The sequence below is a fragment of the Pistacia vera genome, unplaced genomic scaffold (genome assembly GCF_008641045.1).
Source record: "Pistacia vera cultivar Batoury unplaced genomic scaffold, PisVer_v2 Contig467, whole genome shotgun sequence".
NCBI classification, from domain to species: Eukaryota; Viridiplantae; Streptophyta; class Magnoliopsida; order Sapindales; family Anacardiaceae; genus Pistacia; species Pistacia vera.
Genome location: NW_022196298.1, coordinates 146,743 through 290,921, shown reverse-complemented (window position 1 = coordinate 290,921; position 144,179 = coordinate 146,743). Strand labels below are relative to the sequence as shown.

At 34.7% G+C, this 144,179-nt stretch overlaps 7 protein-coding genes, 2 long non-coding RNA genes and 4 pseudogenes across 12 annotated transcripts; 5 read left to right on the top strand and 8 right to left on the bottom strand.

Annotated features, from left to right (window-relative positions):
- Positions 1 to 12,626: 12,626 nt before the first annotated feature.
- On the bottom strand, positions 12,627 to 13,063 carry LOC116145780 (annotated as a pseudogene).
- Positions 13,064 to 30,896: 17,833 nt separating this feature from the next.
- Positions 30,897 to 31,636, bottom strand: LOC116145779. The gene is made up of 2 exons (XM_031431223.1): positions 31,275 to 31,636; positions 30,897 to 31,191 (listed from the first exon to the last, which is right to left on the bottom strand). The coding sequence occupies exons 1-2, from the start codon at positions 31,382 to 31,384 to the stop codon at positions 30,981 to 30,983; spliced, it is 321 nt and encodes a 106-aa protein (XP_031287083.1). The 5' UTR covers positions 31,385 to 31,636; the 3' UTR covers positions 30,897 to 30,980.
- Positions 31,637 to 34,251: 2,615 nt separating this feature from the next.
- Positions 34,252 to 36,893, bottom strand: LOC116145752. The gene is made up of 2 exons (XR_004130423.1): positions 36,785 to 36,893; positions 34,252 to 35,896 (listed from the first exon to the last, which is right to left on the bottom strand). It is a non-coding gene; the product is annotated as an uncharacterized LOC116145752 (long non-coding RNA).
- A 10,522-nt stretch (positions 36,894 to 47,415) lies between these two features.
- Positions 47,416 to 48,913, bottom strand: LOC116145753. The gene is made up of 2 exons (XR_004130424.1): positions 48,826 to 48,913; positions 47,416 to 48,375 (listed from the first exon to the last, which is right to left on the bottom strand). It is a non-coding gene; the product is annotated as an uncharacterized LOC116145753 (long non-coding RNA).
- A 2,575-nt stretch (positions 48,914 to 51,488) lies between these two features.
- On the bottom strand, positions 51,489 to 56,242 carry LOC116145769. Of its 3 annotated transcripts, none has more exons than XM_031431211.1 (3): positions 55,877 to 56,242; positions 54,123 to 54,571; positions 51,489 to 51,638 (listed from the first exon to the last, which is right to left on the bottom strand). In XM_031431211.1, exons 1-3 carry the CDS (start codon positions 56,210 to 56,212, stop codon positions 51,548 to 51,550), a joined length of 876 nt encoding a protein of 291 aa, XP_031287071.1. In that variant the 5' UTR covers positions 56,213 to 56,242; the 3' UTR covers positions 51,489 to 51,547. The 3 variants fall into 3 exon arrangements, with proteins under 3 accessions (XP_031287071.1, XP_031287072.1, XP_031287070.1); XM_031431212.1 differs by having other exon boundaries at positions 51,489 to 51,651; positions 54,136 to 54,571; XM_031431210.1 differs by lacking the exon at positions 51,489 to 51,638 and having other exon boundaries at positions 53,681 to 54,571.
- A 1,636-nt stretch (positions 56,243 to 57,878) lies between these two features.
- Positions 57,879 to 59,198, bottom strand: LOC116145787 (protein CANDIDATE G-PROTEIN COUPLED RECEPTOR 7-like). The gene has a single exon (XM_031431229.1). The coding sequence runs from the start codon at positions 59,196 to 59,198 to the stop codon at positions 57,879 to 57,881; it is 1,320 nt and encodes a 439-aa protein (XP_031287089.1).
- Positions 59,199 to 72,953: 13,755 nt separating this feature from the next.
- Positions 72,954 to 78,475, top strand: LOC116145754 (annotated as a pseudogene).
- A 7,325-nt stretch (positions 78,476 to 85,800) lies between these two features.
- Positions 85,801 to 91,116, top strand: LOC116145786 (annotated as a pseudogene).
- Positions 91,117 to 94,876: 3,760 nt separating this feature from the next.
- On the top strand, positions 94,877 to 96,898 carry LOC116145740 (annotated as a pseudogene).
- A 573-nt stretch (positions 96,899 to 97,471) lies between these two features.
- Positions 97,472 to 99,275, top strand: LOC116145763 (probable aquaporin NIP5-1). Its single transcript, XM_031431206.1, has 3 exons — positions 97,472 to 97,914; positions 98,101 to 98,162; positions 98,781 to 99,275. The coding sequence occupies exons 1-3, from the start codon at positions 97,489 to 97,491 to the stop codon at positions 98,995 to 98,997; spliced, it is 705 nt and encodes a 234-aa protein (XP_031287066.1). The 5' UTR covers positions 97,472 to 97,488; the 3' UTR covers positions 98,998 to 99,275.
- Positions 99,276 to 101,437: 2,162 nt separating this feature from the next.
- Positions 101,438 to 103,975, top strand: LOC116145747 (DEAD-box ATP-dependent RNA helicase 21-like). Its single transcript, XM_031431195.1, has one exon. The coding sequence runs from the start codon at positions 101,551 to 101,553 to the stop codon at positions 103,615 to 103,617; it is 2,067 nt and encodes a 688-aa protein (XP_031287055.1). The 5' UTR covers positions 101,438 to 101,550; the 3' UTR covers positions 103,618 to 103,975.
- A 12,750-nt stretch (positions 103,976 to 116,725) lies between these two features.
- On the bottom strand, positions 116,726 to 118,505 carry LOC116145745. The gene is made up of 4 exons (XM_031431192.1): positions 118,463 to 118,505; positions 117,397 to 117,521; positions 117,033 to 117,314; positions 116,726 to 116,943 (listed from the first exon to the last, which is right to left on the bottom strand). The coding sequence occupies exons 2-4, from the start codon at positions 117,504 to 117,506 to the stop codon at positions 116,889 to 116,891; spliced, it is 447 nt and encodes a 148-aa protein (XP_031287052.1). The 5' UTR covers positions 117,507 to 117,521; positions 118,463 to 118,505; the 3' UTR covers positions 116,726 to 116,888.
- On the bottom strand, positions 118,321 to 122,415 carry LOC116145744 (U-box domain-containing protein 43-like). 2 transcript variants are annotated; one of them, XM_031431190.1, is made up of 4 exons: positions 122,326 to 122,415; positions 120,847 to 122,216; positions 120,463 to 120,760; positions 118,321 to 120,388 (listed from the first exon to the last, which is right to left on the bottom strand). In XM_031431190.1, exons 2-4 carry the CDS (start codon positions 122,065 to 122,067, stop codon positions 118,815 to 118,817), a joined length of 3,093 nt encoding a protein of 1,030 aa, XP_031287050.1. In that variant the 5' UTR covers positions 122,068 to 122,216; positions 122,326 to 122,415; the 3' UTR covers positions 118,321 to 118,814. The 2 variants fall into 2 exon arrangements, with proteins under 2 accessions (XP_031287050.1, XP_031287049.1); XM_031431189.1 differs by having other exon boundaries at positions 120,847 to 122,237; positions 122,326 to 122,409.
- Between the last annotated feature and the right edge of the window lie 21,764 nt (positions 122,416 to 144,179).

Genomic DNA, 144,179 nt, shown 5'->3' with positions numbered 1-144,179 from the left:
TTAAAATGAATAAAAATCCTTCAAGAATATATATCCTAAAGCCAACTTTATTAATGTTTTTTTGTATATAAATTGGTATGAAATAATGGAGGGGATGATATGTATAACCTTGAAATGAAATGAAATGTAATGGATATGCATATGAATATGAATATTTGCCCTGATATGCTCATAAAACACATAGAAAGATGAAATGTTTTCTCTTTCTAATGTTATTGTTGGGACAAGCATTAGTCACCTTCACCCTGCAAGATAATGTATGTCACAAATACTTGAAATGTGTCCATCACTACTACTGCACGTCAATGCGGAAGGTGCTGCTCCACTTCATGTTGCGGCCATTGTACTATAGTGAAACCTCTTATTCAAAGCGCGAAAACTGGAGGAGCGAGAGAGATTCAAAGAGTGGGTTAAGACCTGAGTGGAGATGCTGAAGATGACCAATTCTGAAAATAACACTGCATTGCATGAGGTTGTGCGACATATTGATTACTTCGAAATATGCCCATTTGTTCCTCTTTCACATCCTTATACAGCGGTGGGTGTAGCACGATTATTTTTTGATAATGTATTTAAGCTTCATGGAATGCCCAAGTCTATGTTTGTGATAGAGATCCAACTTTCACTTGTGTTTTTTGGAGGGAGTTGTTCTGTTTGAATGGTACTTCTTTTAATTTCAGCTCTAGTTACCACCCTCAGACCGACGGGCAGACCAAAGTGGTTAATAGAACACTCGAATGTACCTTCGTTGTTTCACCAATTCTTATCCAAAGGAGTGGCTTAGGTGGCTTTCTGGACTGAATACTGCTATAACACAAGCTGGCATTCCTCAATTCAAAGAACTCCATTCGAAGTTGTTTATCAGGAGGTCCTCACGGTTGCTTAATTATGTTCTAGAACTGCCAAGGTGGAGGTAGTAAGCAAGAGATGATCTCTAGAGACAGGTTTTGCGAGAAGTACATCTTTGTTTACTCGAGCTCAAGGTCGAATGAAAAAGGTCTATGATTCCAAGCACAAGAACGTGAGTTTCAGGTGGGAGATCAAGTTTATTTGAAGCTACAACCTTACCGCCAATTAACCGTGGCAGCTCATAAAAATCTCAAGCTCTCAGCTCGTTTTTATGGCCCATTTGAAGTACTGGAGAGAATTGGTAAGGTCGCTTATAGATTGAAACTTACCTTCTTCAAAAATCCATCCTATTTTTCATGTCTCTGTTCTTAAGGCAAAGGTTCGAGAGGGCAGTCAAATATGTAGATTTTGCTTGAACTTAATGGGATAAGTTGGTATCTTGTCCTCAGGCGGTGCTTGATCGCGATTTCGAAAGGAAAAACTGAATTTTGATTCACTGGCAAGGTTTGTCTCCTACAGATGCTACAGGGAAGTGGTGATATTTTACAAGAACGTTTTCCAGAGTTTATCCTCGAGGACGAGGATCATTTTCAAGGGAGGGGAATGTTGCAACCATTTAAGTAGTGGCTATCTTTTCGGTGCTTGGTTATTTGTTTCCTAAGTTTTTGGTTAATTTGTTATTTCATTTACTTGGCTGTAAGGAAGTAACGCTGTAGCTGCAAGTTCCTACTATTTTGTTGATTGTTTCCTTATTTTTCTAGAGTTGTTTATCATTTGAGTTGTATATAAATTATTCAGAAGATTCAATAAAGGGGCGATCATTTGTTATTAGACTCACTTAGAGTTATTTGGGAGGCGTTGGTTCCTCATATAAGCCAACAAGTCTACTGTTTCTTTCCTCTTTAAAATTCTTAGATTTGTTCATATCAGTTTGTCTGTCATTCTCCCTATCCTACTCAGTTTACCTTTCTCTGGTGCTTTGGTGGAAGATTTCGATAACTCTGAAAATAGTAGGGGAGGGTCTTAAAAGAGTGTTATCTCATGGAGTTAAGTGTGATTTTACCATAAAATAGCTTCAGTAATGTCAAATCAACAGGTTTCCACTGAATCACTGATTAACTAACATGAAAATAAATTAAATTAAAATGAATAAAAATCCTTCAGAATGTATATCATAAAGCCAACTTATTAATGTTTTTTTGTATATAAATTGGTATGAAAAATGGAAGGGGATGATATGATATAACCTTGAAATGAAGTAATGGATATGATATGAATATGAATATTGCCCTGATATGCTCATAAACACATGAAAGATGAAATGTTTTCTCTTTCTAATGTTATTGTTGGGACATCATTAGTCACCTTCACCCTACAAGATAATGTATGTCACAAATACCTGAAATGTGTCCATCACTACTACTGCAAGTCAATGCGGAAGGTGATGCTCCACTTCATGTTGCGGCCATTCTACTATAGTGAATGTTGCGAGTAGCGCATAAATAGTGTAAAGAAAATGGAAACAGCAGAAAGCTGAAAATGGAATGATCCAAGACTGTATATATTTTTTTTCTGCGTGTTTTATACAGTGCATTTAGATATTTATAGATTACAATATAGTAAACAGATAAAGGAATAATAACAGCTAGCAAATGCATAACAAAATGACCTCAACAGACTCAACAGAATGGCCTCATCGTCTCATGTGACTGCTGCATTTTTATCGGTGGAACAGTGGCTATTGTAGGTCCAATTGCATCCTCTAATCTTAATATCCCCCCGCAAGATGGAGAGTATATATTCAGTACTCCCATCTTGGACAATAGTCGCGTGAGTGTCGAAGCATGCAGGGTCTTGGTAAAGAGATCAGCCAACTACTCAGAAGAAAACGTGGGCAGTGACAACATGCCCAGTCAAGACGTTGTCACGAACAAGATGGCAGTCCAGCTTGATGTGCTTGGTGCACTTATGGAACACGGGGTTGGTAGCTATATGTATCGCGGCTAAGTTGTCACAATATAAGGTGGCTGGATCAGAAATGGTAACACAAGGTCTTGGAGAAAATATCGAAGCCATGCGATTTCACACACGAAGCCGCCATGGCCCTATATTCCGACTCGCTGACGATCGTGAAACTGTGTTCTGCTTTTTTTCGATTTCCAAGCAACAAGAGACTTCCCATAAAACACACAAAACCTAGTCGTTGATCTCCTAGTGTCAAGACAATTTGCCCAATTTGCATCGGAGTAGGCAATGAGTTTCAACGGAGGTGGTAGGAAAAAATAAACCTTGGCCTAGGGTCCCTTTAAGATACCGAAGAACTTTGAGAAGGGCATATAATGGGGTACTCGTGGGTCTCCAAGAACTACTCAAAAGATTGACACTGTAACTGAGGTCAGGCCGTGTATTGGTCAGGTAAAGGAGCTTGCCAACCAATTTTCGATACTAAGTAGGATCGTGAAACACATCACCTTGGTCTTTCTGGAGTTTGATATTCGGTTCCATGGCAGAGAGGAAGTTCGGGCAGCAAGTAAACCAGTCTAGAAAGTATATCCAGGGTGTACTTGCGCTGACAAATTTGGCTTCCATCCTTTGAGCGAGCTATTTCCATGCCAAGAAAATATTTGAGTAAGCCCAGGTTCTTGATTCTGATTTGGTGGACAAAAATTTCTTGACCTCATCGGTGGAAGTCTGATCTAAACTCATGACAATAATGTCATCTACGTAGCCAATGAGCTGTGAAAGAGAAGAGTCGTGTGTTGATGAACAAATATAGTCTGACTTAGACGCACAAAGCCAAACTCGGCCAGCGAAGAGAAAGTTTTATGTTCCACTATCGTGATGCCTGTCGAAGACCATAAATGTTTTTTCTCAATTTACAAACTTGATTCTCTTTTGAGGAAGCTAGACCGGGAGGAAGCCGCATGTATAATTCTTCATCAAGGTCTCCGTATAGAAATGCGTTATTAATGTCCAACTGCTGCAAATCCTATCCTTTTATGGAAACTACAACAAGCAAAGTGCGAATGGAAATCATCTTTGCAACAGGAGAAAAAGTGTTGTGAAAATCTATTCCTTCACACTGAGTGAAGCCCTTCGCCACCAAGCGTGCTTTAGCACGTTCAACAGATCCGTCAGCTTTGAATTTGTAGCGAAAAATCCTTTGCAATCAATCGTTTCTTGCCAGGAGGTAAGTCAACGATGGACCATGTTTCATTAGTCTCTAAAGCAGTGAGTTCCTGCTCCATCGCCTTGCGCCAGATGGGGTCTTTGAGAGCTTGAATGTGTGACTTGGGTTCGGTATGGATGGAGATGTAAGTGGTAAATGCTCTAAATGATGGAGATAAAAACTTGTAGATATGCAGAATAAGGGATATGGATTATGCAAACCTATGCGAGATGGAGATCTAGTGGCTTCCAACTTGGAGTTCAACGTCAATAGAGAAAATGCATTGCAGTGAAAATCCTTGAGATATGCCGAGGCGGTTCGAATTCTGGTTGACCGCTGTGGGTTGGCAGGGAGTGTGTTTGTGGGTTGGTAGTGTGACTGTTGTCGATGGAGGTAGGGAAGAGACATGATCTTTCTGGTGAGGGACTTCACTAAAATCTGTATGCACAGGAGGTGTTTGATTGAGGTGGCAGTGGGGAAAGGAGGCAAATGGGTTTGTGTTTGTTTGAGAGGAAGATGTGTCGTGGAACACCATATCACGGAAAAGGAAATCTGATTGGTGGTAGTGTCAAGGAGCTTGTATCCTTTGACTCCATATGGGTAGCCAGAACAAGTATTTTCTAGCTCGGGGTTCAATTTGGAGCGGCCATGGTTTAGTGTAGACGCAAAAGAGCAGCAAATGTTTTGAGATGGGAAAATGGGTTTTTGGTTGTAGAGTTTTTCAAAGGTGATTGGTAGTTGATTAGGAGAGGGTGTTCGGTTGATCAAATAAACGGCAGTGATAACAAATTCTGTCCAATATCGCATAGGAAGTCCTAATTGAAATTTTAAGGCTCTAGCGACGTTCAATATATGTTGATGTTTTCGCTCACGAGAGCGTTTTGCTGTGAGTGGCAACACGTTAGTTGATGAATTGTGCCTTTGAATTGTAAAATTTGGCATATGAAATTCGCACCGTTATCAGTTCTGATTATTTTGATTTGGGTGTGACTGTGTGGATATAAGGGAAATAATTTGAATTGAAGTTCGGGCTTCTAATTTGTTTTGCAACAATAGATCCAAGTGCATCTGGTAAAACTGCTCTACGATTGTAAGAAAGTAACGAGTGCCATTGTAGGCTTGTGTGGAATTTGGTCCCCAAATATCTGCTGAAATTAAATCAAAGGTTGGTAACCGTGCTGATAGACTGAGAAAATGGAAGTTTATGCTTAGCAAGTGGACAAATTTCACAAGAGAATTGAGATAAACTTGTAACCTTGAATTTAATCTTTGATTTCATTTAATACATGAGGGTGTCATGAATGTATGCCTCAGTCTATAATGCCATAATTTGTAATCATCAAACTTTGAAGTACTGGTGGTGTTAACGTAGCTGAACAGGAATAGAAAGAAACATTTGTAAAGGTTGGAAGCTGGTGTTTGAAGGTTGAAGATGGTAAGGCCATTATGCAGTTTCCCCATGCCAGTCGTCTTCCAAGATGAAAGGTCCTATATGTAGCAAGAGTTAGAAAAAATATGAGACAACAATTGGAATGTGTAGTTAAAGATTTAGCTGAGAGCAAATTAAAGGAGAAGGCGGCAAGCATAGCACATGCTTGAGAAACGATTGATCAGAGAGATGAATATCACCCACATGCGTAGCCAATGGGTGGTGCCATTTGGAAGTTGATGTGTGTGGGAAACAAAAGACATGTATGCGTGAAAGAGGGGGGCCCAGATCATGTGATCTGTATCCCAATATCAATTATCCAAGAGAAACTGATTTTGTGAAGGTGTGATGTGTGTGTAAATGAGGAGTGAATACTAGAGACAGGGGAAATTTCGGTGATTGAGGAACTGGAACATGCATGGTTTGCTGCGGAGGTAACTACCGAGGACTGAGAGGATTGGAGCAAGGCGTGAGATGGTTATACTGCTCTTGAGATAGATGGTCCATTGCTTATTTGTTCATGTTCAAGTGAAGATGATGTTAGACGTAGGATTTAGATCTGGAGTTGTTTCTGTGACCTAAGGAAAAGCCATTGAGCTTGTAGCATTTATCTTTGGTATGGCCTGGTATGTTGCAATATGGCATACAGGAAGATTGGGGTTGGCTTTGAAGTATCGTTCCAGTGAATGGCCTGAAATGTTGTAGGGGAACAGAATAATCGATCCTTACGTGAGGAAGAATGACTTCATTGGTTGGGTCCTTTGCCGCCATTGCAATCGGAGCAGAAAGGGAAAAATTGGCGTCGTCTTTCTTCCTGTTGGACAAGAGATAGAACACGATTTAGTGCAGGAAGAGGATTATGAGGAGTATTTGGGCACGAATAGCATCAATGAGTTGAATCCCATAAGGAATTCATAACCCTGCTTCTGTGATTTATTCCATCAGATTCTTGACTACACCACATGAACATGCGACATGGTTCATAAATCTCCAGTTATCCCAAAAACTTTTCAATGGTTGTTGTATTGGCTAACCGAATCATCACCTGTGTAAGTGCCCGAGATGGACTTGGTGAGCTAAAAATTCTTGGAGCATTTTGAATCGAGAATCGCTCGCAAAGACCATTCCAAACATCCTCAGTGGTTTCAGATGAGCTATGCGTGATCTGTGTTCTAAGGCAACCGAATGTTGAATCCAAGCTATCACATATCATTACATCATTCCCAAGGTGCATACAAGGGATCTGCAGTTTTTAGGGTTTAGAGATTGAGCCATGATAAAACCAATTTGTTTTTTATATCACCATATCATTACACATTGATTACTTCGATGTGGTAAAAATATTAAAAGAGAAAGGAGACCTGATTTGATCATTCGGCTATAATTTGGGGGAAACTCCACTCTATCTTGCTGCTGCCAGAGAAAGCAACTCGAGGTGATACAAATATTAGAAAAGATGCACATCAGCAGCCATCAATGAAGGAACCCAACGGAAAGACGGCTTTGCATGCGGCAGCTATCAAGTGTTTTCCAAGTAAGTTGATTTAAGTCAAAATATTACAATTTTTATCCCAATAAATTATTTTTAATTACATTTTATCCTTTATAAAAAATATTAAATAAGATAAAAGATAATGCTATTTAATTTGATTTGATAATTAATGTTTGTATAAAATCAATTTTGTTTTTAATTGGTGAGTTCATCTTATTTCATTATATTTTTTAAATAACTCATATTACAATTGTAATGTAGTGATATTGTTTCTGGATATGATGAATATTGGGTAGAAATAATGGAAAAGAATATTAAATAAAATGGCTATATTTGAAATAGGTTGGGGTTTCATATATGTAGATATTATAATTTATATATGCCTAAATTTTAATGAGGTAAATGGCTATATGTCTAAATTGATAAAAAGTGGAGGCCAAGAATCACCCTATTATAAATTTTATTCTTTCTTAATTAACCAAATGAATATTTCACTAAATTTTACAATTTAAATACAAATTCTTATATTCTACAAGTACTGAAGAATCAGAAATCAATCTATTATGTTCATTTACTGAAGAATCAGAAATTTCCTCTGCCTGTGTTATGATCATTAATCTCTCTTTCCTCAACACCACACGCGAATTAAAGAAGGCTAAAGTAGAACCATTCTCGCTTATAAGCTCTAGTTCTCTCTTAAGTTTTGCCGCTTCGGATCCACGCTAACTTTTGTAAAAAAAAATCTATATCCTATTTTCCGTTCGTATCTTTAGCGGAAGAATCGCTGAAATTTGGAAATGAAGAGTTCAGAGGTTAGTCCAGACAGTTACTTATAATGGGGTCATAGATGAACTTTGCAGAAAGGAATTGCACGAAGCAAATAGGTTGTCGGAATTGCTGATTCAAAGAAGTGTGGATCCGACGTTTATACTACAACATTTTAATGAATGGTTATTGCTTGGCAGATAGAATTGGTGATGCAAAGGAGTTGTTTGAATATATAACTAGAAAGGGGTATGAACTAGCAACAACATCAGGTCAATCCCCTTGTCAGTTATGAAAATAAACAACTTTTGTATCACCAATTTATCTGCCAAGCAATAATCATTCATTGAAATGTTGTGATATAAACATCAGCATACACACTTTTTGAATCATCCATTCCGACAAACTATTCGCTTCGTGCAATTTCCCTTGCTATGACCACATTATAACTGCGTCTAGACTAATTCCCCAACTCCATTTCCAGCCTTTCTAGTAACTAAATAACTTCACTGAACAAGACACTTAAGAAAAAGTGTAGAACTCGCTAAAAGGAATTGCCTTTAATCATAATCTTCATTTTCCACTAGGGCAAAACCTTGGGGAAGAATTCGGGGAACTTTTGCTGCTCTTGCCACAATATACATCTATGAATGAGACGAGGACGGAGAAGGATAAAGCATAACCGCAACCGACCCCAAATGGAATGTAGCTGAACGGTGGGTCCAAGACTTCTGAGTTAAGAAGAATATACGCAGAAAAAAAAAAAAAAACAAAAAAAGTCAGTGAATTATCAGGAACAAATAGTTTTGGAGCAGATAATTATCGGTGTGAATTATGCAGAATGTAAAGTTTCCAATCTTAAAAAGCAGATAATCATCCTACAGGCAGTAACCTAGACGAAATCAAAGAACGAAACAATACTGAAGCGATCAGAGAAAAACTGATTCAATGATCAGAGAATTGAATAGCACTACATACACTTTACATTTTTTTTGGCTGCAGAGAAAATACCGGGAATTATTTTGTTTTCTCACCAACCAAACAGAAAGTCAATTATCAAGGGAAAAACAACGAAAAAAGAAGCAAAAATTAAACTTCTGTGCAGCAAACATTTATTAAAAAAGCAAAAACTAGATCCAACAAATAACAGAATTAAGAGCACAAAATAAAAATAAAAATAAAAAAAAAAAAAAACAAAGAGATCTGACCGACCTTTTTCGATAGAAGAGAGACGCTCGTGATTATTGGATCTGAGTTTTGTTGTTTTCACTATTTTTGTGATGCAGGACCAATGGGTATCTTTTAAATGAATAATTCACAAAAAAAAAAAAAAAAAAAAAGTACTAAACGGCATAGTTTCTAATCTTACAAGCATATTCCCAGAAAACCCTATAGGTTTGAAAAATTACAAAAAGACCCCTTCGATCTGAATTGATCTAAGAAATAGCAGGTAAGCGGCGGACTTATAAAACGCTAGATCTGGGCAAATAGCATGATTATATAGGTTTGAAAACTTACAAAAAGACCCCTACGATCTTAATTGAGCTAAAAAAATAGCAAGATCCGCAATGGACCTAGAAAACCCTAGATCTAAAAAAATAGTAAGATTCCTAGATCTAAGAAAATAGAAAAATTACCAACAAACTTGACGAGATTGATGGCGTAAGATGACCAAAATTAACGATCTGATCGTACAAGAGAAGGTTCTGATATCAAGTTATTTTTTTGTGAGAGAGAAGGCTATGAAACCAAGTTAATTTTTAGTGAAAAAAGTCTACACATATAAACTATTCGATAGGAATACTGATTCCACTAACTTGATGATGTGGGACAAAAAAACAACTCGAAAAACCTAGACTATACCATGAGCCCAAAATATAATTGGCTTTAAGCCCAAATATATAATAATACAATTAACAAATGAAACAAAAATAAATAGATAAATAAATAAACCAACATAGAATGCACATAAAAATTAAATGTTAGCGTATATATATAGTTTTGATATATAAAAATATATATTCCTTTAAGATCAAGAAAAAAAATTGCGTTTTGTTTCTCATAGACGTCTAAGCCAATTTTATGTTTGATCTTTAGAAATATCTTATCTAAATGTATTTTCTCTCAAGTTTCTGCATATTAATTCTACAATCATGTATTTTTTTTAATTTTATTTATCCCCTATTATGTATATATATATAAAATAATAATAATAATAGTCTATCTTTTTATTTAATTTTTATCTTCTCATTAATTTATGATTTATTTGCTAANCTGCACAAATATTCAAAATTAAAGAACAATATATAGAGATTTAAAAGCTAGTAATATTCTTCTCGACAATGAGATGAATCCAAAATTATCAAACTCCAATGTTGTTGGGACTTAGTAAGTAAATACAAATTTACAAACTTGTAGATGTGCTTATTGATGGAAATCATTTCTTAGTTTGTTTGATGATTTTGGGCAGTGGATGTATGTCTCTTTGAGTAAACAATGAATGGTATCTTCTCTACAGTTTTGGAATTCTACAACTAGAGATCATTAAGTGGCTTGCGAAACACTGCACTTTCTAACACATGAGGCCCTCTTAGCCTCATAGAACATGGAAGTTATAAAGATTAATTTATCCTCTGGCTAAAAAGTTCAAAGTATAGTTCTATATATATCCATCGCAATTAAAATTATTGTAGGCCTGGAAATTATGGTCAAGAGGTGCTTGTCTTGACCTGGTGGACAGGTAGCTAGATTCTTCATGTCCTGAAAATGAAGTATTGAGATATGTACATGTTGGTCTCCTATGCGTGCAAGAGTGTGACATGGATAGACCTACCATGTCCGATGTTGCTAAAATGTTTACAGACGAGACAATGTCTCTGCCATATCCAAAACGACCTGGATTTTATATTGGTCGATGTGCGCAAGGCGCTGCATTGCCCAATAGCAAGTCAGATCCTTGTTCTGTACATGATGTATCACTAATGATCCGATTGACCTTCGTGGAATTGGATTGGATTATCGTGTGATTATGAGTAATCAGCAAGAAAAAATAAATTAAAGACAATAAGAATTTTTAAAGCGATTCGGCGAGCTAACTCTCAAGCTTACATCTATTATTCTTGTATTGAATATGAAGGATTACAAGAATAAACACTCTTTCTCTCTCTCTTTGAATTTGCCAACCTCTTACAATGAGTTTTTTGGGGTTATTTATACACTAAAATTGATAACGGTTAGTAGAGTGATTTCAGGGATTCTAGATTAAACATAAGAAGTTAATCCCAAGATTGGCTTAATCGCTCTAAATCTGGAATTGCGTGATAAGATACCGATATCCTCTCCTTGATTATAGGGGATAAGGCTCATCTATGACCTGTGGGGAAACTGTCCGGTTAACTCGCTTTGACGAGCTTCGCTTGCTCGCACCCAACTGCAGCTCGATGGTTACTCCAAGATATGGCTCGCTTAAGCCCGATCTTAGCTACCACTCGTTCCGAGTTTGTCGTAACTTCCCACACAACAGATGGCAGATAAGGATATGACATTTGAAGCCACTATTGGAATTAAATTTGTTGATCAAATGAGACAAATGTCCTGCCTTCTACATATCTTATTTTTTGTTTGTGCGTTTTGCATTCATATTGAATATGTAAAGGTTGCTTGTCAAAGTTTACTATAGATGATGTCTTTAGATATCAGTATCTTCAGGCAGTCAAAAATAGTAGGCTTGATTCATACCAGAAAATTAAAAAAAATTAAAAAAAATTATTTTTTGTCCTGAAAGTAATTAAGTTTTTAGAGAACTCACTAGAGGAACTGGAGAAGCTCTCTTGGTGAGTCTGAAGAGACAACTTCAGAATATAGAAAATAAACTCAGTATTTCTCCTCAAGTGATGAAAAAGGCAAACTAAAACATGAACCTACTTTTGAACTTTTTCTACCCAGAGGGGTTGGCGCGGTCAAGAAATTTGCTCCCTTCCTTGAGTTATTGGGTTCAAACCTTAAGGTCATCTACCACAATAACATTATGGCTTACTCGATTCTTTGAGCTTGTAGGGTGTTCAATAAATTCCGGAGATCAGTGTGCGTAAGCTGGTCTAAACATCCCGGTTACCAATATATATATATATATATGAAATTAAAGATAACAATATATAGAATTTCTAAAACCAATAAAGCACCAACAACTTTGGTGCTTTATTGGTATTAGAAATTCAATTAACACCCTTCAATTAGATATATTCTTTTCTTCAACATTATCCAGAATGATTTTTAGCAACCCATCAATTCAATTAACAACCTTCATTTACATATCAATGTAATTGATAGCTAGTGATGTAGAATCAAGGTAATAAAAAAAGTTTAAGATTCTTTAGGTGGGTTCTTCCATATCTTAGCCAGAAACATACGAAAAGTTGTTTTGACTGCCTAATTAATTAATTATGTTAAGCTCATGGAGACTTAATACAATGGATTTTTTAAACAATGTAGAGTAATATGAAACCAAAAACAATAAAGACACACAAGTAAAGGGAAAGAATAATAAGCACGATTTATCTTCATTCACCCAATTAATAGGCTAGTTTAACAGAGTCAATATTATTGTAATACTATATTATTTCTCTCGTTACAATTAAAGTAATTTACTCTATTGCAAGTCAAATTACATCTACGTGGCCCGTTATTATTGAAGTGGTCGACAACTCCAACAATTTTTACATACAAAACTATAAATCCAGTTATTAATTAACTAATCAACGATTGTTTTGCTTGCTTTGAAAGATATTCATAATTAACTTTAAAAACCAAGGTAATTGAAGAGAAGGAAAATTTAGAAGTTTTCAAACTATCTCTACATAAACATAAAAGAATAATATTACACAATATGATAAATTTATCATCAATTTTTAAGTTGATGGAGTTCATGAAGAATCAAATTTGTAGTGTTTATCGATAGCTACAGAAACATCCCAAGTGCAACTTATTCCCTTGTGGTGATCACAAGTCTCCTGCACCAAACTCTACAAATTCTGATGACCCTTTTGGAAACACTTTCACTTTGCCTTTGAGCAAGTGCATGTCTCTTCTCGCAGTGTATTTAAACGTATACCTTCCCGGAGGACAACCCCATCTGATGAAAAAGAAAGAAAATTAAGAAACAATAAAATATCAGCCTGCAACATAATAGAATATATTTATGCACTTACTTAGGCCATGACTTGATACCCAATTCAGATATTTGGAATCTGAGGGATTGTTTTCAATCATGATGCCTATATTCGAGGATGATTCAGGTCTTGATGGTATTGCGGCCATGAAAGGAAACAGAAATCACAAGAATATGAAAGAAGCTCAAGAAGAAGGAAAGAGTTTGGTTTGGGTTCTTGGTAATTGGTAGTGTCAGATAAAGGGTAGTTGGCCTGCTTATGATATAAAAATATAATATCTGGGTAGCTGTCGTTTGAAGACAAGAGAAGAGGAATCTTTCCATAACTCCGCCAAAGATATATCGTGTTGGAATTGCACTGTTAAAACAATTTTGGGTATAGGTCAGAGGATTAATCATATGGAAAACTTATAATGAGATTCGATGTATCAATACTGGTAACACGGCCGGATGCTTTAATGTGAGTCGTATCGTTATTTCTGCATGCAATGACCGATCAAAGGGTTGACCAAGTGAGGAAATACGTGGCAATGTTGAGTAGAATGTGTGACTGTTTGTTTGGTGATACTAATGTCTAATGGGAATAGAGACGTTGACTTTTGGTACAACCGTCCATAGAAATGCCTCTTTCCATATTTGGTTCGTTGTATTTACAACGATTTTTCAACTGTATTTGACAATATTATTATATATCCAATCTACAACCCACTATCTTTGTAATTTCCTTACAAACATGTGATTAAAATGTTTAAATGTTCAAACATTCAAATATAGATTATGTTTATGTATGTCATGGTTGTTGGGTTTTTAGAAGTATTGTTCGCTTTGAATCTCTGGACAGTGAGAATATCCTTGTACTATATGCGACCAAGACCTCGTCTTATGATCAATGTAGACTTTCGCACCAAAAAATTATATGAATATAATTTTTTTTATTGTTATATCATCCAGTCAAATTACTGTTTATATATAATTCACTATCAATTCATCATCTAATCATCAATTTATATGAATATTTGTATACATGATTTTTTTCATCTCATATTATAAATTTATTTATACACAATATTTTAATAGCCAATCTAGGTGAAACCCGGCAAAGTTGTCAGGTCCAAGTTGACCGGGGTGTCCAAAAGTTTAAAATTCAACATACACCCTTAAAATCACAATTAAGGTTCTACATGTTTGAAATTTAGTAAACACATCACAATACAAATTGGCAGTCAACTAGTTGGCGTGCACGACTAATCTCAATCATCCCTTGAGCCATTTCCCAGAAAATCTACCCAAGATCTGATCGAAATCAGTTCGATTTCGCCAGATCTCACCATCAACGACATCGACAACCCTCTCCATCACCATGAAAATACTCCCCTCAATCTCCTGACCAAACCCTATCTCACCCCAACCCCTTTTGCCTCGCCAATCACCGACAACACTGGTTGTTGCCACCACAGGTTTTTTTGATATCCAGTTGATTCACTCATCGAAAATCACCTCTGTTGCCACCATTGCCCTCACCGACCCTTCCTCTTCAAAACCCCCAACCTCCTGGCTTCATTTATTCAGATCATCATCCTAATTTTTAATGTTTTCAGTGAATATGGAAATTGATAACCTGCCCGATGAAGGTCCCAAGTCCGAATTGACCAGTTCAACCGACCGGGTTGGGTCGAGCCGAATTTTAAAACATTGTTTATACATTCAGATTGGTAATATTAATGTTTCTTTTATCACATCATTTATTGAGTGTTTTATAAATAATTTTTAAATAGACATTTATCCATTAATTTTTCTCACATTAATTTGTACTAAAGGCTGACACTATCCCTTACGAGCATCTCCAATTGTGCTCTTTATTTTAAAGAGCATCTTTTATATAATAAAGAGTATCTTCATTAATTTTTAAATATAAAGAACACAATTTTATTTAAATCCAATGGATTCTTTAAATTGAATGAAGTGCTCTTTATTTTTAAAAAAGAGACTTTATGGAGAGATAATTATAAATAAAATACATAGGAATTTGTAGTTTATTAATTAAAATTAAGATAAAGAGTGAAATTTGACTCTCTAAATAGGAGAGTCAAACTCACTCTTTAATTTATATTTTAAAGATAAAGAGTATGTTAGAGCATCTCTAATTGTGCTCTTATTTTGAAGAGTATCTTTCATATAAATAAGAAGTATCTTCATAATTTTAAAATATAAAGAACACAATTTTTATTCAAATCCAATAGACTTTTTAAATTTAATTAAGATACTCCTTATTTTTAAGAAAGACTTAATGGAAGGAGAATTAATAATAAATGCATAAGAACTTGTAGTTTACTAATTAAAATTAGGATAAAAAGTGAAATTTGACTCTTTAAATGTGGAAGTCAAACTCACTCTCTAATTTATATTTTAAAGATAAAGAGCTGTTTGTTGACCTTTTTTTTTTTTTTTAATACTCTTTATAATAAGAGTTTGAGTCATATAAAATGTCTTTTGGAGATGTTCTTAGACTCTTGTTTTTATAGATAGACTCTTTATAATAGGTTTAGGTCACATAAAATCCTTTAGAGATACTCTTACTTACACTTGTTAACTAACTGAGTTACACTAAATAATTAATCATAGAACTATATTGATTAACGTGTACCGCATTTCACACTTCTAGAAGATATATACCTTCATAACATTACATTATATCTAATATTCTCAAGTTTACTTGATATTAGTGGAAGTATATGATTAACCGTAGAAATAACCACATACTTTACTACCCAAAAATGTAAAAAAAAAATAAAAGTTAAAAAAATTGTCCAAAAAGATCATAATCTCTTAGAGCTAGACTAAGATCAAAGTTATATTTACATGGGCACAGTGATGACATGAGAAAACTAACTACAATCAAGATTGTTTCGACAACAATTGATTAGCTAATTTCGAAACAATGACAATCATCTGCTATAATTTCAGAATATACATTATTTACCATACAAGGAACACTTACATAAATTACAAATTATCTCTACGCACAGTACGACTATAGCTAACACCCATTAAAAAGAAGCCATTTTTTTTTTATATAAAATGATGAAACATCCAATCCATCAAATACTTGAATTCTAAAATCTCCGAAACCTGCTGTGGAACTTTCATCTCCTTGAAACTAACTTTTCTCCTTTGGTCCTTCCTTTTCTCTTCTTCCTCCTATTCTTTCTCCCAGCTGCCTACACAAGAACTACAACCCATATTGTCAAATACTGTAGTCTGTGTCCCTTCAAAGCTTCTCGTATCTTGTCCTGAAAATCAGAAACCTTCTCTGCCCGTCTTATGATAACTGATTTCTTTTTCTTTGGCACACAGAGAAAATTAAAGAGGGCTATAATACTATTCTTCTTCTTGTAAGACTCTAGTTTCTCTAAAAATTTTGCAACCACCTCTTCCTCCAAGCCTGTCATGGAACTGGAACTTTCATCTTCTTGGAATCAATTTTTCTCCTATTTTCCTCTTCTTTCTCCCAATTACTTAGGCCCAAACTACTACCCATATCAAATTCTATAGGCTGTTCATTTACTGAAGAATCAGAAATTTCCTCTGCCTGTTTTTGATCATTAATCTCTCTTTCCTCAACACAGAGAGCAAATAAAGAAGGCTAAAGTAGAACCATTCCTCTTCTTATAAGACTCTAGTTCTCTCTTAAGTTTTGCCGCTTCAGGATCCATGCTAATTTTTTGGTTAAAAAAACCTTAACTCTATTTTCCCTGGATTGATTTTCAAATTGTGATTATCACTCTATCTTTAGTGGAAGAATCGCTGAAATTTGGAAATGAAGAGTTCAGGAGTTAGTCCAGACACAGTCACTTATAATGTGGTCATAGATGAACTTTGCAAAAGGGAAATTGCACGAAGCAATAGGTTGTCGGAATTGCTGATTCAAAGAAGTGTGATCCCAACGTTTATACTTACAACATTTTAATGAATGGTTATTGCTTGGCAATAGAATTGGTGATGCAAGGGAGTTGTTTGAATATATAACTAGAAAGGGGTATAACTAGCAGACAACATCAGGTCAATACCCCTTGTCTAGTTATAGAATCAAACAACTTCTTGTATCACCAATTTTATCTGCCAGGCAATAATCATTCATTAAAATGTTGTGAGTGTAAACATCAGCATACACACTTCTTTGAATCAACCATTCCGACAAACTATTCGCTTCGTTCAATTTCCCTTGCTATGACCACATTATAACTGCGTCTAGACTAATTCCCCAACTCCATTTCCAGCCTTTCTAGTAACTAAATTAACTTCACTGAACAAGCCCTTAAAGAAAAAGTGTAGAATCTGCTAAAGGATGCCTTTAATTCATAAATTCATTCTTTTTTCTAATAGGGCAAACCTTTGGAGAAGAATTCGGGACTTTTTGCTGCTCTTCGCCACAATTATAACAATCTTCAATGAAGACGAAGACGGAGATGGAGAAGATAAAGCATAACCCCAACCGCCAAATGGAAATGTAGCTCAATGGTGTCCAAGCTTCAGGAGTTAAGAAGAATAACTACACAGAAAAAAAAAAAAAAAAAAAAATCAGTGAATTATCAGGAAAAATTAGTTTTGGAGCAGATAATTATCAGTGTGAATTATGCAGAATGTAAAGTTTCCGATCTTAATCAGCAGAAAACCATCCTAAAGGTACAACCTAGACGAAATCAAAGAACAAAACAATACTGAAGCGATCAGAGAAAAACTGATTCAATGATCAGAGAATTGAATAGCACTACATACACTTTACACTTTTGGTTCAGAGAAAATACCGGGAATTATTTTGTTTTCCTCGGCAACCAAACAGAAAGTCAACTATCAGAAAAAACAACGAAAAAAAGAAGCAAAAATTAAACTTCTGTGCAGCAAACATTTTTTAAAAAAGCAAAAACTAGATCCGAAAAATAACAAAATTAAAGCAGAAATTTAAAAAAAAAAACAAAAAAATCAGTGAATTATCAGGAACAAATAGTTTTGGACAGATAATTATCGATGTGAATTATGCAGAATGTAAAGTTTCCAATCTTATAAGCAGAAAATCATCCTAAAGGCAGTAACCTAGACGAAATCAAAGAACGAAACAATAATGAAGCGATCAGAGAAAAACTGATTCAACGATCAGAGAATTGAATAGCACTACATACACTTTACACTTTTTTTGGTTGCAGAGAAATACCGGGAATTATTTTGTTTTCTCGGCAACCAAACAGAAAGTCAATTATCAAGGGAAAAACCGAAAAAAAAGGCAAAAATTAAACTTCTGTGCAGCAAACATTTTAAAAGGCAAAAACTAGATCCAACAATAACAAAATTAAGAGCACAAATTAAAAAAAAAAAAAAAAAAAAAAAAAAAAAAAAAACCGAAGAGATCTGACCGACCTTGTCGATTGAAGAGAGACGATCGTGATCCTTAGATCTGAGTTTTGTTGTTTTCATTATTTTGTGATGCAGGACAAATGGGTTCTTCTAAATGAACAATTCACACAAAAAAAAATAAAAAATAAAAAAATACTAAACGGCATAGTTTCTAATCTACAAACACTTTCCTAAAAAACCCTATAGGTTTGAAAAATAACAAAAAGACCCCTACGATCTGAATTGATCTAAGAAAATAGCAGGTAAGCGGCGGACTTATAAAACGCTAGATCTGGGCAAACAGCAAGATCTATAGGTTTGAAAACTTACAAAAACCCCTACGATCTTAATTCAGATAAAAAATAGCAAGATCCGCAATGGACCTAGAAAACCCTAGATCTAAAAAAATAGTAAGATCCCTAGATCTAAGAATATAGCAAAATTACCAACAAACTTGAGGGATTGATGGCGTAAGGTGACAAAAATTAATGATCTGATCGTACAAGAGAAGGTTCTGATACCAAGTTTATTTTTTTGTGAAATAGAGGCTATGAAACCAAGTTAATTTTTAGTGAAAAAAATCTACACAATATAAACATTCGATAGAAATATTGATTCCACTAACTTGATGATGTGGGACAAAAAAACAACCCGAAAACCTAGACTATACCATGAGCCCAAATTAATTGGCTTTAAGCCCAAATATAAATATACAATTAACAATGAAACAAAAAATAATAAACCAAACTAGAATGCACATAAAAATTAAATGTTAGCATATATATATAGTTTTGATATATAAAAATATATTCTTTTAAGATCAGAAAAAAAATTGCGTTTTGTTTCTCATAGACGTCTAGCCAATTTTGTTTGATCTTTAGAAATATCTTATCTAAATGTATTTTCTCTCAGTTTCTGCGTATTAATTCTATAATCATGTATTTTTTTAATTTATTTATCCCCTATTATGTGTGTGTGTATATATATATATATAATAGTCTATCTTTATTATTTTTTATCTTCTCATTAATTTATGATTTATTTGCTAAGTGAAGTATGAAACACCCTATTCTATTGTCTCATATCTCCATTGAACACAAAGAAACATAAACATAGACAGAAGAAACAATTGAACAACGTAAAGAACGTAGGACAAGAGAAGAACAAAGATAAAGGAACGAAAAAACTTACAAGTTGCACACGGAAGGCTCGGACTCGAGTGGTTAATTTCAAAAATATGATAGAGATAATTCCCCAAAGGAAGTAATAAGAGACTTTATTGAAAACTTAATGAATAACTAGACACATAACAACATATTTATAGTTGACTAATCATAGTTCTACTATGAAAGTAGATAAGAAATCCTAATACTACTAAAACAATGAATTAGAATCTTAATACTACTTAACAATAATCATAGAATAAGAAATCAAGTAATATTCCTACATCACAAGTGAAGAGCGTAGAAAACAGAATATTGTATAGCCGTAAAAAAAATTAGAGCAAACGACATATTCCCACTTGAGATTTAGCGAAATCCAAGTTGATACCCCTAACTGTATTTATTCTAGATTTTCGCCCTTAAAGTAACGTTTGTTTCCTTTATTTAACAGATTCCCAACTTCTCACCATAGCACGGTGCACGTCAGCAAGATAAAGTGCGTCGACCCTTTCTTTGACAAAAGATGACGTCATTTTAGCAAAAAACTCAACAACGTTCAAACCGGTGGTTTTTGTCTAATTCCGATCGATTTCAAAGTTCAAAATCACTTCCGCGACCACCGTTGACTCTACAACCTCCTCTGTAAGCCCATACCTTTTTTTGACCTCACTCACCATTTCCAACCAACTCCAATATCATCACGGTGTTAGTTAAGGTGAGAATTGGAATAATGCAACCAATAATATCAACTTGGGATTTCCCTAAACCTAGGCTGGAATTTGTCGTTTACTCAAAAAATTATAGGAAAGGGTTAAGACGAGCGTTATGAATTTATAATAAGTGTAGTCCAAATCTTGTTTAAATTACTTTCCTGTTTCAATCTTAACTTTTCTACTTTTTACTATACTCTTTAATTTTTCCTAAAGGGACTCTTTAACTTTATTTTAATTTACATTCGAAGTGGAGAATGATCACACTCACCATACCTTGGCTCCAAAATTTGAAAGCATTTCTAAATAAGGGAGGCAGGGAGCCATTATAAATACCTACTATTTTCCAACACCAAATAATTGTTTTTCACATTGCTCTTTGTGATAATAAATCTTTGCTTATGTGAAAGTCTAGCATAGAAAAAGTACATTTGTTTAATATAAAAAAAATACAAGTATTATACAACAAGTAATAAATACAAGATTCAATGTCCCTTTTCTGTCCACAAAATAATGAGGAAGGAATGTGCTCAATAAATTAGCTAAGCTATTATAATTTATAAATGACATTCATTTTATTTCTCACTTGGCGTCAAGATAAGTCCAATAATGATTCACTTCGTTTCAGGAAAAAGCACCACATATAAGAATTGTTCATATATCTGTCTCCCTATAACCATCAACCGTCCAAATCTCTCCTACAACTTCGAAGCAAAAGGGAACAGAGTGACATCAAACACGGAAGAGGTCATACACAATCAAAATAGCAAGTTTGTCGACGAACCCAAGAATGGAAAAGCGGCGATCAACATCCTCAACAACAATGGTTTGTGTTACAACCATTTAAGTAGTGGCTATCTTTTCGGTGCTTGGTTATTTGTTTCCTAAGTTTTTGGTTAATTTGTTATTTTATTTACTTGGCTGTTAGGAAGTAAACGTTGTAGTTGCAAGTCTTGCTATTTTGTTGTTTGTTTCCTTATTTTTCTAGAGTTTGGTTATCATTTGAGTTGTATAAATTATTCAGAAGTATTCAATAAAGGGGCGATCATTTGTTATTAGACTCACTTGGAGTTATTTGGGAGACGTTGGTTCCTCATATAAGCCAACAAGTCTACTGTTTCTTTCCTCTTTTAAAATTCTTAGATTTGTTCGTATCATCTTTGGTATTATAGCCAGGCAAGGAGTCACCAAACTGCTCAGAGAAGAAACTAGAGGACCGCATGGAGAAGCTAGCTGCCAGCCATGAGGACCTTGTGCCTTACGTCACTGAGAGCTTGGAGAAGCTAAATCAACACATGTCGAGCAAGAATGAAATGGGAGATAACTCAGCCAACAAGAGTGGTGGACGGAGCGGTACCGGATCAGGTCAAAAGGGGTCATCTTCCTTCAATAGTTTTGTTTCAAAAACGTTGAAGATCGACTTTCCTCGATACGACAGTAGAGATGATCCAACTGCTTGGGTTTGCAAGGCAGAAAAATATTTTGCGCTCCATGAAATTAATGAATCTGATAAAGTCAACTTGGCTTCCTTCTATTTTGAGAGTGATGCCTTACTTTGGTTTCAAATGTTGGAACAAGAATCACTCTATGTTACGTGGCAAGACCTTCGGAGTGGACTTTTTGCTAGATTTGGTAAAGGACAGCATTCGCACCGATGTTCAAGCTAATCGTCCTACAACTCTAGTAATGGCAATCGGCTTGGCGAAACTTTTTGAGGCTCGGGACCAAGCTCAAAGACGAACCAATATTCCGGTAGTGAGACCTGCAAATCCTCCACGGCAAAATATTGGGTACCAGGATCGCAGTTCAATTACCACTCCAACAATTAAAAAGATGACAACTGACGAGTTATCGGAGCGACGGAAGAAAGGGCTTTGTTTTCATTGCAATGAGCGGTACGCACCAGGACACAATTGTAAAAAGCTTTTTATGATTGAGGCCAGCTGGGAAGACAAAGATGGGGATGTTGAAATGGAGATTGAAGGAAAAGATGTCGAACAATCTCCTGAGATCTCTTTGCATGCTATGGCTGGCAATGAAGGCCCTAAAACGATGAGGATTTTGGGCGGGTTGATGGGCCAATTGGTGGTTTGGTGTGTGCTCAAGCAAAAAAGATAAAAGATAAGATTTGGGTTTACTTCGAGGGTAACCCGTCCTCCACAAATAAACTAAGACTTGAATTTTTTCTCTCCCTTATTAATGTTTCAGGCCACGTTTAAATACATAAAGTAAAATAACTGACAGCAAGATTTCCTCAACAAATCTGAGCAAATCTGAGAGATTATTGCCTACTTAAAAGTGCAGCTAAGCTAACAATATATCTCAACAACTTGAGAGAATATTGTCTCTTTGACTTATTCAAAAAGAACAACAACCTGAAGTAAGTGGGGATGCACCTACCACTCACCACAACAACAAAACTGGTTGTTGCCACCAGGTTTTTTGATATCCAGTTGATTCATCATCGAAAATCACCTCCGTTGCCACCATTGCATCACCGACCCTTCCTCTTCAAAACCCCAACCTCCTGGGCTTATTATTCAGATCATCATCCTAATTTTTAATGTTTTCAGTGAATATGAAATGTAACCTGAGCATAAGGTCCCATCCGAATTGAACCAGTTCAACGACCGAGCTGGGGTCGAGCCGAATTTTAAAACATTGTTTATACATCAAATTGTAGATAAATTGTTTCTTTTATCACATCATTATTGAGTGTTATTAAATAATTTTTAATAGACATTTATCCATTAATTTTTTCTCACATTAATTTGTACATAAAGGCTGACACTATCCTTACGAGCATCTCCAATGTGCTCTTTATTTAAAGAGCATCTTTATAAATAAAGAGTATCTTCATTAATTTTTAAATATAAAGAACACAATTTTATTTAAATCCAAGGATCTTTAAATTGAATGAAGATGCTCTTTATTTTTAAAAGAGACTTTATGGGAGAGATAATTAATAATAAAATACATAGAATTTGGTTTATTAATTAAATTAAGATAAAGAGTGAAATTGACTCTCTAAATATGGAGGTCAAACTCACTTTAATTTATATTTAAAGATAAAGAGTATGTAGAGCATCTCTAATTGTGCTCTTATTTTGAAGAGTATCTTTCATATAAATAAGAATATCTTCATTAATTTAAAATATAAAGAACACAATTTTTATTCAAATCCAATAGACTTTTTAATTTAATTAAGATACTCCTTATTTTAAGAAAGAGACTTAATGGAGAGAGAATTAAAAATAAAATGCATAGAACTTGTGTTTACTAATAAAATTAGGATAAAAGTGAATTTGACTCTTTAAATGTGGAGATCAAACTCACTCTCTAATTTATATTTAAAGATAAAGAGCTGTTTGACCTTTTTTTTTTTTTTTAATCTCTTTATAATAAAAGTTTGGCATATAAAATGTCTTTGGAATGTTCTTAGACTCTTTTTTTATAGATAGACTCTTTATAATAAAGAGTTTGGTATATAAAAGTTTTTAGAGACTCTCTACTTAACTTGTTAACTAACTGAGTTACACTAAATAATTAATCATAGAACTATTATTGATTAACGTGTAACGCATTTCACACTTCTAGAAGATATTACCTCCTAAACATTACATTATATCTAATATTCTCAAGTTTACTTGATATATAGGGGAAGTATATGATTAACCGTAGAAAATACCCACATACTTTACTACCCAAAAATGTAAAAAAAAAAAAAAAAAAAAATTGTCCAAAAAGATCATAATCTCTTAGAGCTAGACTAGATCAAAGTTAATATTACATGGGCACAGTGATGACATGAGAAAACTAACAACACAGATTGCTTCGACAACAATTGATTAGCTAATTTCGAAACAAGAACAAATCATCTGCTATATTCATCAGAATATCATATCATTTACCATACAGTAACTAACTACATGATACATAAATTACAAATTATTTCTACGCACAGTACGACTATAGCTAACACCCATTAAAAAGAAGCCATTTTTTTTATATAAAATGATGAAAACATCCAATCCATCAAATACATTGAATATCTAAAATCTCCGAAACCTGCTGTGAACTTTCATCTCTTGAAACTAACTTTTCTCCTTTGGTCCTTCCTTTTCTCTTCTTCCTCCTTCTTTCTCCCAGCCTGCCTACACAAGAACTACAACCCATATTGTCAAATACTGTAGTCGTGTCCTTCAAAGCTTCTCGTATCTTGTCCTGAAGAATAGAAACCTTCTCTGCCGTCTTATGATAACTGATTTCTTTTCTTTGGCACACAGAGAAAATTAAAGAGGCTATAATACATTCTTCTTCTTGTAAGACTCTAGTTCTCTAAAAGTTTTGCAACCACCTCTTCCTCCAAAGCCTGTCATGGAACTGGACTTTCATCTTCTTGGAATCAATTTTTCTCCTATTTCCTCTTCTTTCTCCCAATTACTTAGGCCCAAACTACTACCCATATCAATTCTATAGGCTGTTCATTTACTGAAGAATCAGAAATTTCCTCTGCCTGTGTTATGATCATTATCTCTCTTTCCTCAACACAGAGAGCAAATTAAAGAAGGCTAAAGTAGAACCTTCCTCTTCTTATAAGACTCTAGTTCTCTCTTAAGTTTTGCCGCTTAGGATCCATGCTAATTTTTTGGTTAAAAAAAACCTATAACTCTATTTTCCCTGGATTGATTTTCAAATTGTGATTATCACTCTACTTTAGTGGAAGAATCGCTGAAATTTGGAAATGAAGAGTTCAGGAGTTAGTCCAGACACAGTCACTTATAATGTGGTCATAGATGAACTTTGCAGAAAGGGAAATTGCACGAAGCAAATAGGTTGTCGGAATTGCTGATTCAAAGAAGTGTGGTCCCAACGTTTATACTTACAACATTTTAATGAATGGTTATTGCTTGGCAGATAGAATTGGTGATGCAAGGAGTTGTTTGAATATATAACTAGAAAGGGGTATAACTAGCAGACAACATCAGGTCATACCCCTTGTCTAGTTATAGAATCAAACAACTTCTTGTATCACCAATTTTATCTGCGGCAATAATCATTCATTAAATGTTGTAGTATAACATCAGCATACCACTTCTTTGAATCAACCATTCCGACAAACTATTCGCTTCGTTCAATTTCCCTTGCTATGACCACATTATAACTGCGTCTAGACTAATTCCCCAACTCCATTTCCAGCCTTTCTAGTAACTAAATTAACTTCACTGAACAAGCCCTTAAAGAAAAAGTGTAGAATCTGCTAAGGAATGCCTTTAATTCATAAATTCATTCATTTTTCTAATAGGGCAAACCTTTGGAGAAGAATTCGGGACTTTTTGCTGCTCTTCGCCACAATTATAACAATCTTAATGAAGACGAAGACGGAGATGGAGAAGATAAAGCATAACCCCAACCGCCAAATGGAAATGTAGCTCAATGGTGGTCCAAGCTTCAGGAGTTAAGAAAGAATAACTACACAGAGAAAAAAAAAAAAAAAAAAAAAAAAAAGTCAGTGAATTATCGGAAAAATTAGTTTTGGAGCAGATAATTATCAGTGTGAATTATGCAGAATGTAAGTTTCCGATCTAATCAGCAGAAAACATCCTAAAGGAGTAACCTAGACGAAATCAAAGAACAACAATACTGAAGCGATCAGAGAAAAACTGATTCAATGATCAGAGAATTGAATAGCACTACATACACTTTACTTTTTTTGGTTGCAGAGAAAATACCGGGAATTATTTTGTTTTCTCGGCACCAAACAGAAAGTCACTATCAAGGAAAAACAACGAAAAAAGAAGCAAAAATTAAACTTCTGTGCAGCAAACATTTTTAAAAAAGCAAAAACTAGATCCGAAAATAAAAAAATTAAGAGCAAAATTTAAAAAAAAAAAACAAAAAAAGTCAGTGAATTATCAGGAACAAATAGTTTTGGAGCAGATAATATCGATGTGAATTATGCAGAATGTAAAGTTTCCAATCTTAAAAGCAGAAATCATCCTAAGGCAGTAACCTAGACGAAATCAAAGAACGAAACAATATGAAGCGATCAGAGAAAAACTGATTCAACGATCAGAGAATTGAATAGCACTACATACACTTTACACTTTTTTTGGTTGCAGAGAAATACCGGGAATTATTTGTTTTCTCGGCAACCAAACAGAAAGTCAATTATCAAGGGAAAAACAACGAAAAAAAAGGCAAAATTAAACTTCTGTGCAGCAAACATTTATTAAAAGGCAAAAACTAGATCCAACAAATAACAAATTAAGAGCACAAAATTAAAAAAAAAAAAAAAAAAAAAAAAAAAAAAAGAGATCTGACCGACCTTTTCGATGAAGAGAGACGATCGTGATCCTTAGATCTGAGTTTGTTTGTTTTTTTTGTTCGTGGTTTTTGGAGCGCGCCGGTGGGGGGGGTTTTGGGTGGCAGGGGCTAGGGTGCTGGTCCCCTGTTGTTTTTTTGGCAGTGGAACTTCGGGACGGGGCGGCGTGTGTTTTGTTTTTTGGTGGTGGGGGCGGTTGGGGTGGGGGGTCGGTTTGGAGTGTTTGAGTCGTGAGGGGGGGTGGTTTTTTTTTTGGGGTGGGCGTTGGCGGGGATCCGGGCGGCGGTTTTTTTGCGTGAGGTGGCGCGTGGTGTTTTTTTGGTTGCGTGGTTTGGGGGTTTGGTGTGGTCTGTGGGGAAGGGGCAAGGCAGGGTGGTGGCGTTGCACAGGGGGAGGCGGTTTTTTTTTTTTGTTGGCCGTTGGGCGGGGGGAGGCGCCGGTCTGGGGCTGGGGTGTTAACGGAAAGGGGGTGGGTGGGAGGTGGAGTTGTTTTTTTTTGGTCTGATGTGTGATTGGACTTAGCGGTTTTTTTCGGGGGGGTGGGGGCGGGAAGTAATAGGAGGGCCGGGGTTTTGTGGGGCGGGTGGGGGGGGGGGGGGGAGGGGTGGGTGGGGGTCGGGGAGGGCCGGTCGAAGGTGTTTGGGTGTTTGTTTTTTGGGTCGGGGGTTTTTTTTTGTGTTTTTTTTTTTTTTTTTTTTTTTTTTTTGGGGGGGGGTGGTGGGTGGGGGGGGGGGGGTGGGGGTGGGGGGGTTGTGGGAGGGGGGGCAGGGGGGAGAAGGGGCACAGCAGGTGAGTGGGGGTCTTTTCTTTTTTTGTGGCGGGGAGGGGGGGAGGGGGGTTGGTGGGGTGTGCGCGGTGTTTTTTAGGGGGGCGGGGTTGGTGGATGTGGGGGAGGTGGCGGCGGCGGGGGGTGTGGGGAGGGTGTGGGGTTTTGGGGTGGGGGTGGGCGGGGGTGGGGCGGTAGTGTTTTTCTGCGGGGGCTAGGGCGGTGAGTTGGGCGGTGGTTTTTTGTTCTGGGGGGGGTGGTGCGGGGGGGGGGTAGGGGTTTTTTTTTTTTTTTGTTTTTTTTTTTTTTTTTTTCGGGGGGAGGGTTTTTTTTTTTGCGGGGGTTTTTTTTTTTTTGGGTTTTTTTTGGGGTTTTTGGTTTTTTGGTGGTGTTTGGGGAGTTTTTTTTTTTTGGCGGGAGGTGGGGTTTTGGCTGGGGGAGGGGCGGGCGTTTTTTTTTGGGGGGTGGGGGCACCACCCTGGGGGCGTAGGAGTGGGGGTGGTTGGCGGGGGGGGGGGGGGGGGGGGTTTTTGTGTTTTTTTTGGGGGGGCAGGTTTTTTTTTGGGGGGTTGGTTGTGGGTCTGGAGGGTTTTTTTTGTGGTGTTTTTTTTTTTTTTTTGGTGGGGGGCGAGGGGGGGGGGGGTTTTTTTTTTTTTTTTGTTTTTGGTTTTTTTCGCCGGGGGGGGGGGGGGGGGGTGGAGGTTGGGGGGGGGGGTTTGTGGTTGTTTTTGTTTTTTGAGCTTTTTTTTTTTTTTTTGTTCCACTATTTGTGTGATGCAGGACCAATGGGTATCTTTAAATGAATAATTCACAAAAAAAAAAAAAAAAAAAAAAAAAGTACTAAAACGGCATGTTTCTAATCTTACAAGCATATTCCCAGAAAACCTATAGGTTTGAAAAATTACAAAAAGACCCTTCGATCGAATTGATCAAGAAATAGCAGGTAAGCGGCGGACTTATAAACGCTAGATCTGGGCAAATAGCAGATTATATAGGTTTGAAAACTTACAAAAAGACCCTACGATCTTTAATTGAGCTAAAAAAAAATAGCAAGATCGCAATGGACCTAGAAAACCCTAGATCTAAAAAAATAGTAAGATTCTAGATCTAAGAAATAGAAAAATTACCAACAAACTTGACGAGATTGATGGCGTAAGATGACCAAAATTAACGATCTGATCGTACAAGAGAAGGTTCTGATACAAGTTATTTGTTGTGAGAGAGAAGGCTATGAAACCAAGTTAATTTTTAGTGAAAAAAGTCTACACATATAAAACTATTCGATAGGATACTGATTCACTAACTTGATGATGTGGGACAAAAAAACAACTCGAAAAAACCTAGACTATACCATGAGCCCAAAATATAATGGCTTTAAGCCCAAATATATAATAATACAATTAACAAATGAAACAAAAATAAATAGATAATAAATAAACAACATAGATGCACATAAAAATTAAATGTTAGCGGATATATATAGTTTGATATTATAAAAATATATATCCTTTAAGATCAAGAAAAAAAATTGCGTTTTGTTTCTCATAGACGTCTAAGCCAATTTTATGTTTGATCTTTAGAAAATCTTACTAAATGATTTTCTCTCAAGTTTGCATATTAATTTACAATCATGTATTTTTTATTTTATTTATCCCATTATGTATATATATATAAATAATAATAATATAGTCATCTTTTTATAATTTTTATCTTCTCATTAATTTATGATTTTATTGCTAAGTGAAAGTATGAAAAAACCCTATTCTACGTTCTCATATCTCCGATTGAACACAAAGAAAACTTAAACAGAGACAGAAGAAACAATTGAACAACGTAAAGAACGTAAGACAAGAGAAAGAACAAAGATAAAGGAACGAAAAAATTTACAAGTTGATGCAGCGGAAGGCTCAGACGAGTGGTTAATTTCAAAAATATGATAGAGATAATTCCCCAAAGGAAGTAATAAGAGACTTTATTGAAAACTTGAATGAATAACTAGACATATAAACAAACATATTATAGTGACAATCATAGTTCTACTAGGAAAAGTAGATAAGAAATTATACTACCAAAACAATGAATTAGAATCTCAATACTACTAAAATATGAATTAGAATCCTAATACTGCTAAAACAATGAATTAAATCATTAATACTACTTAAACAATAAATCATAGAATAAGAAATCAAGTATATTCCTACATCACAAATGAAGAGGTAGAAGACAGAATACTGTATAGCCGTAAAAAAAAAAAAATTAGAGCAAAACGAATATTCCCACTTGAGATTTAGAGAAATCCAGTTGAAACCCTGACTGCATTTATTCTAGATCTCACCTTAAAGTACGTTTGTTCCTTATTTTAACAGATTCCTAATTCTCACTATAGCACGGTGCACGTTAGCATGCTAAAGTGCTCGACGTTTTCTTTGGCATAACATTAGCTCATTTTAGCAAAAATGCTCAAGTTAGCAGCATTCAAGCAGGTGGTTTTTGCTTTTTTCGACGATTTCAAAGTTCAAAATTACTTCCGTGACATCGTTGGACTCCACCAACCTCCTCTGCAAAACCCATTCTTTTCGACCTCACTCACCATTCCGACCAACTCTAATAATCATCAACGGTGTTAGTTTAAAGGTGCGAATTAGGAATAAATGCAACCAATAATATCAACTTGGGATTTTGCTAAACCTAGGTAGGGAATTTGTCGGTACTCAAAAAATTATAGGAAAGGGTTAAAGACGAGTGTTATGAATTATAATAAGTGTAGTCAAATCTTGTTTAAATTACGTTTCTGTTCAATCTTAAACTTAACTAATTTTACTAAACTCTTTTATTTTTCCTAAAGAGACTCTTAACTTTATTTTAATTTACATTCGAAGTGGAGAATGATCACACTCACCTACATGGCTCCAAAATTATGAAAAAATTCTAAATAAGGGAGGCGGGGAGCCATTATAAATAACTACTTATTTCCAACACCAAAAATTGGTTTTTCACATGCTCTTTGTGAATAATAAACCTTTGCTTATGTGAAAGTCTAGCATGAAATTCAATTAACACCCTTCAATTTGATATATTCTTTTCTTCAACATTATCCAGAATGATTTTTAGCAACCCATCAATGCAATTAACACCCTTCATTTACATATCAATGTAATTGATAGCTAGTGATGTAGAATCAAGGTAATAAAAAAAGTTTAAGATTCTTTAGGTGGGTTCTTCCATATGTTAGCCACAAACATACGAAAAGTTGTATTGACTGCCTAATTAATTAATTATGTTAAGCTCATGGAGACTTACTACAATGGATTTTTTAAACAATGTAGAGTAATACAAAACCAAAAACAATAAAGACACATAAGTAAAGAGAAAGAATAATACACACGATTTATCTTCATTCATCCAATTATTAGGTTAGTTTAACAGAGTCAATATTATTGTAATACTTTATTATTTCTCTCGTTACAATTAAATTAATTTACTCTATTGCAAGTCAAATTTCATCTGTGTGGCCTGTTATTATTGAAGTCGTGGACAACTCCAACAATTTTTACATACAAAATTATAAATCCAGTTATTACTTAACTAATCAACGATTGTTTTGCTTTCTTTGAAAGATATTCATAATTAACTTTAAAAACTAAGGTAATCGAAGAGAAGGAAAATTTAGAAGTTTTCAAACTATCTCTACATAAACATAAAAGAATAATATTACACAATATGGTAAATTTATCATCACTTTTTAAGTTGATGGAGTTCATGAAGAATCAAATTTGTAGTGTTTATCGATAGCTACAGAAACATCCCAAGTGCAACTTATTCCCTTGGGGATGATCACAAGATCTCCTGCACCAAACTCTACAAATTCTGATGACCCTTTTGGAAACACTTTCACTTTGCCTTTGAGCAAGTAGCATGTCTCTTCTGCATTGTATTTAAACGTATACTTTCCCGGAGGACAACCCCATCTGATGAAAAGAAGAAAGAAAATTAAGAAACAATAAAAATATCAGCCTGCAACAATAAGTAATGAATATATTTATGCACTTACTTAGGCCATGACTTGATACCCAATTCAGATAATTTGGAATCTGAGGGATTGTTTTCAATTATGATGCCTATATTCGAGGATGATTCAGGTCTTGATGGTATTGCGGCCATGAAAGGAAACAGAAATCACAAGAATATGAAAGAAGCTCAAGAAGAAGAGAAAGAGTTTGGTTTGGGTTCTTTGGTAATTGGTAGTGGTCAGATAAAGGGTAGTTGGCCTGCTTATGTATATAAAAATATAATATCTGGGTAGCTGTCTGTTTGAAGACAAGAGAAAGAGGAATCTTTCCATAACTACGCCAAAGATATATCGTGTTGGAATTGCACTGTTAATAAACAATTTGGGTATAGGTCAGAGGATTAATCATATGGAAAACTTATAATGAGATTCGATGTATCAATACTGGTAACACGGCCGGATGCTGTTAATGATGAGGTCGTATCGTTATTTCTGCATGCAATGAACGGGTCAAAGGGTTGACCAAGTGAGGAAATACGTGGCAATGTTGAGTAGAATGTTTGACTGTTGTGTTGGTGATACTAATGTCTAATGGGAATAGAGACATTGACTTTTTGGTACAACCGTCCATAGAAGATGCTCTTTCCATATTTGGTTCGTTGTATTTAACACGATTTTTCAACTGTATTTGACAATATTATTATATATCCAATCTACAACCCACTATCTTTGTAATTTCCTTACAAAACATGTGATTAAAATGTTTAAATGTTCAAACATTCAAATATAGATTATGTTTATGTATGTCATGATAGGTGGGTTTTTAGACGTATTGTCCGCTTTAAATCCTGAGACCCGTACAGTTTTATCTTAAAAATAGACCTCTAGATGGTGAGAATATCCTTGTACTATATGCGACCAAGACCCTCGTCTTATGATCAATGTGAGACTTTCGCACCAAAAAATTAATATGAATATAATTTTTTTTATTGTTATATCATCCAGTCAAATTACTGTTTATATATAATTCACATATCAATTCATCATCTAATACATCAATTTATATATGAATATTTGTATACATGATTTTTTCATCTCATATTATAAATTTATTTATACACAATATTTTAATAGCCAATCTTAGGTGAAACCCGGCAAAGTTGTCAGGTCCAAGGTTGACCGGGGTGTCCAAAAGTTTAAAATTCAACAAATACACCCTTAAAAATCACAATTAAGGTTCTACATGTTTGAAATTTAGTAAACACATCACAAATACAAATTGGCAGTCAACTAGTTGGCGGTGACGACTAATCTCAATCATCCCTTGAGCCATTTCCCAGAAAATCTACCCAAGATCTGATCGAAATCAGTTCGATTTCGGCCAGATCTCACCATCAACGACATCGACAACCCTCTCCATCACCATGAAAATACTCCCCTCAATCTCCTGACCAAACCCTATCTCACCCCAACCCCTTTTGCCTCGCCAATCACCGACAACAACTGGTTGTTGCCACCACAGGTTTTTTTGATATCCAGTTGATTCACTCATCGAAAATCACCTCTGTTGCCACCATTGCACTCACCGACCCTTCCTCTTCAAAACCCCCAACCTCCTGGGCTTCATTTATTCAGATCATCATCCTAATTTTTAATGTTTTCAGTGAATATGAAAATTGGTAACCTGGCCCAATAAAGGTCCCAAGTCCGAATTGAACCAGTTCAACCGACCGAGTTGGGTTGAGCCGAATTTTAAAACATTGTTTATAAATACAAATTGTTAGATATTAATGTTTCTTTTATCACATCATTTATTGAGTGTTTATTAAATAAATTTTTAATAGACATTTATCCATTAATTTTTTCTCACATTAATTTGTACATAAAGGCTGACACTATCCCTTACGAGCATCTCCAATTGTGCTCTTTATTTTAAAGAGCATCTTTTATATAAATAAAGAGTATCTTCATTAATTTTTAAATATAAAGAACACAATTTTTATTTAAATCCAATGGATTCTTTAAATTGAATGAAGATGCTCTTTATTTTTAAAAAAGAGACTTTATGGGAGAGATAATTAATAAATAAAATACATAGGAATTTGTAGTTTATTAATTAAAATTAAGATAAAGAGTGAAATTTGACTCTCTAAATATGGAGAGTCAAACTCACTCTTTAATTTATATTTTAAAGATAAAGAGTATGTTAGAGCATCTCTAATTGTGCTCTTTATTTTGAAGAGTATCTTTCATATAAATAAGAAGTATCTTCATTAATTTTAAAATATAAAGAACACAATTTTTATTCAAATCCAATAGACTTTTTAAATTTAATTAAGATACTCCTTATTTTTAAGAAAGAGACTTAATGGAAGAGAGAATTAATAAATAAAATGCATAAGAACTTGTAGTTTACTAATTAAAATTAGGATAAAAAGTGAAATTTGACTCTTTAAATGTGGAGAGTCAAACTCACTCTCTAATTTATATTTTAAAGATAAAGAGCTTGTTTGACCTTTTTTTTTTTTTTAATACTCTTTATAATAAAGAGTTTGAGTCATATAAAATGTCTTTTGGAGATGTTCTTAGACTCTTGTTTTTATAGATAGACTCTTTATAATAAAGAGTTTAGGTCACATAAAAAGTCCTTTAGAGATACTCTTACTTAACTTGTTAACTAACTGAGTTACACTAAATAATTAATCATAGAACTATTATTGATTAACGTGTAACGCATTTCACACTTCTAGAAGATATATACCTTCATAAACATTACATTATATCTAATATTCTCAAGTTTACTTGATATATAGGTGGAAGTATATGATTAACCGTAGAAATAACCCACATACTTTACTACCCAAAAAATGTAAAAAAAAAATAAAAGTTAAAAAAATTGTCCAAAAAGATCATAATCTCTTAGAGCTAGACTAAGATCAAAGTTAATATTACATGGGCACAGTGATGACATGAGAAAACTAACAAACAATCAAGATTGCTTCGACAACAATTGATTAGCTAATTTCGAAACAACGAACAAATCATCTGCTATAATTTCAGAATATACATTATTTACCATACAAGGAACACTTACATAAATTACAAATTATCTCTACGCACAGTACGACTATAGCTAACACCCATTAAAAAGAAGCCAATTTTTTTTATTATAAAATGATGAAAACATCCAATCCATCAAATACATTGAATATCTAAAATCTCCGAAACCTGCTGTGGAACTTTCATCTCCTTGAAACTAACTTTTCTCCTTTGGTCCTTCCTTTTCTCTTCTTCCTCCTATTCTTTCTCCCAGCTGCCTACACAAGAACTACAACCCATATTGTCAAATACTGTAGTCTGTGTCCCTTCAAAGCTTCTCGTATCTTGTCCTGAAGAATCAGAAACCTTCTCTGCCCGTCTTATGATAACTGATTTCTTTTTCTTTGGCACACAGAGAAAATTAAAGAGGGCTATAATACTATTCTTCTTCTTGTAAGACTCTAGTTCTCTAAAAAGTTTTGCAACCACCTCTTCCTCCAAAGCCTGTTATGGAACTGGAACTTTCATCTTCTTGGAATCAATTTTTCTCCTATTTTCCTCTTCTTTCTCCCAATTACTTAGGCCCAAACTACTACCCATATCAAATTCTATAGGCTGTTCATTTACTGAAGAATCAGAAATTTCCTCTGCCTGTGTTATGATCATTAATCTCTCTTTCCTCAACACAGAGAGCAAATTAAAGAAGGCTAAAGTAGAACCATTCCTCTTCTTATAAGACTCTAGTTCTCTCTTAAGTTTTGCTGCTTCAGGATCCATGCTAATTTTTTGGTTAAAAAAAAACCTATAACTCTATTTTCCCTGGATTGATTTTCAAATTGTGATTATCACTCTATCTTTAGTGGAAGAATCGCTGAAATTTGGAAATGAAGAGTTCAGGAGTTAGTCCAGACACAGTCACTTATAATGTGGTCATAGATGAACTTTGCAGAAAGGGAAATTGCACGAAGCAAATAGGTTGTCGGAATTGCTGATTCAAAGAAGTGTGGATCCCAACGTTTATACTTACAACATTTTAATGAATGGTTATTGCTTGGCAGATAGAATTGGTGATGCAAGGGAGTTGTTTGAATATATAACTAGAAAGGGGTATAACTAGCAGACAACATCAGGTCAATACCCCTTGTCTAGTTATAGAATCAAACAACTTCTTGTATCACCAATTTTATCTGCCAGGCAATAATCATTCATTAAAATGTTGTGAGTGTAAACATCAGCATACACACTTCTTTGAATCAACCATTCCGACAAACTATTCGCTTCGTTCAATTTCCCTTGCTATGACCACATTATAACTGCGTCTAGACTAATTCCCCAACTCCATTTCCAGCCTTTCTAGTAACTAAATTAACTTCACTGAACAAGCCCTTAAAGAAAAAGTGTAGAATCTGCTAAAGGAATTGCCTTTAATTCATAAATTCATTCATTTTTCTAATAGGGCAAACCTTTGGAGAAGAATTCGGGGACTTTTTGCTGCTCTTCGCCACAATTATAACAATCTTCAATGAAGACGAAGACGGAGATGGAGAAGATAAAGCATAACCCCAACCGCCAAATGGAAATGTAGCTCAATGGTGGTCCAAGCTTCAGGAGTTAAGAAAGAATAACTACACAGAAAAAAAAAAAAAAAAAAAAAGTCAGTGAATTATCAGGAAAAATTAGTTTTGGAGCAGATAATTATCAGTGTGAATTATGCAGAATGTAAAGTTTCCGATCTTAATCAGCAGAAAACCATCCTAAAGGTAGCAACCTAGACGAAATCAAAGAACAAAACAATACTGAAGCGATCAGAGAAAAACTGATTCAATGATCAGAGAATTGAATAGCACTACATACACTTTACACTTTTTTTGGTTGCAGAGAAAATACCGGGAATTATTTTGTTTTCTCGGCAACCAAACAGAAAGTCAACTATCAAGGAAAAAACAACGAAAAAAGAAGCAAAAATTAAACTTCTGTGCAGCAAACATTTTTTAAAAAAGCAAAAACTAGATCCGAAAAATAACAAAATTAAGAGCAGAAAATTTAAAAAAAAAAAACAAAAAAAGTCAGTGAATTATCAGGAACAAATAGTTTTGGAGCAGATAATTATCGATGTGAATTATGCAGAATGTAAAGTTTCCAATCTTAATAAGCAGAAAATCATCCTAAAGGCAGTAACCTAGACGAAATCAAAGAACGAAACAATAATGAAGCGATCAGAGAAAAACTGATTCAACGATCAGAGAATTGAATAGCACTACATACACTTTACACTTTTTTTGGTTGCAGAGAAATACCGGGAATTATTTTGTTTTCTCGGCAACCAAACAGAAAGTCAATTATCAAGGGAAAAACAACGAAAAAAAAGGCAAAAATTAAACTTCTGTGCAGCAAACATTTATTAAAAAGGCAAAAACTAGATCCAACAAATAACAAAATTAAGAGCACAAAATTAAAAAAAAAAAAAAAAAAAAAAAAAAAAAAAAAAAAAAAACCGAAGAGATCTGACCGACCTTGTTCGATTGAAGAGAGACGATCGTGATCCTTAGATCTGAGTTTTGTTGTTTTCATTATTTTTGTGATGCAGGACAAATGGGTATCTTCTAAATGAACAATTCACACAAAAAAAAAAATAAAAAAATAAAAAAATACTAAACGGCATAGTTTCTAATCTTACAAACACTTTCCTAAGAAAACCCTATAGGTTTGAAAAATAACAAAAAGACCCCTACGATCTGAATTGATCTAAGAAAATAGCAGGTAAGCGGCGGACTTATAAAACGCTAGATCTGGGCAAACAGCAAGATCATATAGGTTTGAAAACTTACAAAAAGACCCCTACGATCTTAATTCAGATAAAAAAATAGCAAGATCCGCAATGGACCTAGAAAACCCTAGATCTAAAAAAATAGTAAGATTCCTAGATCTAAGAATATAGCAAAATTACCAACAAACTTGAGGAGATTGATGGCGTAAGGTGACCAAAATTAATGATCTGATCGTACAAGAGAAGGTTCTGATACCAAGTTATTTTTTTGTGAAATAGAAGGCTATGAAACCAAGTTAATTTTTAGTGAAAAAAATCTACACATATAAACTATTCGATAGAAATATTGATTCCACTAACTTGATGATGTGGGACAAAAAAACAACCCGAAAAACCTAGACTATACCATGAGCCCAAATATAATTGGCTTTAAGCCCAAATATATAATAATACAATTAACAAATGAAACAAAAATAAATAAACCAAACTAGAATGCACATAAAAATTAAATGTTAGCATATATATATAGTTTTGATATATAAAAATATATATTCTTTTAAGATCAAGAAAAAAAATTGCGTTTTGTTTCTCATAGACGTCTAAGCCAATTTTATGTTTGATCTTTAGAAATATCTTATCTAAATGTATTTTCTCTCAAGTTTCTGCATATTAATTCTACAATCATGTATTTTTTTTAATTTTATTTATCCCCTATTATGTGTGTGTGTATATATATATATATAATAGTCTATCTTTTTATTTAATTTTTATCTTCTCATTAATTTATGATTTATTTGCTAAGTGAAAGTATGAAACACCCTATTCTATTGTTCTCATATCTCCAATTGAACACAAAGAAAACATAAACATAGACAGAAGAAACAATTGAACAACGTAAAGAACGTAGGACAAGAGAAAGAACAAAGATAAAGGAACGAAAAAACTTACAAGTTGACACAGCGGAAGGCTCGGACTCGAGTGGTTAATTTCAAAAATATGATAGAGATAAATTCCCCAAAGGAAGTAATAAGAGACTTTATTGAAAACTTAAATGAATAACTAGACACATAACAAACATATTTATAGTTGACTAATCATAGTTCTACTATGAAAAGTAGATAAGAAATCCTAATACTACTAAAACAATGAATTAGAATCTTAATACTACTTAAACAATAAATCATAGAATAAGAAATCAAGTAATATTCCTACATCACAAGTGAAGAGCGTAGAAAACAGAATATTGTATAGCCGTAAAAAAAAATTAGAGCAAACGACATATTCCCACTTGAGATTTAGCGAAATCCAAAGTTGATACCCCTAACTGTATTTATTCTAGATTTTCGCCCTTAAAGTAACGTTTGTTTCCTTTATTTTAACAGATTCCCAACTTCTCACCATAGCACGGTGCACGTCAGCAAGATAAAGTGCGTCGACCCTTTCTTTGACAAAAGATGAGCTCATTTTAGCAAAAAAGACTCACATTAACAACGTTCAAACCGGTGGTTTTTGTCTAATTCCGATCGATTTCAAAGTTCAAAATCACTTCCGCGACCACCGTTGGACTCTCACAACCTCCTCTGTAAAGCCCATACCTTTTTTTTGACCTCACTCACCATTTCCAACCAACTCCAATAATCATCAACGGTGTTAGTTTAAGGGTGAGAATTAGGAATAAATGCAACCAATAATATCAACTTGGGATTTCCCTAAACCTGGCTGGGAATTTGTCGTTTACTCAAAAAATTATAGGAAAGGGTTAAAGACGAGCGTTATGAATTTATAATAAGTGTAGTCCAAATCTTGTTTAAATTACATTTCCTGTTTCAATCTTAACTTTTCTACTTTTTACTATACTCTTTAATTTTTCCTAAAGGGACTCTTTAACTTTATTTTAATTTACATTCGAAGTGGAGAATGATCACACTCACCATACATGGCTCCAAAATTATGAAAGCATTTCTAAATAAGGGAGGCAGGGAGCCATTATAAATAACTACTATTTTCCAACACCAAATAATTGGTTTTTCACATTGCTCTTTGTGAATAATAAACCTTTGCTTATGTGAAAGTCTAGCATAGAAAATGTACATTTGTTTATATAAGAAAAATACAAGTATTATACAACAAGTAATTTATACAAGATTCAATGTCAAGATCATATCCCTTTTCTGTCCACAAAATAATGAGGAAGGAATGTGCTCAATAAATTAGCTAAGCTATTATAATTTATAAATGACATTCATTTTATTTCTCACTTGGCGTCAAGATAAGTCCAGTAATGATTCACTTCGTTTCAGGAAAAAGCACCACATATAAGAATTGTTCATATATCTATCTCCCTATAACCATGAACCATTCAGATCTCTCCTACAACTTCCAAGCAAAAGGGAACAGAGTGACATCCAAGATTGAAGAGGTCAAACACAATCAAAATAGCAATTTTGTCCATGAACCCAAGAATGGAAAAACGGCGATCAGCAGCCTCAACAACAATGGTTTGTCTCTCATTCTCCCTATCCTACTCAGTTTACCTTTCTTCTGGTGCTTTGGTGGAAGATTTCGATAACTCTGAAAATAATAGGGGAGGGGCTTAAAAAGAGTGTATCTCGTGGAGTTTAGTATGATTTTACCTACAAAATAGCTTCAGTAATGTCAAATCAATAGGTTTCCACTGAATCACTGATTAACTAACATGAAAATAAATTAAATTAAAATGAATAAAAATCCTTCAAGAATATATATCCATAAAGCCAACTTTATTAATGTTTTTTTGTATATAAATTGGTATGAAATAATGGAAGGGGATGATATGATATAACCTTGAAATGAAATGAAATGTAATGGATATGCATATGAATATGAATATTTGCCCTGATATGCTCATAAAACACATAGAAAGATGAAATGTTTTCTCTTTCTAATGTTATTGTTGGGACAAGCATTAGTCACCTTCACCCTGCAAGATAATGTATGTCACAAATACTTGAAATGTGTCCATCACTACTACTGCACGTCAATGCGGAAGGTGCTGCTCCACTTCATGTTGCGGCCATTGTACTATAGTGAAACCTCTTATTCAAAGCGCGAAAACTGGAGAGGACGAGAGAGATTCAAAGAGTGGGTTAAGACCTGAGTGGGAGATGCTGAAGATGACCAATTCTGAAAATAACACTGCATTGCATGAGGTTGTGCGACATATTGATTACTTCGAAATATGCCCATTTTGTTCCTCTTTCACATCCTTATACAGCGGTGGGTGTAGCACGATTATTTTTTGATAATGTATTTAAGCTTCATGGAATGCCCAAGTCTATTGTTTGTGATAGAGATCCAACTTTCACTTGTGTTTTTTGGAGGGAGTTGTTCTGTTTGAATGGTACTTCTTTTAATTTCAGCTCTAGTTACCACCCTCAGACCGACGGGCAGACCAAAGTGGTTAATAGAACACTCGAAATGTACCTTCGTTGTTTCACCAATTCTTATCCAAAGGAGTGGCTTAGGTGGCTTTCTTGGACTGAATACTGCTATAACACAAGCTGGCATTCCTCAATTCAAAGAACTCCATTCGAAGTTGTTTATGGCAGGAGTCCTCACGGTTGCTTAATTATGTTCTAGGAACTGCCAAGGTGGAGGTAGTCAAGCAAGAGATGATCTCTAGAGACCAGGTTTTGCGAGAAGTACATCTTTGTATTACTCGAGCTCAAGGTCGAATGAAAAAGGTCTATGATTCCAAGCACAAGGAACGTGAGTTTCAGGTGGGAGATCAAGTTTATTTGAAGCTACAACCTTACCGCCAATTAACCGTGGCAGCTCATAAAAATCTCAAGCTCTCAGCTCGTTTTTATGGCCCATTTGAAGTACTGGAGAGAATTGGTAAGGTCGCTTATAGATTGAAACTTCCACCTTCTTCAAAAATCCATCCTATTTTTCATGTCTCTGTTCTTAAGGCAAAGGTTCGAGAGGGGCAGTCAAATATGTAGATTTTGCTTGAACTTAATGGGATAAGTTGGTATCTTGTCCTCAGGCGGTGCTTGATCGGCGATTTCGAAAGGAAAAACTGAATTTTTGATTCACTGGCAAGGTTTGTCTCCTACAGATGCTACATGGGAAGTTGGTGATATTTTACAAGAACGTTTTCCAGAGTTTATCCTCGAGGACGAGGATCATTTTCAAGGGGAGGGGAATGTTGCAACCATTTAAGTAGTGGCTATCTTTTCGGTGCTTGGTTATTTGTTTCCTAAGTTTTTGGTTAATTTGTTATTTCATTTACTTGGCTGTAAGGAAGTAAACGCTGTAGCTGCAAGTCCTACTATTTTGTTGATTGTTTCCTTATTTTTCTAGAGTTGTTTATCATTTGAGTTGTATAAATTATTCAGAAGTATTCAATAAAGGGGCGATCATTTGTTATTAGACTCACTTAGAGTTATTTGGGAGGCGTTGGTTCCTCATATAAGCCAACAAGTCTACTGTTTCTTTCCTCTTTTAAAATTCTTAGATTTGTTCATATCAGTTTGTCTGTCATTCTCCCTATCCTACTCAGTTTACCTTTCTTCTGGTGCTTTGGTGGAAGATTTCGATAACTCTGAAAATAGTAGGGGAGGGTCTTAAAAAGAGTGTTATCTCATGGAGTTAAGTGTGATTTTACCTATAAAATAGCTTCAGTAATGTCAAATCAACAGGTTTCCACTGAATCACTGATTAACTAACATGAAAATAAATTAAATTAAAATGAATAAAAATCCTTCAAGAATGTATATCCATAAAGCCAACTTTATTAATGTTTTTTTGTATATAAATTGGTATGAAATAATGGAAGGGGATGATATGATATAACCTTGAAATGAAATGTAATGGATATGCATATGAATATGAATATTTGCCCTGATATGCTCATAAAACACATGGAAAGATGAAATGTTTTCTCTTTCTAATGTTATTGTTGGGACAATCATTAGTCACCTTCACCCTACAAGATAATGTATGTCACAAATACCTGAAATGTGTCCATCACTACTACTGCAAGTCAATGCGGAAGGTGATGCTCCACTTCATGTTGCGGCCATTCTACTATAGTGAATGTTGCGAGTAGCGCATAAATAGTGTAAAGAAAATGGAAACAGCAGAAAGCTGAAAATGGAATGATCCAAGACTGTATATATTTTCTGCGTGTTTTATATACAGTGCATTTAGATATTTATAGATTACAAATAATAGTAAAACAGATAAAGGAATAATAACAGCTAGCAAATGCATAACAAAATGACCTCAACAGACTCAACAGAATGGCCTCATCGTCTTCATGTGACTGCTGCATTTTTATCAGGTGGAACAGTGGCTATTGTAGGTCCAATTGCATCCTCTAATCTTAATATCCCCCCGCAAGATGGAGAGTATATATTCAGTACTCCCATCTTGGACAATAGTCGCGTGAGTGTCGAAGCATGCAGGGTCTTGGTAAAGAGATCAGCCAACTACTCAGAAGAAGAAACGTGGGCAGTGACAACATGCCCAGTCAAGACGTTGTCACGAACAAGATGGCAGTCCAGCTTGATGTGCTTGGTGCACTTATGGAACACGGGGTTGGTAGCTATATGTATCGCGGCTAAGTTGTCACAATATAAGGTGGCTGGATCAGAAATGGTAACACAAAGGTCTTGGAGAAAATATCGAAGCCATGCGATTTCACACACGACAGCCGCCATGGCCCTATATTCCGACTCGGCTGACGATCGTGAAACTGTGTTCTGCTTTTTCGATTTCCAAGCAACAAGAGACTTCCCAATAAACACACAAAACCTAGTCGTTGATCTCCTAGTGTCAAGACAATTTGCCCAATTTGCATCGGAGTAGGCAATGAGTTTCAACGAGGAGGTGGTAGGAAAAAATAAACCTTGGCCTAGGGTCCCTTTAAGATACCGAAGAACTTTGAGAAGGGCATTATAATGGGGTACTCGTGGGGTCTCCAAGAACTAACTCAAAAGATTGACACTGTAACTGAGGTCAGGCCGTGTATTGGTCAGGTAAAGGAGCTTGCCAACCAATTTTCGATACTAAGTAGGATCGTGAAACACATCACCTTGGTCTTTCTGGAGTTTGATATTCGGTTCCATTGGCAGAGAGGAAGTTCGGGCAGCAAGTAAACCAGTCTCAGAAAGTATATCCAGGGTGTACTTGCGCTGACAAATTTGGCTTCCATCCTTTGAGCGAGCTATTTCCATGCCAAGAAAATATTTGAGTAAGCCCAGGTTCTTGATTCTGAATTTGGTGGACAAAAATTTCTTGACCTCATCGGTGGAAGTCTGATCTAAACTCATGACAATAATGTCATCTACGTAGACCAATAGAGCTGTGAAAGAAGAAGTCGTGTGTTTGATGAACAAATTATAGTCTGACTTAGACTGCACAAAGCCAAACTCGGCCAGCGAAGATGAAAGTTTTATGTTCCACTATCGTGATGCCTGTCGAAGACCATAAATGTTTTTTCTCAATTTACAAACTTGATTCTCTTTTGAGGAAGCTAGACCGGGAGGAAGCCGCATGTATAATTCTTCATCAAGGTCTCCGTATAGAAATGCGTTATTAATGTCCAACTGCTGCAAATCCTATCCTTTTATGGAAACTACAACAAGCAAAGTGCGAATGGAAATCATCTTTGCAACAGGAGAAAAAGTGTTGTGAAAATCTATTCCTTCACACTGAGTGAAGCCCTTCGCCACCAAGCGTGCTTTAGCACGTTCAACAGATCCGTCAGCTTTGAATTTGTAGCGAAAAATCCATTTGCAATCAATCGGTTTCTTGCCAGGAGGTAAGTCAACGATGGACCATGTTTCATTAGTCTCTAAAGCAGTGAGTTCCTGCTCCATCGCCTTGCGCCAGATGGGGTCTTTGAGAGCTTGAATGTGTGACTTGGGTTCGGTATGGATGGAGATGTAAGTGGTAAATGCTCTAAATGATGGAGATAAAAACTTGTAAGATATGCAGATGATAAGGGATATGGATTATGCAAACCTATGCGAGATGGAGATCTAGTGGCTTCCAACTTGGAGTTCAACGTCAATAGAGAAAATGCATTGCAGTGAAAATCCTTGAGATATGCCGAGGCGGTTCGAATTCTGGTTGACCGCTGTGGGGTTGGCAAGGGAGTGTTGTTGGTGAGGTTGGTAGTGTGACTGTTGTCGATGGAGGTAGGGGAAGAGACATGATCTTTCTGGTGAGGGACTTCACTAAAATCTGTATGCACAGGAGGTGTTTGATTGAGGTGGTCAGTGGGGAAAGGAGGCAAATGGGTTTGTGTTTGTTTGAGAGGAAAGATGTGTTCGTGGAACACCATATCACGGAAAAGGAAAATCTGATTGGTGGTAGTGTCAAGGAGCTTGTATCCTTTGACTCCATATGGGTAGCCAATGAACAAGTATTTTCTAGCTCGGGGTTCAAATTTGGAGCGGCCATGGTTTAGTGTAGACGCAAAACAGAGGCAGTCAAATGTTTTGAGATGGGAATATATGGGTTTTTGGTTGTAGAGTTTTTCAAAAGGTGATTGGTAGTGTAGATTAGGAGAGGGTGTTCGGTTGATCAAATAAACGGCAGTGATAACAAATTCTGTCCAATATCGCATAGGAAGTCCTAATTGAAATTTTAAGGCTCTAGCGACGTTCAATATATGTTGATGTTTTCGCTCAGCGAGAGCGTTTTGCTGTGGAGTGGCAACACGTTAGTTGATGAATTGTGCCTTTGGAATTGTAAAATTTGGGCATATGAAATTCGGCACCGTTATCAGTTCTGATTATTTTGATTTGGGTGTTGACTTGTGTGGATATAAGGGAAAATAAATTTTGAATTGAAGTTCGGGCTTCTAATTTGTTTTGCAACAAATAGATCCAAGTGCATCTGGTAAACTGATCTACGATTGTAAGAAAGTAACGAGTGCCATTGTAGGCTTGTGTGGAATTTGGTCCCCAAATATCTGCTGAAATTAAATCAAAAGGCTTGGTAACCGTGCTGATAGACTGAGAAAATGGAAGTTTATGTTGCTTAGCAAGTGGACAAATTTCACAAGAGAATTGAGATAAACTTGTAAGCCTTGAATTTAATCTTTGAATTTCATTTAATACATGATGTGTCATGGAATTATGCCTCAGTCTATAATGCCATAATTTGTAATCATCAAACTTTGAAGTACTGGTGGTGTTAACGTAGCTAGAACAGGAATTAGAAAGAAACATTTGTAAAGTGTTGGAAGCTGGTGTTGAAGGTTGAAGATGGTAAAGGCCATTATGCATTGTCCCCATGCCAGTCGTCTTCCAAGATGAAAGGTCCTATATGTAGCAAGAGTTAGAAAAAAATATGAGACAACAATTGGAATGTGTAGTTAAAGATTTAGCTGAGAGCAAATTAAAGGAGAAGGCTGGCAAGCATAGCACATGCTTGAGAACGATATGATCAGAGAGATGAATATCACCCACATGCGTAGCCAATGTGGTGGTGCCATTTGGAAGTTTGATGGTGTGGGAAACAAAAGACATGTTATGCGTGAAAAGATGGGGGCCACAGATCATGTGATCTGTAGCTCCAATATCAATTATCCAAGAGGAAACTGATTTTGTGAAGGTGTGTGATGTGTGTGTGAAATGGCAGGAGTGAATACTAGAGACAGGGGAAATTTCGGTGATTGAGGAACTGGAACATGCATGGTTTGCTGCGGAGGTAACTACCGGAGACTGAGAGGATTGGAGCAAGGCGATGAGATGGTTATACTGCTCTTGAGTAATAGATGGTCCATTGCTTATTTGTTCATGTTCAAGTGAAGATTGATTAGCGTAGGATTTAGATCTGGAGTTGTTTCTGTGACCTAGAGGAAAGCCATTGAGCTTGTAGCATTTATCTTTGGTATGGCCTGGTATGTTGCAATATGTGCATACAGGAAGATTGGGGTTGGCTTTGAAGTATCGTTCCAGTGAATGGCCTGAAATGTTGTAGTGGGAACAGAATAATCGATCCTTACGTGAGGAAGAATGACTTCATTGGTTGGGTCCTTTTGCCGCCATTGCAATCGGAGCAGAAAGGGAGTAAAATTGGCGTCGTCTTTCTTCCTGTTGGACAAGAGATAGAACACGATTTAGTGCAGGAAGAGGATTATAGAGGAGTATTTGGGCACGAATAGCATCAAATGAGTTATGTAATCCCATAAGGAATTGCATAACCCTGCTTCTGTGATTATATTCCATCAGATTCTTGACTACACCACATGAACATGACGACATTGGTTCATAAATCTCCAGTTCATCCCAAAAACTTTTCAATCGGTTGTAGTATTGGCTAACCGAATCATCATCCTGTGTAAGTGCCGAGATGGACTTGGTGAGCTAAAAAATTCTTGGAGCATTTTGAATCGAGAATCGCTCGCAAAGACCATTCCAAACATCCTCAGTGGTTTCAGCATGAGCTATGCTTGATCTGTGTTCTAAGGCAACCGAATGTTGAATCCAAGCTATCACCATATCATTACATCATTCCCAAGGTGCATACAAGGGATCTGCAGTTTTTTAGGGTTTAGAGATTGAGCCATGATAAAACCAATTTTGTTTTTTATATCACCATATCATTACACATTGATTACTTCGATGTGGTAAAAATATTAACAGAGAAAGGAGACCCTGATTTTGATCATTCGGCTAATAATTTGGGGGAAACTCCACTCTATCTTGCTGCTGCCAGAGCACGCAACTCGATGGTGATACAAATATTAGAAAGATGCACATCAGCAGCCAATGAAGGACCCAACGGAAAGACGGCTTTGCATGCGGCAGCTATCAAGTGTTTTCCAAGTAAGTTGATTTAAGTTCAAAATATTACAATTTTTATCCCAATAATTATTATTTTAATTACAATTTTATCCTTTATAAAAAATTATTAAATAAGACATAAAAGATAATAGCTATTTAATTTGATTTGATAATTAATGTTTGTATAAAATCAATTTTGTTTTTAATTGGTGAGTTCATCTTATTTCATTATATTTTTAAATAAACTCATATTTACAATTGTAATGTAGTGATAATTGTTTCTGGATATGATGAATATTGGGTAGAAATAATGGAAAAAGAATATTAAATAAAATGGCTATATTTGAAATAGGTGGGGTTCATATATATGTAGATATTTATAATTTTATATATGCCTAAATTTTTAATGAGGTAAATGGCTATATGTCTAAATTGATAAAAAGTGGAGGCCAATGAATCACCCTATTATTAAATTTTTTAATTCTTCTAATTAACCCAAATGAATATTTCACTTAAATTTTACAATTTAAATACAATTCTTATATTCTACAAGTACTGAAGAATCAGAAATCAATCTATTATGTTCATTTACTGAAGAATCAGAAATTTCCTCTGCCTGTGTTATGATCATTAATCTCTCTTTCCTCAACACACACAGCGAATTAAAGAAGGCTAAAGTAGAACCATCTCGTCTTATAAGACTCTAGTTCTCTCTTAAGTTTTGCCGCTTCAGGATCCACGCTAACTTTTTGTAAAAAAAAAATCTATATCTCTATTTTCCGTTCGTATCTTTAGTGGAAGAATCGCCGAAATTTGGAAATGAAGAGTTCAGGAGTTAGTCCAGACAGTTACTTATAATGTGGTCATAGATGAACTTTGCAGAAAGGGAAATTGCACGAAGCAAATAGGTTGTCGGAATTGCTGATTCAAAGAAGTGTGGATCCCGACGTTTATACTTACAACATTTTAATGAATGGTTATTGCTTGGCAGATAGAATTGGTGATGCAAAGGAGTTGTTTGAATATATAACTAGAAAGGGGTATAACTAGCAGACAACATCAGGTCAATACCCCTTGTCTAGTTATAGAATCAAACAACTTCTTGTATCACCAATTTTATCTGCCAAGCAATAATCATTCATTGAAATGTTGTGAGTATAAACATCAGCATACACACTTTTTTGAATCATCCATTCCGACAAACTATTCGCTTCGTTCAATTTCCCTTGCTATGACCACATTATAACTGCGTCTAGACTAATTCCCCAACTCCATTTCCAGCCTTTCTAGTAACTAAATTAACTTCACTGAACAAGCCCTTAAAGAAAAAGTGTAGAATCTGCTAAAGGAATTGCCTTTAATTCATAAATTCATTCATTTTTCTAATAGGGCAAACCTTTGGGGAAGAATTCGGGGACTTTTTGCTGCTCTTCGCCACAATTATAACAGTCTTTAATGAAGACGAAGACGGAGAAGATAAAGCATAACCGCAACCGCCAAATGGAAATGTAGCTGAACGGTGGTCCAAGCTTCTGGAGTTAAGAAAGAATAACTAAAAAAAAAAAAAAAAAAAAAAAGGTCAGTGAATTATCAGGAACAAATAGTTTTGGAGCAGATAATTATCAGTGTGAATTATGCAGAATGTAAAGTTTCCAATCCTAATAAGCAGAAAATTATCCTAAAGGCAGTAACCTAGACGAAATCAAAGAACGAAACAATACTGAAGCGATCAGAGAAAAACTGATTCAATGATCAGAGAATTGAATAGCACTACATACACTTTACACTTTTTTGGGTTGCAGAGAAAATACCGGGAATTATTTTGTTTTCTAAACAACCAAACAGAAAGTCAATTATCAAGGGAAAAACAACGAAAAAAGAAGCAAAATTTAAACTTCTGTGTGTAGAGAACATTTATTAAAAAAGCAAAAACTAGATCCGACAAATAACAAAAATAAGAGCAGAAAATTAAAAAAAAAAAAAACGAAGATATCTGACCGACCTTGTTCGATAGAAGAGAGACGCTCGTGATTATTAGATCTGAGTTTTGTTGTTTTCATTGTTTTAGTGATGCAGGACAAATGGGCATCTTTTAAATGAATAATTCACAAAAAAATAAAATAGTACTAAACGGCATAGTTTCTAATCTTACAAACATGTTCCCAGAAAACCCTATAGGTTTGAAAAATTACAAACAGACCCTGCGATCTGAATTGATCTAAGAAAATAGCAAGATAAGCGGCGGACTTATAAAACCCTAGATCTGAGCAAATAGCAAGATTATATAGGTTTGAAAACTTATAAACAGACCCCTATGATCTTAATTGAGCTAAAAAAATAGCAAGATCCGCAACGGACCTAGAAAACCCTAGATCTAAGAAAATAGTAAGATTCCTAGATCTAAGAAAATAGCAAAATTACCAACAAACTTGAGGAGATTGATGACCACAATTAACGATCTGATCGTACAAGAGAAGATTCTGATACCAAGTTAATTTTTTGTGAAAGAGAAGGCTATGAAACCAAGTTAATTTTTAGTGAAAAAAGTCTACACATATAAACTATTTGATAGGAATACTAATTGCACTAACTTAATGATGTGGGACAAAAAAATAACCCGAAAAACCTAGACTATATCGTGAGCCCAAATATAATTGGCTTTAAGCCTAAATATATAATCATACAATTAACAAATGAAACATAAATAAATAAACCAAACTAGAATGCACATAAAAAATAAATGTTAGCGTATATATATAGTTTTGCTATATAAAAATATATATTCTTTTAAGATCAAGAAAAAAAAAATTGTGTTTTGTTTCTCATAGACGTCTAAGCCAATTTTATATTTGATCTTTAGAAATATCTTATCTAAATGTATTTTCTCTCAAGTTTCTGCATATTAATTCTACAATCATGTATTTTTTAATTTTATTTATCCCCTATTATGTATATATATATATAAAAAAAAAGTCTATCTTTTTATTTAATTTTTATATGCTCATGATTTTTTCTCATTAATTTATGATTTATTTGCTAAGTATGAAACACCCTTTTCTGTTGTTCTCATACCCCCGACTCAACACAAAGAAAACATAAACAGAGACAGAAGAAAGAATTTGAACAATGTAAAGAACTTAGAACAAGAGAAAGAACAAAGTATAAAGGAACGAAAAAACTTACAAGTTGACGCAGCGGAAGGCTCGGACTCGAGTGGTCAATTTCGAAAATATGATAGAGATAAATTCCCCAAAGGAAGTAATAAGAGACTATCGAAAACTTGAATGAATAACTAGGCACATAACAAACCTATTTATAGTTGACTAATCATAGTTCTACTAGGAAAAGTAGATAAGAAATCTTAATACTACTAAAACAATGAATTTGAATTTCAATACTACTAAAACAATGAATTTGAATGATAATACCGCTAAAATAATCAATTGAAATCCTAATACTACTTAAACAATAAAACATAGAATAAGAAATCAAGTAATATTCCTACATCACAAGTGAAGAGCGTAGAAGATAGAATACTGTATAGCCGTCAAAAAAATTAGAGCAAACGACATATTCCCACTTGAGGTTTAGCGAAATCCCAAATTGATACCTATGAATGCATTTATTTTAGATTCTCACCCTTAAAGTAACGCTTGTTTCCTTTATTTTAACAGATTCTTAACTTCTCACTATAGTGTGGTGCATGTTAGTATGCTAAAGTGCGCTGATGCTTTCTTTGGCTGAACATTAGCTCATTTTAGCAAAAAAATGCTCACATTAGCAACATTCAAGTAGGTGGTTTTTTGCTTTTTTTGGCCGATTTCAAAGTTCAAAATTACTTCCGCAACCACCGTTGGACTCCCACAACCTCCTCTACAAAGCTCATACCTTTTTTTCGACCTCACTCACCATTTCCAACCAATTCCAATCATCATCAACGGTGTTAGTTTAAGGGTGAGAATTAGGAATAAATACAACCAATAATATCAACTTGGGATTTCCCTAAACCTGGGTGGGAATTTGTCGTTTACTCAAAAAATTATTGGAAAGGGTTAAAGACGAGCGTTATGAATTTATAGTAAGTGTAGTCCAAATCCTGTTTAAATTATGTTTCCTGTTTCAATTTTAACTTAACTACTTTTTACTAAACTCTTTAATTTTTCCTAAAGGGACTCTTAACACTTTATTTTAATTTACATTCGAAGTGGAGAATGATCACACTCACCATACATGGCTCCAAAATTATGAAAGCATTTCTAAATAAGTGAGGCAGGGAGCCATTATAAATAACTACTATTTTCCAACACCAAATAATTGGTTTTTCACATTGCTCTTTGTGAATAATAAACCTTTGCTTATGTGAAAGTCTAGCATAGAAAATGTACATTTGTTTATATAAGAAAAATACAAGTATTATACAACAAGTAATTTATACAAGATTCAATGTCAAGATCATATCCCTTTTCTGTCCACAAAATAATGAGGAAGGAATGTGCTCAATAAATTAGCTAAGCTATTATAATTTATAAATGACATTCATTTTATTTCTCACTTGGCGTCAAGATAAGTCCATTAATGATTCACTTCGTTTCAGGAAAAAGCACCACATATAAGAATTGTTCATATATCTATCTCCCTATAACCATGAACCATTCAGATCTCTCCTACAACTTCCAAGCAAAAGGGAACAGAGTGACATCCAAGATTGAAGAGGTCAAACACAATCAAAATAGCAATTTTGTCCATGAACCCAAGAATGGAAAAACGGCGATCAGCAACCTCAACAACAATGGTTTGTCTCTCATTCTCCCTATCCTACTCAGTTTACCTTTCTTCTGGTGCTTTGGTGGAAGATTTCGATAACTCTGAAAATAATAGGGGAGGGGCTTAAAAAGAGTGTATCTCGTGGAGTTTAATGTGATTTTACCTACAAAATAGCTTCAGTAATGTCAAATCAATAGGTTTCCACTGAATCACTGATTAACTAACATGAAAATAAATTAAATTAAAATGAATAAAAATCCTTCAAGAATATATATCCATAAAGCCAACTTTATTAATGTTTTTTTGTATATAAATTGGTATGAAATAATGGAAGGGGATGATATGATATAACCTTGAAATGAAATNGTAGTACCGTCATATGGTTTCATGTTGGGGATAGTGAATTTCTAGGGCATGTCAGCCAGGGCGATCTCATCCACAAAGGGTGAATCAGCGTAGCAATTCGGTCTGCTCTTCTTGGTTGGGACTGGCATCCCTGGGATGCGCCTCATTACTGCCTCAACGTCGGCCAGTCTTTTGGCCAGTAACTATTCCACAGGGGAAGGGGATACTATCGGGTCATCCCGTCTTACCGGGTCTGGTACGTTCTGTGGGGTCATCCCTCGGGGGGTAGTCTGATAAATCAGTCCGTCGTGCGCTCCTTGGTAGCATGTGTCTTCGTTCATCCCTTCTGGTTGGATGACTCCCATTGTCACTGTTATATTGTTCCTCCCCACATGAATGGTCAGGGGAGTTATGTGGTAGTCGTTCGGTCCTTCGGGATGGATGGGTTCAGGTGCTGGAGTTGGTTTGGTTTGGCCATTCGACCCGCGAGGGTGAGCCGGGCCGGATGGGGTTTGTGTTTGGGTTGACTGGAGGTGAAATGGTATGGTGGGGATGGGTTGATCCTTCGGGTTCTCTATTGCTGGATCGTTTTGGTCATGAGGTTGGGATGGATCGACTGGACCGCGCACTGTTGTATCTTTATCTCCATTAGTCAGAACGGAGTAGTCGAGCGCCAGTGCGTTAAACTGACGCAGCCCTTTACCGGAATCCGAGGGTCGATGCTCTGGTGTGGAGAGGGGTTGCATGGATGGGATAGTGGTGCGGAACCGATTGAGGGGTGCTTGGTCAGGCAGAAACTCGAGTTCATAGAATCGGCTTACTTTCTCTTTGAGCGACTGGTTCTCGACCCTGATGGATGTGTTTTCGGCTTCCAGTACGGCCACCTTGTCTAAGTTTTGTTGCATGAGAGCGGTCAAAGCCTCCAGTCTGGCCTCGAGGCCTGAGTTAACGTCGTCTAGATTGTCAGCCATGGAATACTCCTCCACATGGCAAGGTTCGTCACGCCGAATGATTGCTAGCCCCACGGTGGGCGCCAAACTGTAGACGTAAAAATCTACCTGTACGGAAAGGAGGGTCTGATCCCGTGAGGTTGATGCCACTAGCGATCTGCTGTACCTGCACACGTAGAGAAACACACGCGTGAAGCGAACGGGAAACACCAGGGTGGTGTTTGCCGTAGGCACTCCGACGCTCAAGTCAGTAAGGCTTAAAGGCTTAATATAGTGAGGGCTAGGGAATTAGAAATTACCGGAAGTCTAGTCGGGGACCGTGACTACGGCGAATAAGTGAAACTCTCAAGTAAAGAGTCTCGGGTATGAAGGGGTAATGTCGATGTCCCCTGTGAGAGGGCTGACCTCTGCTTATATAGTGATTGTCTGGTCTCCCAATCCTGGTAGAAGTAGGAGTCTTAGTATGACTCTGATGTCAACCCTAGAAGAATCAGGGCCATAACCAGCTGTCTTATCAGCGTCCGGATAGGAAGTTAACTTTGATTAAGAGGATAACTCCGAACAGGAAAGTGATCAGGAATGGGAGGTGAGTTCGTGGGTTCTATACTCGCCCATAGACTTGAGAAATGGGCTTGGATTAGGAGACTCGTGCCCACGTGGTTCGGCCCGGCTACACATTGTACCGAATGGGCTTAACGCGATAGGGTCATCAGGATTGGGCTTCGCTGCTTCTTCAGTGTCACGCCTATTTTTCTATTTGGGCCAAGGACGATTTTTTGCCCTAACAAAAGTCTAGCATAGAAAATGTACATTTGTTTATATAAGAAAAATACAAGTATTATACAACAAGTAATAAATACAAGATTCAATGTCAAGATCATATCCCTTTTCTGTCCACAAAATAATGAGGAAGGAATGTGCTCAATAAATTAGCTAAGCTATTATAATTTATAAATGACATTCATTTTATTTCTCACTTGGCGTCAAGATAAGTCCAATAATGATTCACTTCGTTTCAGGAAAAAGCACCACATATAAGAATTGTTCATATATCTGTCTCCCTATAACCATCAACCGTCCAAATCTCTCCTACAACTTCGAAGCAAAAGGGAACAGAGTGACATCCAAGATTGAAGAGGTCATACACAATCAAAATAGCAATTTTGTCCATGAACCCAAGAATGGAAAAACGGCGATCAGCAACCTCAACAACAATGGTTTGTCTCTCATTCTCCCTATCCTACTCAGTTTACCTTTCTTCTGGTGCTTTGGTAGCTCGTTTTCGATTTGACTTGCTGAGCTTTTAGCGGCTTTCTCGTTTCCAACTTTCTTGTCTAGCTCATCCCAACCACCAAATCTCGGGCCACTTTTGCCATCTTTCTCATATGAACCACCGTCTGTTGCCACCCATGACTGATAACTTCCCCTACCTTTGCCAGCCTCATTTTCTTGTTTAACCTGGCTTGTTTTACTATTTCTTGTAGCTCTTGCAAAAGGTTTTCTTCTGCTCTTGGTCCTGGATCTGGATTTTGGTTTATTGCTTGCACTCCCCCAAACTTTATCAACTGCAAGAGAGACTAATGACTGTCCTAGAGGAACTGCTAGTGCCATTAAGAAGGCATTGGGGCCTGTTCCCAACAACAATGATATGGCAATGGCTGGAAAAATCCAACCAAAAGCTCTAAGTATCTGCAGATGGTAGCAAATTATCATGAATTCTGTAAGGGATCAACATGACATAAATCTAAAATTTTCAAGTATACTTGATATATGGTAAGGATATAATTTACTGCTTGGGAGAACTAAAACTGAACAATATTGGCAAACTGCAAATGAGCTAAATAAAGGGTCAGAAGAATACAGCGCAAAATGAAAAGGCACAAGACTTGCATGTATTGTCAAGGAAGTTTGATAGTGGTAGCAAGTTACAGTAAAGCTTCATTTTTCTTTAAGCTTTTCGAATTTAGCTATTCACCACCTTACCCTCACTGCTATCATAAGCATTCATCTAGAAGTAAACAAGTAGGACAGAAACATTTCCCACACACCACAGTCCGCAGTCTTACATCCCTAGGATAACTGTACTACTAAGCAAAGCAAATAATTTCAACATGGCAGAATACTCTGGAAATTGTACTATTTACTCCTTTATATTAACCCACATAAAATTTTGTTGACTTCCACAAAAGTCAGCGTGACCTGCTAATAGTAGAAGAGTTCTTTGAATTAAGAACCATTTACTGCCCTTTCTGTTTGATAAGTTATGTTACTAAAACTTCTTAAGTTCTTGAAGTTGTCCTAGCAGCAAATATAAGAAAAAGGGAAATAATGATGTAGAAGATGGATATACAAATTTAAAGTCTCTCCCTTGACCAATCATCGCGTCACAGCATAATAATCAAACAAATGGAATTTAACTAATGTGTTATGCCACAAGAAATTTTGCAAATACCCTGTAAGTACTTTTGATGCTTTATGCTTGGTTCATTGTTGTCAAGTATGTACTAACTTACAAAAATGTAGCGATGCAAGTCGAGAGATAAGTGATTAAATTAGTATAAATTTCTCCCAATCTTTCCCTTAGGTACCCTTCTGTTTTCTAAAACCCGAATGACCTGCCCCATAAAATGAACAAAGTGGACAGCTGAAGTTCTATGCTTGGCGAAGACAACTGCTTTTGGAATGAATTTCAGCTAATATGGATCTTACCAAGCATAGTGAAAACTTAAATTGTTTATAATTGATCTCAACTGCAGGATTAGCAAACAGAACAAGATAATATCAAAGATTTTTCTAAGAAAATTATTTATAAGATTTCAACATGCTTCAAATATAATTAAAAGAAAACGTAAATTTTTCCATAGGCACCTCATTCAATTTTATCACATTTCTCTGCTATCTAATTCAAGCAACTAAGTAACCGAAATTGAACTGAAACAATTACTAATTCAAACAATTTCAAGAACAAAAAAGAAAATTTTATTTTATAATTACCTTAAAAATCCAAAACTCATCTTCCTCATCAACTTCCCATGGATTATCAAAATCAAAATCACTGTCCTTTTCGGACCACCAGATTCTCTGCTTCGTGGAGAAACCACCGGGGTGATCATCAGTGTCGGAGTAAAACCCATCATCTTCGTGATTGAATCTGGAGCGTCCAGAGGGTGTGGGTCCGGCGTTGGCGTCCCATTTAGAGCGGTATTTCACAGGGCAACAACTCCAAAATTTAGTGTTGGTAAATGTGTTGGGGTTTAGTGAACAGGAAGTGAAGGGCGTGTGAGGTTGAAGTTGAAGAAGAAGAAAGTGAAACTGAGCTTGAGCTCCCATGGCTTCAAGACTTGCTTTTTAAAGGATAACATAATAATAATAATTAATTTATGGAAGAAGATAGGCTTTTCTATTTGTTTTTGTTTTCTGGAAGTATTTAAAGAAAGGGTGTGCTTAGTAATTCTATTATGCCTATATTAGTTTTTTATAATAATTAAAATTGCTTTTCTCTTTGGCTGAAATTAAATCATAGAGCTTCTTAAAATCAGAAATAAAATATTTTTTTTTATTTTTATATATTAAATATGCTTTTTTAATTATTCAATTAAAATGACTTGTTTGATCAAACACTTTCAATGCATTAAACAACTTTGAACTAAAGTTCAAAATCCAACACATACTTCATATTCTTAGATAAAGATATAAAAAATTAATCTTTGGTGCGAATATTTGAAGTTTTTAACGTAAAAACCAGCTTCACGAAATGCAAAATGAAAGACAGCAATTAATTTATGTTTTATACATCAAGAACTTAAAAACATATGTAACTTGGAATTTTGAATAAACAATATTACACTTACAATCTAATTTTATAAATTTTCTCTCACAACCTCAACTTGACAGTTTGTAATTGGTCAGCTCGCAATAGTTCCTACCTGCAATGGGTCTCACCTGTCACATTGCAAACTGATCAATTGCGAACTGTCATATCGGGGTTGTGAAAGAAAGTTTGTAAGATTGGGTTATGAGTCAATCTTTATTATTTTCGAATATATATATTCAAAAACAGTAATGCTAGGTTCACAATCTTCTCTCACAACCCCAGACATGACAGCTCATAATTAGTCAACTCGCAAATGGACAACAGAACCCATTTATGAGCTGACCAATTACAAGCTACCACTTCAGAGGTTGTGAGATTGAGTTGTGGAACTAGCATTACTCATTCAAAAAAAGACACTAAATAGAATATCTCCAAATTTGCTTTTTTTTTTTTTTTTTTTTTTTTTTCTTATAACCAAGATATTTGGACCAGTTTACGTGCAACTAGACTAATCCTTGTGGGAGACTAGTACAGCAACCCACCGTCACGATCCCTCACTTAAATCACAGATACTAAGATGGAGAATCGAACCTGAGACCGTGCGTTTATCCACACTATCACCAATTTATCCTAACCATGTGAGCTACCCAATAATGAGTGAAATTTGGTTATATTGATACGTGGAAGTTGCTATATTTGTGATGCAATCTATATTTTTCTTGAATTTCAACAAACAAGATTACTTAATTGATTTAATAGCAGATAATTAATATAAATATGTGAAAGTTTAGACATAAATCTCAATTTATTTTCTGAACCTCACAGTTAAATTAATGTCTTATACTATACCATATACGCATAGCATATAGTTAAGATTTCTACAATTCAAAAATAATTCCAAGAAACAATTTAGATGATTGGATTTAAGTAATAATAATTAGATAAATCTAAAATTAGTCTTCAAACAATCACAATCACTTTCTCTTTATCTTTTGATATACAGTAAAAAGAGAAAAAACCAAAATAAAAAAAAATAAAAAATAAAAAATTGGAAGAATCGACTTAATTTGTCTAAGATTCTTGTTTACAGTCATTCTACAAAACCAAACTCTTCAGAAATCACAACACCTTCTACTAGCCAGCTACTTCAATACATTTAGAAAAAGCCTTTGTAAATCTAAATCAAAGTTCAAAAGTATCATCCTCTTCCAAAATTTGCCTTACTGCTTCGCTCTCTTCTTCATCATCAATCACTAAATATGGATTCTTCTCAACCGGCCTAAAATTGTAGTAAATGAACATATAAAACGCCAGGCTCGCTCCCTCCGCCGCCGCATTCATAATCCATTCATATCTGTAATATACAGTCGCCCCTATTGCAGGAACCACAATTCTTGTGAAATATAAATATCCCACCACAACAATGTAGAATTGCTTGAAAAGGGTTAATTTTTCCAGGTTCTTAGCCGCTTTTCCATCTGTTTTTGATGCCTCTTTCAGGCTTCTTATCGACCAAATTATCGGAAAAAATACAGCACAGCAACAAATGATATCAATCAACAAGAACATATGATTCCAGGCCATCCAATCTCTTGTTGAAGGTCCAGTTTCATTGATCACAACATAAGCTATGTTTTCCAGAACCTGTAAAGGAATTACTGTCATCAAAACGTTTTTTTCGCGTTCCTGAAGGTATGGTTTCAGGAATGACCAGCCAGTGCCTATCAGGATTATCACAGTGAACAACATTATGCCTTTGAAGAATCCGAAAATGTAAAATGCCACATCCCAACCGTGGGGAGTTCCAGTATTGCTCACATACATTTTGTCCTCGGAGGCACAGATCATTTTCAGGGCCTTTACAAGAAGCAATGCAGCCATTATCATATGGATTTTATCAACTGTTTGTCTTTCTTTGATGCAAATGTAAACCCACAAACCGAAAAAACATGTGTAAATGAGGAAGAAAATGAGATGAAGTTTTGGTAAATGTGTTTCCCCTGCAGGGAGATAATCTTTTGCACCATCTTTCATATTATACATTTCAGTTTCAACATCCATGGAGACCTGAAATTCGGGCTGGCAGTTTCCGAAAAGCAAAATATATTCATCAGGATCATCGATGGCTACAGAACCGGCATAGGTTGAATTAGGCACAAATTTTTCTATTCTGTAGACCAATTTCACATACCTGCTTGATAAAACACAAAAGTCAGCAGTGTACTCAGACTCATTCACAATTTTCGGAAATGCAATGTCCCTGGCGAGGAAAAATCCCAGGGAAGAAGGTTTGAGTTCTGCATTTGGTTGTTTTGTTTTCCATGAAATATCCCTGATGGTAATAGCCGTCTTGCCACCTTCTGCAAATCCGAAACGCTCGAATATGATCATCGACCGCGAATCATCGATAATGTGAGTGTTCTTGATCTCAGAAAAGGAGCCTGGAATGCTAGAGATGATGATGAATAATGCAAATAGCATGTAGTATTTGAAATGTTCCATGGTGTTATAGGGACTGAAAATTTTTTGGGGACGACGAGAGATAATTAAACAAATATTAGTGAAATAATGGTAGAGGTGAAAACATGCAGATGGATGTGAGGTTTTCCATTGAATGGTGCCTAGATTTGAGTGGTTAATAGTTGTGGTATGAATAAAAGAAAAATGATTGGCCTGGCAAAGATTTGGGGGAGTGAAGGAACAATCTTAAGACATGTGTTGAGTTTGCACTAATACTAGTAATGAAATTTTGTGTGTTAGGATTGTTATGTTAACAGGAACGATAAGAGTTAATTAATAATATGAAATCATACTTTTAGCAAAATAAAATATACCTAAGTACAATCTTCTTATCATAGGTTTTAATTTTGAGCAATAGAAATACTCTAACTGTTCAAACTGAAGCCCATTAGTTTATTATGGGCTCAAGCCTCAATATGAAGCTACAAGCCCAATTAATTAAGTAATCAATTCTAAATTAATCTCACATTGGCAAAAGAAAAATTTGGTTTCATTTCCATTATAACAAAATACTCAATTGAAATAAAAGTATAGAAGAAGAAGAATATTTTTTTTGATACAATTATATTCCCATTTAAACTTGGTGACTAGAGACAAAAATACTGATAGCTAAAAATTACATCCTACTATTGGGTCACAAACATTGTGATATGACCTCACAAAGACACGAGAAGTATAAGGTCGAGAGTTTATCACATGTAAGTTTTTTAGTGCCTACCGACAAAAAGATAATTGTGAGTGACATAAAGTAGATAGTTTATCATACCCCATGCATATCATTAGTAATGAGAGCTAGGTCATTTTATAAGTGTAAGTATATTAGGTAAGGACACTTGCTAATTTGATTAGACTCAATATAATTATATCTAAGAATAAAAATAGACAGACAAACACTTTTCACTAATTTTTTTTCACAAACGAGATGTGATAGTTCACAATTGATCAACTTGTATTTGGTTAAACAGGACTCATTACAAGCTAATATATCAAGTTTGTGAGAGAAAATTAGTAAAAAGTGTTTGTCAGTATAGTATTATTCTATATCTAATAAGTTGAACCTAATAAGTTTTCATATATATTTAGTGTATGCTTAATGTTGGCTAGAACTCCCTCTTTGAAATGTGTAGGGTAGGGACTCTAGATTGCTTGACAAATGATTCCCTCTTTGATTTCAAAACCATATCAATTACGATTCCTGAAACTTGTCACCTTTTTATCACTTTTTCTTCTTTTCTTTTCGGATACGTATAAACACAGTGAAAGAATTATTAGAAAATAGGAACACAGACTACTCTAAGCTTTAAAAGAATGGGATCAAGTTAAGTTCCCATCAACATGACAAAAATTGGGTGAGACATATTTGTCATAATTGAGTGCATGTCCAAAATGCAAGAATATGTCTTTTATTGCTTCTTTTTAGTACTATTTAGTCTCTATTAGGATAGAAAATTTTGATGATTTTACAGTGAACACATGCACTAGTAGATAATGCTAAGCTAAGGCTTCTCTCATGAGTCATGTGGCCAATAAAGAAGATGATCTTGTCAAATCAAATCATGTGGTTTAAAGATTGTTCCTTTAAGTCAAATTGAATGAGAATATCCTTCAATATTGGCAAAAAGATAGCTGAGACACTGGCATCCACTGGATCCTAAACCACTAAATTTTGCAAGAAATCCATCTTTTTCAACTCTTTTTTGGCAATAAATTAACCATTGGAATCATTTTGAGAGAGGAAGGAAAGTTCTGGTGACCTATATACTATTGGTGTTGCTTTGTGAATGATTGTTGAGTATGACTAGCATTTGCTTAGAAAGAAGATTGGGACCTTCGTATTGCGAATCATGTTGAAGATTGGAGGAGTATTTTTAACTCAACAAGCACATTCCAACAAAATTATAACATAAAGTTTGTGCCTCAATCAATTTTCATATATAACATCACTTAATTCCATCTCACACCTACAAAATTCGAAAAGTATATTATAAACTTTTTAAGAGAGAAGTTTTTGTATATGTGTCATATACTTTGTACACTTTTAACAAATGTGGAACAATTTTGCAATACTTTCCAAAAATTATCAATACTTATGCGTTGATGCTTGATTTTGGACACCAACAACTTGCACGCGCAAAGTGCTAAGATAGTCTTAGAAGTTACACATGATGGATCCATGAGATTTGAATATGGTGTTGAGATTATATATGTTGCAGAAAATATAAATAATAGGCTGACAAGAGAGATTTTTATAGTGGTTCAGATGCTTAAAGCAAATTCTACATCCACTGTTATTTTATTGTTCTCTGACTATTTCTATGATATTGCCGTAAGACATATAAAGATGAAGAAATACTTTGCTTTACAGAGAGAAAGAATGAAGCTCAAATATATGTCTAACTCTCATATGCCCAACTTCTCTTTTTCATGAAGAGAAGTGTCAATTTATACACATATGAGGTCAATGTAATGAGTGTTTTGTAAGCTCCTTGACACATGGACAGCTCTCATCCGTTCTTCTCTTAAAATGAAATAGGGTTGGTATAAGATATCTTTGAGGCGGTATGGGCTTGACAGGAAGTACAATTTGTCTTTTAGGCACTTGTTGAGCTGACATCAGCGTGACTCTTTAGGCATAACATTATGATTTTTGAAAAGTACTAAAAACTTCTTAAAAGATCAAAATTTGGTTTAAAATTAAAAATCCCACCACAAAATTACTAAAACTCTCCATGCTCCTACCAATTATTGAAGGTTTGTGAAACTTAGGAAAATATAATGGACACCTACAAACTTAAAAGAGATTAATTTTTCTTTTAAAAATATTAAAAAATTGTCTGAAAATTATTATTATTATTATTACTCCATGCTCCTACCAATTATTGAAGGTTTGTGAAACTTAGGAAAATATAATGGACACCTACAAACTTAAAAGAGATTAATTTTTCTTTTAAAAATATTAAAAAATTGTCTGAAAATTATTATTATTATTATTATTATTTTTTGGTGACCGGTGGTGTTCGGACTAATTTGTTCGCACCTCGACTAATCTCCTGGGCCCTAAAGTTGACAATCGGATAAATCTTCCTAGTAGCCACCCCTATTAGTAACCCAGATAGATTAAACTTAGGACTTCTTGAGTAATACAATCAAGAGTCTTAGTTGACCGTTGGAATACTCAATGGCGGTTAAATTATTATGTTCCTTGGCTCCACCTAAAGCAAACTAAAAATCTGATGAAGAAAAAATTTTATTAATCTTCAACTTTACAATAATAGACATGATATTGTCTTTTTATACAAATTCTTTAACTATGATTATCTTAACTAAAGTTACAAACCAACTCTAGTTAACTTTTCACTTTAAAGTCAATATCTTGTTTTAATCATCATTCAACTTCACCCACCTACCATTTGTCCGAAAATATATATTACATGCCCCTACGCTTTTTGGAAAGTATTACTAACTCTCATAAGAAAGTATTTTTTGGTATAAAAATATCAAAAGCCCCTCTACAAAATCAAAAAAAAAAACTCTTCACCTACCAATCAATTATCAAAGAGGTTTGTAATATTTTTCGAAAATATACTATGAGCACCAATGTTTTTCAGAAAGTATTACAAACTTTATCAAAGATCCGTCTTTAGCATAAAAACATTAAGATCGCTCCTACAAAATTATCAAAAATCCTCTTAGTAGATGTAAAACAGGTCTATAATACTCTGCGAAAATTATGAAAAAGCAAGAATTAAACCATATTTTCTACAAGATAGATGATAATTATTTTTCTTTTTCATAAAAGCTTGTTTGGAAGAATCAAGATCTTGACGATGAAACCGCATTAGATGGAGGCTATAGCTTTTCACATGCAATCATTAAAGAGTCTCCGGAAAAGAATGGTGTAGAGAAATTGATTAATTCTTTTTAATTTTTAATTATCATACTTCATTGATACCTTAAAGAAGTGGGTTCCCACAATACAATTCTAAATCTTCAAATTAAGGATCATGAATTCACTTTTTGTTTGGAATGGTTTTGTTGGATTTTGTTTCTTTCTTGTATAATATTAACACTTTTATATAAAAAGAATATTGAAGTCATACATAAAGTAATAATAAAATAAAAAAGAGTTGAAGGTTCCATTGCTGACTGAAAGGGCAAACTCAGAATATGCGCAACTTAAAAGCGCCTCTAGTTTCCACTAAGTTTTGTCCCTCAGTGCTCTTTCCAAAACATCCATTTCTAATAACATAAGCTCAACTTTATAAAAAAAACAAATAAAAGAATAGAAAAGAGAAGAAAAAATATTGTTGTGAGGATTAATTAGGGTTTAGTATTCCAAAGAGAACTAAAGAAAGAGCAACAAAGTCGGGAAGTAGGAGCATATGTTTAATATATTAATGGTACCTTAATTCTACTTTGATTGAATGTCACATTAGAAGAGGGATCTTTTATGAATCATGCTGCAGTGATAACGTTAATTAAGTTACAATAATAATGTCATCTTGTAGTTGGATATTTGAGAGAGGTTTTTTTATATCATCGAGGGTGTTAATTTTATTTGACAAATTAAGAGACCGTTGAGTCTCGAATGTACCAACGATTTTTATAAATTATTAAACAGTCTTTGTCAAGGGATTTATATACCCTTATAAAGGTTTTTTTTTTTTTTTTTTTGGGATATTTTTAGAGGGATTTTGATATCTTTAAGAGTTTCATTTTTATATACTTTTAAGTGGATTTTGGTAATATCAAGTGAAATTTGATAGTTTTAAAAAATCATTGGACTTTTAAGACTTAACAGTCTCTCAAGGATAGATAAAATTAACTCAATATTAAAGGTGGCTAAATAGAAAACTAGAAACTTGTTTTTGAGGGATAACCATAATTTAAAGCATAAATAAAATGAAAAAAGAAAATATATTATTGATTTTGTTGATGTGGAAAAATTAAATTGAGTACCTTTGATGAGTTTTATTTTTTAAAATATATATATTATACTTTTAAAAAGGAAGATAAACGAAGACAAAGTACCCATATGATAAATTGAACTATATTTTAATCTTATTGAGAAGACATTGTCAAAGTTGTTTTTAATTTAAGAATTAAAATGAAAAAAGAAAAAAAGAAGAAGAGAACTACGAAAACAAAGAGAGGGTAGGGTGCGTTTGTTTCTTTATTTTTCCCCTATTCTATTCCTATTATTTCCAAAATAAACATTTGTTTCCTTATTCTGAAAATAATATTATATTTTATTCAATTATTTTTAAACCCCCTAAGTTTGTTAATTTAACTAAACACCAAAAAAAAAGTTTAGAAATTGACAAAAACATCCTCACCCACCCACCCACATTTGCTAGATTCCGGCCACCACCGCTGGAAGGTGGCCAAAATCTGGTATAATGGTGCGCGTGCTATCGGTTGGATTTGGCCGGTATTACGTCGATATAGTCTTTTCCGGCCAGATCCACCGTAGATCTAGCCAGAAAAGGCCAGATCTACTGCCTACTGCCAAAGATCTTGTCATTGGCAGCAAGATCTTTGGCTGTAGCTAGTCGTCAATGACGACCATATCTTTGGCCGTCATTGACTACCAAACGCGGCCAGATCTGGCCGTCAATGACCAAATATAACTGTAGATCTAGTTGAAAAAGGTCATCTCGGTGCACGATCAGCCAGATCAAGCCGGTCGTGTGTCGATACGGCGACTCCAGCCACCCTCCGATGGTGGTGGTCAACTGCCGGTATTTAATGGGTGGGTGGGGGTGTTTTTGTAATTTTTAATATTTTTATTACAGAGGTGTTTAGTAAATTAACAAACCTAAGGGGGTGTTTTTATTAATTTCCAAATCCTACCTCGTTATTAGACCTGGCAAAACAGGTGGGTGGGTCGGGTACGATCCAGGTTAAACGGGTACGGGTCAAATGGGTACGGGTCCTTATACGGGTCGAGATATATGGGTCCAAAATGTTGGACCCGTGCCCTACCCTATACGGGTACGGGTGGACCCGCGAGTGGCCCGTATTTTCTCTCTCCAGATTTTAGTTTTTAATTTCACCCTATACTACCAATTCTTGAATACCAAATTCACTAAAACCTTGGTTCTCAATAGCTTGTTGTTGACCTAAGACTAACATGTTATTACCAAAACTTTTCAATTCCCAGCCCATCAATATGTTTTTACTTCTTGCAGAAGAATCCGAAGGTGAAATTGTATCATTTGCAATAGATCCTTTCCCCCCAAAAACATGGCTCCAAGACTCCATTAAATTGCATACAAACCCAACACACTTCAATTCAAGCAACAAATTTAAACTTTTTCTTTAAACACTTTTACCCAAACACCAAGCTTAATTAAATTTAAAATCCTCAAACAAGTTTCACCCNGAGTTTCATTTTTATATACTTTTAAGTGGATTTTGGTAATGTCAAGTGAAATTTGATAGTTTTAAAAAATCATTGGACTTTTAAGACTTAACAATCTGTCAAGGATAGATAAAATTACCTCCATATTAAAGGTGGCTAAATAGAAAACTAGAAACTTGTTTTTGAGGGATAACCATAATTTAAAGCATCAATAAAATAAAAAAAGAAAAGATATTATTGATTTTGTTGACGTCGAAAAATTGAATTGAGTACCTTTGATGAGTTTTATTTTTTAAAATATATATATTATACTTTTAAAAAGGAAGATAAACGAAGACAAAGTACCCATATGATAAATTGAACTATATTTTAATCTTATTGAGAAGGCATTGTCAAAGTTGTTTTTAATTTAAGAATTAAAATGAAAAAAGAAAAAAGAAAAAAAAAAAGAGAACTATGAAAACAAAGAGAGGGTAGGGTGCGTTTGTTTCCCTATTTTTCCCCTATTCTATTCCTATTATTTCCAAAATAAACATTTGTTTCCTTATTCTGAAAATACTATTATATTTTATTCAATTATTTTTAAACCCCCTAAGTTTGTTAATTTAACTAAACACACAAAAAAAAAAAAAAAACTTTAGAAATTGACAAAAACACCCCCACCCACCCACCCACATTTGCCAGATTCCGGCCATCACCGTCGGAAGGTGGCCGAAATCTGGTATAATGGCGTGCGCGCTACCGGTTGGATTTGGCTGGTATTGTGCCGATATAGTCTTTTTCGGCCAGATCTATCGTGGATCTGGCTAGAAAAGGCCAGATCTACTACTAAAGATCTTGCCATTGACAGCAAGATCTTTAGCTGTAGCTAATTGTCAATGACGACCATATCTTTGCCCATCATTGACTACCAAACGCGGCCAAATCTGGTCGTCAATGGCCAGATATAGCTGTAGATCTAGCCTTTTTCGGCTAGATCTAGAGTCGATCTGGCTGGAAAAGGCCATCTCGGTGCACAATCAGCCAGATCAAGCCGGTAGTGTGTCGATACGGAGACTCCAGCCACCCTCCGACGGTGGTGGTTGATTGCCGGTATTTAATGGGTGGGTAGGGGTGTTTTTGTAATTTTTAATGTTTTTATTACAGGGGTGTTTAAAAATTAACAAACCTAAGGGGGTGTTTTTATTAATTTCCAAATCCTACCTCGTTATTACCACCCAACTCTTACTTTTTCAAAAATACTATCCAAAATACTAAAACAAACGCACCCTTAATAACCAACCCAAGGTGAAACCCGACAAAGTTGCTGGTTCCGGGTTGACCGATCGGTCAAATCGAGTGTCCAAAAGTTTAAAATTCACAAATGCACCCCTAAAAATTCATTAAGTCCCTAAAGTTTGACATTTAGCAAACACACCCCAAATACAAATCAGTGGTCGACTAGTTGGCGGCGACAACACACCAAATGCAATCCCAATCATCCTCTTAGCCATTCCTTAGAAAATCTACCTAAGATCTGGCCAAAATCGGTTCAATTTTGACAAGATCTCACCACCGCTGGCATCGACAACCCTCTCCATCACCACGAAAATACTCCCCCCAACCTACTGACCAAAACCTATCTCACCCCACCCCCATTCGCCTCGCCAATCACCGATAAACGTCAGTTGTTGCCGCCGCAAGTTTTTTTTCGATCTACGGTCGATTCACTCACCGGAAATCACTTTCGTTGCCACCATTGCACTCGCCGACCTTTCCTCTTCAAAAGCCCATTATCGTCGCCTTCAATTGTTCGCCAATCACTATCCCAATTTTTAGGGTTTTCGGTGAATAGGAAAATTGGTAACTCGACCAAGGCCCAGGATACTGATTGAACCGATTGAACCGGTCGAGCCGGACCAAGTTTTAAAACAATGAATTTTGAACAATTATAATTTCTTCTACAAAAATTATTTAAAGAATTAGATAATTAAAATTATTTATTACAATTAAAAAAAATTATAATAATTACAATTATGTTGAATGAACCTTAATAAATTATGAATTTAAATAAAATTTTCTGGAATATTTTAAATATAATTATTAAAGTTGATTCCTCCAACAAAGGAAACGTTACCCTCTAGTTTTAATCCTTGAAACCCTCATAGGATCCTTCTAGGAAACATGTTCTTATTTGGCATGGCAAATAATCAAGAAAAGCCACAAGTTGCGAAGAACTTGGAAGCCAAGTAATTTATATTTATTTTCTATTTTATGCAAATTAATTATTTAATTAAATATAAATGCTAAAGCCTAAAGGAATCTTCCCACCATCCTGAATTAATTTGGTAAACCAAATTATAAGGAAATAATAATGTTGTATTAAAAAATAAAAACACTCTATATGATGTGAAGCACATTGTCTTCTTAAAATGTATGACGGTGCGGCTAATCACTCCGACCATCTGGGGATTAATTTAGTAATGGTTTAATTAAAATTTTAATTCAACCAATTATAACCATGGCATGCTGATATCATTCTCTATAAATTTAAATATAGTAGAATTAAATTCATAATGTAAATTAATAAATGAAACTTGACAAGAGAAGATCTCGATGTTTAAATCTAAATTATATGTTTATTTGTTGCATTTATTATTATATTTAGTCCATCATAATAAATAAATTGTTGAGATAAATTAGTTTGTAATTGAAAGTTTTAAACCCTTATCATGTTGATTAAAACTTATGCAGAATTAAGATTACTTGTTCACGTTGTGCTTAATGAGTTGCTAAACTAATGATTAAACATATAAACCATACACGACATAAAATAAAGCACATAACTCAATTTTACACGGTTCGGTAACATGCTTACATCTATGAGATTAGAGGTGGAACAAATGGGTCAGGTTATGTGGGTCAACCCTAACCGGACTCGCATTAAGACAGGTTCAATCTGGACCGCCTAAAAGGCGGGTTGGGTTCATATACCCCGCAGGGCGGGGCGGGTTTTAATATGTCAACCCGACGGGTTAATTCTTTAATTTTTTTGAAAAAACCCTCCAACCCACCGGGTTAGCAGTTTTCAACCCGACGGGTTGGCTCGCGGTTTGGACGAAAAAAATAAAATAAAATAAAAAAATTTTGCAAATACCCCTTTTACCCTTGAAATATAGTCGTTTTATAGCAGTTGAAGGGATCTTTTCTGTTATTTTCTTTTTCCATTTTTTTCTATAAATAGGGCCTAAACTCTCATATTTTCTCACATCCCAAATTCTTTCATTTTCTTTAATCTCTAATGAAATCTCTCAATTATTCTCTTTGTTATCAATTTGCTCTCATTTTAATTTTTATTAGTTTTTGCAATTTTCAATTCGTATTTCCGAATTCCAATTCTCCTTCTTTAATTTTTTATTTCTTCTATATGAATTTTTTTTTTTAACTACAATTAATAGATATTTTCATCCCATCGATTTCGATGATGAAGGAAACTATCCTAGTCCCCCTGAATTTACTAACATAAATGCAGTAGATTCAAATAGTCCCGCTTTCCCAATCTCAGAATCCGATACACCTCATATCAAGACTTGCCTTGGATGTTTTCTCTGTTCTTGTCTCAATCGTCTCATCCGAACAAACATTTAGTGCAAGTGGAAGAATTTTAAATGAAAGGAGGACTAAACTTTCACAAAAAATGATTGAAGTCCTCACATGTCTTCGAGATTGGGAACGGTCGCGCCATCAGGATCAATATGAGGTTGTCGACAATACTTTAATAGAATCATTTCAATTTTGTAATATAGATGATACGGATGAGGGAGGTCTTAGTCAACCCCCAAATTAGTTGTTTTGTAAATTAATTGTAAATTATTGCACTATTTTTTCCTTACCAAGTTTTTATCCCATTAGGTTTTTCTTGGTAAGGTTTTTAACGAGGCAATAATTATTGTAATTTCTTATTTTATTTTTTGATAAATGAATAAATCTAATTTTTCTTATACTACAATTTCAGTGTATTAAAATTGAATTAATATTTTAAATGTTAACAAAAAAACAATTAATTTAATTGAATTATTGGTATTTAAAAAGTTAACTAAGAAGTAAAAACAATTACACAAAAGAAAAAAAATTAAAAAACAAAAAAAAAAATATGGGCTAACCCAGCCCGGCCCGTATCAAAACCCGTCGGGTTAGGGTTGGCAGGCTGGGCTGGGCCAGCCTTTTTGGCCAAGAGGCGGGCCTAACCCGACCCGCCCTTGTTGGCGGGCTAGGTTAGGCCCGGCCCGCCAATTCCTATAACCCACAGCGGGCCAAGTCGGTTATTTCCACCTTGACATGGGACCAAGTCCAGAAGAAGCTAATCCATTATAAAATAATTATGTGTTCAATTACAAAGACAAGAATAAGTATCAGTTGTAAAAACTTCCTATTTGGACAACACTTCAATCTTCGCTCTTTAGTTGAAACTCAAATCTTCATAGTCTAGCTTCTCCTCCACGAGACCACCAGGTCGCACTTGAGCTCCTCTCAAGTTTCAACAATGACGAATTATTTCGGTAGTAGCAGCTCGAACATGTCTAGATCTCAACACGGAATAGCGTTCCAGAATCAGCTCATGCAAGCAAGAGATAAAACACGGTAATTCAAAGCCTACCAAAGCATATTTGAAACCTACAAAAACTAAACAACCTCAAAGAAAATATTCAGAGAATAATGGAGGTAAATAATATGGCTTCCTTCCAAAAGGTCACAATAATAAAATGATTATTTATACTTAAGTGACTTTGAAAGGATAAACAAGAGACCAAACCTGTTTTGGAAGGATTCTTGAAATCCTAGACTCCTTTATAGGAAATAATTCTTTAGTCTATAATCTCCTTATAAGAAAAGAATTCTTAAAATCATAATCTTCTTTTAGGAAAAGGATTCTTGAAATCATAATTAATAAAAACTTTTCTAACTCACATAATATATAATGTCCACAAATTTTTTTTTTTCACAATTGGAAATATAATCACATTTAATTAAGGCAAATGCGATATACATGAATATTAAAATAAAATATGCCAGACGTTTTGTGATTACTGGGATTTTGTTGTAAAGACCTTTAAAGTGAAACTAAATTGATTCAATCCAAATGAATAAGTTGACAAAATTAAAGTACTTACAGTAATAAAATAATGCAATTGGTTAAGGTTCATTCATCATAGTGCATTGCTTTGAAATCATTAAAGAAGATAATGGGTTCACTGGTGTTTACAGTGTTTTTGTTTGACTATTAAACCAAGCATGTTTATAATTATAATTGAATAACTTTTTTTTTTCTTTTTTTTTTCTTTTTTTTTTTTTTTTTGAGAAGTTGACCTAATTATACTTACCGACAGCTAATTAACCTTTAAAATTTTCTTTAATTTAGAAGTAGGTGTTTTTCTTTAAGTATAATAATTCTTCAAATGGAATTTCTTTTTCTTTAAGAAAAAAAAAATGCAAGCATAAAGAAGCTATGGCATTGGTGGGTTATGGAAAACAAATATAGAAAATGAAAAAAGAAAAAAATTAATAGAACGTATACAATGGTACTTAAGTTGATGACAGATCTAGAACATTTTTTCATGATAATAATTATATATATATTATGAGTTTGTATCATATTATGATATTTGAAAATAGCTAAGGTCAATAGCAATGTTTTAAAACCCAACTTGGGGTGAAACTCGGCAAAGTGATTGAGTCTCAAGTTGACCGACGGGTCAAATCGATGTCCAAAAGTTTGAAATCTAACAAAAATATCTCTAAAAATTACTGTAAGTCTCTATAGGTTTGAAATCTTGCAAAAACATCCCAAACACCATCGTCAGCGTCGGCAAATAGGGTTTGTTTCCAACGACGACAACACTCCCCATCACCATGAAAACACTCCCCTCAGTCACCTGACTAAAACTCATCTCACCCTTTCCCCGTTCGCCTCCCTAATAGTCGACGACAGTGGGCTTTTTCTGACAACATTGTTTTTGCGATTTTCGATCGATTCACTCATCAGAAATTGCTGCCGTTGCCACTATTGCACTCACCGACTATTCCTCTTCAAAAACCCTAACATTCTAGTCTTCAATTGTCCATAGATTGATGTCCTAATTTCTATGGTTTTTAATGAATAGGAAATTTTGTAACCTGACCCGGTGAAGGCTTTGGGTCTCGGTTGAACCAGTTCAACTGGTCAGGTCGGGTTTTAAAACAATGGCCAATGGTAATGTTATAAAGATTAGAATGCAAATGAGTAAAATAAAAAGGGAGATATATTGTTTGTTTTTATTAATAACTTTTGTTTGATTAAAGGTGATAAAAAAAGATGTATATTCTATGTGATTGGACAGTTGCACATAGCTAGTTCAACTATAATCTTTTTTATTTATTTATTTATTTTTTATCGAAAGTCCTATGAATATATAAGGGAGATGTGTTATGATAATGTATTGTACGATGGTTTAGGGTAAATAGCTTCCAACAGGATATGTGCCGTGGTTTCGTTCTTGAATAATTGTATATGTTTTCGGTTTATTGAAAACATCTTTCATAAAAATAAAACCAATAAAGTTATCGATATAATAAATATATTCGTCATAGAATTGGACGGTTGGACATGAAAGTATTTCAACTAAATTCTTTTATTAACAAGTGAACAGGTAAGCCCAAGAATAAACGATGGATATGTTATGATTTTAGATCATTCCAATCATATTAAATTAAATAAAAAAGTGTAGCACACAAGAGCATGTGTGGATGGTGTACCTTGGAGATAATTGGACCAAATGCGTTCGTAAAGTTAATTTAATTCTTTAATACATTAGTGGAATTAATTAAGCAGATAAAAGGATGGTGTCACTGTCACAGGGCAATTTGAACTTCTAGAAATGACAGATGAAAATCCTTTGAAGTTTACTTGATCGGACGGCTCTTGTTGTCTGTGTTCAAGGTGATTGTTCTAACTACCTGTGACTGTAGAATTAGGTGTTAAGATGATGGGTTGGCTTTGACTTTACTATTAAATTTGATGTGATGATAGTAATATGGGTTAATTTTGATAACCTCTCCAAAGTTTTTTCTAATAATAAATACCCCTCACATCTTTGAAATTATAGTTGAACTCCCTTGAGAAATTGCCATTTTGTTGGCGTAAATGATATTGAGTTAACGGGTTGTATAGTTGACCTTAAATGCCAAGAACCCTTGACTTTTGAACACACCATCAACAATAAATATAAAAAAACTGAAAAGTTGCAGAGCACCACTAAAAATTCAGGGAGAGTATCAAAATTATCCCCATACTCTCCTTTTCTGTATATATAAACGACAATACATCTAACTTCTCTTCCTCAATCCTTCGTCATCAACATTTAATATTTACCACTCTCTGCTTTTCTCTTCCTTTTCACATTCTTGAGTTTCAACTCTCTTTTATGTTTCCCTGCGAGATCTTTAACCTTTTGTTTTAGTTTTTTTTTTTTTTTTCCTGAAGCTGGATCCCTCCATTTTCTCTCTTCCTTAACCAATACTTTATAAAAACTCTTGAAGCATGTAAAATTTTCTCTTCCATTTTCCATAGAATCCCATTTCCTGAAAAAACCAAAAAAAAAGAAGGTTGATCTATGCAAAGAGGTGAAGTTATTTATCTGTAGTTTTTGTTTTAGAGTTTAATCTGGCTTGTTTTATTTCTCTTCTTCTTCCTTAGAAACACATTTATAAAAGCCTCTAAATCATGTAATTTTAGTCCATTTTCACATCCATTTCAAACCCCCCCCCCCCCCCCCCCCCCCCCAAAAAAAAAAAAAAAATTAGTCTTTTTCTTGGAGTATTTTTATCCATGCATTTCTTCATTTCTGCATAAATATTTTGATATTTTCTTAGCTTTATCGATCCTGGAAAGGATCAAAGTTACCCTGTAGAAATATCTTTATAAAAGCTTTCAAATCATGTAAGTTATCTTTCATTTCTAGCCAATATTTTATCTTAAAACCCAAGAAAAAAAAAAAATTATTATTTTGTTGCTTTTGAAAAAAAAAAAAAAAATGCCACAAGAGGGTGCAGGAACAGTATCGGTACCGGCAACTCCAGTATCAGCACCGCCGACTCCAGGGACACCAGGTGGACCGCTGATTTCGTCTCAGCGAATTGACTCGCTGTCCTATGATCGGATGTCAATGCCTCGTTGCAAGTGTGTACCGGTCACCGCCCCAATGTGGAGTACTAATCCACACACATGCTCTATCGAGTTTTCGGTTCCCGATGTCTCTTTTACCCGCAAGGTACTTATCTTACGTTAACCGATAACGTTTAATTTTTTTAGCTTAGCTCATGCCATGACATTAGTTTTAATTTTGTTTATAATTTTGTCCTTAGTTTTTATACTCTTTCATTAGGGGAATCCTCTAATCTAACTCTTATCAAATCCAAGATCTAATTTTATTCGTTAATTAGTAAATATCAATTAATCTTTTGATGTTAAGTGAGGAATTAAGTTCTAATTAAAGTTTGGTAAATGGTTGGTGATTAACAACTTATTATATTATAAAAAATTCATTCCCAATCCCAAAGATTAATTCTTTTCACAACCATTATGGTGTATTATTGAGCTTTTGCTCAATTATTCGAGTTCTTGGATTTAAATATAGAAACCACTATCACAATATTGCAGATTACTTCCTTTGAGTTTGTACGGTGTCCAATGGATCATGAGGATTAGTTGAGATGCGCGTTTGTTAATCTAGGCAGCCTTCTTACCATATATATATTATATATATATGTTTATTTATTTATTGAGCCTTGAGAGAGAATTTTGATCTTTGTTTTTATAATTAACATTAATAAACTTTGATTAAAGATTACTGCTATAATAAAATTGGTTGGATTGTGAATAAATAAAATTTTTTTTTTAATGTTAATTTATGGTTTAGGTGTTTTATTATAGTCTTGGACTTTATACCCATATTAAGTCACCGACCAATCAAATAAAAAAATAACAATTATAAGTTATTTGGCATTTTCTTATTATTGATATATCCTGTTGGCTTGTTTTCAAGTCAAAGTTGTCCATAGTGTCGATAATTTTGTTCAATCGATAAAATAATTAAAATACAAAAATACTATGTTTACAATCTCTCATCACAAATTTTCTTTTACAACTCCGACGTAGCAATTCGCGATTGATCAACTAACAAAGTGTCTCATCTAATAAATTGCGACTTGATCAACTAACAAAGCGTCTCATCTAATAAATTGCGACTGACCAATTGCGAGCTGTCATATCGGAGTTGTGAGAGAAATTTTGTAAGAAGAGGTTATGGGTGTAGTATTACTCATTAAAATAAAAATATAAATTTTGAGTAATACTACATATACAAACTATTCCCTACAAACTAATGTAGCAACCCTGGATGTTTGACATATCATCTACTGTAATTGTTTTACTTATCTCTAATTCAAAATTACCCCATCACGTTTAAACATGTCAGTTTGTATATGTAATATTATATAGGGTATTATCATTTCAATGAGGATATGTTGATAAACATTTTTCACTAACTTTCTCTCATAAACGCGACGTGATAGCTTGCAATTAACTAGATGAGACCCATTGTGAATTGACTAATTTCGAGCTGTCACGTCGCGTTTATGAAAGAAAGTTAGTGAGAAGGGTTTGTGGGCGTAATATTACCCTTATCATTTTGTAGTTGTTTGTATAGATAAAAAAATTAGAATAATATTATTTGTACAAACTCTTTCATACAATCTTATGTGTCATAAAATAAAGAATAATCTTAGGCCCACAACCTTCTCTCATAACTCTCGACGTGGCAGCTTGTCATTGGATAGCTTAAAAATAGATAGACGGGACCCATACAAGCAGACGAGACTCATTTTATGAGTTGATCAATGACGAGCTGTCACGTCGAGGGTTCTGAGATTGTGTTGTATACTTAGCTTTACGCTAAAATAAATGGACTAATACACATAAAAAGTCAACTCATTAAACGCTTAACAAATTAGATGAATGATATGTCAATTAAAGAGTGGTGACACATAAGATTATATGAAAAAAGTTTGTACAAATAGTTTTATTAAAAAAAGTAGAGTTTTTATAAAGATTAAAGTAGTCATTTAACTTAAGAAAGCTTTAAACTAGGTTTTGAAAAAAAAATTAAGAAAATTATAAAATAAAAGTTAAAATGGGTTATTTTGTTTTAATTTATTATATTAGACTTTACTTGAGGAATGGAGACATTAAGGGACGAGTGGGGGCTCATGCCCTATCGAGCTTGGGAAAATTTCAGTTATATCCTTCTACTTTGTGTCTTTACTTAGCACCCTTTTATTTATTTATTTTACAATGGACCCTAAATTCTAGCATTATCACCACTTTTATTTTTTTATGAAATCTCAAATATATTTTTGTCTTTTATTTTTTTTATTGGTCTTGTAAATAGTATACTAACAATTTTTTTTTTTTTTTTTTTATATTATGATTCTCAAATTAATTTTTCTCCCTTTTTTAACTTAATTTATCTTCATCTATTCAAAATAGTAGTATGGATTATTTCATTGTTTTAGAAACTATAAATAAGATGTTGTTTGTTATGATCAATTTCTAAGAGTTAAGCATAAATATAATTTCAGATTAATGGATAAATAATAACTGCATTATAACATATAAATTTGAGAAATTTTTCTTTATAGTCAAGCTTTTTGTGAAAAAAAAAAAGCTTGAAAGCTTTTTGATAACATGCATCACATAGCAATTCTTTAAATAACACTTGAACTATTATTCTGAGTTCTAAAAAGCATTTTTATCGTCAATATCAAATACATAAAAAATACAAAAAATATTTTTTATATGAAAATTTATTAATAAAATTTTGACGTACTAAAAAATAAAAATTTCATGAATAATTTTTTAATATTTGTCATTTTTTTTCTTTTCCCCATTAAAACAATTTCCTGACTCTGTCACCACTTTAGTTAATGGGTTAGAAGTTACATTTATCTCATTAATTTGTATTTTTAAATTTATCCTAGATGCAAGTATTCGTTGTAATACCATTAGTGATACTACCATAAACTAAAGTTTCTCCGTTATTCATATATAATTTCTCTCATAAGAAAAAAAAAAAAATTCACCACACCGAATTTCTAACAAAGAGATTCATATGTGATTATGCAGCTAGGAGCTGAATTTGTGGGAACCTTCATCCTAATTTTCGCAGCAACAGCAGTGTCCCATAGTGAACCAGAAGTACAATGGCGCCGAAACCCTAATCGGCAACGCAGCCTGCGCCGGGCTGGCAGTGCTGATCATCATCCTCTCGACGGACCACATCTCGGGAGCCCATTTGAATCCCTCGCTCACATCAGTTTTGCAGCGCTTCGTCACTTCCCATGGAAGCAAGTTCCCGGCTACATTCTGGCTCAAGTCTCAGGGTCCATTTGTGCTTCATTTGCCCTCAAAGGGGTGTTTCATCCTTACCTTTCTGGTGGAGTCACCCTTCCTTCTGTCAGCACTGGCCAGGCTTTCGTTCTCGAGTTCATTATCACTTTCAATCTTTTGTTCGTCGTAACTGCTGTGGCTACGGACACTCGAGCGGTACGTATTATTTAGCAAATATAATGACAATAATGTTCATTTAATGAAAATGTATGGTTATGATTTGTTTCCTATTTTTAATTTATTTTAACCGTCGATTATAATTTTACATTTTTGTTAAGTAAAGATCAAATCGGGACATTGCTGTATATATTTTCTTTCTTTCTCATTTGCAATTGCAGGTGGGAGAGTTGCAGGAATTGCTGTTGGGGCTACTGTAATGCTCAATATTCTGATTGCAGGGTTAGTAATTTTTTTCTTATTTTATGAGCATGATCATATCTATATATCATAAACAATATCAAAGCATACATTTAATTAACTATGTAAGACATAGGGTACCATGCATGATCAATAAACGTTAATTTTGTCACAATCAATAGGGGTCAAACCAATCATCTCTTGTATGTTAATATTTAATCAATCCGGAAAATTCATGTAGCATAAAACATTACATATCAAATAAAAAATGGAGAATCATGACCATGCATCTTGAATATCTTCTTAATATCTTACAATATAACTTAATTACATAAAATATAAGTCATTTCATTCAAACTATTAAAGTTAGTAAGTTATCTACAAAGATTCAAGAATTAATATACCATAAAAGATCAAACCAAACACACCAGCTGCTTTATGAATATACAAATTAGTGTTCATAAACGTAGTGGTAGTTTAATTAATAAAATCTCATTTCATTCCTTAAAATAGGTCCCAGCATAACATATCTTAAGGTAAACAATTTTGTACAACACACATTGTATTTCTCAATAAATTATTACTTAAATGATTCATTTACCATGGCAGGCCATCAAGTGGTGGTTCAATGAATCCTGTGCGAACTCTTGGCCCAGCCGTTGCAGCAGGAAACTACCATCTATTATGGATATACCTAGTGGCGCCAACGCTCGGAGCCCTAGCTGGTGCCGGTATCTACACACTGGTTAAGCTTCAAGACAACGAGGTTGATCCATCGCGTCCAGTCATCAGAAGCTTCCGCCGCAACACAAGTATGTCAGTCTGAGAAATCAAGATCAAGGAAGTAATGTATATTATTCTAATAGTATTGTTGAAGAATAAAGGGAACAAAAGACTAGAATGTCGTGCAGGCCCTGGAGTTGAATTGAATAATTGTTGCACTTGGTGTGGGTGCTCACTATTCATCAACTCAAAATGTTTGTGATGTTTAGAGTGTTTGGTCGGAAGATGTTTAATTTGCTTTTGTGTTTGTATTGCTGTGTGTTGTGTGATGTCTTTTTATGATCAATAAGAGAACTAGTGTTGTATTGTGTAAATTTTACAACATATATATATATATATATATATATATATATATATATATATATATATATTATATATAAGTATGATATTAAGATTTTGTATTTTTGGCATAAACCATCCTTCAAGTTTCGAAATCAATCAAAAATCATAATGTTGTCAACTTTCAAATATTATTGCAAGGACAACGAATTTTTTTTATAATTATTAATAAAAATTGTTGAATTCTATCAGTTGTCGAGCCCACAGTCTATTGTAAGTACACACTTGTTACAAGAAATATTTATATTGACAAATTAATTTATCAAAAGCTATTTCGTCACAAGTAATATGGGTATTATGACAAATAAAAAAATCACATTAAGTATGACAAAGGGAATATACAATGACTAAAAAAATATTGTCATAATATTTTATCACAATAAAGAAATCCGTAAGAAATATATTGAAGAAAAACAATTTTATCATAATATTTCGTCACAAATTTTTGGTGCCAGATTTTGGCACCTAAGTAAATTATTTATTGTGACAACACTATTTTGTCATAAAACATTTTAGTGACTGTATTTAGTATACACGTATAATATAAATTATTTGTCACAAAAGAATTTATTTATTGCTACAAAAATAATTGTCATAATATATGCTGAAATAGAGATATTAATGACAAAATGTTTGAGTCAAAATTTAAGCACCAAGATAATTGTTTATCGTGACAAACATATTTGTCATAAAAAACTTTAGTCACTATATTTAATAATACATACTATAATTACAAACTAATTTGTCACAAAAGAATTATTTATTATTACAAAAAAAAAAATTATTTATAAATGTTATAATGGAAGTATTAGTGACAAATATTTGAGTTAAATTAAATGTGATATTTTGTGACAAATTTGCTAAAAAATTATAATATGGTTCCTTTAATTTTTATTTTTAAAAACTCAAAAAGGCCAAAAAATTGTAAAAATACAAAATCATTAATATTTTAAATGTAAATTTATGTACCATTTTCGGCTTTAATGATAAAAGTGTTTACATTTTCGGCTTTAATGTTATAGACTTAATATTTGAATCACATATAAACATTAATGTATGTATTACAAGTTTACATCAAAGATTAAATTACAAAAATAAATTGATTCAATCATGATTACAAAAGGGAAAAGGGAAAAATTGAATTGGGCAAAAAGGGAAAAAGGAATGCCTAACTCTCCTTTGATTCTCCTAATTTTCTTTGGTGTTACAAGGAAAAAGGGAAAATTTGAATTGGGTGAAGTGAGCCGCCTTTGGTCTCTTCTTTTCTTTGTAAAATTGAATTGGGAAAACCAAATCCTGAAAGAAGAAAAATAACACAAGAAGGAGAAGAAGCAGGGAGGGGACAAACACTATCTAAATGCAATTGTTTCCCTCACATTTTAGCTGTGAGTTTGTATTTATAGATAGACATGTAGAACGAATGAATATTATAATTAGTAAGGAAGAGAAATTGATAAGTAGGTTTGCTTGAGTGGTTAAAGGAAAGAATTGACAAAAGAGTGCATTGGTTCAAATCTGCAGTATCATTCTTTAAAAAAAAATGGGTTTTTTTCTATGGTCTTTTTTTTATTATTTTTTTTAAAAATGGTTTTTTCTTTGCTTTTTAATTTATTTCATTAATGTTTAGTAGCTCCACAATGATCTTTTCACACAATTTACTCTTAATTTGAAAAGAAAAGAAAAAAAAAAACCCATTTTAGCATATTAGAATCTATCCTAATCCAATAAAAATACAAATAATCTATGGTTTATGCTTCTTATATAGACTTACAAGTTATCCTAATTCCTAATCTTAAAGGATTCTAATGATAATATCCAATCATGTAATGAGTTATATTCTTCATCATACCTAATAATACTTAATCCTAATACTACTCTAACTTCTAATAATAACTCTAGACTAATAAACTTGACTAAATTAATTAATATCAGAAAACGACCCTACAACCAATATTTGATTGATGAATAATATAATTTTTACACTATACAGGCGGTTGTCTCATCCATTTTGGAACACTTTCATTCTTTTGAGTTGTCACGTACTAAAGTATATACAATATATGATCATATGAAATTAAAAATTGAGGTAAATTATGCAATTCAAGCTATCCTTAAGGTAGGTGTTTGATATATGGTTTTAAATATCTTATTTATTTAATGTCATTTCTAATTTATTGCAACAAGAACTTAATTGAGTGATTAATTTAAACTTCTAATTTTATAAGGCGAATGAGATATATATGCATGTAAATGATGAATATTTATTAGCTTGAAATTATACAAAAAATCATTACAATATTTATAGTTATACAAATAATAATATATATTTTATATATTAAAGATAGACATTTTTTTCTTTATAAACATAAGTAATTATTAATTAAACATATATCAAAACTTGAAACAAGCTTAATTGAAAAGTTTGGGTCAATAAATTTATAAAAATTATGAAAGGTTGAATAATATAATTTGTGTTGGATATGATGAATAATAATATATATTTTATGTATTAAAGATAAACATTTTTATTTTTATTAAAATTAGTCTATTAAATAAAGAAAAAATTAAGTTTTTTAAACAAAAGAAAAAAACCAATTTTTAATAATTAAGGAAAAATCAAATTTCCAATAAATAGAAAAAAATGGCCCAACCCCTTTTATCCTTTTTCCCCACCCCACCCCTCAAAACTCACCCCTAATTTGCTCCCCGCAAGCAAGGATTCACTTCTTTAGGTCATCACGACGATGCCTGTAAGCATCCCTAAAATGTTTCGTTAATCTAGGTTTTGATTCTTATTTGATTCATATTTTAATTTAGTCATCATATCACATGCATTTGGTATATTTGCGATTTTGGTCTGTATTTTGAAGGATTCTATGTTACAATTTTGTTTTTTTGTTTTTGTAATTTTGAGGATTAGATTATGTCATGAATCGTGAACGGGCGATGGGAGTTCCTGGATTTGGTATGAAGGCATATAAAATTGGGAATCTCTTTGAAGATGAGAGTAACAGGAAATACCTTTGTGGCATGTTTTGTTGTGTTTTTGGGTTTATCGAAATGAGAATCTAAATATTTGCTGTCTATATAGTTTGTGTATTTAGAAACATCTTTTCGAAGATTTCAATTGGTGTGATTGATTTACTTGAAAAATTTTGATTGGATGAGACGGCAAAGTGGGAGAAGATAACATATTTAGGCATTGCTACATGCACTGTGCTTGCCATTTACAACCTCTCAGAGGATCATCCCCACTATGAGCCTCCAATGAGCATATTTTTATTTTTCTCTTTTCCTTAAGATTTTTTCTTGAATTTACAGCGGTTATTTTGGTTTTTGTAGAGTTTCTACTATATGCATTATGACAAACATCTGAATGCGTCTACTTGTATGCAACCCTACCCATATTTGAACATTCGCAACAAGGAGTTCCCATGAGGTATGTTTTCACAGTTAAATAAATTTATTTGTGTCTAAAGCCCTAGAAAAGAGATGTCTATTTTGTGTTACATTGATTCTGTGTTTGATGGCACTTTTTGTCTTGACATTCAAACTTTGAGTTGCCTTATTATTGCTTGTTGAGTTCATGTAATAGCCGCTTTCTACTCAAATACTCATAAAATATGCACATAATAAAACACATTTAAATAACATAAATAGTTGGGCCCAAATTTTTCTTTCATTAATATATATATGTACATAAATATCTTTTCACAAACATTGTAACATGTACAAAACATCAAAATAAAGATGGACAGTGTAGCCATTTCCCTTCGCTTGCCGACGTCCATCCGACCGTGTCCTCACCTAGATTTTGCAAAATGAAAAAACAATAGGTGAGCACAAATAATGCTCAGTAAGTAAATCCTCTACGCATCTATCCCTGTACTATCTCTCTCTAATTCTTTCCTTACAATTCTCATTTACTCTCCTCTTATACATCTCTCTCTCATAACTCTTTTCTACTAGCTCTCTTTAGTAGTCACGGCCTCATCTTACCGAGGCACGGCCGGGACTCGCTCCCACTCTACGTGACTTCTACTCATTCTAGTCGATCAGACTCGTTATGCATGGATTCGGAACCCTTGGCCATGTGAGTGTATAATCTCTCTCTCTCGGTTACTCTCGGGTATAGCCCTCATCCGCATACCTCTCACGGGCCACACCACTTCTCTCTCTCATACTCATGTTGCTCTCTCAATGCGGCGTACATCGGAATACTCTACCCATAACTCACAAGTTCCCCATGGCACAACCTACTCTATTCTCTTTTGTTTAGCACTTCTTTCTCTTTGTTCTCTAGTGCTCATTTTCTCATTCTCTCTCTTTACTCTTAGAGTAGCTTATACTCACATTCTCAACTATTTCTCAAGCTACTTCTTAAGTGCATAAATAATGCGTATGAACGCTCATGCTCACTAATGCACTATGCAAACAAATGCAATGGTACATCAAGACAGTCATTCTGCGCAGGTCACACTAAAAAAGGCATAACTGCGTTATACACATCGGATTGCAACGGTTTTGGTCTCGTTTTAAAGCTTAAAAACAGGGCTACAACTTTGATGTTTTGGTCTCAGCATTTCACTATACACATTGATGCTCAAATTCACTAAAGTGACAGGCAGATTTCACTTAGGCATTTCCTCAAATACTCATGTGCATACTAAAGCTCTACTTATCTATAACTCTACTCTTCTCTTTAATCATCAAAAATGAGAGGAAAACTCCCTCATACACTCTAATTTCCTGTCAAGGCAAAACACTCCCATAGGGTTTGCTCATAACTCCCCTCCAACTTCAATCAAACTCAACTCATCATCTACAATTACAACACTTCTCATAACTCAATTAAATTCATGTCAACATAGATACATACTCATAACATCTCAATTTCTTTAGCAAGCTAATACATACATATACATACACAATTTCTACTCAAATAAATTCTTAAATCTCATTTAGTTTGGATTTACTTACCTTGAATTTGAGCAACTCAACATTATAATCTCTCCTTGATAGAATTCCCTTTCCTCTTAAACCCTAAGCATATAAAACCATAAGAATTCAAAACTTTAAAATTAATCTCACATCTTGATGCAGAATCTTACCTTTGGATGCTTAGGATTGAAAATCCACTTAAAAATACCTAAAATCTATGAATTTCCTTGGAAATCAGTGAGAAATTTGAGAGAATTTGAGTAAGAATGGCATGAATGAAGGGATAGTTGGCTAGGTTTCTACTCTTGAACTCTATTACATAATAATATATATATATATATATATATATATATATATATAATATATATATATAATTATATAGTTTCCCATTTTGCCCTTGCTCTTCCTTTAAAATTTCATCTATATCCTTTGATTCTTTACAAATACATCCTTATTACCAACACATTCTCTACTAAATTTCCTTTCATTTTACTCCCCACTTTTCCTACTAATTGGGGGTAGAAAGGTCATTATGCCCCAAAGGAAGAATTCTCTAGAAAACTCAAGAAATTTTTTGTTAAGCTCTTCCCCGTGGCGAAGAACACTCATTCGCCCCGCGAAACACGGCAGAACCTACTCGTGGGTGCAGCACCTCATTGCCGCGGCTAAGATTCTCCTTCGCCCCGGCGAAGATTGATTTCCAAAATTCACCAAATCTCAACCAAAACCAAGGCAAACACTTAACCAATACAACTACAAACTCAATTGAAACTGAATCAATGAACTGTTAAGTAATACAGTAAATCTTAAGTACTTACCTCAAGTGGGGCGTTACAGTTCAGCATTATGTCTTTGCTTTAAGTTCTTTGGTTATCCTAAACAACTAGCAGTATTGATTTATCTTTTCTCCGCTTCTTGTGCCTTATTGAGTTCTTTTGCATTATGTATTGAATAGATTTCTATTGCTCTGTTGTTTCTTTCTCACTATTGTAATATACATATCTCAGGTTGCAGAGAAGCCTAGCATTGCTCTATCAATTGCTACCGTACTCTCTCGTGGCAAAGTACTTGCCCTTTGCTCTCTTTTGTTGCTTTCTAGATCATTAATTCAACTTCTTTTAATACTACAATGTTTATAGCTCAAGAAAACAAGTGAATTTGGTGTATCAAGCTTATTACGTTTCAGTTGAATGAGAGTTATTGATAAACCATATCTTTGATAATAAGTCTTTTATATTAGTTTTGTGCAAAGCTTAGAGTAAGCAATTCTGGATTGACAGATTGATTATTTTTCATATGCCATATTTTAGACCCATTGGTTAGTTTCATTACTTTAATCCAATTTCTGCAACTTTAGTTAAGATTTGTATGAAATAAGCTCTTGTCCTATCTATGCTAGTTTCATGTTCCTTCACTTCTTAATGGTTTTTTTTAGGCTCTACTAATTTACAAGGTTTGAATTCCATGCTAATGCTGTATTTCTTCGATCTCAAGCACATATAAAGTCACATTGGTCTTTGGGCATGTTTTCAGGTCATTCTTTTGTTCTAATTATGTTGACTAAAAAGTGTATAATGATGTTTTGTCTTCCTTAGCTGAAGAAGAATTACAGAACTGATGGGTTGATCAGAGTTGAATTGTTTGCTACTAAATGGGTTGATCAGAGTTGAATTGTTTGCTATAATGGGTTGATCAGAGTTGAATTGTTTGCTGTACTGAGATCTGATTTTTTCTTTTATTGAATTGTTTGCTAGCTATTGTAGCTATTCTGTAGGATATTAAGAGCTGGCTATTGTGAGGTTTGTTTTGTGTTCTTACCTGAAGAAGAAGTTACAGAGCTGATGGGTTGATCAGATTTGAATTGTTTGCTGTGATGGGTTGATCAGAGTTAAATTGCTTTGTGTATTGATTTTTTGTTAAACCTGAAAAGAAGTTACAGAGCTGATGGACTGATCAGAGTTTTGATTGCTGTACTGATTTTTTTTTTTTTGAGCCTTTGTAGTTGTTCTGCAGTGTATTAGAGCTGGCTTTTGTGAACTGGAGTGTTAGTGTTGGCTATTATATGATTTCTTTAAAGCTGATGGTACGGTGTAGTATATAGTTGCTGTTTAAATTGTTTTAGAGCTGGCTATTGTGAAGTTCCCTTAAAGCTGCTGTATATGCTGGTGCAGTCTGAGATAGCTGGTGTGTTTGTTTTCATTGTGTGATTCTCTTTAGAAGCTGTTTTATAGCTGGTGTGTTTTGAGGTGGTTTGGTGCGAAGATTCTTGAAGCTGCAGTATATTAGAGTTGTTAAGAAAACTGATGTAGTTATGAAAGAAGATATTGAGATATGAGCAGATGGTGAAAATAACACAGAGAGAGTTTAGTTCAAGGGAAGATATTGAGTATGAGCAGATGGTGAAAATAACACATAGAGAGTTTAGTTCAAGGGAAGATATTGAGTATGAGCAGAAGTTGAAAAAGAGAGTTTAGTTTAAGAGGAGATATTGAGTAAAGTTGATTTTGGTTTAAATGTAATGATTGGGTTTAGTTTGTAAACTTTACAAATTTTATGTCTTTAGTATAAATGTAGTTAATTAAACGACTGATATTTGTGTAATATGGGGAGTGTATAAATTAGCTACCCCTACTCTGTTTTCACTTAATGAAAGAATTTCAGTTTACCAGAACTTTCTTCGTCAGTTTTCTCTTTCTTGATTTCTTGATTTCTTTACTTCTTGTTCTTAAATTCTGCAGGTCTGTAGTTGCTGAGACTTGTGATTTTCTAGTAGTGCTTGCTTCTACAAAGTGTGAGTATTACGTTTTGGTCTGTAGATATTTCTATGTCGAAACCTTGGAGGCTTGGAAAAGACTTTTCTCGCCGCTAAGCAGAAGCTTTTCCACAGAGTTGTTTTCGCTGGGAAATTATTTACAGATTACAGGCTGCAGCTTCCTCCTTTTCTTCTTGTTTTGGTTGCATGTATATGCAGTTGGCTTTTGTAACCAAAAGTCTGGCATTGTTTTGGTGTTGCTGGTCATTTGTATGTCTTCTTTGAGGCTTGCTGTGGCTTTTTGGAATGTAAATCCACGCCACCTTTTTTGTTTTCTTCGGCTTGGTGCTTGGGCTTGTCCAAGGACTTGACTTTGTAGGGGTTGGGACTTATTTTTTTTATTCTTTAACATTTCCTTTTCCCAAAAAATATACAAGAAGGTTATGGAAATGGAGAACAAAGTATATGTAGATGACAAAAAATATTTGTCACGCCTATATTATTTTGACAATAAAAAATTTGTCATGTAAAATATATTTGTATTAAAATTATTTGTCATATTATTAATTTTTTACAAAATTATTTTTCTCCTATATAATTTTTGTAAAAAAATATATCATATAAACAACCATGTGACAGAGTAAATGTTGTCACAATAAAGTCAATGACAAATAAATTTTGGTCACTATTAGAATTATGAGAAGAATAAATTAGTCATTATTCACAATTTTTGATAAAATCAATTTCGTCATCATATATTATTTTCTCACTATAACTGATCATTTGGTATTTAAATGTAAATCAATTATGACAAAATATTATTTATAGTGATAAAATTGTCTTCTATTGTTACAAATAATTTATCACAATAAACTAATTTAAAGTGATAATTTTATTGTCACAATAATAATTAGGCTATGGTGATCAAACGCTTTTTCGTCACTATACATTAAGAGTACGAGCTTAATGTGACCAATCTGGTGACCAATATAATTCCTCACATTAAATAAATGGTCACAATTTTGATATTTATGATGACAAATTATTTGGTTGTGAGAAGCCTAAATTCTTGTAGCATGATATCGTCCACATTAGCATGTTATTGTGTAATTTTAGAACATATTCATACCCCCTTAAAAAGATATAATTCACACAAACTAAATCAGCGGAGAACATGGGTAAATATCATTAGTACACTCTCATTTGAAGATAATTTTGGAATTAAGCTTCTTAGATTTTTGACATAAATCATCTTTCAAGTTTCAAAATTGTCAACTTTTACTAATATGCAAGGACAAAGAAGAATTTTAAAAAAATTGTTGATTTGTGTCATTGTCGGCCAACGAACAATCATCTAAGTACACATCTTGACTATCGTCTAGAGTCTAGACTAGATGAATCTTCATCTTTATTTCTAATAAGAGTTCAATCATTTTTGCACTTGAATTGTGCTCATTGTATGAGCCAAAAATCGTATTAAGTTTGACGAGATCCAATAACGAAATAAACACATTACGGTCTAGTGTTCTTACTCAATTCTATTGGATTATAGTTAAATCTACTTGTGACCACCACATGAGTTTGACTCTATCTATGGAATAGTTTACGAGTTAGATATAACAAAAACATTTCAAAATCAAACGTTCTTAAAATCATGCCTTGATGACTAGAATATATATTCAGTATTAGTAAGACTTAACTTATCACATGTGGCAAACACAACATTTTTCATTATGCTATTTTAACCTTTCATACTTTTAATTTTTCTCAACTATTTACAAATATCTTACTGACCATTTTTAATAATTAATGCCAACACCAAAACTCGTAAGATTAACAAGGCATAATCAAGTATCACAGTAAAATTAGGATTCATAAAAATCCTTTGCAAAAAGTCATTAAAATTAATAAAAATATAAACCTCGTATTTCAATGAAATAGTTTTATTTGATAAATACGCTCAAAAATTAAACTTCCAATAAATATGGTTTGGGAAAACGTTAACAGAAAATGCAGAAATCCCAATATATCTACTTTGAAATTTTCAGTGAAATAATTTGCTAACTCCTTCACATGTTTTATTTGGCAATAAGCATAAAATCCAAGAAAATATTTTTACTGCTTCATACATAATATAAACATATTCCAAATTAAAAAGAACCATAACTTATACAAGCTGTGTCAAATCCAAATCAGAATCTTAAAGCATAAATAAAACCCTATGATAATAATAAGTTAAAATAATATTCAACAGGTTTGCCATTTTCTTGTGTCAAAATATGATATAAGTACAAAACAAACCTAGAAGGCTTTAATAACTTAGATCTTACTAAAATAAAAAAAGGCCCTTAACTAACAAATCTTTTTGGGTTTTTGTGTGTGTTTTGTGTTTGCAATCTATTCACACATCTCATCTTTTATCATTTCTATTGTTTTAAATCACTTTTGATTTTTCTGTGGCGTCGGTCAAATTTTGTTTATTAACTTAACACAAAAATTAATTATATTTTCATGAAATAATTATTACATAAAGATATATCCTTGTTTTTTCTATAAAATAAATTGTTTCAATTAAATTATTAACTTATTAATGATAAAATAAAATAAAAAATTTCTCAAATAATAATTATTTAAAGAGATTTTTGTTTTACTCTAATAAATAAATATATACAAACTTAGAAGCAAAGAAGAGGTGTATTTCGCGAAAGTGTGAAATCTTCAAATCCCCTTTTGCAAAAATCTCCATTGATTTTCCCTCCTGCATTCTCCAAGCGAATCCCATCTATTAACTCTCCGCCATGAAACGCCCCTTCGACACGCCTCTACAGCCGCCCCCCGCCCCACTGCCGCAAACCCGTCTTCTTGACCAAAGCCCAGCGCGAAGAACTCGCCCTCAAACGCCGTCAAGAAGAGATTGCCCACAAAAACGCCGCCAAGAACAGCTTCTTGCTCAGGCACAAAACTCCACCAGACCACCTCCGATTCCCGCGATTCTCGCGACCGGGACCGTCACCGGCGCGATCGGGAGCGGACAGGGAACGGGGAACGGGAGCGTGATCGCGAGCGTGAGAAGAGGCAAAGCGAGGGAGCGTGCGAGAATGGAGAAGACGAATGAGCGTGAAAGGAGAAGGAATTGGAGGCGATTAAGCAGCAGTATTTGGGATGAAGAAGCCTAAGAAGAGAGTTATAAAGCCGAGTGAGAAGTTTAGGTTTTCGTTTGATTGGGAGAATACTGAAGATACTTCAAGGGATAGATAATTTTGTATCAAAACCCTCACGAAGCTCAGCTTTGTTTGGGCGAGGTTTCGAGCGGGATGGATCGGAGAGAGCAGAAGAATTGGCGGCGAAGAACGAGAAGGGATATGAGAGATGAATTAGGAAGAAGGAGGGGGTTGAGGAGAGGCCGAGGAGGCGGCGGCGCAGAGGCTGAAGGAAGAAGCTGCTGAATGTATGATACTTTTGATATGAGAGTTGATCGACATTGGTCGAGAAGATGCTTGATGAAATGACTGAGAGAGATTGGAGAATTTTTAGGAAGATTTTAATATATCTTATAAAGGTTCAAAGATTCCTAGGCCAATGAGGAACTGGGTTGAGAGTAAATTGACTCCTGAGTTGTTAAAAGCTGTGGAGAGAGCTGGGTATAAGTCCCTTCACCGATTCAAATGGCAGCGATTCCGCGTGTTGCAGCAAAGGGATGTTATTGGCATTGCAGAGACTGGTTCTGGTAAGACTGCTGCTTTTGTATTGCCTATGTTGACTTATATATCTAGATTACCACCTATAGTGAAGAGAATGAGGCTGAGGGCCTTATGCTGTTGTGATGGCCCTACTCGTGAGCTTGCGCAGCAGATTGAGGAGAGACGGTTAAGTTTGCCCATTATTTGGGGATTAAGGTGGTTTGATGTGTGGTGGGCAGTCTATTGAGGAACAAGGGTTTAGGATTAGGCAAGGGTGTGAGGTTGTGATTGCGACGCCGGTCGTTTGTTGATTGTTTGGAGAGGCGATATGCGTTTTGAATCAGTGTTAACTATGTGGTACTGATGAGGCTGATAGGATGATTGATATGGGTTTTGAGCCCCAGGTTGTGGGTGTGTTGGATGCAATGCCTTCGAGTAATTTGAAACCAGAGAATGAGATGAGGAGCTTGATGAGAAAAGATTTATAGAACTACTTATATGTTTAGGCTTACTATGCCTCCTGCTGTGGAGCGGCTTGCGAGGAAATACTTGAGGAATCCTGTGGTGGTTACGATTGGCACTGCGAAAGGCTACTGAATTGATATCTCAGCAGTGATGATGATGAAGGAAACAGAGAAATTTTCCAGGTTGCAGAGATTGCTTGATGATCTTTCAGATAAGACAGCAATTGTCTTGTTAACACCAAGAAGAATGCAGATACAGTTGCCAAGAATCTGGATAAGGCAGGCTATGCGTGTCACTACTTTGCATGGTGGGAAGTCTCAGGAGCAAGAGAAATTAGCCTTGAAGGTTTTAGGACCAAGAGATACAATGTCCTTGTTGCGACTGACGTTGCAGGGCGTGGGATTGATATACCTGATGTGCTCATGTTATCAATTACGATATGCCTGGGAACATTGAAATGTACACTCATCGTATTGGACGATGACAGCGCGGTGCTGGAAAGACTGGTGTGGCTACCACTTTCTTGACTTTTCATGATACTGATGTCTTTTATGATCTCAAGCAGATGCTTATCCAGAGTAACAGTCCAGTGCCTCCTGAATGTGCAAAACATGAGCTTCAAAATTCAAGCCAGGAACAATTCCGACAGACCTCCTAGACGAATGACACTTTTTTTACCATTGAGATATGTGATCAGTGAGACACTTCCATTAGGGTTCACTCCTGCTTTTTGGCCAATCATGGTCCTTAGTGGCTAAATTTTCTTTACTCACTGCAATTGAAACTTATCATCCAGAATTTCATTATTACATTTCTGTTCTAAAATTGGTGTCTTTAACTTATTTTGCCTCAGTTTAGCTGCTGCTTACTGATTACTTATTTCGAGAGATGTTCATCATCATATCAGTTAGAGGTGTTTTATTTGTTCTCTCCTTTCGCTTGTGCTGCCCAAGTAGAAACTGGAAGGGTTTATGTTAGTTCAAAGCACAAACTTTTTAAATATTATAAATTTTCAATTACTCAGTACATACTATATCATGCTTTGTTCATTATCCCGTTTGACTACTCATACTTTTATTCGCCTTTGCTTTGATATTTGTATGTACTGACTTCGTTAGCTTGGGTTAGTTTTCTTGTCTTTAATTAGGTAAGGGAGAACATGTAAGAGGCTTGAGTGATGATATGACAAGTAAATTCTCACTAAATAACACTTTCATGATACATGGGTCAGTTGTATGTTGATTATTCATCTATTACTTCAATCTTGAAACTTCTTAGAATCACCAAACAAATGTTATTATAGTGCAGGTATTCGACTTGGTGACCCCTTTTTACCTATTGATTCACAGTCAAGCTGAATTTTTGGTGTGATACTTTGTTTTGTCCAGAAAACTGGTGTGAGGAGGACGATGTGTAAGTAATTCATGCTTAATGTTTAAATTCATCATATTGCGTGTTCTGAAACCAAAACCATGATAAGGACAGGGCATTTTATGAACTCCTGCTTGTGTTTGCATGCTTGAGTTCAACCTCTTCTTGATGGGTGCATCTAAATTAGATGCATTCTGCTGGTTAATTGTTCAAGCCTTAAGATAGGTTTGCATCTGATTCTTTAGTCCTGGAAATGATTATAGATTGAAATACTGTGAAATTGAGTTTTGTAAGTTTTTATGTAATACTATTGTTATATGTAGTGTCAAGTTGTAGAAGGAATAACACTTTGAGAAGAATTGCTTTTGTTCTGATAATTGTCAATGCTTTAGAGTCACTGATAAGAAGGGTAGAAGATTTGCAGTTACTAATGTTTAATTGTTCATTTTTATTTAGATTTACCAGCCGCCTTATGTTTTTGAAATGACTATAAAAGCTTACTAGGTTTGGGAAAATTTTCTAATCTCATTTGACCTGATTTATTTCTTGGTACTTTATTTATTAATTTCTCTTTTCTATATAATTTCCAAAAAAACATATTCTTTTTCCTAAAAGAGATAATTTCTTAGTTTGACTTTTATATTTCTGGGTTTTACAGAAGAAGCTGAAACAGCATTGGGATTATATTCTCATAAAGCTGTATACTCTTATCATTTGTAATTGTACTATGAATATCAATGGACATATAGTAACGCTTTCTTGGCATTGAAACTACTATAAGCATTGAGGTTCCATGTCTATTCAGATTTAAAAAAAAAAAAAAAATCCCTATAAGATGCTGTGCATTTATTTAAGTTTTGTTTTTGCTATGTACCTATCAATTCACTTTTGTCACTTGATTGAACTGGGTTCAGAAGCAAGAAGTTGTTTTGGTTTTAGTCTTGCAACATATCAAAGAAGCCCAAAATGTTGTGAATTAACATAAATAATGCTATGTAGTTTGCCCAATAACACAAATAAAGTGGTCCCTGTTTTATTAGGAGTATAAATTACCAATAACAGTAGGATTAGGAGCCTAAACTCAGGACTCTCTTGACTAAGGGCTCTCATCTAATAACAGTGTTAAATTATCATCACAAAAGCTAAACAGACAGTAGAAGTGAAACAAGTGGAGGATATGATGGAACTTGAGAAACCTAATATTTCATATTTGACAGATCTCTTCATTGATTTTACTTCTCAGAGGTGGCTTGGATTCACTTTGGCGCCTGTAGTGTATCTTCATTGTAAGGGCTGCAGCTCCCAAGAATGTATATGTCCATTAGTATTTTCTTGTGAAACTTGTGATAGAAGAGTTAATAGAGTAGTTTGAGAAAGTTACAAACCTGGTAAAAGGGATTGTGCGGGTAGGATATGGAAAGAGTACTCCGTTTCTGTTTCAGGTTGCGATACACCCTCCTCAGGACCGACTTGTTGGTATATCTGTGAGCTGAATTGATGATAAAGTCAGGATCTTCCACCTACAGTATGGAGGTCCTCTTCTTCTTGCTGGCACTAACATTTGGACAGTGTTCTAGTTGCTTAAAAGCTGTGTGTGTCCCTACTCCGGCTGCCCCAATCATCATTCCCAGAACCATATATACTGGAAGGGTTTATACGTATTAAAAACAAAATTGTTGATTGTGTCATTGTCCCCAAGCCTCACTATAAGCAACACCTTTACACGATCATCATAAGTACACATCTTGCACTATCGTCTAGAGTCTGACTAGATGAATCTTCATCTTTATTTCATAAGAGTTCTAATCATTTCTGCACTTGATATTGTGCTCATTGTATGAGCCAAAATCGTATTGAATTTGACGAGACCTATAACGAAATAAACACATTCGGCCTAGTTCTTAGCTCAATTCTAATTGGATATATTAAATCCTTGTGAACCGACCACTATATGAGTTGACTCTATCTATGAGAATTAGTTTATCGAGTTAGATATATAAAAACATTTCAAAATCACAACGTTCTTAAAAATCATGCCTTGTGATAATCAGTTATTACTTAGTAAGACTACTTATCACATGTGGCAAACACAACATTTTCATATGCTATTTTAACTTTCATACTTTTAATTTTCTCAACTATTTACAAATATCTTGACTGACCATTTTTAATAAATTAATGCCACACCAAAACTCGTAAGATTAACAAGGCATAATCATAGTATCACAGTAAAAATTAGGAGTTAAAAAATCCTTTGAAAAAAGTCATTAAAATTAATAAAATATAAACCTCGTATTTCAATGAAAATAGTTTTATTTGATAAATACGCTACAAAAATTAAACTTCCAATAAATATGGTTTTGAGAAAACGTTAACAGAAAATGCAGAAAACCCAATATATCTACTGGAAAATTCACTTTGAAATTTTCGTGACATAAATTTGGCTAATCTCCTTCACATGTTTTTTTTGGCAATAAGACTCAAAACAAGTCGAGTTCAAAGAAAATTTTTTACCATAATATAAAATATTTCAAAAGCTCTTTATTCCAAAATCAGAATCTTAAAGCATAAAATAAAACCCTGTAATAATTCAACAAAAGGTTTGCAAATTACCTTATTATCTTCCTGTCAAAATATGATATAAGTACAAAACAAAACCTAGAAGGCTTACTTAAAATAAAAAAAAGGCCACTTAACAAATCGTTTTTGGGTTTTTGTGTTTGCAATTGCAGCTCTCCACTAACATCTCATCTTTATCATTTCTATTGTTTTAAATCACTTGATTTGTTTTTGTGGCGTGAGTCAAATTTTGTCTTAACTTACAAAAAATTAATTATATTTCATGAAATAATTACTTACTATAGATAATACCTTGTTTTTCTATTAATAATATGTTTCAAATTAACAATATATAATGATAAATAACATAAAAATATTTCTCAATATTTATAAATTATTATTATTTTAAAGAGATTTTGTTTTAACTCTAAAATAAATGATAATAAAAATATACAAAATTAGTTAGAAGCAAAGAAGAGACAGTAGTTTCGCCAAGAGTGTGAATCTTCAAATCCCCTTTTGCAAAAATCTCCATTAGATTTTCCCTCCTGCAATTCTCCAAGCGAATCCATCTATTAACTCTCCGCCATGAAACGCCCCTTCGACGACGCCTCTACAGCCGCCCCCACTGCCGCCAAACCGTCTCTTGACCAAAGCCCAGCGCGAAGAACTCGCCCTCAAACGCCGTCAAGAAGAGATTGCCCAACAAAAACGCCGCCAAGAACAGCTTCTTGCTCAGGCACAAAACTCACCAGACCCACCTCCGATTCCCGCGATTCTCGCGACCGGGACCGTCACCGGCGCGATCGGGAGCGGGAACGGGACGGGAACGGGAACGGGGGAGCGTGATCGCGAGCGTGAAGAAGAGGCGAAAGCGAGGGAGCGTGCGAGAAGGAGAAGACGAATGAGCGTGAAAGGGAGAAGGATTGGAGGCGATTAAGCAGCAGTATTTGGGATCGAAGAAGCCTAAGAAGAGAGTTATATAAAGCCGAGTGAGAAGTTTAGGTTTTCGTTTGATTGGGAGAATACTGAGAGACTTCAAGGGATAGAATATTTGTATCAAAACCTCACGAAGCTCAGCTTTTGTTTGGGCGAGGGTTTCGAGCGGGGATGGATCGGAGAGAGCAGAAGAAGTTGGCGGCGAAGAACGAGAAGGAGATGGAGATGAGATTAGGAAGAAGGAGGGGGTTGAGGAGAGGCGGAGGAGGCGGCGGCGCAGAGGCGAAGGAAGAAATGCTGGTGTATGATATTTGATATGAGAGTTGATCGACATTGGTCGGAGAAGATGCTTGATGAAATGACTGAGAGAGATTGGAGAATTTTTAGGGAAGATTTTAATATATCTATAAAGGTTCAAAGATTCCTAGGCCAATAGGAACTGGGTTGGAGTAAATTGACTCCTGAGTTGTTAAAAGCTGTGGAGAGAGCTGGGTATAAGTCACTTCACCGATTCAAATGGCAGCGATTCCGCTTGGTTGCAGCAAAGGGATGTATTGGCATTGCAGAGACTGGTTCTGGTAAGACTGCTGCTTTTGTATTGCCTATGTTGACTTATATATCTAGATTACCACCTATTAGTGAAGAGAATGAGGCTGAGGGGCCTTATGCTGTTGTGATGGCTCCGACTCGTGAGCTTGCGCAGCAGATTGAGGAGAGACGGTTAAGTTTGCCATTATTTGGGGATTAAGGTGGTTTCGTTGTTGGTGGGCAGTCTATTGAGGACAAGGGTTTGGATTAGGCAAGGGGTGAGGTTGTGATTGCGACGCCAGGTCGTTGATTGATTGTTTGGAGAGGCGATATGCAGTTTTGAATCAGTGTAACTATGTGGTACTTGATGAGGCTGATAGGATGATTGATATGGGTTTTGAGCCCCGGTTGTGGGTGTGTTGGATGCAATGCCTTGAGTAATTTGAAACCAGAGAATGAGATGAGGAGCTTGATGAGAAAAAGATTTATAAACTACTTATATGTTAGTGCTACTTGCCTCCTGCTGTGGAGCGGCTTGCGAGGAAATACTTGAGGAATCCTGTGGTGGTTACGATTGGCACTGTGGAAAGGCTACTGAATTGATATCTCAGCATGTGATGATGATGAAGGAAACAGAGAAATTTTCCAGGTTGCAGAGATTGTTGATGATCTTTCAGATAGACGCATTGTCTTGTTTAACACCAAGAGAATGCAGATACAGTTGCCAAGAATCTGGATAAGGCAGGCTATCGTGTCACTACTTTGCATGGTGGGAAGTCTCAGGAGCAGAGAGAAATTAGCCTTGAAGGTTTTAGGACAGAGATACAATGTCCTTGTGCGACTGACGTTGCAGGGCGTGGGATTGATATACCTGATGTGGCTCATGTTATCAATTACGATATGCCTGGGAACATTGAAATGTACACTCATCGTATTGGACGAACAGGCGTGCTGGAAAGACTGGTGTGGCTACCACTTTCTTGACTTTTCATGATACTGATGTCTTTTATGATCTCAAGCAGATGCTTATCCAGAGTAACAGTCCAGTGCCTCCTGAATTGGCAAACATGAGGCTTCAAAATTCAAGCCAGGAACAATTCCAGACAGACCTCCTAGACGAATGACACTGTTTTTACTCATTGAAGAATATGTAGATCAGTGAGACACTTCCATATGGGTTCACCTGCTTTTTGGCCATATCATGGTCCTTAGTAGCTAAATTTTCTTACTCACTGCAATTGGAAACTTATCATCCAGAATTTCATTATTACAATTTCTGTTCTAAATTGGTGTCTTTAACTTATTTGCCCTCAGTTTAGCTGCTGCTTACTGATTACTTATTGAAGATGTTCATCATCATATCAGTTAGAGGTGTTTTATTTGTCTCTCCTTTCGCTTTGGCTGCCCGTAGAAACTGGAAGGGTTTATGTTAGTTCAAAGCACAAACTTTTTAAATATATAAATTTTCAATTACTCAGTAACATACTATATCATGTTTTGTTCATTATCCGCTTGACTATCATACTTTTATGCCGGGTTAGAAGTTACATTTATCACATTAATTTGTATTTCTAAATTTATCCTAGATGCAAGTATTCGTTGTAATACCATTAAGGTGATACTACCATAAACTAAAGATTTTCTCCGTTATTCATATATAATTTCTCTCAATAAAGAAAAAAAAAAAAATTCGACCACACCCGAATTTCTAACAAAGAGATTCATATGTGATTATGCAGCTAGGAGCTGAATTTGTGGGAACCTTCATCCTAATTTTCGCCGCAACAGCAGGTCCCATAGTGAACCAGAAGTACAATGGCGCCGAAACCCTAATCGGCAACGCAGCCTGCGCCGGGCTGGCAGTGATGATCATCATCCTCTCGACGGGACACATCTCGGGAGCCCATTTGAATCCCTCGCTCACCATCAGTTTTGCAGCGCTTCGTCACTTCCCATGGAAGCAAGTTCCCGGCTACATTCTGGCTCAAGTCTCAGGGTCCATTTGTGCTTCATTTGCCCTCAAAGGGGTGTTTCATCCTTACCTTTCTGGTGGAGTCACCCTTCCTTCTGTCAGCACTGGCCAGGCTTTCGTTCTCGAGTTCATTATCACTTTCAATCTTTTGTTCGTCGTAACTGCTGTGGCTACGGATACTCGAGCGGTACGTATTATTTAGCAAATATAATGACAATAATGTTCATTTTAATGAAAAATGTATGGTTATGATTTGTTTCCTATTTTTAAATTTATTTTAACCGTCGATTATAATGTTATATTTTTGTTAAGTAAAGATCAAATCGGGACATTGCTGATATATATTTTCTTTCTTTCTCATTTGCAATTGCAGGTGGGAGAGTTGGCAGGAATTGCTGTTGGGGCTACTGTAATGCTCAATATTCTGATTGCAGGGTTAGTAATTTTTTTCTTACTTGTTATAGAGCATGATCATATCATATATATCATAAACAATATCAAAGCATACATTTAATTAACTATGTAAGACATAATTAATAAAATATAGACATAGGGTACCATGATCAAATAAACCTTAATTTTGTCACAATCAAATAGAGGTCAAACCAATCATCTCTTGTATTTTAATATTTGAATCAATCCGGAAAATTTCTTACATTTTACCACTTGATCAGTAGCATAAAACATTACATAACCAATACAAAATGGAGAAATCAAGACCATGCATCTTGAATATCTTCTTAATATCATACAATATAACTTAATTACATAAAATATAAGTCATTTCATTCAAACTATTAAAGTTAGTAAAGTTATCTACAAGAGATTCAAGAATTAATATACCATAAAAGATCAAATCAAACACACCAGCTGCTTTATGAATATACAAATTAGTGTTCATAAAACGTAGTGGTAGTTTAATTAATAAAATCTCATTTCATTCCTTAAAATAGGTCCCAGCTAACATATCTTAAGGTAAACAATTTTGTACAACAACACATTGTATTTCTTCTCATAAATTATGATACTTAAATGATTCATTTACCATGGCAGGCCATCAAGTGGTGGTTCAATGAATCCTGTGCGAACTCTTGGCCCAGCCGTTGCAGCAGGAAACTACCATCTATTATGGATATACCTAGTGGCGCCAACGCTTGGAGCCCTAGCTGGTGCCGGTATCTACACACTGGTTAAGCTTCAAGACAACGAGGTTGATCCATCGCGTCCAGTCGTCAGAAGCTTCCGCCGCAACACAAGTATGTCAGTCTGAGAAATCAAGATCAAGGAAGTAATGTATAATTATTCTAAGTATTGTTGAACAATAAAGGGAACAAAAGACTAGAATGTCGTGCAGGCCCTGGAGTTGAATTGAATAATTGTTGCACTTGGTGTGGGTGCTCATTATTCATCAACTCAAACCAAAATGTTTGTGATGTTTAAGGAGTGTTTGGTCGGAAGATGTTTAATTTGCTTTTGTGTTTGTGTGCTGTGTGTTGTGTGATGTCTTTTTATGATCAATAAAGAGAACTAGTGTTGTTATTGTGTAAATTTTACAACATATATATATATATATATAAAGTATGATATTAACATTTTTTATTTTTGGCATAAACCATCCTTCAAGTTTCGAAAATCAATCAAAAATCATAATGTTGTCAACTTTCAAATATTATTGCAAGGACAACGAATTTTTTTTTTTTTTTATAATTATTAATAAAAAATTGTTGAATTCTATCGGTTGTCGAGCGATCATCTATAAGTGCACATCTTGTGATATCATCCACATTAATGCATGTTATTGTGTAAATTTTATAACATATTCATACCCCTTTAAAAAGATAATTTACACAAACTAAATCAGCGTGAGAACATGGGTAAATATCATTTAGTACACTCATCATTTGAGAAATAATTTTAGGAATTAAGCTTCTTAGATTTTTGACATAAATCATCTTTCAAGTTTCAAAATTGTCAACTTTTAACTAATATTGCAAGGACAAAGAAAACGATTATAAAAAAATTGTTGATTTGTGTCATTGTCGGCCAAAGAACGATCATCTATAAGTACACATCTTGCACTATCGTCTAGAGTCTAGACTAGATGAATCTTCATCTTTATTTCTAATAAGAGTTNCCCTTAAAAAGATAATTCACACAAACTAAATCAGCGTAAGAACATGGGTAAATATCATTTAGTACACTCATCATTTGAGAGATAATTTTTGGAATTAAGCTTCTTAGATTTTTGACATAAATCATCTTTCAAGTTTCAAAATTGTCAACTTTTAACTAATATTGCAAGGACAAAGAAAACGATTATAAAAAAATTGTTGATTTGTGTCATTGTCGGCCAAAGAACGATCATCTATAAGTACACATCTTGGACTATCGTCTAGAGTCTAGACTAGATGAATCTTCATCTTTATTTCTAATAAGAGTTCCAAATCATTTTTTGCATTTGACATTGTGCTCATTGTATGAGCCAAAAATCGTATTAAGTTTGACGAGATCCAATAACGAAATAAACACATTACGGTCTAGTGTCTTAACTCAATTCTAGTTGGATCTATAGTTAAATCTACCTTGTGAACCAACCACTGTATGAGTTTGACTCTATCTATGGGAACTAGTTTACTGAGTTAGATATACAAAAACATTTCAAAATCATAACGTTCTTAGAAATCATGCCTTGAGAAGTTAACTAGGAATATGATAATTCAGTACTTAGTAAGACTTAACTTATCACATGTGGCAAACACAGCATTTTTCATTATGCTATTTTAACCTTTCATACTTTTAATTTTTCTCAACTATTTACAAATATCTTTACTGACCATTTTTAATAAATTAATGCCAACACCAAAACTCGTAAGATTAACAAGGCATAATCACAGTATCACAGTGAAAATTAGGAGTCATAAAAAATCCTTTCAAAAAAGTGATTAAAATTAATAAAAATATAAACCTCGTATTTCAATGAAAATAGTTTTATTTGATAAATACGCTGCAAAAATTAAACTTCCAATAAATATGGTTTTGAGAAAACGTTAACAGAAAATGCAGAAATCCCAATATATCTACTTTGAAATTTTCAGTGAAATAAATTTTGCTAATCTCCTTCACATGTTTTATTTGGCAATAAGACTAAAAATCCAAGTCGAGTTTCAAAGAAAAATTTTACCATAATATAAATATATTTCAAAAGCTCTTTATTCCAAAATCTCGAATCTTAAAGCATAAAATAAAACCCTGTATAATAATTCAACAAGGTTTGCAAATTACCTCTATTATTCTTCTGTCAAAATATGATATAAGTACAAACAAACCTAGAAGGGCTTACTTAAATAAAAAAAAGGACACTTAACAAATCGTTTTTGGGTTTTGTGTTTGCAATTGCAGCTCTCCACTAACATCTCATTTTTATCATTTCTATTGTTTTAAATCACTTTGATTTGTTTTCTGTGGCGTGAGTCAAATTTTGTCTTAACTTACAAAAAATTAATTATATTTTCATGAAATAATTACTTACATAAAGATATATCCTTGTTTTTTCTATATAATAATTGTAAATTACAATTATTAATATAAAATAACAATAAAATATTTCTCAATATTTATAAATTATTAATTATTTTAAAGAGATTTTTGTTTTAACTCTAAAATAAATGATAAATAAAAATATATACAAACTTAGTTAGAAGCAAAGAAGAGACAGTAGTTTCGCCAAGAGTGTGAAATCTTCAAATCCCCTTTTGCAAAAATCTCCATTAGATTTTCCCCTCCTGCAATTCTCCAAGCGAATCCCATCTATTAACTCTCCGCCATGAAACGCCCCTTCGACGACGCCTCTACAGCCGCCCCCACTGCCGCCAAACCCGTCTTCTTGACCAAAGCCCAGCGCGAAGAACTCGCCCTCAAACGCCGTCAAGAAGAGATTGCCCAACAAAAACGCCGCCAAGAACAGCTTCTTGCTCAGGCACAAAACTCCACCAGACCCACCTCCGATTCCCGCGATTCTCGCGACCGGGACCGTCACCGGCGCGATCGGGAGCGGGAACGGGAACGGGAACGGGAACGGGAGCGTGATCGCGAGCGTGAAGAAGAGGCGAAAGCGAGGGAGCGTGCGAGAATGGAGAAGACGAATGAGCGTGAAAGGGAGAAGGAATTGGAGGCGATTAAGCAGCAGTATTTGGGATCGAAGAAGCCTAAGAAGAGAGTTATAAAGCCGAGTGAGAAGTTTAGGTTTTCGTTTGATTGGGAGAATACTGAAGATACTTCAAGGGATATGAATATTTTGTATCAAAACCCTCACGAAGCTCAGCTTTTGTTTGGGCGAGGATTTCGAGCGGGGATGGATCGGAGAGAGCAGAAGAAGTTGGCGGCGAAGAACGAGAAGGAGATGAGAGATGAGATTAGGAAGAAGGAGGGGGTTGAGGAGAGGCCGGAGGAGGCGGCGGCGCAGAGGCTGAAGGAAGAAGCTGCTGATATGTATGATACTTTTGATATGAGAGTTGATCGACATTGGTCGGAGAAGATGCTTGATGAAATGACTGAGAGAGATTGGAGAATTTTTAGGGAAGATTTTAATATATCTTATAAAGGTTCAAAGATTCCTAGGCCAATGAGGAACTGGGTTGAGAGTAAATTGACTCCTGAGTTGTTAAAAGCTGTGGAGAGAGCTGGGTATAAGTCACCTTCACCGATTCAAATGGCAGCGATTCCGCTTGGTTTGCAGCAAAGGGATGTTATTGGCATTGCAGAGACTGGTTCTGGTAAGACTGCTGCTTTTGTATTGCCTATGTTGACTTATATATCTAGATTACCACCTATTAGTGAAGAGAATGAGGCTGAGGGGCCTTATGCTGTTGTGATGGCTCCTACTCGTGAGCTTGCGCAGCAGATTGAGGACGAGACGGTTAAGTTTGCCCATTATTTGGGGATTAAGGTGGTTTCGATTGTTGGTGGGCAGTCTATTGAGGAACAAGGGTTTAGGATTAGGCAAGGGTGTGAGGTTGTGATTGCGACGCCAGGTCGTTTGATTGATTGTTTGGAGAGGCGATATGCAGTTTTGAATCAGTGTAACTATGTGGTACTTGATGAGGCTGATAGGATGATTGATATGGGTTTTGAGCCCCAGGTTGTGGGTGTGTTGGATGCAATGCCTTCGAGTAATTTGAAACCAGAGAATGAAGATGAGGAGCTTGATGAGAAAAAGATTTATAGAACTACTTATATGTTTAGTGCTACTATGCCTCCTGCTGTGGAGCGGCTTGCGAGGAAATACTTGAGGAATCCTGTGGTGGTTACGATTGGCACTGCTGGAAAGGCTACTGAATTGATATCTCAGCATGTGATGATGATGAAGGAAACAGAGAAATTTTCCAGGTTGCAGAGATTGCTTGATGATCTTTCAGATAAGACAGCAATTGTCTTTGTTAACACCAAGAAGAATGCAGATACAGTTGCCAAGAATCTGGATAAGGCAGGCTATCGTGTCACTACTTTGCATGGTGGGAAGTCTCAGGAGCAGAGAGAAATTAGCCTTGAAGGTTTTAGGACCAAGAGATACAATGTCCTTGTTGCAACTGACGTTGCAGGGCGTGGGATTGATATACCTGATGTGGCTCATGTTATCAATTACGATATGCCTGGGAACATTGAAATGTACACTCATCGTATTGGACGAACAGGCCGTGCTGGAAAGACTGGTGTGGCTACCACTTTCTTGACTTTTCATGATACTGATGTCTTTTATGATCTCAAGCAGATGCTTATCCAGAGTAACAGTCCAGTGCCTCCTGAATTGGCAAAACATGAGGCTTCAAAATTCAAGCCAGGAACAATTCCAGACAGACCTCCTAGACGAAATGACACTGTTTTTACTCATTGAAGAATATGTAGATCAGTGAGACACTTCCATATAGGGTTCACTCCTGCTTTTTGGCCACATCATGGTCCTTAGTGGCTAAATTTTCTTTACTCACTGCAATTGGAAACTTATCATCCAGAATTTCATTATTACAATTTCTGTTCTAAAATTGGTGTCTTTAACTTATTTTGCCCTTCAGTTTAGCTGCTGCTTACTGATTACTTATTTCGAAGATGTTCATCATCATATCAGTTAGAGGTGTTTTATTTGTTCTCTCCTTTCGCTTTGGCTGCCCAAGTAGAAACTGGAAGGGTTTATGTTAGTTCAAAGCACAAACTTTTTAAATATTATAAATTTTCAATTACTCAGTAACATACTATATCATGTTTTGTTCATTATCCGCTTTGACTACCATACTTTTATGCGACTTTGCTTTGATATTTGTATGTACTGACTTCGTTAGCTTGGGTTAGTTTTCTTGTCTTTAATTAGGTAAGGGAGAACATGTAAGAGGCTTGAGTGATGATATGACAAGTAAATTCTCACTAAATAACGCTTTCATGATACATGGGTCAGTTGTATGTTGATTATTCATCTATTACTTCAATCTTGAAACTTCTTACAATCACCAAACAAATGTTATTATAGTGCAGGTATCCGACTTGGTGACCCCTTTTTACCTATTGATTCACAGTCAAGCTGAATTTTTGGTTTGATACTTTGTTTTGTCCAGAAAACTGGTGTGAGGAGGACGATGTGTAAGTAATTCATGCTTAATGTTTAAATTCATCATATTGCGTGTTCTGAAACCAAAACCATGATAAGAACAGGGCATTTTACGAACTCCTGCTGGTGTTTGCATGCTTGAGTTCAACCTCTTCTTGATGGGTGCATCTAAATTAGTTGCATTCTGCTGGTTAATTGTTCAAGCCTTAAGATAGGTTTGCATCTGATTCTTGAGTCCTGGAAATGATTATAGATTGAAATACTGTGAAATTGAGTTTTGTAAGTTCTTATGTAATACTATTGTTATATGTAGTTTCAAGTTGTAGAAGGAATAACACTTTGAGAAGAATTGCTTTTGTTCTGATAATTCTCAATGCTTTAGAGTCACTGATAAGAAGGGTAGAAGATTTGCAGTTACTAATGTTTAATTGTTCATTTTTATTTAGATTTACCAGCCTTCTTATGTTTTTGAAATGGCTATAAAAGCTTACTAGGGTTGGGAAAATTTTCTAATCTCATTTGACCAGATTTATTTCTTGGTACTTTATTTATTAATTTCTCTTTTCTATATAATTTCCAAAAAAACATATTCTTTTTCCTAAAAGAGATAATTTCTTAGTTTGACTTTTATATTTCTGGGTTTTACAGAAGAAGCTGAAACAGCATTGGGATTATATTCTCATAAAGCTGTATACTCTTATCATTTGTAATTGTACTATGAATATCAATGGACATATAGTAACACTTTCTTGGCATTGAAACTACTATAAGCATTAAGGTTCCATGTCTATTCAGATTTAAAAAAAAAAAAAAAATCCCTATAAGATGCTGTGCATTTATTCAAGTTTTGTTTTTGCTATGTACCTATCAATTCACTTTTGTCACTTGATTGAACTGGGTTCAGAAACAAGAAGTTGTTTTGGTTTTAGTCTTGCAACATATCAAAGAAGCACAAAATGTTGTGAATTAACATAAATAATGCTATGTAATTTGCCCAATAACACAAATGAAGTGGTGCCTGTTTTATTAGGAGTATAAATTACCAATAACAGTAGGATTAGGAGCCTAAACTCAGGACTCTCATGACTAAGGGCTCTCATCTAATAACAGTGTTAAATTATCATCACAAAAGCTAAACAGACAGTAGAAGTGAAACAAGTGGAGGATATGATGGAACTTAAGAAACCTAATATTTCATATTTGACAGATCTCTTCATTGATTTTACTTCTCAGAGGTGGCTTGGATTCACTTTGGCGCCTGTAGTGTATCTTCATTGTAAGGGCTGCAGCTCCCAAGAATGTAAATGTCCATTAGTATTTTCTTGTGAAACTTGTGATAGAAGAGTTAATAGAGTAGTTTGAGAAAGTTACAAACCTGGTAAAAGGGATTGTGCGGATAGGATATGGAAAGAGTACTCCGTTTCTGTTTCAGGTTGCGATATACCCTCCACAGGACCGACTTGTTGGTATATCTGTGAGCTGAATTGATGATAAAGTCAGGATCTTCCACCTCCAGTATGGAGGTCCTCTTCTTCTTGCTGGCACTAACATTTGGACAGTGTTCTAGTTGCTTAAAAGCTGTGTGTGTCCCTACTCCGGCTGCCCCAATCATCATTCCCAGAACCATATATACTGGAAGGGTTTATGTTAGTTCAAAGCACAAACTTTTTAAATATTATAAATTTTCAATTACTTAGTGACATACTATATCATATTTTGTTCATTATCCGCTTTGACTACCATACTTTTATGCGACTTTGCTTTGATATTTGTATGTACTGACTTCGTTAGCTTGGGTTAGTTTTCTTGTCTTTAATTAGGTAAGGGAGAACGTGTAAGAGGCTTGAGTGATGATATGACACGTAAATCCTCACTAAATCATCCTTTCATGATACATGGGTCAATTGTATATGGATTATTCATATTGACAGTATACTTTAAATAGTTGCTGTAGTTACAGGTTTAGTTTGTAATTAGTTACAATCAGTAAACTGAAGGTTAGTTATTTTGTCACTTGAGTTGGTCATTGTACTATATAAACGAGAAGAAGTCAGTGTAAAAGTAAAGTCATTCGATAATATACAGTAACATTTTTTCCCCAAAATTCTCTGTTCTTCATTCTTCAATATTCTATTTTCATTCTTCAACATGGTATCAGAGCACGAAAATTTCCGCTCTTCAATCAGGTATTTCATTAAATTGAGTGGTTGAATTCATTTAGCTCACTCAAGATTCTTCAAGGTTATTTGTTTTTCAATCTTGCACTATATCTTTTACTATGGCAAACTCAACTCAAGAATTAGTCATACCTTCGATTGATTCTAATTCACTACTATACATTCATCCTTTAGACACACTAGGATCTGTTTTGGTTTCTGAGTAGCTCATAGGTACTGAAAACTATGGGATTTGGAGCCGAGCCATGACAATTTCACTGCATGCAAAGAATAAATTAGGGTTTTTTGATGGTACGTGTGACAGATTTTCAGTTAATTCTCATTTAATTGCACAATGGAAAACATGCAATTCATTGGTATTTGCTTGGATATTCAACACAGTATCAAAAGAAATATTCAATGGGATTGTCTACTCGACCAATGCTTCTCAAGTATGGCAATTGGCAGGACCTATAAGAACAGTATCAAAAAGTTAATGGAACAAAGGGTGTATGAAATTCATTGAGAAATCGCCAATCTTACACAAGGAAAAAGTACAATAGTAATCTACTATAATAAGGTCAAACCACTTTGTGATGAGCTTAATTCCTTATTTAGCTTGCCTACTCCAGATAGTGCTTCTGTGAAAGCATATCTTGATCATCTCAATCAACAGAAACTGGTGCAATTTTTTTATGGGGCTCAATGACTCATATTCTATGGTGCGAAGTTAGATTTTGCTCATGACTCCATTATTGATTGTTAAACAAGCATATTCAATAGTTAATCAAGATGAGAGCCAAAGGGTTTTAACTGGAATAAATGTTAGTTCTGAGGTAACAACTGCTCTTTATGCTCATAACAATGGTAGAACTCAGAACCAAAATCAGAAGTACAAAGGGAAGAAGCCATACATTGAGTGTGACTATTATCATTTACCTAACCCCAGTATCTTTCAAAGGTTGGTAGGCAAACTACTACATTTATGCATGACTTGACCTGACCTCAATTACTTTGTCAATCTATTGAGTCAATTCATGCATAAACCTAAACGGACACGTAAGAATGCCACTCTAAAAGTTGTCAAGTACTTCAAATATGCTCCAGGTTTGGGTTTATTTTTTCCTACTGATAATCACATGACATTGCTAGCTTATAGTGATTTTGATTAGGCATCTTGTCTCATGACAAGAAAATGAGTTACTGGCTACTGCATTTTTCTTGGTCATTCTCTTATTTCTTGGAAATCCAAGCGCCAAGCTACCATTTCTAAGTCATCCTTTGAGGCTGAATACAGAGCAATGACTTCCATTGTTTGTGAGATTATTTGGCTAGTTTAACTTCTTACTAAGCTTGGTTTTTCTAATTTGCTTTCAGTTACTTTACACTGTGATAATCAGACAACTAATCACATTGCTTCTAATCTTGTGTTTCATGAGAGAACAAAACATATTGACATTGATTGTCATATTGTTCGAGAAAAGCTCAAAGTTCGCCTAATCAAGGCTGTTTACATTCCTTCTTCAGAGCAGCTAGCTGATTTGTTGACCAAGGCTCTTGGCAGCAATCTTCATTCTCATTTGCTACACAAGTCGGGTGTTCTAGAGCTTTTATCATCCTTTAACTTGAGGGGGTTTATTGACTGTATACTTTAAACGGTTGCTGTAGTTATAGTTATAGTTTGTAATTAGTTACAATCAGTTATAGTAGTTTAGTTAGTTAACTGAAGGTTAGTTAGTTGTTGTACTATATAAACGAGAAGAGCAATATTACACTTACAACCCAATCTTATAAACTTTCTCTCACAATCCTGTCGTGGTTGCTTGCAATTGGTTAGCTTGCCCGCCTGCCCACTTGCGGGTCTGGCCTACCCAATTGCGAGCTGTCATATTATGGTCATGAGAGAAAGTTTGAAAAATTGAATTGTAAGCTAATCTGTACTAAAACGAGAAAGAAGTTTGTGTAAAAGTAAGTCATTAAATAATATACAGTAACATTTTTTCCCCAAATGCTCTGTTCTTCATTTGTCAATATTTTGTTTTCATTCTTCAACAATTCATCTATTAATTACTTCAATCATGAAACTTCTTGAAATTACCGAACGAAATGTTATTATAGTGCAGGTATTGGTCGAGGTGACCACTTTTTACCCATTGATACACATGCAATCTGAATTTCTGATGTGATATTTTGTTGTTTTGTCCGAGGAGTGATGTGGGGAAGAGGATGTGTAAGTTATTCATGCTTAATGTTAAATACATCATTGTTGCGTTTTCTGAAACCGAAACCATGAAAAGGACAGGGCATTTTATGAACTTCTGCTGGTCTTTGCATGCATGAGTTTATCTTCTTCTTGCTGGCTGCATCTAAATTAGATGCATTCTGTTTCGTGATTGTTGAAGCCTTTAGATAGACTTGCTACTAATCGTTGAAGTCCTGGATATGATTATACATAGAAAATCTGGGAAGTTGAGTTTGAGTTTTGTGAGTCTTAACATTTTGATAAGAATGATGTTGTAAAATCCTGCTGCTTTTGTTTTCTCGTCATTCTCAATACTTTGGAGACAAGAAGGGTGCAGGAATTGCAGTTACAAATTTGTTTGATAATTTTTTAGATTTACCTTACAAGAAAGGCTACAAGCCTTTTATATTTCTGAAAGGACTAAAGCTTTATTTCAAGTCAATTTTTTTAGTAAATTAGTCTCACTTAACCGTATCTATTTCTTGGTGCTTTATTTTAAGTCAATCTCTTTTTATGTAATTCCAAACAACCATGTTCTTTTTCCTATAAAATATAATTTATAGCTGAAACAGCACTAGAATTATAATTTTCGTAAAGGCTGTATATTTATCATTTCTAATTGTACTATGAATATCAATGGACGTGAAGCAACAACTTTTTGGCATTGAAACTACTATATGCGTCTTGGTTCCATGTTTATTCAGATTAAAAAAAAGCAAATAGGATGCTTTGAATACATTTAAGTTTTGTTTTGCTATGTTCTTTTCAATTCACTTTTGTTACTTGTTTGAAGTGAGCACACTCCTTGATGATGGATTGATTTTTTAATAGCAACATTCAGAAACAAGTTATTGTTTTAGTTTTGGTCTTGCAACAGATCAAAGCAGCCCAAAATGTCATGAATTTACATACAAGAATGCTATGTAATTTACCCAATACCACAAATAAAGTGGTCACTATTTTATTAGAAGTATAAATTACCCAATAACACTATAACAGAAGGACTTGGAGCCTAACTCTCGTGGCTAAGGGCTCTCATCTAGTGACTATTATCATTACACAAGCTATAAAAACAGTAGAACTGAAATAAGTTAAGTTGAGGCTGCTCTATCTACACTTTGACACATGCCTTCATGGATTTGATAGAACTTTATAGACCTTATATATCATAGTTGACAGATCTTCTTATTGATTTTTCTTCTCAGACGTGGCTTGGATTCACTCTCGCTGCCTGTAGTGTTTCTTCATTTTCAGTGCTACAGCTCCCAATAATGTAAATCTCCGTTAATATTTTTCTGGAGAATTTTGTGGTGGAAGAGTGATAGAGTAGTTTGGGAAAGTAACAAACCTGGTAAAAGGGACTGTGCGGGTAGGATATGGAAGAGTACTCCGTTTCTGTTTCAGGTTGCGATATGTTCAAAGTAGTGATATTTTGCTTGAAACAAATATTTTGATTATGCTGGAGCTGGAAACTGGCGGCAAAAGGGCAGAATTTGAAGTTGTGCAACTTGTCTCGAGCAGTTCACGTAGCTGGTCTGTAGGCATGCTGAAGTGATATTTTTTGGTGAATTCAGCTTGCATTTGGCTGCCAACTTTATATCAACTTAATGTGATGTAATCAGAGTTGCTAAGAATGTATGGTTAAGAAGTTATTTGGGACTAAAATATGTTTTATGATTAGGTACAACAATATGTCTGTATGTATATAAAAACTCTGCTGTATTTTCTGTAACATGTATGAACCAATATAAGTCCTTCCTCTCTCTTGTTTTTCTTTCCTTTTCTCTCCCATATAACCATCTTTACATGCTCAAATAACCAACAAGTGATATCAGAGCTCTCACTTTGATCTTAAGGGGCCTGCAAAAACCTTCAGCTTGGCACTCACTCAGTCAGTCCTCACCACACTGAAAACCAGGCTTCATGGCAGCAAGTTCAACCTCACTCTTGCCTCCAACCTTCAATGGGGAATAGTACCATATGTGGGCTATTAAGATGAAGGCTTACTTGAGAGATCAGAGTCTATGGCAGTACATAGAAGAAGAGAAGCAGCCGCCACAGTTGGGGCCAAATCCAACCTTGAATCAAATAAGACTCCATGAAGAAGAGACTGCAAAAGCTCCAAGAGCTCTGTCCCATTTACATGCTGCAGTCACCGATCAAGTCTTCACAAGGATAATGGCTTGTGAGACAGCAAAGGAAGCTTGAGACAAACTTAAGGAAGAATTTGGAGGAAGTAGCCAACCCAGAAACGTGCAAGTCTTGAACCTAAGGAGAGAGTTTAAGACATTGAAAATGCAAGAGGCTAAAGTGGTTAAGGAGTATGTAGATAGAATAATGAATAAGGTTAACAAGATAAGGTTGCTAGGGGAAGAGATGACTGATAAAAGAATTATAGAGAAGGTATTGGTAAGCCTACCCGAGAGGTTTGAATAAAAAATCTCCTATTTGGAGGATTCCAAAGACTTGTCTCAAATTACCTTAACTGAACTTGTTCATGCTCTTCAAGCTCAAGAGCAAGAAGAAAACTGAGGTAGGAGGACAGTGGTGAAGCTGCATTGGTCGTCCAGCAAAAGAGCAAGCCAACTCAGGGAGGAAACAAAATGTTTATAGGAGATAAGAGAGGAAAGGAAAGAGTAAGCAGTCAGTGGAACAAACCAGCAGGTTTCAGGAGTTTTGCACCATGTTCCCACTGCAAAAAAAAGAACCATGGAAAGAACAAGTGCTGGTTCAGACCAAATGTTCAATGCAGGGCATGTAAGCAACTAGGCCACATTGAAAAGGTCTGCAAAAACAAACCACAGCAGCCTACACAACAAGCACAGACAGTAGAAGATCTATAGCAGAATTCAAAATCTGAGCAGCTGTTTGTGGCATCCTACTATGCTGTTCAGTTCAATGCTGGAGCTTGGCTGATTGATAATGGATGTACAAACCATAGGACACCTGATCTGGAGAATTTTGTGAAGCTGGATCAAGCATACCAGTCAAGTGTAAAGGTGGGAAATAGTGAATTTATGAAGGTTAAAGGCAGGGGAGATATGGCTGTGCAGACCTTGACATGTACAAAAATCATTTCTAATGTGTTGTTTGTTCCTAAAATCAACCAAAATTTGCTTAGTGTAGGACAAATGCTTGAAAGAAATTACATCCTACACTTTGAAAACAAATCCTGCACAATATTAGATAATGAAGGAAATGTGATGATGCATGTTAAAATGGTGGGGAAGAGCTTCCCAGTTGAACTCAAAAAATCAGAATTTCAAGTTATGACAGTAAATTTAGATGACACAGACCTATGGCATAAAAGATATGGTCATTATCATTATGTTGGCCTTAGGCAAATGAAGCTTAAAAATATGGTGCATACCTTACTTGAAATGGAAGAGAAAGAGAGCTTGTGTAGAGTATGCCAAATAGGGAAGCTTAGCAGACCTGCCTTTCCAACAAACCAGATATTTCACTGATGTGTGTGGATCAATGCAGACTCTATCCTTAAGTGGATCCAGATATTTCACTTTGTTTATTAATGATAATTCAAGAATGACTTGGGTGTAATTCCTAAAGCAAAAAAGAAGAAGTTGCTGCTGTGTTTAGGAGGTTTAAAGCTCAAGTTGAAAACCAAGCTGGTGTAAAGATCAAGGCTATGAGAAGTGATAATGGGGGTGAATACACCTCAAGTGAGTTTGAATCAATATGTAGGGAGGCTGGAATATGGCATCATTTTAGCTGTCCCTACACTCCTCAACAAAATGGAATGAGTGAGAGGAAAAATAGGACCTTGATAGAGATGTCAAAATGCTTGCTGACTGAAAAAGGGCTACCGAAGGAGTTGTGGGCAGAATCTGTGAATACCAGTGTTTACCTGCTGAATAGGCTTCCAACCAAGGCTTTAAAAGATCAAACTCCATTTGAAGCATGGTATGGAGTCAAACCTCAAGTAGACCATCTTAGAATCTTCGGGAGTACATGCTATGTCCTCATACCAACCATCAAAAGATCAAAGCTTGATGACAAAGGAAAGGCTAGAATTCTGGTTGGTTACAGCCTCCAATCCAAGGCATACAGGGTCTATATTCCGGAGTCTAAGAAGGTTGTGGTTTCAAGGGATGTAAAGGTTGATGAGAGGTCAGTGTAGAACTGGGAAGAGAAAAAAATTCAGGAGGATACACAGCCACAGTAAAGAAAGCAAGTTGCTGACCAAGTTGATGGGGCACATTCTGATACAGAAGAAAAAATATCAATAAGAGGAACCAGACCTCTTGCTGAGATTTATGGGAGATGCAATGTTGCAATGCTTGAACCAGCATCCTATCATGAAGCAGCCAAGTCAGAGGAATGGAGGATTGCTATGCAGGAGGAGTTGTCCATGATAGAAAAGAATGGAACATGGAAGCTTGTGGACAGACCTGTCGAGAGAAAGGTGATCCACGTAAAGTGGATCTTCAAGAAAAAATTTAACCCTAGTGGTTCAGTTTTGAAGCACAAAGCTAGGTTAGTTGTGAAAGGCTTTGCACAACAACATGGTGTAGACTTTCAAGACACTTTTGCTCTTGTTGCTAGGCATGATACAATCAGGTTAGTCCTTGCTTTGGCAACTCAATTCAAAAGTTTATCAAATGGATGTCAAGTCAACCTTCTTGAATGGTTGATTGGATGAAGAGATCTTTGTTGAACAACCTGAGGGACACGAAGTCAAGGGGAAAGAAGACAAGGTTTATTTGCTGAGAAAGGCCTTATATGGCCTGAAACAAGTTCCAAGAGCTTGGTACAGCAGAATCAATGACTACCTGGTCAGCCTAGGTTATGCAAGGAGACCAAATGAGCATACTTTGTATGTGAAAAAAGCCAATAAAGATGTGATCATGGTTTCCTTGTATGTAGATGATTTGCTGGTGACAGGAAACAATGCTATTCAAGTTGAAGAGTTTAAGAAGGCAATGCACAAAGAGTTTGAGGTGACTGACTTGGGAGAGATGACCTATTTTCTTGAAATGGAAATCTATCAATCTCAAGATGGCATTTTTACATATCAAAGGAGATATGCTAATGAAATGCTGAAGAAGTTTGGGATGGATGAATGTAAGTCTGTTACCACACCTTTGGTGCAAAATCAAAGGCTGTGCAAAGAGGATGGAGCAGCCCTGCTGGATAAGATAGATTATAGAAGGTTGATTGGGAGCTTGTTGTATTTAACAGCAACAAGACATGATCTAATGTTTGCCACTAGTCTCCTATTAAGATTTATAGTAAACCAAGTGAGGAGCATCTTAAAGTAGCCAAGAGAGTGCTAAGGTTCATCAGAGGAACTGCAGATCATGGAATCTGGTTCAGGAAATCTGAAAATTTCAGATTGGTAGGCTATGCAGACAGTGATTGGGGAGGCTCTTGTGATGCCATGCGAAGCACATCAGGGTATGTTTTTTTGCTGAATTATGGAGCTTTTTGCTGGTCTTCCAAGAAGTAAGAAATAGTGGCTCAATCCACTGCAGAGGCTGAATACATATCAGCTATTGCTGCAGTAAATCAAGCCATATGGTTGAGGAATTTGCTGGCTGATATGGAGGTAAAACAGTGTGAGCCTACTGAAATTTTTTGTGATAATCAATCGGCTGTTGCTATGGCAAAGAATCCAGTCATGCATGGCCGAACTGAGCACATAAAAATCAAGTTTCATGCTGTGAGGGAGGCTGAGCAATGCAAGGAAATCAGATTGACTCACTACAGGGGAGAAGTTCAATTGGCTGACATCTTTACAAAGTCTTTATGTAAGTCCAAATTTGAAGACTTGAAACTTAAAGTTGGTGTCTCAAGCAAAAATATCAAGGAGGAGTGTTCAAAGTAGTGATATTTTGCTTGAAACAAATATTTTGATTATGCTGGAGCTGGAAACTGGCTGCAAAAGGGCAAAATTTGAAGTTGTGAAACCTGTCTGGAGCAGTTCACGTAGCTAGTCTGTAGGCATGCTGAAGTGATATTTTTTGGTGAATTCAGCTTGCATTTGGCTACCAACTTTATATCAACTTAATGTGATGTAATCAGAGTTGCTAAGAATGTATGGTTAAAAAGTTATTTTGGACTAAAATATATTTTATGATTAGGTACAACAGTATGTCTGTATGTATATAAAAACTCTGTTGTATTTTCTGTAACATGTATGAACCAATACAAGTCCTTCCTCTCTCTTGTTTTTCTTTCCTTTTCTCTCCCGTATAACCATCCTTACATGCTCAAATAACCAACACGATACACCCTCCTCAGGACCGACTTGTTTGTATATCTGTGAGCTGAACTGATGATAAAGTCAGGATCTTCCACCTCCAGTATGGAGGTCCTCTTCTTCTTGCTGGCACTAACATTTGGACAGTGTTCTAATTGCTTAAAAGCTGTGTGTGTCCCTATTCCGGCTGCCCCAATCATCATTCCCAGAACCATATACAATGGTATAAGTTCTCCTGTCAATGCGAACCTGAAATGATTGAAAGATATCATATAATTAGTCATTCTCTCCTGTGTACATTCTTATATTTCTTGATGTGAGAAAATTGTTGCAAGACAAAATGTTGTAGTTCAAAAAAATTAGAAAATCTGCATATAAAAATCTTCAATCATGTAGCATAAGTTCAAAATGTTGAGAAGCAAATATGTGATATATATTGTATTTTATACTTGTTGTAAGGTCGGTTTGCTTCAGCTGAGTCAGTAGTTTGAGCAAAGAGTTTCATCTTGGGAGTAGTTGATATTGTACATGGCCGGTTTTCACTCGAACGATTGAAAATTGATCTCCAGTAACCCTGCAATTTTGTTTATTGTCAAGATCACAACACTAAACGCAAATGGCAGAGATGAACTTGTTCTAAGAACTTACAGTTGCTCTGAATGCCACTCCCTAGATTACTTAAAACTGATGAAACTCTTTTAGTGAATTCTCAATGTTGAATTGAGTGTATGATTAAGAGGATTAGTTTATTTAGAGAAGAGGAAAGCTGGCGGCAACCCAAAATTAGAAAGAGGCTTGTTTACATGTTGGTAAGAAGAAACTGAAAGCTCTAAATTCCCCTTCCATTTTTGTTTGTTAAGATTTCACTTCTTGTTATAAATTATTGGATGTAATTCATTATCTCACGTCTAACTAATGCAAACAAGTTTTTAAGTTATTGGTAAGGATTGAATAGCTGCAAATAGATACCCGGTACTTACAAAAATGGATTCTTCAGGGCCGTTTTGCCTCCTGCTGTGGAGCAGCTTGCCAGGAAATACATAGAGAAATCTAGTTTGCAATACTGGAAAAGCTATTTATTTGATATTACAATGCACGATGATGATGGTGAATATATAAATTTTACAGCTTGCCAAGATTGCTTGATCTTGCTGATAACACAAAGAAGAATGCGGAAACAGTTGCCGAAAATCTGAATCTTTGATAGATATTTCGTTGTTTTCTCCAGAAAACTGATGTGGGAAGAAGATGTGTTTAAATACATGATTTTATTATATATTCTGAAACTCTAGGATCTGGGAAATTTATGGTCTCTTGATTTGTGCTTACATGCATGAGTTTCATGATCTCTCCTGCTGGGTTGCATGTGTACTTGTTGGATGATTGTTTAAGCCTTTAGAGAGGTTGTAACTGTTTCTTAAGTACTCAAAATGATTCTGATTAAAAACAATAATATTGCATATCAAGATCTGCGTCCTAAACGATGTGTCAAGTCTCTTTAGTGTTTCAACTTATTATACTTCATGGCTTGAGCTTGACTTAAACTAAAGACGAGTAATAAATACTTGGTAGGATTATTAGTTTGAAGGGGATTCAACAATTTTGTCGAAAAAAGGTTAAAATATATTTTGAGCATGCTTTTGTTATGCAATGCATTGCCTTTTTCTTACAAGAAATTATATGTAATTTACAGAATCATACAAATGCAGTGGTGCCTGTTTTATTAGAAGAATAAATCCAATAACACAAGGATTTGGAGAGCCTAGCACGGAATTCTGATGACTAAAGGCTCTCATTTAGTAACTAATACCATAATAAAATCTATAATCACAGCAGAAAGAGAACTAATCGATGCTGTTCTATGTACAATTTGACACCATCCTGGATTGCTACTACTACTCAAGAAACCACAAGTTTCAGAGTTGACACAAGTTAAGATCATTTTTCTTCAGGAGCGGCTTGGATTCGCTCCAGCAGTCTTCAGTGTCTCTACATTTCGAGGGCTGCAGTTTCCAGCAACATTAACCTCCATCAGAGTTTTTGCAGTGGGCGAATCTTGTAATGAAAGATTTATAGAGCAGATGAAAGTTACCTGGTAAAAGGGTTGGGGCGAGTAGGACTGGGGAGATTCTGTTTGTTGTCCTGGATGTGAGCTACCTTCCTTAGGAAGGATTTATTCACAAACCTATCAGCCGAACTGACAGCATGATCTGGCTCCTCAACCTCTGATATGGATCTCCTTTTCTTCTTGCTTACGCTAACGTTAGGGCAATGTGCCAATTGCTGTTTTGCTGTGTGTGTCCCTATTGTCAGTGCCACCACCAACATTCCCAGAACCATATAAACTGGTGCAAATTCTCCTGTCATCGCAAACCTGAGACAATCGAAAGGATATCATACCACAAAAGTTCTAAATGCTTGATAAGAAAATGTTTGACATACACTGTATCACTCACTTGTTGTAAGACTGATTTGCCTGAGCAGAGCCCGCACTTTGTGCAAACTGTTTCATTTTGGGAGTAGTCGATGTTGCGAATGGGTGGTTTCCGCCCAAACGATTCAGCATTGATCTCCAATATCCCTGCAATGTTTGTCAAGATCACTATCAATGATCACTTGACAACACAATATACAAATAGAAAAGACGTAACATGTTTTAGGGTACTTACAGTTGCCCTTAATGCCATTTTTTTTTCCAGAAAAACTGATAAAATCTTTGTTATATTTTGAATGTGTAATTGGGTTATTCATTTATAAAGGGCAGGGGAGAAAGAGTTTGCAGCCTAATTATAGAAGCATTGCAATCTCAAGAACAGTTGGAATTAATGCAGCTTTTCCAGGAGAACATATTGGCGGTTGGTTTAGATGTGGATAGGATTAAACTGAAATCTTTGAATTCTTCAGTTAGGCAGAGGCCTCAAATTTCAAGCAAAGTTGGCTGGTCTCACATGTCCAATTAAGGTAAAAAGTTCTAAATCATTGGAGACGGACGAATAACTAACTGAAGATTCATTTAGGACGTCTTGACATTTTTTATCCACAGGCTCTCCAAGCATTCTGAAAATTTGTCCTAGTGTTGTTCCATCGACCAGAACACTTAAAGAGGAGCTCCCATATCTATCATCTCAATTCCTCTGGTTAGACCATCTGTAGCATTCATGGTTACTGCTCAAACTCGATTATTTTCTAATAATTGTTGTACCTTACAAGTCACATTCATTGGTTGACCGACACTATTCTTACCCTTAAATTACGAGAGCGTTGTAAATATTAGACATGTCGTAATTTGGAAATTTTAAGATGTTTGCGCCAGGGACATATTATAAAACATCTTTAAGAAAGGTTTTAATAAGAGAAACAAACATCCACAGGAAACAAGACTAGCTAAGACAGATTCAGATTTTGAATGAAAAATTGATTGCCTTCCATGATGCAAGAACTTTTAATTTTGTACAAAATGATGATACCTACAACCCAAAAGAATAAAAAATCACAGCTAATGTTATTTCTATCTTAACTCACCAGCCACTACTTCTGTTAAATAGGTTTGAAGTCGGCCATGGATTTAAAGAATTTGATGATTTCTTCATCTGCCCTTCTGATTCCATTAGCAGCGGCAGCTTCAGAACAAGGCTGAACTTCCCAAATTTGTAAATTAACACTATTTTACATTTTCAAAACCCCCCCAACCCGGAAATATTTACACATACCACTAGGTTACCGAACTTTGATATCTGCTTCCCTTGATTTGCAGCTTCTGAATTGTAAGCGGGAAGAACGTATCATTGTCAGATGAAAACGATTAGTCCTACATGAATATTGTGGCCAAGTGATTGTCTAATAATGAGTGAAGTATGTGTTTCTACTGGCCAATTCAGAAATAGGAAGATTGATCTGGGATGATGTTCATTTGCCTAAGAACTAGACCAACTTTCTTTTTGAGTGAATCATCGTCGAGAAGCTGGATGAGGATCCTTTCGGATTTCTTAAACAAGGGATCAGTAAGCTTTGTATGCTTCAGGATCTTCTGGAAGAGATCAAGGGCTTTCGTTTTTGCAGATAAGGATCCTTTTTCCAGGACTTGTAGAATGGCTGTCACACCTTGGCTGTCGACAATAACAGCCGTGGCAGGAGACAAGGTGCTGTGGTCTATTAGCAATGTTTCCAGTGCCATAAGAGCAGCCTCCGCGACACCAGACTCTATATCGCTCAAGCTTTTCAACAATGGCTTCACTGCATCCGCCTTGACAAGGCAGAATGTTTCTCTTGGTGAACAAGCAGCACCATGAACAGAACATAAACTCGGGTGTTCTGATGAGTCAGAGCAGCACAAAGACATATCCGGCAAGAGTTTCATCAGAAAAAGCATTGGCGTTGAGGTATTAGTTTCAGTTGCAATTCTGGTTGCATTGGAGACTGACAGGCTGGTGGATTGGGATAATTGTGCAAGTGCAGTCGCTGCTCGCTGCTTGGCCATCGAGCTTCCTGAGGAGAGGACTCTAATTAGTGATGGATACAATTGAAGCTTTCCCACTTGCCTCTGAAGTTCAGGCTTGGAGGGTTCTGTGAAGTGTAAAAGAGCCGCGAGCGCATTCTCAAGTAGACATTCATCTTGGCTTGCAGGTATCCTGATCCCGAAATGTTCCCCATCCATGCTGCAAATCACCTCATGAATGGCTTTCAATACTTCTGATTTACGAAGTACTTCATCAACAACATCATCGTCTTTCGGAAGCCTGCTGATGATTCCAGAAGCAGTGGACCTTTCTTCGATGTCTAGAGAGCTTGTGAGAATAGTTGCTAGACTATTGATGGCAGTTTCTTTGCCGGGGGAAGGTGGGAGTTGAACCCCATTAGGATGGCCTTCAGAAATGCGATATAAGAGTTTCAATGCCCATCTTCTAACTATTGGTTGGTCACCATCTAGGGAAGAGAACAGGTTAGTGATTGTGTCGTCATTTGATTGGATTAGGTCCCGAACTTTCTCTGATTTATAACTGAGCTCCACCAGTAAGTGCAGAAACTGAATCTTCACTTGAGGTTCGGAACTAGCTACGAGCTGCAGAAAGAGACTGATGTTATGCTCGGATTGGAGTTCCTGCAAGCCTTGAAACAACTGGAATTGAGGATGCTGACAGGCTTCAACCATCAAAGCAAGAATCTCAGCAGCTTGCTGCTTCAATTGCGGATCAGACCTGACAAATGAGATGAGGCCAAGCAGAAGTGGAATGGTCACAGGATCTGATAGAAGCCTCTTTAACATTCTCGGATAGGCTATGAACTTGTTGATGCATTTGAGGCAAGCCGATTTGCTAGCAGGCGAGTTTGAAGAGAGCAGCTGGATTATGTTGTGTATAAATGGCCTCTCTTTCAAGACTGAAATGCTATTTTCCTTGAGTTGCATATTCATCAAGGCTGCCGCCATCAATGATCTGGTCTCTGGGGATCCTGTCAGAAAGACTGTTCAAATGAATACACAGTGAATTGGATGAAAAGTATTCCTATCAGGTGAACTATTCTACCTTGGTTGAAGCAAGCAACAAATGGTTGATAGTATCCAGCTTCAGCCATCTTGACAGCGAAGTGCGTGTTCGAGGAAAGATTCTGCAATACACTGTGAGCATTCTCTGAGACATTTGGATCGTCATTATGGAGCAAAGAAACCAAAATAGGAATGCAGTCTTTTGTTTTCCCTATTTTCTCTCCAAGGGATTCTCTCTTGGATAGCTCCAGCAAGACTGCAAGAGCTTCAGCTTCTGTTTCGCCTTTATAGATCTGCTTCACAGTGTGGCGAATCGCCCCTGCTTGAACAATGGCTTCCTGCAACTCTCGAGCAACAACTGTAATGTCAGAATAGGCGAAAGATTAAAAAGGAAATGGGATTTATCCATCTCAACTTTGTTTACCTTATGATCATCACTGAATCTAGCTAGGTAGTAGAGGCATTTCAGCGTGGCCTTGGCGTTAAGCCTGTTATCCTTTAAGAATTCCACCAGCTTTGGAATGAATTCTCCATCAGTTTTTGCTGCATACCGAGGCATTTCCATAAGACTTTGCATATCCTCCAAGGCCTTGTTTTGCCGGGAATGATCATTGGAATTGATTTCAACAACTGCAGCTTGGAATTTCAAGTCCATCTCCCTTTGCTTCCATTCTTCGATAGAGCTTCGAAGATTAAAATTTGGCGTAAGATCAAGAGATGGAAGCTCCTCTCTGCAAGTGGGGCACTTCTTTTCGCCTCTCTTGAAGTGTTCCTGAATTGCCTGCCTCTCAAAGCTGTGACCGCAGACAATTGCAACGGCGTCTTTCATCACCTCATTGCACAAAGGGCATATTATCGATTCAATTGGGAATTGCTGGTGATATATAGGAACTTCCTCATTTTCTGGCCTTGTAACAAGTTCTGTATTATACAATAACTGTATCAATTGATTCAACTGAAGTGCTTCTGCTTGCTTCTTTTGAGCTTCCATCTCTTCTTTTTCCTGCTTCAAAATCGCCAACTCATTTTGTACTAGCAATGTATTTGCGCTAGCACCAACAGCTTCTGCAATCTTCTCCAGGAGATTCACAGCATTCTCTCTATTTCTGTTGCTCTGTGATATCGAATTCTCTATCTCCATAGCAATTCTTTCTGTTGCAGCCGCTGAATGGAACTCCAATGACCTTAGACTGTCAACAATCTGATTCATCATCGCCTTTAAGTTCAGCGTCATATTAAGATTGACAAGCTGAAACGACTCCATGGTCGTGGCAATCTCCCTGGACAAATCCTGCATTTCTGACAGCACAGAGTTTGAGTGAAGCAAGAGACGCAACCGGCTTCCAGATTTGTAATCTTTAATAATCTTACAGGCTTTCCTCAGCTGACCATTCAAGGTCTCCAGTACAGCTTTAGTAGATTTTAAACCCATTGCAGCTTCAATTTTCCTGGGATCTAAGGCATGAAAGAGGGTATTCAACTCATTAACACTACTGGAAAATTCCTGAAAACTACTCTTTCCAAGTACCACATCTCTTGTTTCACTAGCAAGGTCCACTGCTTGAATTGCCACCCTGTTCCACGATTCCTGTAAAACTGCTATCCCAACATCCTCAATTCCAAAATTGAAATCCATCGAGTCCATCAGCTCGAAAATCACGAAACAATCGAAAATCTCCAAGTTCTATCAAAATCAAGGACACCCCTTTTAACACTGTAACTTTTAGGCCCTCAGGGGCATTTTCCAGGACTCAAAATCAAGCCACCCTGGTGCTTCATAAAACACAAGTATTTCTGTCCCAATTTCAACAATTTCTGTATCAGGAAAATTCCAGGATGATGCAATGTAAACTTTAAAACATGGTATCAAAACAAAAAGAGAAAAATCTCAAAAGTTGCTTACCTGAAGATGTAGCCAGGTAAAAATTCTGAATCAGGAAAACTCCAGGATGAGTCTGTGCAGCCTGGAAAGGTTTGAGCACTTTTTGAAGGAAAATTCTGTGTGTAAAAAGATTGAAAGAATCTGGAAAGATTTCATTTGTAGTTTGAAAAATAAAAGAAAACTCAAAAGGAAATACAGAGGTTTGAGTTGAGTTTCTTTATTGGTCGGTTGTGCTGTGTGCATTAGTCAATCTCCTTCCTTCTTCAAAGTCTTCACTTCCGTCGTGTTTACTGGGCCTGATCCTGACATTTTCACACTTAACAAAAAAGTCCCTTTTGCTTCCTTAACTAAACGTGTCTCCTGTTCCTCCAAAACAATTTTTTTTTTTTATTAAATATTACTAATATGACGTTGCACGATACTTCTTTATCATTACAGTTTTTACAGGATTTTACCCTGAATAACATAAACATGAAAATTTTGAACCCGGAAGCCGGAATTCGGTTCAATTTTGACTGTGTTCATGTTCTAGACTGCTCAATTTTTTTTTTAATTGAATATTACTAATATGACGTTGCACATTACTTCAGTGATATATTTTTATCAGGATTTTACTCAGGGTAACATAAGGATGAAATTTTTCGAACCTAGAAGCCGAAATTTAGTTCAAATTTGACTGCCCATATTTGTTTTTTTGGGGGATTTTTTATGGGTGTACGAAGATGGAAACTGAAGACTAATGGGATGTTTGTTATGGAATTTTATAATAAATAGTTTTTAAAAGATTGGAGAAATTGCTTGGAATTTTCAATGCAAAGACCAATTCCTGAGTGTGTATACTGAGGTTTTATAATTTGATTAATAAATATGGTGTTTGGTCTTCTGGGGTCCGAGATTGCGTTTCCAGGATGGCGTCCAGAGAGTGACTTCAATTATTATATTACCTATACAGAGTATTAGTTTTCTCATCCGAAAGGTTTGTGGAAAACTCAGGTCCAAAAACTTTAAAATGTGATAAAAACACCCAAAATTTTACTAGACTAGTGGGTTTAGGATTGTCAATTATTTCTTGAGCTATAATCCAACAAATTTTTGGTGACTAATTTGAAAATTGACTATTCTGTAAAAGGATTCCAAAAGCAGGTTTGAGTGACATTAGTTACACAAATATCTTAACTATTAATATAAAATCTAAAATTTATAAAATAATTATTTAACTAAATTAATAATTTAATAAATGACCTCACCGAAAAGTTTTCAATTTTTTTTATTTACAAAATTTAATTTCGAAATATTTTAACAATAAAAAAATATATATTTAAAAAGTTACCTATTTTGATCATTTTACATATACTATCATATATCCTCTCCTAAAAGTAAAAGAAATTAAAAATTGAAAACAACAAACATCTTATAAATTTTATTTTATCTAAAATTAACTCAAAAGTGATTAAAGGAAAAGCAACAATAAAAAAAAAAAAACTAAGCCTAAAATATATTAGTTGGTTCGTTATTTAACCATTTTCTTTTATTTTGAATATATAAAAATAATTTTAATTAAGATTATTACACTACTTAATATCAATATGATTTATATTTAAAAAAAAAAAAACCCAGATCTCATCTTCCTCTCCCTAACTAATTTTATTTTTGCAATAGTCTTTATCCTCTCTTCTTCACCAATGAATTTTGAGTATTGTAATTGAATCTAAAGAAAGAAAAGCAAATAGGTGGCTTTGGGATTTTTCCCAAAAGGAAAAATATAATCTTTATAATTATATTATATTATTATCTATTTTAAATTCTAGATATTCAGTACTATAAAATTAATTTTTTATTTTATAATCTAGTAAATTTTAGATTTTTTTGAATTTTACATTTGAGATTATTTGACCACTTTACCCTTTTACCGATACATTTTATTAACATATGTGAAAAAATTATCATTTTCTGAAACTATTGGGACCAAGTGATACGACCCAAACCTTTCGGGATAACAAAAAATTAACCACTTTGATAACGCGTTGAAGTGTTGGTTGGGAAGGGAATTAAATTATTGGCTTTTTTTGGCCACAAATGTTTTCCATCATCGGACACGTTAGGAGTTTTAAAATAAAGAGGGTAAAATTCCCTTTTGTAACTCTCGAATCAACTTTCGAACCTTGATCTAAGGGCTGTGAAAAGCCTCACCCCACTTTGGATTTTATTTTAATTTAGATAGAGCAGGGAATACATCTAGCTCCATTTCCTTCTCCAATTTATTTCGACGACAAACATATAATAAAAATAATATTATGCAAGTCAAGAGGGTTGGGCCGAAGCCCCATTATGAAGAAAAAATATAAAAGATATGAGAAATTGTCAATAAAAAAACATTTTTGTGATCGAAATTGTAAATTTTTATACTAAAAATAGTTTTAATTTTGTATAGGATGAATACAAATTTGCCCTTCCTTAAAATAGCACCAGTCTTAGTCTTCAAGCTCTTGGGCTTTTCTTTTATAGGCCCATTGAGCCTAATATGTTATTTCCAAAAGGTACGTTAAAGAAGCATATGAAAGGGTAAGTGGTTTTTAATCCCTTCAAATTGATCACCACTCCTCCTCATTACTAAATGCACCTCTGCTATATTAAACATTTGAATCCTCATTAATACCAAAAATAGCCCTGCTTATTTAGTTTTAATTAGGTTTTTCTTTAAACCCTAGTTAATACCAAATATAGCCCTGCTTAATTAGGTTTTTTTGTTTGCACCTATTTTCCCCAATTTCAAACTTAATTACGTTTTTTTGTTTGCACCCATTTTCCCCAATTTCAAATTTAGTTCGGGGTTTTTTTTAAACCCATTTTCCCCAATTTTAAATTTAATTGGAGTTTTTGTTTACACTACTTTTCCTTAATTTCAAAATAAATTAGGTTTTTTTGTTTATGCCTCTTTTCCCTTTTTTTTCCGTTTATACCTCTTTTTCCAATTTCAAATTTGAAACTTATTTTTTGTTCTTAAGATTCATATTCAGATTTGGATTCATCTTCTTGTATGATTACTTTATTCATAGCTTTAGTATTCTATTTCTATCAAACAAATATATATTTGAAAATAAAAAAAAAAAATAAAAAAACGTTTCTGTGATTTAGAAAATTTAGAGTCAAGGTTTCTATAAAAATTAAAGGTTAAAAATATAAAATAAATAGCGTGTATTTAGAAATTATTATATCATTTCTAATAATTTTCACTAAGGTTAAACTATCAAAATATAAAAAATTTAAAAGTGGAGATACTGATCAATTCGATGGGAGCTAAAATTCACTTCCCATATGAAACTCTTAATAAATTGACACCCAAACCAATTTATTTCTATGGACAATTGACTTATGAATTAAAAATAATTATTTGAATGACATTACAAAATAACAAAAGAATAATAATGAAAATGAAAATGTAATTTTATTCAAGTAAAAAAAAAGGGTAGTAACTTGTTATTACATGTGCAGCATCTTTTACTATTATGATGGAAATTGTGCTCTCTAATAAGTTTCAAAATTAATCTTGTGAATGATCATGATAGTAGTCATGTAATTTATTGTTGGGGTACAACATGTAGATAATTACATTTCTTTTATATATAATATATAGTATTATAGGGATGCATTCCAATTACTAATTAAACGAAATGACAAGAAACCCTTCTCTCATAAATAATCAGATCATTTATTTATTTTGTTATTTTATATAATCCAATTTTAATGTTTACTTTATTTCTAAATTTAAAGGTTAGGATTATGCCCTAAATCAACATCATCTATAAAATAAATTTTATATTAATTGTGTAACGAGGCTTTCAACATGGTCATGATAAGATTAAATTTTATGCAGTTATGAGCATAAAGCTATCGAAATTTAGTCATAAGAATGATAATATACCATGTCTGGATCATGATATTAATCATGAATTATAGTTGCCATATTATATGTATTTTTTTTTTTTTTTCATATCTTGTGCATGTTTATATAAGGATGACTTTTATTTACAAAGAACAATGTTAGTTTTACAAAGACACATACAAAGGGGGCATACAAAGATAATCTCCACTCTTGATTTTCATGATTTCTCTCTCTCTCTTTCTTTTTTTCTGTTTTTTCTTTGTTTTTTTCTTCTGGATGATGTTATTTTGTAACCCTCTTTATATGAGTCCTTGTAAGGATAGCATTTTTCTATTCACAAATTATAGGAAATGACAAAATTTTCTTTATCTTTAAAATAATAGGACGAATTATACTATCCTCATTATTATTACCTCTTGGGCTTTTTTATAGGCCCATTGGGGCTAATATGCTATCCCTCATGCATATGTTCGAAGTGAAAATCACCATTTTTTTTTTTCTTATAGACAGTTGACTTGGGATTAAAAAATAATTATATAAGAGTATAAATTAAAAAATAATTATTTAACAGTACTAATGCATAATACAGGAGTACTTTTTAATTATATATAACTAGCATTGCATGGGTTACTTATGAAATTAGTTTTGACACTAAATTTGTTTGAATAATTGCATGATTCAATTGGTTGGTATCTTTTTTTTTTTTTTTAAGAATAAATTCTAATAATTAATCTATATTAAATATTACGATTTATTCATAAAAAAAAAACACACATCATAATATAGTATGAATGAGCAACAATCCATGGGCCAGGCCCAGTTAATAAATTCCCAAATAAATTTGCCCAAAGCCCACAGAGCCTGGGCTTAGCCTTCATCTCTTTCTCAAGAACACACAAAACATTTTATCTCAAAAATTCTAGAACTCTCTTCAAATTTTCAGATAGCACAACTCTATCCCTTGCTCATTTCTCTTTCCTCATATTCCCTCCCAACCATAAAACCAAAAACGAAAAACATAAAAGCAAAAACAAAAATTTCTTGAAAGTGTTTGTGGTTGTGTGTTCTATGGTTGGTGGGGCATGTCCCTCTCTGGAAAGTGTTTTGAGTTGTGCATGGGCGGAGGGAGGGTGGGGAGCTTGTTGTTTCAGGTTTGTTGCATGGTGCATTTGGCAGACATGTTTCTGGAGGAAGGGATCTTGTTTCAGTCTTTTTTTTTTTTTTTTCCTGCTGGTGTGTGGGTTGTTTTTTGTTATGTTTGGGTTGATGAGTCTTGCTAAAAAAAATTTGGGGTGATTGCAGCTGGTGGTTTAGCTGGTCAAGGGAGTTTTCTTTTGTGGTTTGGGCTGCAGATATGTAGCTTTTTGCCACGTTTTGCTGGTCATGTTCCTTTGGGTTGTTGCAGCCTCCTGTTGTTGGCGTGCTGCTGCCCCCTACTTGGGTTTGCTGCTGGCTGGGGTGCTGTTTGTTGGCTGATGTACCTGGGTCCTTGGAGTTTGAGGGGGTTTTGTCAGAAAGTTTGGTTGAGTTTGGGGGGCTGGTGGCTGTGTTCTCGGGTGCTGCTGGAAGCCTGCAGTTTCTGCAGCTTTTTGAGTGGTTGCTGGCTGTCTCCCTGTGTTGTTGATGTGTCTGCTGCTGTTGTTGTCCTGGGTAGTGGTGACGATGCTGCTTTGGTGGTTTTTTTTTTTTTTTTTTTTTTTTTTCGGTTTGGGGTCTTGAGTTGTGGCTGCTGCAGACCCATCACTTGGGGTTGTTGTGTGTGGTTTTGGTGGCTGGTGAGAGGACTGGCGGTTGGGGGGTTTGTTGGTGCTGGGGCCTGGGCCTGGGGTGGTTGGCTTGGTGGGAAGAGGTGAGGGCTTGCATGAGGCACCTGGCGCTGGGGTATTTGTGCGCCGCTGCAGAATGCATTTCTCCCCTGCTGCTGCTGGTTTTTTTACCAGCAACGGGTAGCTGTTCTTGCTGCATTTTTGCTGTTGGCTGTCCTGTTTTGCTGCTGTGTGTGTTGCTTGGATGATGCTGCTGTGGTGTGCAGAGTGGGTTTGTGCTGATTCTCTTCTCCAGCTGGTTTTCTGGGATGAAATTATGACTGAATTTTGTTTAAAAAAAAAAAAAAAAAAAAAAATTGGTGGTGATGTAAAAGATTGATGCTTACTGATCTGAGATCGGTCCAGAGAATACTATATTGATGGAAATCATCGGAAGGATAAAACAAAGATTGTATCTTTCTTCTGTACCTACACTGGTGCTTCCATTGCCATAAATATTTGTTAGAATTCTCCAATCTTTGCCTCTTATGAAGGAAATCAGCAAACTCAAGTCAAATACTGAAATCTCTTAAGGACCTGCCATGAAACGATTATTCACTGGTTTAAACTTCAAAATTGACATGAAAGTGACATTTCCTGCAAAAAAACTCTAGAATAGCACACTATGCCTAGCTTATTTTGCAAAGAAATGACACACTACTACATTATGGAATTTAAATTCCTTTTTTCCTTTTTAAAGGATACAATAAATTTCTGGAAACAAAGTTTTCAGATATTATCTCAAGAACTAATGTTGAAACCAAAGAATGAAAAAAAGGTCTTTTTTTCATCATAATTCCAGTTCATCAGTCAAATCCAACAATAATTAATGCACTGTAAAAAGATTGATTAAGAAAGCTAATTCTACTATTAAAAATCAATAACCACACCTCATCTAATGAATCAAACCGACTACAACTTTCAATTGAATCCATAACCGAATCAAACAACGATCTGTTAGATGATAATTCCACGACATTTAGCTCTAATCCATCCATCGATAACTACCTTCTAGGAACCTACACAAAAACGCAAGTGTACGTATTAATACATAAAAATTCACACCTGATGCAATTCAAGGGAGGGAGAGAGACGACCTGTTTGGCGGCGCCGAAGCCACGAAAACCCACAAATCAAACAACAAAATCATATCAGATGCAATGCAAAGGAGGGAGAAATTCCAATTCCTTCAGAAGTTTAAGTACAGTGTTCTAATTTGATTAAACATCTACCTAAAATATGGATGACTGGCTCTAGGATTCATTTCTCCCTAGTTAAATTGAAGTGAAAACTTATAAATCAGAAAGGAAAGATATAACTGTTATACAGCATCACAAACTATCAATAAAACGTCTACGGACTTTACAATAATTGTTGTTTAAATTCAATCAAACAACTATTAACACAATAAAAATCCGGATTTCAGACATTGATAAGTGAAATCATCCTTCATTATAGAAAACAATGATTACTAAAAAGCTCTTGAATTTAAACATGAAACCACATAATATAATTTTCACTACCGTTTCCATCGCAAGCAAGATCCATAATCATGATATCCTAAACTTCTTCACCAGTAAAAATTACAAAAACATAGGCAAATAAATAACAGACATTACCTGAAATTTTCCCAGACTCTACTTCAACTCTCTTTCTCTTGCCGTTAACCCAAATCCCATAAACCTAAAACAAAAACAAAGCAAATAATCCTAATCAATAACCTAAAAACCCAAATAAAAAAAGAAACAAAACTAAACTAAACTATCTGTTTGTTCTTTTCAAATAATTTCAAAAAAAAAAAAAGAGAAAAACCCCACAACAATAGAGCATAAAACTTACCAAGAGAAGCCTCTGTACAGTAGGGCGCATGTATGGTGGTACACCACTCCAAGCTAACTCTCGTAATCCACGTCCAACCACCACCACCACGGTGGGTCTCGTCGCAGTCAGCGTCCGTCTCGTCCAACAAGAAGGATGGGTGTTAAAGGATTTGTTGAAGGCGGCATCGCTTCCATTATTGCCGGATGTTCGACTCATCCACTTGATCTCCTCAAAGTCCGCATGCAGCTTCAGGGTGAACCCCACGGGCTCCGTCCGGCTCTCACCTTCCCCACCACCGCCGTCCACGTCCAACCACCACCACCACGTGTGGGTCTCGTCACAGTCGGTGTCCGTCTCGTCCAACAAGAAAGGTGATGGAATTAGTAGTTTCTCCAGCCCAATTGATCCATCCTTCTTCACCAACCTCTTCCTAGGTTCAAGTACCTACAAACAAAGCAATCACACATAAAAACCAAGAAAAATAATTAAAAAAAGGAAGAGAAATTGAGAAAATTTAAGGCTCTATGATTCAGTTCAGTTGTGGAGAAGCAAAAACAAAGGGTGCGTTTGGCTCCCTATTTTTATCCATATTCCCAATCCTATTCTCCAAATAATGTTTGGCACACTAGTCCAGAAATATTACCCTATTTTTTTTAATTACTTTTAGACCCCATAAGGTTATTAATTTCACTAAATGCCCCCTAAATTTTTTTTTAAAAATTAACAAAAACCCCCCCCCCCCATCAACCCAACTTGTCAGATTCCGGCAACCACCGTCGGTGATAGCCGGAATCTGTACAACGGCCTAAATTCCGACCATAAATGGCCGGAATTACACCGATCTGGCCTTTTCCGGCCAGATCCACCACGGATCTGGCCGGAAAAGGCTAGATCTGGCCGTCAGCGACAGCCAAATCTTGGCCGTCGTTGACTGAAAACGACGGCCACATCTTTGGCCGTCGCTGACGGCCAAAGATGGCCGTCGTTTTGGCCTTTTCGGCCGTCGACGGCCATAACAGGCCGTAGATCTGGCCTTTTTCGGCCAGATCCGTGGTGGATCTGGCCGGAAAAGGCCATTATGATGCGTTACGGCACAGATCCGATCGGTCTGTGTCGTAAAGAAATTTTTCGGCCAGATTCCGGCGGTGGCGGCCAGAATCTGACACTGCCGGTGGTGGGGGTGTTTTTGTCATTTTATATAGTAGGATCTTTAATTAAATTAGTAAACCTAAGGGCTTTTTCATAAATTTTTCAAATTTACCTCGTAATACTCCCCTATCCAACAATCCAATATTATCCTCAAAATCCTATCCAAAATACTACACCAAACGCACCCAAAACTTTTAGCCTATTTGAATTTGAATGTGAATGTCAAGCGTCTCTGTTTATACCAAATTAATGTCATGTGTCTCAATTATATGATGCCACGTGTTTAACAATATTAGAATGCCCAAAAACATTTAGATGGCCCAGTTACCTAATGTCAGGGTCCAATAATATTCTATCATGGCAAAATAAAGGAATTCTACTGCTTCAAAATGACCATTTAGTCCATGCCTCAGGATTTTACATATATAGCCCAGTTACCAAATGTCAGGGTCCAATAATATTCTATCATGGCAAAATAAAGGAATTCTACTGCTTCAAAATGACCATTTAGTCCATGCCTCAGGATTATATATATATATATATATATATATATATATTAGATGAAAGTCCCGCGCATAGCGCGGGATGCTTATGATATTGGGTTTGACATTACGTTTATTTGAATAATTAGATGTTTTAATTGGTTGATATCTACTATTGAGGTACATATATTATATAGGTTTAGCAAATTAAAGATTTTAATTATATATAGTTTTACATTATGATTTTATTGTGTGGTGTCGTTTTTTAGCGTCAAAATGTCTAATATTTTAAAATGATGTCGTTTCATACATTGTTTTAAATAACTTGTCATTTCTTTTAAGTGTGGTTTGACTATAATTGGAAGGGTCTACAGTTATCCAAATTCATCGTATAATATATTAAATTAAAGTCTTATCTGTCCAGTTTCCAAATATTCAAACCACTCATTGATTAGATTTTTATTGAGTAAGTTATAACCAATTAACTACTGACTGTTTAGTGGAACCGAGAAATAGGAGAAACTAAAATGTGTGTGATGATAAAATGAATGGTTTGGAAATGGGTCTATAATTATCCAAATTTAGCGTGTAATATATAAAATTAAATCCTTGTATGTCTAGTTTCCAAAAATTTAAATCGTTTTTCAATTGGATTTTTATTGAACAAGTTATGGTCAATTTACTACTGACCGTTCAGTGGAAACCGAGAAACGGGGGAAACTGAAATGTGTGTGGTGATAAAATAAATGGTTCGGCAATAGGTCTATAGTTATCCAAATTCAGCATATAATATATTAAATTAAAGCCCTCTCTATCTAGTTTTCAAAAATTTAAACTGTTCATCAATTGGATTTTTATTGGGCAAGTTATAATCAATTTACTAATGTCTGTTCAGTGGACACCTAAGAAACGTGGGAAACCGAAATGTGTGTGATGATAAAATAAAAGGTTGGGAAATGGGTCTACAGTTATCCAAATTAAGCGTATAATATATCAAATTAAAGCAATGTCTGTCTAGTTTCCAAATATTTAAACCGTTTGTCAATTAGAGTTTTATTGAGCATGTTATGGTCAATTTAATATTGACTATTCAGTGAAAACCGAGAAACAGGAAAAACCGAAATATTTGTGATGATAAAATGAATGGTTCAACAGTGGGTCTATAGTTATTGGAATTTAGCATATAAAATATCAACTTAAAGCCCTATCTGTCTTTTTTTCAAAGATTGAAACAGTTTGTCAATTGGACTTTTATTAACCAAGTTATGGTCAATTTACTACTGACTATTCAGTGGAAACCGAGAAACAGGGGAAACCGAAATGTGTATGATGATAAAATGAATGGTTCGGTAATGAGTCTACAATTATCCAAATTCAACGTCTAATATATCAAATTAAAGCTTTGTCTATCTAGTTTCCAAATATTCAAACTGTTTGTCAATTTGATTTTTATTGGGTAAGTTATGGTTAATTTACTATTGACTATTTAGTAGAAACCAGGAAACAGGGGAAACTGAAATGCGTGATGATAAAATGAATGATTCGGTAATGGGTCTATAGTTATCCAAATTCATTATATAATATATCAGATTAAAGCTCTGTCTATCTAGTTTCCAAAGATTCAAACCACTCATTAATTAAATTTTTATTAAGTTATGACTAATTTACTACTAACTGTTCAATAGAAACCGAGAAACAGGAGAAACCGAAATATGTGTAATGATAAAATGAATGGTTCGGCAATGGGTCTACAGTTATCCAAATTCATTGTATAATATATCAAATTAAAGCCCTGTATGTCTAGTTTCCAAAGATTTAAGCCCTTTATCAATTGAATATTTATTGGGTAAGTTATGGTCAATTTACTACTGATTGTTCAGTGAAAATCAAGAAACGAGGGAAACCAAAATGTGTGTGATGATAAAATAAATGGTTCGGCAATGGCTTTACAATTATCTAAATTCAGCGTATAATATATTAAATTAAAATCCTTTCTGTCTAGTTTCCAAAAATTCAAACCATTTGTCAATTGGATATTTATTGAGAAAGTTATGATCAATTTACTACTGACTATTCAGTGGAAATCGAGAAACGTGGGAAACCGAAATGTGTGTGATGATAAAATGAATGGTTCGAAAATGGGTCTACAGTTATCCAAATTAATCGTATAATATATCAACTTAAAGCCCTAGCTGTTTAGTTTTCAAAAATTGAAACCGTTTGACAATTGGATTCTTATTGACCAAGTTATGGTCAATTTACTACTGACTGTTCAATGAAAACCGAGAAAGGGGGAAAGCAAAAATGTGTGTGATGATAAAATGAATGGTTCGACAATGAGTCTACAGTTATCCAAATTCAGCGTATAATATATCAAATTAAAGCCCTGTTTGTCTAGTTTCCAAATATTTAAACCGTTGTTACTGAATAACGTTCGGCAAACAGTCTCTTGTAATTGTATTGTACAATCTAAATAGTTTTGCATTTTGACTCTTACAATTAAACATAATTGTTTGGCAAGGGACTATAATTATAGAGTACAATCATCAACAACATTATGAAAAAAAATGGTTCGGCACAGGCATCAGCAAATAGCAACAAAACCATTTATCATAATTGTTCGCCACATAGATTTTTTTAGTACAACAGTTGACAAATAAACTGTTCGGAATTGTCCTCCTATGTCTTCTTATAACTTGTTATAATTGAATAACAAAATTACTGGTTCAGCAAATTGATCTGACAATTCTATAAGAGAATGCACGTTTCACCATATGGACTAAAACAATAAAATAATCAAAACCATACAATAACTTACACACACTTTACAAAAAAAAAACTATATAACAAACATGATAAACAATCGAACAGGAATATAACAATACAACAGCGAACAAATTCCAGCCAACTAAAGAAGCGTAGTCAAATGAAGACATTACCTTCAACGACACGTAATTTCTAACTATGACAACAAATATTATGATCCAGTCAAAAGTATATAACTACATAAAAAGTTTAACAATAAACTGGAAAAACCAAAAGAAAACAATCACAAATAAGAATTAAAAATTGACTACCTCTCTCTCATCAGATAAATCGTATAACAAACTATTACATAATCGACACACACACACAGAGATATATATATATATCTTCAAAGTAACGAATAGTGCTAGTAATACAATGCAACTTTTCACATTCACGAAAATCAACAATACACCTTATCAATCCATTAATATATATTCCCATCTATTTATGCATCTATACTCTTTCACAAATAATATAGATGCGCCACTTCACCTTCAGTTAGACAAAAGCAATATAACCACCAAAACATTTAATCTAAATGTGAATATCAAAGGTTTCTATAGAACATTGAATGCATGTGAAGTATTAATATTTATTGTACTAAAGAATATAACCATCAAAACATTTAACCTAATGTGAATGTCAAGGGTGTCTACAAAACATTGAATGCATGTAGGGTATTGGTATTTATTTAAAACATTTAATGTGGATGTGAATGTGAAAGGTTTCTTCAAAATGTTGAATAGCCTACACCAATAACATGCAAACATGTTTGTAGTCCTACATGGAATCGTACGTGGCAATCATATAGAGCTCCTCTAAAATCCTACATGGCAAGCATATAGCAAGGGTATGCTTCAGACACGTTTGCAGTCCTACATGGAATCGTACGTGGCAATCATATAGAGCTCCTCTAAAATCCTACATGGCAAGCATATAGCAAAGGTATGCTTCAGAATTATATAGGTATATAGATATAGATATAGAATATGTAGATTTGAAGGTGAACAGTTCGTAGAATGTGAACAGATTTAACTTTTAATTACATCCACTAACCATCAACCAATCACATCTTGACACGTTAATTACAGACACTTACAATAATTATGGAACTCCTAAGATCCTATGTAACATCCTACGTGGAGTCTAAATGACGATTAATAGCAAGAGTAGGTTTTAGAATTGTATAGATATATAAATATAAATTGTCATAACAACAGCAAAAATAATAGACTATGGATCGTGATATTAATCATGAATTATAGTTGCCATATTATATGTATTTATTATTATTATTTTTTCATATCTTATGCATGTTTATATAATATAATATATGGATGACTTTTATTCACAAATTATTGGAAATGACAAAATTTTCTTATCTTTAAAATAATCAGATGAATTATATCATCATCATCATCATTATTGCCTCTTGGGCTCTCTTGGCTTTTTTATAGGCCCATTGGGGCTAACATGCTATTCCCCATGGATATGTTAGAAGTGAAAATCACCATTTTTTTTTTCTATAGACAGTTGACTTAGGAATAAAAAATAATGATTTAAAAGTTTGATTAAACAATAATTATTTAACAGTACTAAGGCATAATACTACAGCAAAAATGATAGACTCAAATTATAATAATTTAATAATGGTGACATAAAACCTTAATAAATTTATAAACACATTAGTAAAGCTAAGGTACTCGTTTACCAAATTTAACACCATTTCTAGTACCTTAATTAATTTCATTAAGCAAACTCTGAATTTGCCACCTACATGTCATAAATGTCAACTAGTTTTATTATTATTATTATTATTAGAGGCGTTTTTTATACATTTACAAGAGATATTTGATCATTTCAAAAGCTTTTTAATAATTCTAATAAATATACAATAGTTTTCGAAAATCAATGAAGCGCTTGATATTTATTGAATTTTTTGGGATGGAAAAAATTAGCCCTTTATTTGCAAAACTTTGAAAAAAAAAATTGTCATTGTCTTTTGTACAGGTCATGTTGTTTTAATACCTTCAATTATGCATTTCACATTTTGAAGGTAATTTTTTTACTGTAATAGAAAAGGGAGAATTAAAAAAATTAAAATTCAAGGATTTTAAAAAGAGAATGAAGAAAAAACTTTATAGTTTCAAAATTCTCAAATTAATTTGTATAAAAAAGTTAAATAAAGTTTATTCATATGGATGTTGAAAAAGGATACCCACAACTCAAACGCAATATTAAAGCAAACAACAAAAAATAAAGCAAACCAAACATAAGAATTTCAAAGTGATTCGGCCAAATCAATTTGGCCTACGTCTACTATCTACTCAAACAATCTACTAAGCAAAAACTTACAACTGTGCAATTTTTAGAAAAGAAAAATTGCAAACTCCTTACACCATCCCAAAAAGCCCAATTATACCTATAATAACAGCCCACAATAACTATTCTTTTGGTATCTATTTTAGACTTTTTGAGATACTTTAAAAGTTCAATCTACTAGTCTATTTAAAGGGGAGAGTCCCTTTGCAACTCTCATTCCTAAGCAATATGAGATTCAAGGCACAATCCCAACAATTCCTCTCTTGACTTGAATTCACAAACATCATATTAGCATCTGAAAATCTTACTCGCTTGACAGTCTTTTTTTCTTTCACAACAGGAACTTGAACAACTTTATTTTTTGATTTCTTAAGACACACACCTTCATCAAGCAAATATAGTTGTTTTTCTTTCCTTTTACCTTGCAAAATCAGAACATCATCTTTATACACTTTGCATCCGTCTCTTTGACCAATGTAGGTATATCCGTGAGAAGCCAACTCACCCAAAGAAATCAAATTGTGACTACAGTTCGGTACATACCTCACATGACGAAGCTTCTTGACAACACTATTGTGAAGCTTGAGACGAACGTTACCAACGCCTTCAATCTTCACTTTCTTATTATTACCGACAACAATATTTCCATAATTTCCATCTTCTTTCAATTCAACAAAACAATCTTTATCATTACAAACGTGCATGGATGCAATAGAATCTAAAACCCAACCTTTTTCACCCTTTGAAGTTTGAGTTTCGTCTTGATATGCTACTAAAAATTCACCTTCATTATCAGCAACCCAAGCATCATCCTTCGAATCCTTCATTTGTTGAGCCTTCTTGAAAGCAAGCATATCCTCCCTTAATTTCTTGCAACGTGGTTGCATATGTCCCTTCTCTCCACAATAATAACACTCCTTATTACTGTAATCTCTGACTTTTGATTTATCACATCTCTCTTGAGTCCTCCCTCGATTAGAACCTTTTGCAACTAGTAGATCTCCTCTAAGTGATGAGTTCCCTGATCCTATAAACCTTTCATTCTCACGCAACAAGACAGTCACATCATCTAATTTTAAAGTAGATCTGTCTACCAACAAAGTTTGAACTAAAGGTCTATAATATTTAGGCAAAAATGACAACAATATCAATGCATTTTCTTCATCCTTTAACTCATCAAAAATAGCCAACAATTGAGATACTAGCCTATTAAATTCATTTAAGTGATCATGGAGACTCGTACCTTCATCCATCTTCAGAGAGTACAGATCCATCTTCAAACACAGTCCGTTAGTCAACGATTTCGACGCATAAATACCCTCCAATTTTTTCCACAAGCCCTTTGGTGTAGACTCAGTTAGCATTTGTACTTTATCTCTAGAGCTAAAGCCAATCTGATTGTACTGACAACTCTCCTGTGAATTCTATTTCATTCTCTATCAGACATCTTTTCTGACTTACTCTCTTCTAATGCCTGATCAAGACCTTATTGTACCAAAAGGTCTTGTATCGTACTTTGCCATAACATAAAATTAATTTTACTATCAAATAAAGGAACCTCAAACTTAGACATACCTCCAGAATATTTGAGATGCTTGATAATCGCCAATCTACTCTTAAATCCAGCCTCCTCTAGAGCTTGCCTTCTCCCAGGTCACGAACCATGAGCTCTGATACCACTTGTTGAAAAAGGATACCCACAACTCAAACGCAAAATTAAAGCAAACCAAACACCTGAATTTTAAAGTGGTCTGACCCAATCAATTTAGCCTACGTCCACCATCCACTCAAACAATCTACTAAGCAAAAGCTTACAACTGTGCAATTTTTACAAGAGAAAAATTACAAACTCCTTATACTATCCCAAAAAGCTCAATTACACTCTTAATAACAACACACAATGACTATTCTTTTAGTGTCTATTTTACACTTTTTCAGATACTTTAAAAGTTCAATCTATTAGTCTATTTAAAGGGGAGAGTCCCTTTGCAACTCTCATTCCAAAGCAATATGGGATTCAAGGCACAATCCCAACAATGGACAATTTCTATACCTCGAATCATCAAATATAAAACCATGATTAATCCAACTTAGAAGAAAAAAAAATAATAATAACTCAAAATATTATTAATGTAAATTTTGTGATGCATGTCCAATTTAATATTTTTTTTTTCTCTTTGTTATCTTGAAATTAATCGACCCTAAATTAATTTTTATTAAAAATAAAAGTCTCAAATTACAAATAGTTACTTGTTGGACTTGGCTTGGTTGACGGAATGATTCTTGCTTTTTGATTTTTATATTATAGACTAAAGAAGATGATGAATAGGTCACAATCCATAAAATTATGTGTTTAAAATTTGGATTCACGTTAGATGGCAATAATACAACTACAAAATAAAATTTTATTGTTTTGAATATAAAAAGGTTTAATCCCGTTTGATATAGAATTTAAGTCCAAATTTTTGTTTTTGAAAACAAGGGATACAACAAATCTTATGAAAATGAGATTGATAAAAACGAGTAAAATTGTTTACAAAAGCAATTTTTGAATACAATCATAAAATTAGTGTAAAATTAGAAAATGATTAAAAATTGTTTTCACAATTTTCTACCGCTTTTAATCTGAAAACTGTTTTAAATTTATATCAGAAACATTTTTGAATATTAAAAATATTAAAATACAACTCAAAAATTTGAATCATATAAAGATTTTGAAAATTATTTTTGAATCTCAAATCAAACAAACCTAAATTAATATTAAATTACACCAATAAACCGTTTATCATTATAATTTAACAAGTTTTTACATGTTTAAATTAGAAAAGGAGAAAAAAAAAAAAAAAAAAAAAAGGTGATTGTATGTATAATATCTATGGTCATTCATGCTTTTGCAAAATTTTCTTCGTTGTATTTTAAAGAACTATAAAATATAAAGGACATACCATGCCATTCTTGTCTTGCACATAGTGGTGGATCCAGAAATTTTTTTTACGGTGGGCTAAAATGAAAACTAATTACATATTAATATTTTTGTTAGGGTGGACTAAAATTCAAAAATTATATATATTAATATTTAAAAAAAAAAATTGAGGGTGGGCCAAAAGTCGGCTGGATCTGCCCTTGCTTGCACACATCCAATAAAATCTCGTAACCATAAATTTATTTTCTAGTTTTCTTCGTGTTAATGACACCATAATAATTGATTAATTTTGAAATATATGTATATATAAATATTAAATTTTATTAGATTTGATATAGAAATGATGTGATATATCTATTCCTCTTACAGTTTTTTATTATTTCAAGTTACACCGTTCTCTTGAGCTAATTTCAGTATTCTTTATTTAATTAGAATATTCCCCTCATTAACTAACCTAACCTATCCACAAAGTTATGTATTTTAAGCCAATGACTCAATAACTTATTTTACATTTGCTAAAGAAGCAAATGTTTGCAAAGCTAATGTCTTAAATATTTGATATTAGATAAAAATAAAAGGTCTAAAATATAATGGGGGAACACACATGCATCATCATAATTTTTTTTTATTGATTAATTAACCTATTAATACCCCATATTAAACTTATTGCATTAGGAATGTAATCACCCACAAATTCATACACACTCAAAAAAATAAAAAAACGAATTTCGAAATCCATTATATATATATATAATCTTGGAAGTAGTCTTCCACAATCTTCAACTTAATTGTCCCGCCAAAATTACAAATCACAACTATTAAAATTAATTAAAACAAACCACCACCAAATTAAACTGATTCATTAACTTAATTATAAGTAAATTAAGTTCATACTTAATTAATTAATTAAAAGAAATAAGTTGATGATGAAGAAGAAGATCCCAAATCAAACCCTCCATGATCCGTCCCAAAATACGAGTTCCCATGTTGCATAAACTCGTTAGAATCTATCCCTAAAAGCCCCTCGCTACTTTCAGATTTTTCAAACACCCCCCCGATGTTATATTGCTCCATATCCCCTTGAGACCCCATGAAGCTCGTCGTCGTCTCATTCCACCCCCCATAGCCATACCCTCCCATCATGTAGTTCGAGCTCGACGACACATCCGGTGGCAACGGCGGCAGCTCGCAGTCCTCTCTAAATGGCTGCGAATCAAACCCTTCCGCCGCGTCCATCATGCAAGTTATCGGCTTGTAGGACTCGCTCGTTTGCAGCCATTGATCGTCCCCGAACGAGAGGTTAAACGGCTGGCTGCCGTGTTCTTGAGAAGAAGGAGAGGTAAAGAAGTGTTGGCCATGGCTACTGATATTGTTATCGTTGTTCGGGGGAAGAAAGAGAGAGGAGAGGTCGCGCTGAGGCTCGTCGGGAGAGATAATGGAGGTGACAGAAGAGCCGGCGGGCGAGTCTGAGTAGACGAAATTGGTGCGGGCTTTGGAGCCGCGCATGGAGCGGGCGGCGCGGTCGTAGGCTAAGGCGGCCTCTTCGGCGGTGTCGAAAGTGCCGAGCCAGTGACGCTCTTTGGTTGTGGGGTCTCTTATTTCGGCTGCATATCGCCCCCATGGCCTTCTTCTGACTCCAAGAAATCGGGTTTCATTTTGAGGCTGGTTTTGTTGCTGGTTTTGGGTTTGTTTTCTTCTGGTTTTTGATGAAGAAGAAGGTGAATTTGTCTTTGGAAAGTTGCTGAAATCCATGAAAATAGCTCAGAATTTTTAGGTTATTAAGAGGAAGTGGAATGGAGAAGAAGAGAATGAGTTTGTGATTTTGTAGAGTTTGCATGCTGAGGATTTAAATAAGGGAAGGGATTGAAACTTTAATTAATTAAAATGTTTGGTTAATTAATTTGCAAACGATCAAGGATTAAGCATGCAATCTCACATATGCTAATAATCTGAGAGTGGGTCCAAGATTTAGAGTCTATTAATCATGCATAAAACCTCATAGCCTCATGATATCTAGAATGCTCTTCATTACGGATTATCATCACTTAATTGAGCTTTTCAGCTTGTTTAATTAATTAATTAATTTGTTGTAATTTGAAACGGAGAGCTTTATACAGTTGAATCTTCATATGACTTGAAGGTTTAAACTTGTTATATATATATAAGTAAGATTCAACAACCCTATATTTTTTTACACGAATTTCAATATAATATTTAAGATAAGTTATTAATGTATTTGGATGATTGACATTATATTTAATTCATGTCATTTTCAAAGTGCATATTGTGAACATTCAAAGTATCTTGATTAAATTTCTCAAAATATTATGTCATAAATTTTCTATGTAAATGTGCTTACTCTAGGAAAGGCAAGATACAATTGCCCGTATTGTTTTTGTAATTAGGACTTGAATCTAGAACTAGGATAAAAATGACCTCTCTTTAAATGAAGAGTTAACACACACACACACACACACACACACACACATATATATATATTATCAAAATTATCATAAATTTTAAAAATCTTATAACAGGTATATTCACCAACGTATTTTACACAATTATTAATCGATATGATAAGTTTAGTCAGCGTTTAGAATTGATGACATGAATTTTATGTTTTATTTTTTTTGTTTGCGTTGGAAAAATTCACTTTTCATATGGTGTATGAATCCATTATTATTTATGCAAGCATAAAATATATTCGTTGTTATATGCTTTATGCCTTTATATATATATGTATACATAGTTATTAATCATTATTTTGTTTTAACATAAACAAATCAAATGAGAAAAGAATCTTGGTCTAGAGGGGAAAGACCGGTCAATAGTTAAATATAGCATAGAGTGATTAGGTCTTACAAATTCTAAATTCTATCTCAGTGAGTCAACAAACAAAATTCTTAAAAGGTGTTGTGAATTAAAAATGCTTAATTAATTAATTGGGTAGTTGAGTTTCATTATAATGAGCTCACTTACCGGAAATCATAAAAAAATTAAATAAATGCCTAGCCATTGTATATAGTATGCTTAATAATTGGGATGATCATAAACTTGATAGCCATGATAATTTGCATCTTCATCTCCATCAACTTTCTAACCCTTTTCTTTATTTCTAAAGTTCACGATCCCCTAATAGAAATTATAATATCACGCCAGACATATCATAAGCCAATATTTTTATATTATGTTTCTTTCTTTGATTTATAGTTACAAAATTTAATATCTATATAATATGATTGTATTAACTTGTAATGCCATACTGATATAATATCGTCGTGATATTACAAACTTTCTTCTCTATATAATATAATACGAAGTCCCTCACCCTTCAAAAGAAAGAGAGAATGAGCCTAGGTTTTGTGCTAATGTAATTACTTGAATCATGAGCATACATGCTTCTCAATAACTCTATCCAATCTCAAAAAGGTCCCATAGTTTATAAACTTCACTATATATGATTGCTTAATACATACATGATCATTCAATTGTCAGTACCCATCATCCCAATACAATTTTATAGCCATAGTTTATTTTTACCCACCTTTATCTTTTATAGATTATAATATACTTTGCTAATTCCTTTTTTTTTTTTTTTTTTTAAACAGTTATATCAACATGCGAGTCCTTGTTGACATGTAGACTTTTGGGATCAGAGATTCGTTAAAACATAAATATGATTTGCTTGAATAAAAATTCTTAAATATAGACCTCTTGATTTATATATGGGATGTGATTTAATTTTTTGACATATATATATATATATATATATATGGAGAGAGAGAGAGAGAGAGAGAGAGAGAGAGAAATTTTCTATTACCACCATTAGACCTTAAATTTAAGACGTTGAATTTTGTAGACAATTGAGATTCATAAAAAATAAAAAAAAATAAAAAAAATAAAAAAAATTGATATTACAGTTGAACAGAAGTTAATTTTCTCTCATCTTATCTCTTTCACTTTCTCTCTCCCATGAATTTTGTACGGTAATTAATTTCAATATGAATGAATCTTAACCATTCAAAGAATCTAACACCTCAAATTCAACGTCCTGAGAAGAGAAACGCTATATATATTTTCAATTTTATATCTTAAAACAAAATTTTAATCAAACTTTTTGGAACATAAAATCTTTTGTCTTTTAACGCAAAACTGCTACAAGATACTTATCTATTTGAATAAAAAATCATAAAAGTTAAGGTCATAATTTTTTTTTTTTAACTCCGAACTTATATTCCCGCCAGCAGTTTTACACTAAAAACAAAATTCAGTCAAATTTCTTACACAAGAATCTAAAAATGTTGTGTTCCAATATAAAACAGTGGATGAAAATAAATATTCGGCTTTTAAAAAGTATATATAAAGGAAAGGAAAACAATCTGTTTGACTACATTATAATTATAAAAATATACACATAAATTTTTGATGTTTTAGATTACTATAAATATGTAAGTTTATGACTAGACCTCCTAACCTTTCACTTTCACACTGAAATAAAAAAGGGGAATGTCAAGTGTTAAACCTAAGATTATATTATATTATATATATATATAATTAAATAGGGAGGCTTTTACGTGGAACACAAATGGAATATAATTATCTCAGCCATGTGCATCCAATTTAAGCAAAAAATATAATGATATGATCCACAATCCTCCTCAGCTTTTGAAACTCAAAGC

Coding starts and splice junctions, on each gene's coding strand:
- LOC116145787 (XM_031431229.1), bottom strand. CDS start 59,198: ATGGAACATTTCAAATACTACATGCTATTTGCATTATTCATCATCATC.
- LOC116145745 (XM_031431192.1), bottom strand. CDS start 117,506: ATGCTGAATCGTTTGGGCGGAAACCACCCATTCGCAACATCGACTACT. Junction 117,315..117,396: donor GCAAATCAGTCTTACAACAA/GTGAGTGATACA, acceptor CGATTGTCTCAG/GTTTGCGATGACAGGAGAAT. Junction 116,944..117,032: donor CGCCCCAACCCTTTTACCAG/GTAACTTTCATC, acceptor TGGAAACTGCAG/CCCTCGAAATGTAGAGACAC.
- LOC116145763 (XM_031431206.1), top strand. CDS start 97,489: ATGCAGCTAGGAGCTGAATTTGTGGGAACCTTCATCCTAATTTTCGCC. Junction 97,915..98,100: donor TGGCTACGGATACTCGAGCG/GTACGTATTATT, acceptor TTGCAATTGCAG/GTGGGAGAGTTGGCAGGAAT. Junction 98,163..98,780: donor CTCAATATTCTGATTGCAGG/GTTAGTAATTTT, acceptor TTACCATGGCAG/GCCATCAAGTGGTGGTTCAA.
- LOC116145744 (XM_031431190.1), bottom strand. CDS start 122,067: ATGGACTCGATGGATTTCAATTTTGGAATTGAGGATGTTGGGATAGCA. Junction 120,761..120,846: donor GATTCAGTGATGATCATAAG/GTAAACAAAGTT, acceptor CGAGAGTTGCAG/GAAGCCATTGTTCAAGCAGG. Junction 120,389..120,462: donor TGTTGCTTGCTTCAACCAAG/GTAGAATAGTTC, acceptor TCTTTCTGACAG/GATCCCCAGAGACCAGATCA.
- LOC116145779 (XM_031431223.1), bottom strand. CDS start 31,384: ATGGCCGCAATACCATCAAGACCTGAATCATCCTCGAATATAGGCATC. Junction 31,192..31,274: donor GGTATCAAGTCATGGCCTAA/GTAAGTGCATAA, acceptor TCTTTTCATCAG/ATGGGGTTGTCCTCCGGGAA.
- LOC116145769 (XM_031431211.1), bottom strand. CDS start 56,212: ATGGGAGCTCAAGCTCAGTTTCACTTTCTTCTTCTTCAACTTCAACCT. Junction 54,572..55,876: donor ATGAGTTTTGGATTTTTAAG/GTAATTATAAAA, acceptor TACCATCTGCAG/ATACTTAGAGCTTTTGGTTG. Junction 51,639..54,122: donor AAGAAAGGTAAACTGAGTAG/GATAGGGAGAAT, acceptor TAAACTGAGTAG/GATAGGGAGAATGAGAGACA.
- LOC116145747 (XM_031431195.1), top strand. CDS start 101,551: ATGAAACGCCCCTTCGACGACGCCTCTACAGCCGCCCCCACTGCCGCC.